The following is a 144179-nucleotide window of genomic DNA, read 5'->3' on the forward strand; positions in this document are numbered from 1 at the left end:
TTACCTAATACTGAAATTTACATGGATGCCAAAAGATACACTAAGGTATATTGTAAAATAATATAGAAATACTTTTTCTCTTACATGCTAATTACACACATATATGTATAACTTTTTTAAAATAATTTTTATATCTAGTGTGTTGAATTAGAAAATATCATAATCTATTATTACGAAGGAGGATTATGTTTTCTAAACCGGGAACTTTTTAAAAATTCAATGATAAAGAAAACAGTTGAAAAATCAAAGTGAGTCATTACAGTATTATTAAAATATAAGTTTAATGGTGTTTTTAGAAATGTTGCTATTATCAGTAATTATATAATTTTCTGCTGAATGGTACTATTTAAAACTTTTTGCACTACAACTAAACAATTTATTCTTTAAAATGAAATTTTAAATGTGATGATGCATTATATATATATAAGAGCATATTAATAAGATTATTAATATTATGTAATTAATAGAAATGATTATTATGAATGAAAATTATATACAGAAGATAGAAAATTTTAATTTTTTTTGTGTAACAAATATAATTTTCTAACTGATTTAAAAAATCAGTAATTTACCTAATACTGGCAGCATGTAACTTAGTTTTGATCTAATTCATACAAAATATAGTTTTGATTTCTCCATGAGTATATTTTAAAATTTCAGTTTTTGGGTTTCAATTCTCAAATTGCAGACCTATAATACACATTTCCACTTTTGTCCAGCTGTCTGTCTGTGTATCCATCCTTTGATAATCTAAAGAACAGAGTTTAATAGATGAAAATAGAGACCAGATATGGAGAGCTTATTTTTATATTAAAATTTGATTAAAAATTGTAGTCTGGCATTATGACAATGTCACAATAATTATTAAGAGTTATATGTAATATTTTTTTAAATTTCCATTTTAAAGTATTTTATATCTGAATCAATTAATTTTTATGTTAAAGTATTATTTAATATTTTTGAATTTATATAAATATTGAGAAATATTCATTTCAAGCAAATGGTATACTGTGCTCAGTGGCATAACAACAACAAAATTTCCTTATGCAGACCTATATAATACAAATGTAAATGCTCCCAATACATGGTAGAAAATAGAAAGCTTCTTGATGCACAGATATATGTATTTACAGTACTTTCAAGTTTACAAAATATGTAATTATTATTGATTAAATAAATAAAATAAAACAGTGGTACCTTTAATTGACACCTAAGGCTAAGCCACACTGGCTACACCTTTGCTATACCACTGACTGTGTTATAATATTAATTTTAACATTTTTGATAATTTAGGTCTGGATTAAAGTATATACACTGTAAAATTTATCTGAAGTACAGCTTAAAATTAATATGATTATTGTTATGTTTGATAAAATTAATCTACTAGAAAAAATTCTATTTTACAGCATAATTTGCATTTCAAGTAGTTATTATTCGTTTACAAGTTTTATTAATTACATATTTTTTTTTCATAATGTATAAATAAGATTTATTTGGTCTGTGTTAACTTAGTGCTATTCACTTTAAGAATTTTTATGTTGTAAATATGTCTTCCATGTAGATTAAAATAAAGAATTATATCTTGGATTTCTACAAATTTATTAATGTTTTCTAATTCTTAGATTTATCTTATCAATTTATGAAACAAATGCTTTATAAGAAATTATGAAACTTGATTTTTTTTACTAATCATTAAATTCTTTTTTCTGTATTGCCACCTAGTAACAAGTACTTTAAATTTAAATAGCAATGACTTCATTCCTTTACTAAAACAAATTATACATTTTGAAATTTTATAATATACTTTTATTTCTCAATGTATTGGTCATATTATATAAATAAATAATAGAAAAACTACTAAAAATACCACCATGTTGAATTAAACTGAATAAATAATAAGTTTTGTGAGACTAATAATAATATAGAGTAGTTTAAATATAAGTCTTGCTTGAAATTAAATTTTATAATGTTAATAATAAAATATTAAAATATAATTTCAAATTTACAATGTAGATTTTGAAATTATTNTGAACCTCTCCCCATTTGACAAGGAAGTTTTTGTCAACTTTCACTCCTTCTGATGATTTCTTGCATTGTTTCAATTGAAATCACTTTTCTGTTTTTTTAGAAGACATGATTTGCACAACACTTGAATAAATGTAAATACCCTGCACTGTGTTGATGTACCTAATAAACAAGGGAGCAAGCCTAATCCCAACGCTCTGTACTTTAGATATACTGATAATATATTCTAATAATACTAATATATTATAAAAATAACATATTGTCATTGGCAATGGCAAAAGAGTGGAAACATCATTCGCACTTGTTCATAGAAAGTCCATTGGTTGCCTCATGTAACTGCCGAACGGAAAGTCCGTTGTCCGCAACCAGTTTGTTGCTTGAGTCACGTAACAGCCAAACAGAAAGTCTGTCTTTCGCAGCGTCCGTTATTCGAGGCGTACGTTATACGAGGCACCACTGTATTTGTTTACAAATATTATGATATTAACATTAATTTTTAATTTATCAATTATTGCTTTAGATTCAAGTGAAAATAAAATCTAAAAGTTATTTAACCATATTTTTTTACAGACCTAATTTAATCACGCTTGGTAATTTACCTAATACTGAAATTTACATGGATGCCAAAAGATACACTAAGGTATATTGTAAAATAATATAGAAATACTTTTTCTCTTACATGCTAATTACACACATATATGTATAACTTTTTTAAAATAATTTTTATATCTAGTGTGTTGAATTAGAAAATATCATAATCTATTATTACGAAGGAGGATTATGTTTTCTAAACCGGGAACTTTTTAAAAATTCAATGATAAAGAAAACAGTTGAAAAATCAAAGTGAGTCATTACAGTATTATTAAAATATAAGTTTAATGGTGTTTTTAGAAATGTTGCTATTATCAGTAATTATATAATTTTCTGCTGAATGGTACTATTTAAAACTTTTTGCACTACAACTAAACAATTTATTCTTTAAAATGAAATTTTAAATGTGATGATGCATTATATATATATAAGAGCATATTAATAAGATTATTAATATTATGTAATTAATAGAAATGATTATTATGAATGAAAATTATATACAGAAGATAGAAAATTTTAATTTTTTTTGTGTAACAAATATAATTTTCTAACTGATTTAAAAAATCAGTAATTTACCTAATACTGGCAGCATGTAACTTAGTTTTGATCTAATTCATACAAAATATAGTTTTGATTTCTCCATGAGTATATTTTAAAATTTCAGTTTTTGGGTTTCAATTCTCAAATTGCAGACCTATAATACACATTTCCACTTTTGTCCAGCTGTCTGTCTGTGTATCCATCCTTTGATAATCTAAAGAACAGAGTTTAATAGATGAAAATAGAGACCAGATATGGAGAGCTTATTTTTATATTAAAATTTGATTAAAAATTGTAGTCTGGCATTATGACAATGTCACAATAATTATTAAGAGTTATATGTAATATTTTTTTAAATTTCCATTTTAAAGTATTTTATATCTGAATCAATTAATTTTTATGTTAAAGTATTATTTAATATTTTTGAATTTATATAAATATTGAGAAATATTCATTTCAAGCAAATGGTATACTGTGCTCAGTGGCATAACAACAACAAAATTTCCTTATGCAGACCTATATAATACAAATGTAAATGCTCCCAATACATGGTAGAAAATAGAAAGCTTCTTGATGCACAGATATATGTATTTACAGTACTTTCAAGTTTACAAAATATGTAATTATTATTGATTAAATAAATAAAATAAAACAGTGGTACCTTTAATTGACACCTAAGGCTAAGCCACACTGGCTACACCTTTGCTATACCACTGACTGTGTTATAATATTAATTTTAACATTTTTGATAATTTAGGTCTGGATTAAAGTATATACACTGTAAAATTTATCTGAAGTACAGCTTAAAATTAATATGATTATTGTTATGTTTGATAAAATTAATCTACTAGAAAAAATTCTATTTTACAGCATAATTTGCATTTCAAGTAGTTATTATTCGTTTACAAGTTTTATTAATTACATATTTTTTTTTTCATAATGTATAAATAAGATTTATTTGGTCTGTGTTAACTTAGTGCTATTCACTTTAAGAATTTTTATGTTGTAAATATGTCTTCCATGTAGATTAAAATAAAGAATTATATCTTGGATTTCTACAAATTTATTAATGTTTTCTAATTCTTAGATTTATCTTATCAATTTATGAAACAAATGCTTTATAAGAAATTATGAAACTTGATTTTTTTTACTAATCATTAAATTCTTTTTTCTGTATTGCCACCTAGTAACAAGTACTTTAAATTTAAATAGCAATGACTTCATTCCTTTACTAAAACAAATTATACATTTTGAAATTTTATAATATACTTTTATTTCTCAATGTATTGGTCATATTATATAAATAAATAATAGAAAAACTACTAAAAATACCACCATGTTGAATTAAACTGAATAAATAATAAGTTTTGTGAGACTAATAATAATATAGAGTAGTTTAAATATAAGTCTTGCTTGAAATTAAATTTTATAATGTTAATAATAAAATATTAAAATATAATTTCAAATTTACAATGTAGATTTTGAAATTATTTAGCCATTTGACTTAAAATGGTGGAATATCTGCACCCTATTACTGTAATCCAACTTGTATCTATAAACCTTTTACCAGTAAAAGGTTTATAGATACCAGTTGGATTACATTTGACTTAGTTGGTTCTGAAGAATTCTTTTAAATTTTTCTGTTTTATTTTATTAGTAATTTTTTTTATATATCTTGGAGTGAACAATGCTCAAATAAAAAAAAAGATAAGGTTGAAAGATACTTAATAGTATAAAACCTGATAAAAGTAATAAGATTTTATTTCTTTTTATAAATGAATGTATAAAAGAAAACAGTAGATAAAAATTTAAAGGTGATGTAATTTATTGACCAGTATCTTTAGTGTAAATCTGTATAGAATCTAAAAATTTATTAATCTTTGAAGTAATTCCATAGTCAGTAGGGGAGACTGGGGCAACTTCGGCATGCGGGGCAAGTTTGTCAAGTGCTTTTTTTTAAAAACAAATTAAAAGGAGACTTTGGTTATAGGTTAGGCAGTTGAGTTTTATTGGTGGCTTGTTGAGTGTAGTGTTTTTATTGTTCTCCAACAAGCGTAGTTGAATTATCAAGCAAATTTTCATTTTCGTTCAATTCCATATAATATTTTTTTTCCATTTATATTGAATTGGCAGGTTTTGTTATAATTCCATGATAACGAAAGTTACTTTTCCTGTTAGAAGGATGTAACTTCAACTTATTCACGTGGCCAGATCGTGGCTTGGCATTCTGTTCTCAGGGTTGTACTTAATGTTTCGAAATCATGACTAGCGGGGTAAGATCGGCAACATAAAGCCACATTAGAAGCAAAGGATAAAAATCAAACAGATGATAAATGAAAACATGTTTGCATTTGTTATTCATGTATATATGTCTTTGAACTTGCATTTCGTTGTAATAATATTAAATGGGTGTTGGATTTGTATTTCTTTGTTTTAATAGTGAATTCCAACTTATACATTGTTAATAACATAATTTTATATACGTGCCTATCTTGCCCCATTACTGTTGCCCCTATACCAGGGGCAACTTTAATAAAAATAATTAAAATAATTACAACTTTACAAAAAGAGAGAAGTTGCCGATCTTGCCCCTATACCCGGGGCAACTTCGTCAATTTCTCTCTTCTTGTAAAGTTGTAATTATTTTAATTATTTTTATTTCCAAACTGATTTTAACCAGTTCTATAGTAAGGTAACATTCCAATAGACAATATGCAAAGCTTTTTTTTCAGTTTACAGCAGTATTTATTACACAAAATTTAAGTAAAGCTTAACATGCCGATCTTGCCCCGGTCTCCCCTACATTAAGTGCATGTAAAAGTTTTTAAGTAGTGAAATTGTCTTAAGCCAGTGATGTTAGTAAATTGCAGATTTGAACTTTCTTAATGCTATGCATGGTCATCCACAGAAAATTTTCCGGGTGGGGGCAAAACTAGGAGACAGATAATTACATCAATAAATTGTTATTTAATAATTTAATCTTTGGGGAGTTTTTTACAATTAGAATATAAAATACAGTACTGCATCAAAGCGTCTATGGTGGAAAGTGTAAGGTTAGGTATCTCAATCACTTTTACGATTATAATTTGTGGAATATTTTACTCGATCCTGCGGAAAGACAAGTGCACTGTTACGTGCAGTGTTTGCTCCTCTATGGGTGTCAATAGTGCTGTGTTGTTATTGGGCTGCAATTTGAAAAAATTGTAGCACTGTAAATTCCCACTGTCTGTCCTCCTCTAATCTCAAGAATGGTGCTAGATGAAAGTTGAGACCAAATATGGAAAGATTAGGGGCAGGAGATCCCGATTAACTATATACGAACTTCCGGTATAGACTGGAAGTCGTGTTATTTTAATTCAAAAATTTTTCCCAGAACAGAGTTAGGTAGATGACCGGCATGATTCTACTGTTGTCAGAAAAAATATGATGTACAGAGGTAAGGCTATACTAAAATGTAGGGAGAGCATATATTTTAAATTAAATAAATTAAAAATAATATAATTAAAAATTGCATTGTGACAATGTCAAAATAAAATAGTTGTTCGTTTTGTTATAATTGTTTCTATTAAAATACATTTGATTGTATATTGATTATCAAAAATTTTATCAATAACATTTAGAAAACAGCAAAAATAACTGAAAGTAATAGTAAACAAACACTGCCGGCTAATTTGTATTAATTAATATATTAAATCAATATTATAAAATGAATATTAGAATTCAGTTATTGTCCATATAGTCTGCCACAAAAAATGAACGATATTCTTCACTTCAATGATATATAAAAATTAACTCTTCTTTTAAGAAACATTTTTGAATTATTATCTTTATCTTCTTATGCTTGATTACTTAAATTACTGTTTTGAGTAAAATTACTATATTAGACCAGAAATACGTGGATATAAAATAAAACGTAATTATGAATAGAGACAAATAAATGTAAAAATATTTGCTAAAATTTCCACTGAAACTAAATGAATGAAATAGGGTTCTAAAATGTTCTAATGTAATTGATATAGAAATATAGCATTGACGATATAGTGGTATCATTGTGGTCAGACTGGGAGTATGGAATGATTTATTCTGTTCGAGATTTTTACTTATTATGATTTAATGTACAGTAAATGTAAAGGAATAATAAAACGTTTAAAACTAATTAATTGCTTTCAATGAGCACATGAAATGAAAGCATTTCTATCACAATCTACTAATGAACACTTTGTTTCGGGAAATTAGAAAAACTTATAACGTTTCCTTTTGTCACATGGCTTTTGGCATGCACATGTAAACGTGTTTAAAAATAGGAGCTCAATTATGGGCTCCTGTTTTTAAACACGTAAATATGTAAATGCCCAGTCTGGCCACAACGCTACTGCTGCGCCATCACTGCTATATTTCTATATGAATTACTTCAGAACATTTTAGAACCATATTTCTCGCGAACGGCTGACCTGACTGATAAAAGAAAAAGTGTGGTTCTTCTTTTTTTCCCTCTATCGAATGATATAGGAACATATTTTATTAAAATGTAAGGCTGACATGAGAAAATTCTCCGTTTTTAATTGCATTAATCGTTCCATTTTTTGGAATTAAAGCTTACTGAAGCTAACAAAAGGCTAACGTATAACAAACAAATTGCAATGACTTAAGATCGTGTTCGATTTCAATGTAAGTCAACTGAATTAATTAGATATAAGTTATTAATCTTTGATAACATTGATTTAAATCTTGCAAAATATTTTAAAAGTTATCCTAAAATAGGAGTACTTAAAATATTTTTACATCTTAGAAAACTTGTTTGTATAATTTGGTTGGTTGGATATAATTCTTATGGCTGGAAGGCTTTATCTAAATAAAAGGTCACGCTGCGCTAATCAAAAGGTAGAACAAGTAAATAAAATCAATATAAGTAACAAATGTAAATAATAGTCGAATACGTATAGGCCTGTTATAAAAATTTATATATTTTTATAAAAATATATAAATAATAAACTCAAACAAAACAGTAGAATATTAAAAAAATATGAATACAGTAAATTCGGATACACTCTCATATCCCACATAAAAAATCATCGTAGAATGATTAAACAAGTCTGATAATATAGTATGTATTAAAAAAAATTAAATACTAGAAACAGTTCTACTTCATCATATTTTAAAATAAAATGTTTTTATTTGCAACAAGCCAACAAGCTTTTTTTTTTGTTTTGATTTTTAACGAATTAAGAGATTTCTAATCTAATATTAAAAAAAAAGTTAAATTAATTTTTACAGAGTACTTATAACTAGTTATATTATGCTTGTGTCCACTTTGAACGTTCTTGTGAAATAAATATATTTTAATTGGAAATAGTGTGTTTCTCTTCCCTCAGTATAACAAGTCCTAGTTCACAAGAACATCCAAAGTGGACACAAGCATAATATAAGTAATTAAGAACAACAAGAAGCACGTATTAACATTATAACTAATTATGTTAACTTTAAAAAATAACTTTTTACTTATATACTTTTCAATTAATTACAGATTTTCTATAAATATTAATTATTTATTAAAAAACATTTTAAATATATATTAAAGAAGAGCAATAAGTCCTGTAAACAATATATAAAAGTGTCTTCTGAGCGTTAATATCACATTCCAGATAATCAAAAAACATTAATAAATGTATGTTATTATTTGTGAATTTTTGCATTCTTATCTAACATTGAAGGTATTTGTAAAATTTACGAATACTTCCCTAACAAATTACCCATCCGAGGATGAATCCAGTGGCTTAACGAGAATAGAAAAGTGATATTGACCATGCATCTTCTAATGTTGACGATTGCTCATTGTTCAAACAAAATACTTGCACCTATTGCATTTATATGTCTTCGTGATTAAGCTTTATCTTATCTATAAATCGTATAAGCCTTTCGTAGATAAAGATGATCACGAAATATTTTGGTACAATTCCACCTATGCAAATTTAAATTATAATACATGATATTAACGTAACATTCAAGTATTAAGGGCTTGCTATTGTTTGTTATTTTGGTGAGAAGCTATACTTGACTTGTGATATTTGCATTATATTTTAGAATTTTATTTTTAAATTAAGACGGCAGTTCAGATTTTAAGAATCAGATCCCCTTCTAAATGAACTGAATATAAGCTAGGTAAATCTTATTGTAAACCTACGTATAAAGCTTTGTATTAGACTGTATGGTTAATCATTATCAAAAGCTTTTCCTATATATGTAAAATTTATGATCTTTTAATTTTATTTATAAACAGAGAAAAAGTCGATGATGACAAATTACCTTCTGAAAATCATCAACATTTAAATTACGTCATTCTGGACTGTTCTTCGATTTCACTAATGGACATCAACGCAGCAAAAACGTTTCAGGAGGTAAGAATTGAATTATTCAGACTTTCTACGTTCGTAAGATATTCAATTTGTCAGATTCAATGAACAATGACGTAATTACATAATTTTTAATTTAGATTAGAGATGAATTACATGCCAGGGGAATCATGTTCATATTAACTAAATGCCCAGGTAAGTTGAATTATAATTTAAATAAATCTATGTATGATAAAATTTTTAATTGATTGAATATATATTTAAATTTCAGCATTTGTTCATAATATATTAACGAAAACTGAGTTTTTCAAAAGTGTCAAATATCCATGTATTTTTCCCAGTATACACGATGCCGTGGTATATTGTCAACATAATTATGTCATTCGTTTATGATATCGAGATTTAGTCTAGCTTAAAAAATATATTATTATTAGATTAGAAAGAATCTAGGTTACCTAGCATTATTACTACTTTATGTAGTAAGAGTAAGAGTACGAACTGTAATTCGGATATTTAATTTAGTAAAATAATAATCTAATACGCGTTACACATATACCGTCCTACATCAAAAAATATATTAGTTAAACTACTGTCGTGTAATATAGTAAATTGTTTATATAGGTGTATGGATTTTCGAAATATTGATATTTTTTGTCTAATATTCGAGAATAAAAGTTTTTAAGTTAGTAAAATAACAAATATTTTTATTTGATTTTATCAGAAATGTTATCATTAATTTAAAATTTAAAAAAATGATTGTTAATATATTGTGTATGAATATTTTCGGATATAGAAAAATCAAAGTCGAGGTTATCGATACTGTGATAATCCTCTGAGCAAGATAAAGTATTCGTAACAAACGCGTGAATTTTGACATAGATAAATGATTTTATTATACTATCTCTGATACTATATCACATATAAACTTCAAGTAGTAATCTGTCCCATTAATCCAATCACATTCCTTACATCAGACCTTTTTTACATTACCATAGCTTGCTATTTCCAGTAATAAAACATCTCAGCTTTATAAATATTAGGCTATATTTTAGAGATTTAAAAGTAAACATTTTTAAATCCATAAATTAAAAATCAGAAATTTTATAAGGTTATTTAAACCTAGACCTAAATATGTGTAGAATATATAGAACAGTTCTAATAGGATAACAAATTGGGTCGCAATATATTTGCTTTATTCAAAAACGTGCCAAAAGACGTCACTATAGATTGTAAATATTAGTAAATGGTTATCGTACCTTATCTCTGTTCGGTGTGATTTATACGTATATATATGTATATAATATGCGGGAATTCAGAGATAAACCCTTACAACTTTTAATAATTTGATATTCGAAAGCCGGCCCTGAAAAGCTGGAATAGATATGATTGTGGATCATATAAAAGGTCTGTTGATTTATATTTTTTGTATATAATTTACAATTTTATTTAAGTTAAACACGTTTACTTTCTCTCGTTATATTATCATTAGTATATTTATATGTTTAATTATTTCAGAATTCGTATTTTATGAATACATAGACCAAAAACAATTAGGATTTCATGTTTTTAATTTTTAATAAAATATTTTTAAACTGTTGATAAAGTTATTACATTCTATCAGTTCGTAAAATATTTTGATATTTTTTACGATATAAACATTTTAAAATTGTTTAAATTATGATATTCGGTACAGATAATTATCGTTGGATATGGTAACTTTATCTTTAAAAAAAATTCGAATCTATTTTTTATAGATTAGAATTTTTTTCACAAAAAATAGCTCAAAGTCTTTAATAAAAATGATCATATTCTTAAGAATCCATAGTATCCATAAGAATATTTTTACCATAACAAAGAGTAAGAGTGTTTAGTAAGAATCGTCAAACCAATGACTAGTTATTTAAATTTTTTTGTAATAGATACATAATTTTATTTTTGATATAAAACGTAAATATAAATTTATCAATAAATAATGTGCATAATAATTACGACCGTTCTTCAGTTTTTCCTTTATATTTGACTAAAATATGTTACTTATTATTTTCATTATTCTGCAGAACTTCTTATCAGTTTTCTTTCTTTTTAAATACAGTTATTAAACCAGACAATATCTTATATTATTTCATTCTTTTATTTGCCAGAATATAAACAGAATCTGCATAAAAGTGAACCAAATAGGTTACACACTTTAGTCAAATATAAAGGAAAAAAGTTAAATATCAATGTCGCAATTTAATTAATTTTAATGAAATTTATCGATTCTCTCACACGATTGTTTAATTATAAATTTGGTTTTACCCATTAATATATATATATATATATAATAGTATGTAGCCTAATTAGATTGGCAGTTAAATGGTTAAATATTTTCTTTTCATAATATAATTTTTATGAATTAAAAATGCACAAAATAAAAATTTCTTTTACATTTCTGAATAGTTACATAATCTATGTGTATATTATACAATAGTCAATATTTAATCTAAATTATTTCAATGTTAGTGAAGAGTTGTATTTGACTTAGTGTATTATGATCATCGTCATAATACATTATAAATTAATACATAACATTCAAGTTAGAACATGATAATTGTCTTCATGATGAAGATCAACATAATATTCTATAAAAACTGTAATATAGAATTTAAAAGTGATTCTTGTACGATAATAGTTAACGTTACGGTTAAATCATTTAAGTAGTCATTTAATGTGTTTTGAAGTAAAATACAAATTGAAAAATATAAATAATTTGAAGGCAAATACAAAGTAAACTAATTTAGAGTCTTCTTAACATAGCATGTTAGCATAAGAACAAAGTCGAATTTTTTTCATTGGTTCTTCCTGACTATATAAAATTTTGTCCGTGTTTAATTGTTTTTCAATGACACGAGAAAAATATACTAATAAGCCTCGAAATTAGTTTTGTTTGTCTTCAGACACAAAGCTAATTTAGAAGTTTAGCACATTTTTATGTACATTTTAAATTTTTCGTCTAGGAATTTCATTGTTATAAATTAGCAAATGATAACTCGATTCGGCTGTTTTATGGAAATATAAACATTTTTTTCATATATTGCGTATAACATTTCCGAAAATGAGATATCTGAGCAATATTTAATTACAGCAACATATACTTTTATCAATTTGAACGCAATACATAAAATATTGTAGGTTTTATGTTCGGAAGGATTACAAATGAAGATGTAATTGTTACGAAATTATCTGATACAATGCATTAATTAAGATATATCGAAATCAATCATATAAAATTTAATTCAAGTATGTAAAATAAGATAGTATTAAAATCTTATAACATAAATTCTTATATGTAAAAGTCATTAATTCAATACAAATTTTACGAAAGATACTTAAAAATATTTGGCGAAGTTAATAGATAAATATTATAATCCTACAACAAACATATACAAATATATTAATATCTTTACTGTTTATCTTTCACTTTCCACATTACTTCGATATGACATTTGATGTTTATTTCGTAAGTTCAAAGCTGTTATTTTATTAATATAGGATATATTGAATGACATCATTTAAAGAAAATTGTTTATTAAGCACTCGATCAATTGCGTAACGATAAAATCATTAGATTATATTTAATGAAGATAATATTGACTTTCTAATTTTATATAAAAACGATAAGAAGAATGATGATTATTTTATCTGTTTCATTTTGCAATAAAGAACAGTAGTTTAAAGATCAAAATTCCAAAATATGGATCAGTGCGATCCTATCATCATTATCTTCTGCCTCCCAATAAACAATATAAAATATTGATAAATCACTGTTTAACTTTATTATTATTATTATTATTATTTTTACAAGTCTACATTTTCAAAAATGTATTTTAAGCTCGCTACGATCAATTCTGTAAGATCCAAAACCACGAATTTTTATGTTATCAGATAACATATTGTGAGATTCATGTCTGTCGAACATGGAGATCTGGATCCTCGCAATTTATCATAGATAAATTTAGGTCAGAGTGTCGTTCTTAATTTCCTATAAGTGTCCTGATCGACTTTACTGTAGGTTAGAACTGTTCGTAGCATGTGAAATTATAGACATTAAGATGTCGATTCCTTGCTATGATAAATTAATCGATTATGCCAAATTTTGTAAAACATATTTTTTTTTATTTTGTATTGTAGGTATCAAATCTTTATGCTTGGGTTCATTCGGGCTTACAGAGGGGCGATATAATTGATAAAAAGCCCGACATATCCACACCCAGGGCCACTCATCAAATTTCTGAAGATTCGAATTTGGATACTTGGATCCCAAAACTCAGATATACGCGCTCAGCTAGGGATTATATTGACAATAATGCAATAAAATGCATAAATTTACCAGTATACCGATGCATTTTAACAGATTTCCGGTAATCAGGTAAAAAGGCATCGGTAAATATACTGGAAATTTGATATTTTTTATCAACAGCAATATGTAATTTTTTGAAGTCAAATATTTATTTATATACACTTTAACGTATAATTATATTTTTATATATTAAAGACAAAAACTGACTCACTAATGAATCAGTGATTAACATAAACAATTACTAGTGCACTAATTTTTGCATTTGTAATCAAAATTTTAAATTTTTCGGTAAACCGGTAACATTTCGAAACTTTAGTTTTACTGGTTTAAATATGCAACCCCTGGCCTCAACCGTTTCAACCATAAACGTAACTTTTCATTCTTACAATATGAATTTTGTATTCAAACTTTTTTAGAACTACAGTAGAACCTCGATTATCCGGACTAATTGGGGATGAAGGTAGTCCGGATAAGGAAAAATCCGGATAATCGAAACAAATACTTTAATTTGTCTTTTAATGATAATACAACACGTTTTCTTTTCGATGACATATCGGTAATATTAAAAGTAAATACTGTATTTAAATCGTGATCACATTTTTAAGAAACAAACGTTCGTATTACATTTGGACTACTGCTGACCAACGCTAACAGACTACCTATTGTTTAAAAGGCCCTCTGGTGGCACAAGAAGACGGATTTTATAAAATAAAAAGCAGTTGAAACTGCATTTTTATGAATAAAAATTTGACAAACTATTTATCGTTTTATGACGAGTAAAATTTTTTCGTCGCGTTCACGGCTTTTAAGTAATGCATAAACCTTCGCGGCGCGAGGCCCTTCGGACTGCGAGGCATAGGCGGTGGCCCACGTCGTCCATGCCTTACGCCGCCCTTGGTCATAGAAATGATGTAATTTGAATATAAATTATTTATAAATACGTATGTCAAGTTATATTTTTATTACGACGTAAAATATATTTAAGAGTTTACGACCACTGTGATGGGTGAGACGTTGTTGAAACAAAAAAAGTTATGCGTTCCATCACGTACATAAAGAGTGTCGTAATTTGCCAAGTGCAAATCAGCAAATTCGTAAAATTTTTGTTTATTTTGAACAATCCGGATAATCGAAAATCCGGATAATGGAGGTTCTACTGTATTTCGCTTAGCATATCTTTTACATACTTTTACTACAGCAGTTGCTTTTATTGTATTGTTTTTAGCTTTTATTTGATATCACCATTTTCTCTATATTTCCATGTTCAAATAAGCAATAAAAATTTTACTTTAAATAAACAATTATTTAACATTAAACATTTTTCGTCAATAGTTTCGGAACTTACAGCAGAATATGCGTTTTGTAATCACTTCGTGACGCATCTGTAACGATGATGATAACTAACCAATAACATTAATAACAATAACTAATACTAATGGTAAGACTACAATTAGTGGAAATTTTAGTATTGTGGATTCTGGCATTAAGTTAAAAAGACAGACAATTAAAACTTATAATTTGACGATTTCTTAATTATATTTATATTATTAGTTTAGTTATATATTTGATGAATTGCTATTAAGTAAACATTTCAACAATTTAAACTATGTACTGTAATGAATAACGAAACGTTTAACTCTGGGCACTATAATGCTAGATTTGCCATTTTGTTATAAACGAGAAAGCCAGATACCAGGCGAGAACTGGAATCGAATTAGAATAATATATAGCAAGTAAACAGCGAACGATATTTGAAAAAATATAAAGCATAATTTTTTTTTTTTTCCTAGAGTAGAAAGCAAACTGTTACTTTATCGAAAAATATGAACTGGAAACATTAAAATTTTATTTTTCCAGGATCAGATTAGTACAGTACTTTGAACTTTGTTATTTTCAATTTTTGAAACATTTCGCTTCAATTTATACCAAATTCTGCGAAATACATGTTAAGATATATACACTTTAAGATATATACACTTTTAAAATATGTACTATTTATTAACTTACTTTAATAATAATTAAAAATTTGTTACATTAATTAATGCAGGTTTCTCGTTTGTAACAGATTGAATTAATATTTTTGTAAGATTTAATTAATGATTTGAAGTGATGATATATTATTATATTTTTGGGGGCCATTATTGTATTATTTCCTGTTTATTCGAATTAACTGGATAGTTTGTAAACACTAAACCCTAGCATATTAAATATGTATGATATGCCGCAGTTTTTCTTATTGTGGAAGGACCTGACTCTCAACAGAATAAACGAGTATAAATAATGGATGATAATTTTCCGAAATCGTTCTACCTCTCATAATTATGATGCTCTGACTTGGATTCCGAATGCCAATAGTGGTAGGTTAACAGTTTCATATAACCGCTGTGGGAGATTGGGTGTGAATCCATCTGCCGATCAGTTTTGTTGGCCCGCGGACGCACAACAAATGTCTCACATTCTTTAGATCAAATTTAAATAATTATAAAATTCACTATGTAAGTGATTCTTAAATTTTATGACAAAGGGGAGATAAATGTGGTGTTCCAAAATTTATTTTAGATTTTTAGCTAGTATTTTCTGCCATGTGGGTACTAAGGAGATCTTTTTAGCAAGCCCGTTAGGGGTTCGGCTAGGCCCACAGTGGAATAGCCGGACGAGGAATCCAACATCTCGACGACCACTTTCCGTCCCGAAAAATTCCCCAGAGTGGTAGACTACCATTACAGCCGCTTGGTCATCCGGCCGTCTAGCTAGTATTTTATTTAATACAAGAGAAACAAAATGTTATTTAACACGAATAAAGTTTAACATTTTAAATTAAAAAAATAGAGTCACATAAAGAAATACGCTTATAAGCATATTTCTTTATGTGACTCTTTTTTTTTTGTGAATTTTGTTGTGATGTTGAAAACGTTTTTAAAAAATGTACTCGTGGATCACCGGGTGTCTGCGAACCAGTTTAAAAATCACTGCTCTGAAATTGAAATGAGATATTTAAATATGATTGATTCGTATTATCGATATAAGATAACTCACAGTTACTCAATATTGGAATAATATACATTTCGAGAATATCCAAAGAATTTAACACACAGTTTTACGATTAAGTTTCTGTAGTAATTACAGCAAAATTATGAAATAAAATTAATAAAAAATATTTGCAATATAAATGAGTTTTAATGTACGATCAGATTATTTTTAAGTGTTATTTGCTTATTGAAATAAATCGTTACGATTTTAAATAAGACAGCGCCCAAACTATATATGATTTATTAAACGTACAGTATCTATAAATCGTGAAAAATGACTTATATGTTTTATTAAAAGTATAAATAAAAGTCTTACTATATACTATACGAAACAATACGTTCGTGTAGTACTGTACAGTACATAGTATTGTTTAATAAAATAGTGTCATTAATGTAGTAATGTATCAGCACAGACAATCCTGATACAACCAAGCGGCAGAAATATGAAACTAAATTATAATGCATACTAATAGAACCCACGTGTAAGACTCATCTGTTCTCATATCGTATCGCATTTATATTAGTAACCATGGAAATTGAAATGGTGGAACTATCTGAACAAGGTTAGTTTTTTAACAACTCTATAAATTATTTCTCTATTAATTTTGAGGTATTAATAAATTTGATAATTTATAAATCTATTTATTTAACATTAAAAAAATTTTTTTTTATTAAAGACATATTAAAAATGATTAAAATAATATGAACAATTAAGAAATTTCTTTATTGTAACCGGTATATTTTTCCATTTTGAAAATGCCTCGCATAATTTTAATCTATAATATACATCCTTCTATTATATATACTGGACATTTCGTTTGATATCAAATGCCAATATTTGTATAAATTACAAGTAGTGGAATTAAGTTAAAAATTCAAGTATGTCATATTAATATATTTCAATTATGTACTTATTTATTGCTTATTACACAGTATTTGAAAACTTATACGAAATAAAATGTTAAAACTTCAATTTGCTATGATGAAGTAGAAAAATTATTTTATTGCTTGTTTCTAATGATAAAACAGTTTTATACAAATGTGTGGAAAACAGTAAGCTATGGAAATTTATAATTATTTATTATGAATTTGAAGTAAATAGAGACATATATTATTAAAAAACAAAATTGGAAACTTGAGATTCATATATTTATTTATTTTGTTATAATTTATTTTATACTTATTTAGAATTTACAAAATTTTTAGAATTATGCATGTAAAACGTTTTTACATTAATAAAAACAATTTTTTTTCTGAATAGTAATGGTACGTTATTTACTTGATGATGTAAAAAAGCTCAACATTTTTATCTTTCATAAGATTTTAACGAAATTAAACGAAATTAAACCGTACGTTATCAATTAAATGAAACAATATGGATTTCTACGCTTTTATTTTTCATAATGACAATACATTACCGATTAATTAACATTTTACCGATCGTATGGATTGCTTGGATAAATGGCAAACGATGAAATCATTATTAAAACGATTATATTTTTATTCTTCGATTACACTGACTGTTGGATTATATTTTTATTACTTTAAAAAGTTTTTGGCCAAACAATCCCTGTTTTAATTAATTCAAAGTATCGGATCATCTTACAGAAATTTTTACTTAATTAATTAAAATTTTATCAGGAGAAAACATGAACAAATGTTTTAAAAGAAAATTTCTTTTATAATACATATATGGACCCGTCTATTAATTATGTGTGCGGTTATTGAACCACTTTTGATCCCGTCTTGCCCAGAAACGGATTAAGGTCGGTTGAGGCGCCGGACGCAGAAGAAAATATTGGGATCCTTAAAAAAATAGAGAGAGGGAAATAAAAATTAATGTTAACTATATTTTTAAATAAATAAAAATTATTATGTACCGGTATTATGCGCCCGTCGTTAAATTCGCCTCTGCTCCTGCCTGTTGTGTCTAATGATGTAGGCTTACTTTTGACATACTTCCCGTTTAATTACGTATAGTTCGTAGACATCTCCTGATATTGAAGAAATTACAAAAAAAGTTCTAAAATATTTTGTTAATCTGGTAATTTATTCAAACGACTTTTAAATAGGCTTATGAGAACAAATTCGTATGCCACTAATATCACTAAACAATTCCACGTAGACATTGTTTCGACCTCTTCTGCTCCCTTAAACTGTATACGTAATTAATGAACGGATGGCCCTTGCTTAACTATAATTTTAATCCGTAATAATTATAATGGAAAAAACAAACAATTGCTAGGAACTATTTCTATTACTAAACGTACTATTATCGCTAATAAAATTTTAAAACTAGGCATTATTAAAAATCATGTTGAAAAGAAGTTTTTCTTATTCTTTCAAATGATTTATCTCTCTATCGTTAGAACTGGTGACATATGCTCTGTCTGGTGTTCTTTTGAAAACTAAGAACATCGATTATTAACGTTTTCCTTAACGACTGTTTAGAAACTTTTTTGAATTGAACTTTATGCAATAATTCAATATTTTATGTTTTAAATATTGATTTAATAATTACTAACTTGATAGTTGAATATAGACAGTTTTGTTGAAGAGCTCTTGAATCTGACTATCCTGTGTAATTTTAACTATATCGTTAAGTTAGTTTTCTTTATGGGAAAAGGTATTTGCATTTCTCTATTTTTTAGAATATCATTTTAAAAATTTCGAACAAAATTTCTATAAGATAAATAATTTCTTATGAAGGATCAATCATTTGAATGCGATGATTCTGATTGTTTTCATGGATACTTCGTGTTTTTTCCTTTTTTTTCCTTTTGCCCTGTGGGCACTAAGAGGACCTTTTTATCAAGCACATTCGGCCGGGCCACAATGGAGCGACTGAGTGGCGAGGGTCGGAACCCGGCATATTCGGGACGGATCACCCGCCGTTGGAATCCCATTAATTAAATTTTTCAGTTTTATCTTCCTCTTTTACTCGTTAGTTTGTTGCAGTTAGATTCTGTTCTTGGTTTTATTTTTTTTAATTGTTTTTCTATTGACTATTTTAAGACCAAATTATGTTTTAGAAGCAATAATATTAATAAATAGTCATAAATAATTCGCAAACAATAGAAAGGCAGTGAAAAAAATTAATTAGTCGAATTAGTAAAAAGAAACAATTGGTATCCAAAGAAAAACATACGAGATGTAAAAAATATTGCGCAAGTAAAAAGTATGGCACCCGAAATGAGTGTCTTTTGGAGCGTTTCTCTTTGTTAAAGATAAGCTTGGCGCTTCGAAGTGATACTATAAACCTTTTTTTATTGTCTTTGCACTTCGCGTTTTTTTCTTTAGCAACGTTTTTCAAGAACAAATTTCAAAGACATTCTTTGTTTTAAAATTTAATGGTTTTAACCTTCTTGTCCGCTTCTAGAACTTATCACACCTTTTCGAAAATTTTCACTTAGACACCGAGAGATCTTTTTTGGCTATTCTACTTTATTTATCAATAATATGCATTTCGGACAGTTATAGTACTTACCCCGAACTTACGCGATAGGTGGGACCGAGCGATAACCGCGTAAGTCGGGGTATAATTTCGCAATTTGCGTAAAACCCAAATCGGATGTATGTAAGCTAATAAATGTTCTCGTTAATTTTATCTCGTCTTTCGATTCGAAAGACGAGATAAAATTAACGAGAACATTTCACGGTTCACGATTACAAGAAATCACCACATAGTCTCTCGATTCTCCGTAGATATAACAAACACAGAAATAAATAACACAAAATAAATTGTAGCTATGTGTGGATTCTGCGTGACACATCCGAACATGTAAGTTGAACAATAGTGTTGGGGGAGCGAGTAATCAAGAGTTGCGTGGCGTTCAAACAAAAGACGAATCGACGAGATTTGAAAATCGCGTAACTCCGGGTTCGCGTAAGTCGAGGTATTACTGTACTCTTCTATTTAAAATTGATGCTTTTAGGGTTACAAATTGTAAAACAATTTGTAACCCTAAAAGCATCAATTCTCTGACGAATCTACATTAAACATTTTCTTATTGGGCTGCAATTTGAAAAAATTGTAGACCTATAAGTTTCCACTGTCGTCAGCCTATCCGTTGTCTATTTGTCTTTCCTTAATCTCGAGTTAGATAGATGAAAGATGAGACCAGATATGGAAAGCTTAGAAGCAGGAGGCCCCAATTAACGATATTGGAACTTTCGAAAAAACTGGAAGTCATGTTATTTCAATTTAAAAATTTTCTCCTGAAAGGTGTTAGATAGATGACCGGCACGACTCCATTGTTAAAGGAAAAGTATGATGTACAGGGGCAAGACTACTAATTTGAAGTGGAAAGCATATATTTTAAATTAAATAAATTATTAAAAATTGGTGTCCGCACCAAATTAGTAGTGTCTTGCTCCTGTACAATACATCATACTTTTTCTATAACAATGGAGTCGTGCCGATCATCTATCTAACTCTTTTCGGGGGAAAATTTTTGAATTGAAATAACACGACTTCTGGTTTGCATCTGAAGAGCATATATACAGTAGTATACAGTAGTTAATAGTTAAAGCGGTAGTTAATCGGGGTCTCCTGCCCTGAGGTTTGCATATCTGGTCTCGTCTTTCATCTATCCAGCTCCATTTTCGATATTAAGGAAGGACAGAGACAAACAGACGACAATTGGTCTTAGGTCTACAATTTTCAAATTGTAGCCCAATATATAGGCTAAAGTATCCGAACTTACTTTTAATATCACGAATAAACATCTGTATGCAACATAAAAAATATACGTCTAGAAAACTGAGATATAAATATATTCATAATGACAAAAAGTCATACATTCTTTTGAGAGTATGGTTTTTTTAATTAATAGTATAGTTAGCATCTTCATTTACGAAATATATATCCGATAATTAAAGAATAATTAATTTTATCTCGAATTTACCAATGTTTGCCCTAAAATACGAGTTTCGATTGTCACAATACTGTTCTCGATGCGTTACAAATTACTAAGGATAGATGCTATCTTAACCGCTCGGCCATCCGACCATCACATTACTGTAATATTATTATTTGTGTACAATATGTTATATAATATTGTAGGATAATGAACACGACATGGATTCATTGAACTTATTTGTAAGATGTTTATCAATTTTTCTCTTTCATTTCAAATGTACGTTTGCTTTTATTTCATATTTTCTAATTCGTAATTCTGACTATTTCCACAGATTTCCTATTGGTATACTTTATCGGCATACATTTTATTGAATTGCTTTTTTTACATACTTGTGAGCTTGTTTATTTATTTTATCTGATGAATACAAAAATTTTCAGATTTCCTAAATATCTCTTAATATTTTTCTTTCTTTTGTTACTTTTCTTGTCCAACCTTTTACAAAATTACATGATAAATTTTAATTTTTTGACTTCTTAATTCCCAATTTACTCGAATCATTTTTTTCTTTTACAAAAAAAATTCCGTGTATTTATGCTGTAGTTAAATACTCAGGTCAATTGAGAGGATTACAGCGGCCCACCAGTGGCCGAGTGGTCTTTGTACCCTGAACACTGGGAAGCTCGGTCGTGGGTTCACGCCGTGATCGGACAGGCTGGCTGCTTGGAGTTTTCCGAACTTTCTCCTTGCTAATAACGACTAAATAGGAGGCCAGTTCCCCATAAAAGTCCTCCCGGAAGGCATTTAGCCTTCCGGGGAGGACTTTTATGGGGACTGGCTCGCCATAAGCTTGGCTGACTTTTATGGGGACTGGCTCGCCATAACGGCCTAAACGCACGCGAGCCGAACGGCCGCGCGTGCGTATAGGCCGTTCTGATACGGCTGGCTCGTCGGTCGCATGGCGATCAATAACGTCATTCGGAGAAAGAGCCTAAATAGAGCTACACTTTCCATATAAACTGAGAAGAAGAAGACAAAGAAAGAAAGAGAGGATTACTGCTAGCTCAAGGCGTTCAATCAGGTCAATTAATAATAAAAGTAATCATTCCGTATCTATACTGACGGATTAAACTCACCCTTAATCGGCAGAATGGATACCGAATATTTTGTTCACAATGCGCTGATGGATCGAGCCAAAAATTAAATTTAAATTAATTCTCACGAAGGAACAGAAGATCCAAATGAGATTAGAACTCCCAATGAATAAGAAAATAAAATAGCTTTGCTAATACAGATTGCCAAACTTTCGGAAAGAAAGTTGCTATAAGGTTTGGAGAAAAACGCTTGTCATCACAAAATCACAGTTAATATACGCAAATATTATTACATATTGCACATCACGACAATATGCAAAATTAATTATTTTTCGATTCAGAATGTTAATATCACAATCAGAGCGTCCTATTTACAGGTAAATATAGCATAACTCACAAGAAAATAAGACGTTACACTGACTAATGTTGTTAAAATAATAAAGTAGTAAAAATTTGAACTCAACACAAAACTCAAAACCGTTTAAACTACTGATGTAATGACGATCATAAATAATAACACTATATTTGATCTCAACAAGGAGTAGATCCACGGGGACTACAAGGATTAAAGTCCTCCCCATTAACACAAAAGGTTAAATTTATTTATTCGAACTTCGAAGCATTATAAATGTTTATTTTTATAAACATTTACAATGGCAATGGACCGTCCTCAATACAACCGTCCAGTAAGTGTTAATAAAAAGTACTTATAATTAATTATTCAAATATTTTTAATTTTTGAGTTAGTTTTTCTGGATTCTTCTGGATTCCCACCAATCTCAACTTACCTACCACAACGGAGTTTATTATTCCGCCGATTTAGTGTTAAATTAATTGTTTTTTCAACCGCATGCGGATGGTGTTCTGAAGTTTATAAAACTCATTTATTGATGAAATAGTTGATGAAACAGATGATTTTAACTAACTTAAAGCAAATTTAGTGCTAAAATTTGACCATTTTAACTTTCGAAAAACGTTAACAACGTGGACACCGCTGTTGGTCGGCGTTAATAACTGGTATCATGGGGGCCGCGCGGCCCCCACGCGTCATATTTTTACGATTTTCTAAAAATCTAAGCATCGTGCGCAGCTGCCATTTTATGTAATCTCATTACGTCGCGACTCTTAGCGAGTGCCAAATGTTCGGCCCTGTAGCATTTACCAGGATGGAGCTACGTATCTTCTGGGGGCCGCGCAGCCCCCACGATACCAGTTACGTTGGTTTTTTTTGTGGAAATGTTTTTTTATGCTTTTTTTATTTTTACAATTATTTTGCAAAGATATCTCAACATTGCATCAAAAATTCAAAATGGCTATCAAAGAATCATTCGAACTGCTAATATATGATGATAATATACAAATTGCTAGATCAAGCCGAAATCTCCTGAAAAGAGTATGTTGTCATTTTGTGCTGGAAAAAAAGATGGTAAATATGCTACTAAGTGCAACAGTTGTTTGAAATTTATTTGCAAAGTGCATAGTACTACAAAAATACTATGTGATAACTCTCAAGACTGAACTACGTAATTGCGTTAAAATGTTCCTGAGTCTTAAAAATAGAAGTGATTATATTACCTGTGGTTTTTTAACAAATGATAGTTAGAGGCTATAATAGATACTTTTTTTATAAGATTAGTTTCTTAGGAATAAGAAAAAAAATATCTTTGATAAAAACTTACAATAGGGTAGATTTTTGTATTGTTAAAAAAGCATACACCAAAAGTTGTAACAATTTTGTGATCTCTTGTAATAATTAAGTAAAGAAAATTATATTAATAAATAAAAGTTAATTATACTAAAGAAGGGTTCCATTTAGCATTTATGCACTTTTAAACTGCACATTGTTCAAACTTGCTCTCTAAAGGCAAATTTTGCTTGGGGGCTGCGCAGCCCCATGATACCAGTTATGATTAAAAAATTTACGATTCCAGTTAAGGGTTAATTAAGGTCGGCAACTTGCTAATACTCTAAAAAAAATTAAGAAACATCTTGACAATTGATAGTAAAACTATTATTAAAAATTGATTTAACCACTTCCATAATTCATATCGTTCTATTATTTCACACTTTATATTATGGATTATAAATTATTTGAATTTGAGAATATCGAGAAAGTTTTTCCAGAATTTCATGAAAAATTGTCTACTAAGTTTAAGAGATGGAGAGATCGATCGATTCATTCATTAATCACTCAAGGAAAAAAGCATATCTAAGATACATTTTCTATCTCTGTGAAATGAATATCGGCTAATGATCAAATAGGCCAAAAATACATTAATTTTTCAAAAAACTTTTATATATTTTATAAATCGTAATGAAATAATAATAATAATAAATAATTAATTATTTAAATATGAGAAAATGAAAGCTATTAAAGTATGTAATTATATTATAATTAGCTTAGTATACAAATATACTGTAATTCATTTGACCGGATGGCCGAGCGGTCAAGATGGCAGCCTACCGGTCTGGGGGACCCGGGACCGAATCCGGACGGGCCGACCGGATATGTCGGCCCCGTCCCTCACCACCCGGCTACTCCACGTTCCATTCTTCATTGTTGGCCTGGCCGAACCCATAATGGACTCGCTAAAAGAGGCCCTCTTAGTGCCCACAGGGCGGAAAAAAGCCGTTTTACTTAAATTTCTAAAAAAATAAAATAATGTTGTTATTGGTAATTTTCATTTGATAATAAAAGTGCAGTCGACCTCCCTATAACACTGTTGATTATTCCGTTTTATATGAATTTCATGTTGTATGAGTCACTTAGATTTTACAAATACGTGAGCCGTTCACAGCCCGGCACACGTATTTGTAAATCTAAGTGACTTGTACAACATGGATTTCATATAAAACAGAATTATCAACAGTGTTATAAGGCGGGTCGACTGTAAATTCTAAAATTTTATTATTTTCTAAACAAGAAACTATAGAACTATCCTGTAAGACGATATGTACATATTGCACATCACGACAATATGCAAAATTAATTATTTTTCGATTCAGAATGTTAATATCACAATCAGAGCGTCCTATTTACAGGTAAATATAGCATAACTCACAAGAAAATAAGACGTTACACTGACTAATGTTGTTAAAATAGTAAAGTAGTAANAAGAAGGGTTCCATTTAGCATTTATGCACTTTTAAACTGCACATTGTTCAAACTTGCTCTCTAAAGGCAAATTTTGCTTGGGGGCTGCGCAGCCCCATGATACCAGTTATGATTAAAAAATTTACGATTCCAGTTAAGGGTTAATTAAGGTCGGCAACTTGCTAATACTCTAAAAAAAATTAAGAAACATCTTGACAATTGATAGTAAAACTATTATTAAAAATTGATTTAACCACTTCCATAATTCATATCGTTCTATTATTTCACACTTTATATTATGGATTATAAATTATTTGAATTTGAGAATATCGAGAAAGTTTTTCCAGAATTTCATGAAAAATTGTCTACTAAGTTTAAGAGATGGAGAGATCGATCGATTCATTCATTAATCACTCAAGGAAAAAAGCATATCTAAGATACATTTTCTATCTCTGTGAAATGAATATCGGCTAATGATCAAATAGGCCAAAAATACATTAATTTTTCAAAAAACTTTTATATATTTTATAAATCGTAATGAAATAATAATAATAATAAATAATTAATTATTTAAATATGAGAAAATGAAAGCTATTAAAGTATGTAATTATATTATAATTAGCTTAGTATACAAATATACTGTAATTCATTTGACCGGATGGCCGAGCGGTCAAGGTGGCAGCCTACCGGTCTGGGGGACCCGGGACCGAATCCGGACGGGCCGACCGGATATGTCGGCCCCGTCCCTCACCACCCGGCTACTCCACGTTCCATTCTTCATTGTTGGCCTGGCCGAACCCATAATGGACTCGCTAAAAGAGGCCCTCTTAGTGCCCACAGGGCGGAAAAAAGCCGTTTTACTTAAATTTCTAAAAAAATAAAATAATGTTGTTATTGGTAATTTTCATTTGATAATAAAAGTGCAGTCGACCTCCCTATAACACTGTTGATTATTCCGTTTTATATGAATTTCATGTTGTATGAGTCACTTAGATTTTACAAATACGTGAGCCGTTCACAGCCCGGCACACGTATTTGTAAATCTAAGTGACTTGTACAACATGGATTTCATATAAAACAGAATTATCAACAGTGTTATAAGGCGGGTCGACTGTAAATTCTAAAATTTTATTATTTTCTAAACAAGAAACTATAGAACTATCCTGTAAGACGATATGTAAATTCATTACGAAAGGTCATTATTGCAGAGCCTATATATATATATATATATATAGGCTCTGCAATAATGACCTTTCGTAATGAATTTACATATCGTCTTACAGGATAGTTCTATAGTTTCTTGTTTAGAAAATAATAAAATTTTAGAATTTACAGTCGACCCGCCTTATAACACTGTTGATAATTCTGTTTTATATGAAATCCATGTTGTACAAGTCACTTAGATTTACAAATACGTGTGCCGGGCTGTGAACGGCTCACGTATTTGTAAAATCTAAGTGACTCATACAACATGAAATTCATATAAAACGGAATAATCAACAGTGTTATAGGGAGGTCGACTGCACTTTTATTATCAAATGAAAATTACCAATAACAACATTATTTTATTTTTTTAGAAATTTAAGTAAAACGGCTTTTTTCCGCCCTGTGGGCACTAAGAGGGCCTCTTTTAGCGAGTCCATTATGGGTTCGGCCAGGCCAACAATGAAGAATGGAACGTGGAGTAGCCGGGTGGTGAGGGACGGGGCCGACATATCCGGTCGGCCCGTCCGGATTCGGTCCCGGGTCCCCCAGACCGGTAGGCTGCCATCTTGACCGCTCGGCCATCCGGTCNATAGCTCTTTCTCCGGCAAAAGTGTTTTCAACCGTCAACAGCGAAAACGTCATTTCCGGCAGCAACTGCTCAGCGCACTGCTGAATGAAAGAATGCGCGGTATATTAAATTCATTTAATCTCTAAAATGCCAAAAAGAAACCATGTGTTTATTGATGATTGAAAAAAAAGTTCTATGATCGTATTGACAAAGTGAAATATGATCTGTGCTTTTCATAATTTTCAGTAACTCATGGTGAGCATCAAACATTTAAAATCATTTGAAATGTGTGAAACCTAAGGCAAGCAATAGGAACTTCCTCAAATGTATTGCCATATTTTAAATGTACCGATTTAAACGACAAAGAATTTTTAAAATAAATATTAATAATAAGATATGTTTAGTTCAGTTATTAAAAATTTCTTTTAACTCGTTGTTTTTGTTAACAAACTACTTTATTTAGCCTTTTCAATCATAGATACTTATCCTAGTAAGCTAATTTTCTGTTGCGAGTATTTTCTCAAAATTGTCCCGGTTTGAGAAGAAAATATTATGGTAAGCCTATATATACTGGTTTCAGCTACCAATAGTTTTAATACTACGACAGCAGGGTAATTTTCTCTCGTAAGGTTGGCAACCTTACGAGAGAAAATTATTGTATCTGCCCCTTGAAATTATCGTATTTCACTTAAAATTATGGTACAGCCATCTCGATCCGTTACACTTACGCCCTCTATCTATTGAAATATTAACTAGGTTCCCTTATGTTAGAATCTCTTAAAATATTTTCTAAAACCGCCTTCTTACAACAAAAAGAAATTTTAAGCCCTATTTACAATGGAGAATTTTTCACGGCCCCCTTAATATATTGTGCAAAACAAACTTCTGGATGGAATAATCTAAAATTTACGTTTTTTCATACAATTTTAACATATCGAAACGTCTTACATATTTAACAAATAAATATGTAACACGTTTCTTTTTTTTTATATACCGTACTTACTTCATACGTGTATGTATAAACCTTAATTTTTTTCAAATTTTTGCGACTCTAAAAGTTTTAGTCTACCCTGAAGTGCTTGCGACCTCTTCATTTAACGCTGTCCTATGTCAAAAAAGGCTCGGTTCTAGACAGCTCACTAGATGGAAACTACTCTATAATAAGAAGTATAATGGCATTTCAACAACGTTTATTTGTATAAATTTTCTTTGTACATCAATTTGAGATTTTATCAGTCGGTCTAAAAGTAGAGGAGTTAGCAGCCTCGAAAAGTATGAAAAAGGTGTGCCATATAATGGGGAATACACAGTGGTATCTAAGCAAAAGATCCGAAAATTTAGTAGCCCTCTATCGAAGAAAAAAGACACGAAGTATTAATGAGAAGGCGATACGTACAGTAGTGTAGAGAAATGCTGATTGCGAATTAAATTTTCTCAATAGTTATTTTGAGAGTAAAGCGTATTGCTGAAATTATCATACAAAACCCGTTATCGTATAGGCATTATCGTGCATCGTACGGCCCCCAAAATAATCATACAAATACGATAATTATCGTACAGATGGCAACCTGTACGAAAGTGGGGTAATAAATATTTTTGCCACTTCGAGCGCTGTAATTGCTTTGTGGCGAAAGTTTGGCTCCAGCATAGCCAGAGTCGGTCCTATTTCTTTCTTCTTCTTCGATGGTGTTTATATGGAGATTTTAGCTCAATGTAGGCTCTTTCTCCGAGTAGACTTGTGTATGATCGCTAGGCGACCGAATAGCCGGCTGTATCGAACAGCCATACGTACGCGCGGGAAATAAATGCCTTCCGGGAGGACTTTTATGGGGAACTGGCCTCCTATTCAGTCGTTATAGGCAAGGAGAAAACCCGGAAAACTCCAAGCAGCCAGCCTGTCCGACCGTGGCGCGAACCCACGACGAACCTCCCAGTCTTTAGGGTCTGGTCACCACTACGACGAGCGGCAACGGAGACCACTCGCCCACTGGTGGGGGCAGAGTCGGTCCTAAACATTCGAAATTCCTTTTAAAAATTTAATTTTACTCACATATTGCTTTTATTTTTTTAACAGACTATTTGTAAATACTATTTTAATTCCGTTTTAAACATTATTTATCCGCAAATGTCGCTAATATTTATAATTCTACTAGCAGATGATTCCCGGCGTTATTCGGACAAAAATATAACAACACCAAAGATTAAGATTATTAGATTATTTCGTACTTCTAACCCTTTTATCATATTATATTATAGTATTTGATTTATATATACAAAGGTAATTTTACGTAGGAGTTTATCACACCAAGTGCTCAATCCAATAAATTTTAAAAATTCATCAAATTTTGCACAGTACAGGAATAAAGTTTTTAAAATGTGTTATATTGGTCACTCGGTGCGATAAACCCTTACATAAAATAACCTTTGTAATTATATAAATCAAACACTATAATAATATAACAAACATTAAATAAAAACCATGTAAAGAGTTTTGTTATTTTATCCTGCTATTGTCACGTGTATCGCGATACTCAGAAGGTACGAAATGGCACACTTCCAATGATCAAGTAGACACCAATTGAAAATACGATATCTTAAATTTTTTAAGATATTATATTTGTTTGTTAATGTTAACTCTAAAGAAACTGTACCATTCGAAGCCGAATATCAAACGGTAATCTGCCAAACAATCACATTTCGCGAAAAAGGGACCAAATATTTAAACTCGGCATCCTCGAAAACCACTTAAATCATATTTTATGCAGGCTGGTAACCTCGTATTATGCAATTTTCATATTCAAATGCCACCATACCGCTGGTCTAATAGAAAGGACTGTTGCTGAAGGGAGTTGAAATAAGTCCAAATAAGACCAAAAGTAGTCGTTGACCTCTCCAAAAGAGAAGACGGTCAACGACTACTAATTAATACTGGCCTACTATTGATATTTGAAAAGTGATCAGTGTTAGACAAGTTGTGATGACCACGCATGTGCAGTGCTGTCTTTAGGGCAGGGCCCTAGGCCGTGGGGACCCCTAATCCGAAAGTTACAAATAAAAAATAGGTTAATTAAAATAAACACATTATTAAAAATATCAAATACTTTGTTTCTCCTATACGTAGTTAAAAATTATCTTAAAACTAAGCAACTTACAAAATTTCTGATACTTCTTATTCACCACACCCCGACCGAAAACGGTACTTTCTTCCTGCTGTGCTGAAAGAAAATTCCACTTCCTGGCCGAGGGAGGTGAAAAATCGTATATACTCCACGGGAGGAAACAAATAATGCATCCCTATGTCTGTAATATACTATTGTTTCTGTTTCATTAAGGGGGCCCCATCTTGGTCCTGGTCCAGGGCCCCTTACGTTCTAAATACTGCGCATATGATCGTAGTTGCTAACCTTAACGTCCGAAAGATTTCATATAAAACTTGTTTAAATAAAAAAAAAATCTTGTAAAAATGCTAGAATAATTACTTTTATGTGATAATAGTGTTTAATTTTGGCAACATATTGTATAAACTAAGTGGGAATTTATTACTACGTTCTCGTAAATATCGTGTTTATAGAAAATTTATTAGGCTACAATTTGAAAAAATTGCACCTATAAATTCCGAATGTCGTTCCGTCTGGTTGCTGTTTGTCTGTCCTTCCTTTCTTAATCTCGGGAAAGAGGTTAGATAGATGAAAATCGAGATCATGGCTGTGTTCAGTAATGCAGAACACCTAAGTTAGAATTCTGAGTAGCTTAGTGGACGGAGCTAAGAATGTTCCGAGCATCATTGAACGATTATTCTTAGACAACTGGGCAAAGTTAAAATCATGATAGCAATGATTGTCGCAAATAAACTGGTCGAAAAAGGATGAAGTAACCAATACAATTATTCAAATGGAAGCAGCGTCAAATCGTGTTGAAATTAATGAAGCAATCATTAATTATAATTGAATTAATAAAGTAATCATTAATTGTAATTAACGAAATGGACCGCTGTCTTCCGTTAAAATGTATTCGGAATCTCTTATACCTACGTGTGATAATTTTACATTTCGAAGTCATTGTGTAAGTTCGCCGACTTCCGGGGGGGGAAATCGTTAATTCCGCGTCAGAATGATCTAGGGTCGAACGCGTGTGGGTGTGGCGGAGGAGACACAGATGACAAGAATCTCACAAAAATCTGTTTAATTAACAGGAAATAACTTACACTATGCACAAAGTTCCTTAACCAATTAAATGTTCGTAAGTTTTAAACGTCGAGGATGTTTTTCTATCGTCACTCGGAGATGGGCCCTGGGGCTGCGGCAGGTAAGGAGACTTGTCAGGAGGCGTCGGCGGCACGGCTCTCTCGATGGACACTAGTGCGGACTCTTCGTCTTCTGTGCGTCGACACACAGAGAGTTTTCGCTTCGGACTTTTTTGGAGTGCAGGTACTCCGTAGCACAGTTTACGGAAGAAGTCCCCCTGTCCTTGAAGATCGGGGATTATATCAATCTCCGTTCTCTAATTTGTTTTCTGATTGGCTCCCTCGTCTGTTTCTAAGCGAAAAACGATTCCTTTTCGAGTCACGAGAAAGATCCGCCTTGAAGAATCTACTTGACACCATCCGTTATTCTGGCTGCAAAATGTTGATGGAACTTTGAAACTTGCGCTCATATTTTCCACCATTGTTGTCTAGTCTGTGACGTTTTTGAAATTTAACGACAGGACGCGATGTCCTTTTTCGTCATTAATCTTTCCTCTTTTCCAAATTTCTATGTTCTAATTATGTGCATATGAACGACTTTTCAAAGGTCTATCTCTACTGGAGGTCGTTTGTTTACAATTATTAATTAATCATTTAAAATTATTACATTCTGTTTACATCAATAAAGTTGTTTTTTTCTCTCGTCGCGGTTTCATATGACTAACACAACTAATTCGATCTTTGATCGGTTTTTAACAATAGACGATTTTTTCTAGTTTCTGTTTTAATAAATTTCTTATAATAAATATTTAATTTCAACCCGTTTTTTGGGGCCTCACAATTGTAGAATGAGAGAATAATTTTATGATGGTTATGTTTAATCCAACACGTGCAACCATCTTGCAAATCGTACGACGAGACAAAAACAATTATGTCACTAGTAGAAGTTAGCATAGATAAAAGAAGCTGACTGAATTAGCTAGAATTCTAGCGGCGGAAGGAGTCAAGCAGTAGTTAGAAAGGAGTTCAACATCACAACATAACTAGACTTAGCAAGAATTCTGTGTTACTAAACGACGGGAACGTCTCCCGGGAGAACTTTCTATTGGAAACTGGCCCCTATTTAGGTGATAATTATTGACGTGAAGAAAACCCGAAAAACTCCACGTGCCAGGCCGTTGATCAGGCTCGAATCCACGATCCAGTATTCGATGGTTTTTATCCACTTGGCTACTGATGAGTTTTAGACTGGTTTGACAGGTGTCAACATATTTTGAAAGGACTATACATTCAATAATCTTTATACGTTTCATATTTCTGAATATTCCCTGTTATTCAATGAAATTCGAGTGTGTAATTATTTAATGTCCGTTTGTAAAACAAAAGACAAGCATCTACAATTACATAATACATTTGAAATTTGATAATTTTGTTTATCTATTTTTTAAATAATTTAAATTCATTACAAGAGATGATGATGCTTTTCTGTATTAGATCGTTACGAGTGATGAGACTTGTGTCTCGTACGTAAACAGACAAAAATCAATCAATCAATGGCCGTTTTCACTCGGTTTAAAAAAAAAAAAAAGTCGGAAAATTGCTGTCTGCCAGGAAAGTCATGGCATGACTTTTGGAACAGAGGAGGAGTGCTGTTAGTGTAATTTATGAAATGCGGCAACACAATCAATTTAGAAATTTATTGTTACACATTATGTAGTTAAGGAGAGCCATTCCGAACAAACCTCGTGGCATGAGCTTTCGGGTGGTTTTCTTGCAAGACAATGCCCATCCGCATAATGTCCCGCGAGCCCTACTTCAACAATTCAAATAGGAATTGTTTGATCTCCGTCCTTACAGCCTTGATTTGAGCCTAGCGATTGCAAACTTTTCATGCATGTGAAGAAATGGCTTGCATCATAATGCTTTGAGAATGACAGAGTTGCAGTCCAGCATAAGGACATAGTTTCAATCAAGGCGGCAGAATTCTATGAAGATGGAATACAAAAACTTGTTAATTGCTACAAGTATTTTAGTTGGCCGGATGGCCGAGCAGTCAAGGCGACAGCCTACCGCTCTGGGGGACCCGGGATCGAATCCGAACGGGTCGAATAATCCCCAGGAATTTTTGGGGGATGCTCCGTCCGGATATGTCAGCCCGTCCCTCACGACCCGGTTGCCCCATTGTGGTCCTGGCCGAACCCATAATGGGTTTGCTAAAAAGAGTGCCTATTATTGCCCACAGGGTAGAAAGAGTTTAAAAAACAAAAAAAGATATCTCAGTTTAACTAGAGGTTATATTGAAAAATAAAATGTGTAGTTTTCAGTTCTATACAATAAAATTTTCTGACTGTATTAATGTTTCAATAACCAAATGGAAATTACTTTCCGGATTGCCCTCATATATATTTATGGTTCTAGTATAAATTTAATTTTACATATTGTAGTAAGACGCAGGGCCGAATCTAGTGGCAGGCATCATGGACTCCCGCACAGGGACCTCCACAAAAGAAATTAATAAAAATAAAGAGAGAGAAATGAATGAAAAGTAAGGAATGGTTCGGGAAACGAAATACAGCAGATTACATTTATAAATACCGTATAAATTTAAAGTAAAGAACACTATAGTAGAGTCTGTGCGGGCCTTATAAGGGCATCCGCAATTGCGTCTGCTCCGGTACTCCTATATAAATAAATACATCCTTGGTTAGCGTTCTCTGTGTTCCAAGTTAAACATAACTTGGAAACATTTGTTTTGATTTATTACTCGTATTAAAATAAAAAGAAGCTATAAGCGGCAAGAAGACACATTTACAGAAAAATATTTAATATTTAAAAATAAAAAGCTTAGTTCACACTGAGCGCGATTCGCTAGCAAAAGGGAAAAACAGAGCAAATATTCGCTCAATATATAAATATATATATTCGCTCGGTTATTCGCTCTATTTTTCGCTTTCGCTAGCGAATTGCGCTCAGTGTAAACTAAGCGTTAGTCCATTTTTTGTCCTTTCACACGCTATACGAGGCGATAACCTCGAATAAGCGTGTGAAGGGACAAAAAATGGACTAAGACTCATCTATGTATGTATAGTCAAAGAAAATATATTTTTCTGTAAATGTCGTATATGTCCTTGCAATTTTTTATTTAAGGTAAGAAGACACCTTTGATATTGTGTACAGAACTTTAATACCTGGACTCTTTGAAATAGAGGCGCAGCGGTGTGCCGCAAAAATTTTTGAAGGTTATTAAATAAATTATTTTCGAAATGTTGTCATTTTCCATTAATTGCAATGATGAATCCGAAAAGTATAATACGAAAAGGGCGTCTATGACTTCGTTTTTGCGATACGGTAGATCAAAGTGAGAATGTCCAAGCTCCCTGAACACGATTGAGTACGCCTTACGGAATTTATGGGGGAGGAAATCAATATTGCGCGCGCTTAACGGAAAATGGGACCAAAAACGAAAGAAACTCAAGAATAAAGCAATCGACGTCCGTATCGATGTGAAGTGCTAAGTCGATGGCTTGCAAGTATAATAATCGCCTTTTTTCGGCTCCGTCTCAATTCTATCGTGATACAGCAAATATATCCTAGTATTGTAGATCTAAATCAATCTATCCTTTACCTCCGTCGCTCTTTTTAGTGCTTCAAAATTAAATTTTACCTAGGATCGTCTCTGAGCGTTAGTGCCTATATCTGTCGCTTTCGATTAAAACGCTCCTCTCCACATAGTTTAAATAATGGCGATTCTATTCAACGATACGCGTTCTTATCACAGAAAATCAAAACAAAAAAATTTCAAAGTTTTCGGCTAAACTGTAGTGCGGATCACTGGGTTTAAAGAATTACTTGACGTGTACAATACGACTCATAATGATGTGTTTATTTGAAAATATGGAGGTTGCACGATCGACTAACTATTCGATATAAAAACTTTTCTTTACGGATACTCGGAGCGGTTAAAAAGTTATTTTAATGATAATGAAAATTTGTCAAAATAGATTAGAAATGACATTTGTGGCCAAATCTGTTGCAGGATAGCGTATAGTATCTAAATGTCTTTTCGTCCGACCGTATCGCTGCATGAATCCGAGCAAGAGGAAGTCCCACGCGATACTAAGTTTCTTTAAATTGTTCCGTTGTTCTAAAGAAAACTGACCCTTTGCCAAGATCGTCTTTACGTTCGCTCTAATGAAATTTTAATCGATTCCAATTCCCATCGACTCCTTGAAGTGTAACTTTTTTCTTCAATGAATATAATTGGAATCGTTATTGTGTATCCTCGACCATCAGTCATTAATGTCATGAATAATATTTTCATAACTTACCATAAATAAATATTATAATTTATTTTCTGTCAAGACAAAATTTAGGACTTCAACACCCGATAATTAGTCTAAAATTAGAGGTTCTCTTATCGAAAATGAAACACGATGATAGATTAATTTAAAGTGATCCTGTAAAAAATATGTGATATGACATAAATGATTGTAATATTATAAATAAATAACTGCACTATATAACTAGCAGTTAACACTCTAATCTCAGATAATAAAAGTAGTCATACGACTAATTAGACAAAAGTAATATAATTATATATCATTATATGATGCAGAGGAACATTAATTTTGATAAGGGCAGGTTATGATCCATTTAAATAACCCTAAACTGCGTTAAATTATCTGTTTAAAAAATAATTCATTAAGTAAGCATTCATAAAAATTTGAATTTGTCACAAAATACTCAATCAAAGATTTCTTTAAAATAGTAATTTTAGTTGAAATTATCACGGGCTCGGCGGGTCATATACGGGCCAATCCATATTTCTCTTAAAAGTAAACCATATATTTTATATTTATGTAATTTTCATAACTAAAATTAATAATAATAATAATAATAATACTGTCTTTACTGGCATATAAGACGCACTTTTTTCCAAAAAATAGTGTCTTGAAATGGGGTGCTTCTTATACGCCAGCAAATACTATATACTAGTATAAAATATTAAAGAACCCATGTTATATGTAAAATATTGATAAAACTTTGTATTATATATAGACAAGTTTATGCTTATTTTTTTATTTATTATTGTTAATATTTAATGAATATTAAATATTATTTATTATAATTAACTAATTATTATTGTTCATTGTTTAGTATAATACGCTTTTTATATAAATTTGTTTAAATTAGTAAATTGTGTATTGAATTGATAAAAACAAACATATTACGTTTATTAATTATCAGTTGAAAAAACAATACGCTCATAAATAAAAATATTTCACAATGAACGTTGCCTAAACAATTTAGAAATACAGATAATCTGAAAATTGAGCAAACAAATGAATAAAAATATTCAAATTTATCATAGAAAAAAATATCTGCAAATGGAAAATAGTAATAAAATACAGTCAGGCAAAGCTAAAACCTGTAAAAAATAAAAAAATGCATAATTTTACATTCAATTCAGTTTTAAATATCTAAATTATCTATACTTTATTTGTATATAATGATTTCTCCACATTAATTCTTTTATCGGCATTGATAAAATTTATATAAACAGTTTTCTCATTGCAAAATTTCTGATAGATTATTAAGAAATTACTACTCGAAATATTTTCCTAGAATGTTCATTGACATCTACATAGGCCTATATACTAAATGAACATTAAGATGTTTTCAATGATATAATCATGCTTATATAGTCAGTTGGTTTAATATTATCAGAATAATATAACTATTGAATACATTGTTAAAATTATTTTAAAGTTTATATTGTATCTACAATTATATATATTGAAATAGTAACATAACGCAACGAACAGTGATAGAAAATTTATATTAATTTATGTTTCATATACCTATTTATAATACGTCTGCTTCGCGCAATGAAAACATCTATGGCCTATTATAAAACTTTTTTATAAATTAGATAAACATCTGTTATCTCTTAACATAAGTGCCTGCAATTGTGTTGATTTTCAGTAGCTGTCTGTGGAGAGAATGGACACGTTCAGGAATATGTTTCGAATTAAGTATCTTAATATTACTTTCTAGTAATTTAAGCTTTACTTTAAGAAATGTATATTGTTTTAACAAGTTATCATTATACAATACAATGAAGTTTGTTATCGACAACAGAAGTCTTGCATATACCAGTACTATTTTCGATATAAATATCTACATTTTGTCAAGCATAAATTTATAACCTGTAAATTACTTGATAATATTTTGGATTTGTGTCAATAAATTAAATATCGAAAACAATTTTCTTATTTGAAACATTTTTAATATATGATAAACAATTAATTTATAACTTAGTAAATATTAATTTGTTTTTATATTTAATTTGTATATATATAAGTTACTAATTTTTATTAGTGTATAAAGTAAATACTAAAATAAATTAGTATAGACTGTAATTAAAATATCCTATAAAATTTTTTAATCGTCGAAAATATAAGTACTGTATATGCAAATTTTAATTGGTAAAATTAAAAAGTATTATACTACATTAATATAATAAAATATAATTGTAATTATAGTATAATATTACCTAAATATATTCATTATTTAAACTATTTTAACCTGAATTTATTTTTGATTCATTTAATGGTACTCGGCGTATAAACCTGATATCCTACATTGAAAAGTGATAGTTTTAGATACAGGTATTAGATACCAGGTTTCTAAAATCTGCCTTGTTTCCGATTAAATTACATCTCTATGTTAAGCTTAAGCTTACAATTGAATCGGAGAAAAGTACAGTAGAATAAAAAAATGTTTCGTGTTTTCTGTTTATTTACGTTTTTTTACGATAACGTATACATGTATTTAATTACAAAGGTTTTTAAAATAAATCTGTATGTATTAATGAATCTGAATGTAAAATAAGTTCTTCATATAACGGCATTTTTATCATATAAAAATAATTTCACCTTGGTTTTAATTAGAAATTCGAAATTTATATGTTTATATGCTTAATTTATATGTTTATGTTCTACATGAAATTGTTATACTAAAAATTGTATTTTTCTTCCCAAAAAGTTTGGCTTTAAACATAAAAATATAATTAGAAATTTTAAAGTATGGAACATTTAAGTTTATTTTATCTTAATACGGTATAAAATTTTGTTTTTTTAAGTTATCAAAGAATATCAACGAACAGTTGGATTCTTTATCGGGCTACTTAAGGCTAATTAATAACGTAGCCTACATATACTATGGCATGGCTTAGCGTCTATAGAGAATAGCATAGTACTTTATAGAGAATAACCTTCGCTTTTAGTTTCGGATTTTCTCCTTCAGAGGTCAATGTTCCAAACAGTTGAATTTGGCACCGTACGTTTTCAATGAAAAACTAAAACTACTTTTAGAAAATAAAACATATTCTTTAAATTAAAAATAGTTTGAATGAATTGTGATTATTATTATTTTATATACAGGTATACCTCGACTTACGTCGTTTTTCGACTTAAGTCGTTCACCTGGAACCAATTACCGACGTAAGGCGAGGTATACCTGTATTTATGAAAAACTCTTATGAACTATTTACTTAAAAACAAAGATACAGTATTTAAATTAATTTACCGATACTCCTAGCGGTTCGTTACATTATATATAAAGGGTTTAAACTGTCAAATAATATTTAAGTTTCAATTTAATAAAGATTTTTAACGTCTCCGTACACAAATCGCAATAACTGAAGACAATTTATAAGTAATGTTAAGTTTATAGATTTCTGCAGTGTGTAGCGTCTTTGTAATTCAAAAAGATAATTGGTAGACGAACGAACAGCAATTGGTTAGAAAACGTTACGTTTTATTTAAAAATTTCTAATTCAGATGCATTTCGGGTTGGCTGAATTAGAAATTTTTAAATAAAACGTAACGTTTTCTAACCAATTGCTGTTCGTTCGTCTACCAATTATCTTTTTGGATTACAAAGACGCTACACACTGCATTTGATGATACAGCAACCACGTCCTCTACATTTATAGATTTCATTTTTACGTCAAGGCAGTTGATAAGTTATTTCAATTAATAAGTTATTTCTTCCAAACTTTATTTAAGTTTGTTAATCGTACTACATTATTATTACAATATTTTATTTGTATTTACAACAGATCTCAATACGAATATAAACCATTTTAAAATGTTATTCGTTTGATTATTATACGCATTTCAGATTGTGTTTGGTTTATGGCCAAAAAGTTTTGTATATTAAAATTTTTCCTTTTCTGAATTTATCAGATTTATTCTTAGGTAATTTGCTGAAATAAACTAAGAAAAAAAAGAAAGAATTTATTAATGTTTATTTAAAATCTAAACAAATGGAACTGTAAATGTTACACAAACAAAACATTTGTGAGATAAGCAGTGGGTCGGGGGTTAATCTCGTACTGACCACTTAATCTGCACAGGCTGGTGAAGCCCGATCTCGGAGTCGTTCGGATGGCTAGGAAGGCAAAACGAGTGGGGAGTGCGTCGGTAAGTCGACAGGTTTCCTCGGAGAGACAGGAGACAGGTTTAACAAATAACAAAATAAAGGTTTATTCTATAACTAAAGTTAATTTACAGGAAGTTACATAAGGAAGTTACAGATTTAAGGCTTAAATGCGGATAACACATAAATCTGTCTATAACGGCGATCTACTATTCACTATGCCGCGTGAGAGAGTTTACAAAGGCTCTAGAGTGAGAGAGTTATATTATTGCCGTCAGGTATACCTTATGTTGGATGACGGTATGCGATGATCATTCTGGACTATGGAAGCTGGCTGGCTGTCACAGGCAGTGCCGGCCCGAGGCAAGTTTTAAGATGGAGCGAGATCCTATTCTGGCGCCCCCTTGGTTGCCCCTAATTTATACCCTTTAATTTTTTTTACCACTGAGGCGCCCACTGGGATTTAGCGCCTGGAGCGGCTGCTCCGTTCGCCCTATGGTAGGGCCGGCTCTGGTCACAGGCTTATGTCTTCTACTGGCTTCTCCTCGGACAGGACCGGGACGTGAGACACTGTACTCAGACCTTCCAGATGATCGCGCGGAGGGACGGTCGCACTGAGGAGACGGTCGCACTGAACTTTCCGTAACGATCGTTTTTATACGATCGTCGTTGGCACTGGTCGTTCACTCGTTATGACGACTAATTAGCACGCGCAAGTTGACTAATTAGCAAACGGACGATGACTTGATTTTCTTCCTTCCTACCTTGTCGATGTGTAGGATTCGACATCCGATCTATTTCCGTTATAACTTGCGATAATTTTTTTTCATCCTCTAATGTCAAAATATGTTAAACTCGAAAATTTACGCCCTCAAAACCCTCGGGCTCACACATTTAACACAGTAAAGATCAATATTATATAAACAAATTGAAAATTACACATTTCCATTTTAAAAATATATAAATATTTAATGTATTTTTAAAGTACTATGTTTGTTTACTGGAATAAGTAATAATAATGTTTACTATCATATTCTAATGCCTAGATTTATTGCAAAAAATATGATAAAACATCTTTAAGTCATAACTGTAAACCGATGTAGTGAAATGTGTTTTGCCACGATGCATATAGGCTATAATACCATTTTGCTTATCAGGATTTAAGTTAAGTACTGTAGTAAAGTTTTAAAATTAAATTGACGGTTTACATTTTAATTTGTGACAGTCAGGTAAATCACTATAAATTTTGCGTAAGTTTTTAAAATATGGCTTAATAAATTTAGTAAGTAAAAGTAAACAAATTCTTTCTATGCTCGACATTATTAAGATTGGCAGGATACTTGAGTATATCATTTTTCACTATGAAAGGGAGAATAATTTCAGTTAAGTTATATAAAATCTTCTTTCGCTGATAAATAAAAGGCATGGTCTTTTCACAATTCTCATCTACTTCCAAGAGAAACAACATAAAATATATTAATTAAAATGTAACCCGATTTTTAAGATTTATTAATTAAATTAAATTCATCGAAGATGATTTTGTCTGAACAGTTGAAAGAATTTCGAAATATTGTAAACAATTAGAATTTTCTTCTACTATCATTCTAGATAACCTATCATTGCTAAAACTTTACTTTTCGTATTTTTGAGGAAAACGAAGTGTGTTGAAAATAAATTATTATTGAATTAAAAATATTTTAGAAAATTAATTAGTATAACAGTTAGTACTGCAAAAATATTTTTCAACTTTGATCATGATCTATTTTACACGTAGCTTCAGAAATCGTTGTTTCATTATATGATAGCTGTATGTTTTGTGTAAATAATTTTTTAGTATTTCCAGAACAGGAACCATTTGATGTGTCTGATATAACCATGAAATCAGTTTTCAAGATTTTCTTAAATACTATAAGCTGTACTTGCTGCATCTGTTTGATCATTTACTCCACTCATGTTCGATGGATCCAAATAGCAACTCGACATTATCACTACAAAATTTTCTTGTTAAAAACTCAATGAAAACCACCTTTCAATAGGTAGCGGATTCATGCTATAGTTGAAATAGTAGTCAATTTTACAGCATTATATGTTTCCATTGATAATAATTCCAGTGTTTGATCAATACCTGACTTTTTTATATTTTTCTAAATATGGCAAGAGCCATTTTCAAGGGAAAGCAGATATTCATCCTACATATAAAAAAAATGGCATTATACCAGTGGCGTGCCGTCCATGGAAACTGTGGAAGAGCCGCTTCTCTTGTATTTTCTAAAATATAAATACATATTGTGCGATTATTTTCATATTTTAACGTACTTTGAATTAATTAAAATTAATATTTTATTATAACCTCATTATTTATTTTACTACAAATTTATATGCATGTGAAAACAACGATAAGATTAAAGCCGACTTCCAGGGGCAATCATTTAATTGAGTGTAATAGGATTAAGCAAATTTAATATATTTCATTTTCTTACATGGTTGTAGCTACTGCGCTTTGGCTTACCAAAAAATACAATGACTCAAGACAGACTTTCACCATCTATATTTCGGCTTTTTTAAGTGTTTTAATTGAATCATAACGAATTCAATGGTGACATTCTTCACGAACGTCACCAGTTTGACAAAAGGACATGATATCTTTTATATTTCTTTCATTACTTACATCATTAAGTTTTTTTAGTTATATTTTTAATACATTATTTTAATATCCTAGTTTGGTTATTTTTGTTTTCAATATATTATATTTTGCTCGATGCAATGCAATGCTCTTTCTCTCTCAAAATGATTAATTTGTTCAATTGTTCTTCTATATCATCATGTGTTCAGTAGCCTACTTGTGGTTTTTGTGTGCGGGTCAATATATTCTTGGCATGATGAGACATTTGCTATCAACTATAATGGAAAAGCTCTAAAGAATTTACGAGTATTCCAATAGAATTTTCATCAAAATTTTTAATAGTTTTAAGCATTTTCCTTTTATTTACTGATATGTTAACTCTATATTCTCTTTTGTGTTCTATATTTTTTCGTTATTGTTGAGTTTACCGACGTTTCAAGTAACCGAATGAGGTCAAAACAGGATCAGGTGACAAGCTTTACCATTTTGTTATTTTATTTTAATCCGTGATTTTTTTATGTAGCCTAATGAAACGATTTTTTAGTTAGGATATTTAAACAATTACGCCTAATAGAAAAACATTTCAGTTAATGGTATTTATTGAAAGTTACATTTAGATTTCTTTCCACACACATTATGCAGAAAGAGTTAAAATATATATGTTATGGACAAAGTGATTAATATGGGCATTATTCATAATGCCCGGTCATTATGAATAATGACCAACAAAATCGGGCATAGTAATAAATTTCAATAATTTATCAAATTGACCGGTCATTATGAATACTGCTATCATCTAGTCGGGCAAAGTGATAATAATGCGTCAAAGAGTGATCATCCAAAATATGCTAGCCAATCAGCACTCGCGTCTGAGTTGAGCGTGCGTGTTGTGTATTGTACCGAATTTGGGGCGGTCGCGTCTGTTTGTGCTTTTGATGGATTCCTAGAGGAGGGCTGCTGCCAGCAGGCCGCGTATTGTTTAACGTCACTAGATATTGATTCATGTAGTTCTTGAACACACGTGTCAATAACTAGTATGTATCAATATCTAGTGACGTTAACAAATTGGCGGCCTGCCGGCGGCTTCCCTCCGGGAGGAATCTGTTGGGAGCACAAACAGTTGCGACCGCCGCCATTACGGTGCACATAGGTAAAATTTTACCATTTAATTAATATAGTTAATATCAATAGTACTTAGTTTTAAAACATTACATGTTTTTTTTAAATACTTTGAAATAATTCACAAAAAATAAATATTTATAAATGAAATAAGTAGAGTTTTTTTTAATCAAATTAAAATGTCGCACAATTTAAAATTCAGTACTAAACGCAATACACAACTCAACACGATACAATCAGCAACTCAGAGTGCCAATTGGCTAGCGTATGTCGGATGACCACTTTTCAACGTATTATTATCACTTTGCCCGACTACGTGATAGCAGTATTCATAATGACCGGTCAATTTGATAAATTAATGAATATTTATCACACTGCGCGCCCTTTTTGGTCTTTTTCGGACATTATTCATAATGACCGGGCATTATGAATAATGTCCGATTAATCACTTTGTCCATAACATATACACTACTTAAATAATATAGAAGAGAGGAGGGTATTATGGAATAGTCGGGTAATATGGAATACCGAGGTTTCCGCTCTGTTTGTTGCTTCTATTATGTGGGAATACCATGAACTACTCAAGAAATACTCCCACAATGCAGTGCAGTGAGAGTTAACCGCTTGTTGTCGTCGTTCCACTCGCTACAGAACAGTGTGTTTTGTGATTTTCAAGAGTTTTTGCAGACAAGTTTTCAAACATTTTAACTTACTAGTACACATGTGACTTGAACATTGATGTTAAGCATAAGAAAAGAATTGTACACTAAAAAAATTGTAGTTTGTTATGCTGTTGTCGTTTTTTAGCTGACAATGTTTTATCCATCAGTTTAAAGGTTCATTTTCCAAGATGGCGTGTTGGGTATTATGGAATACTAGGATAAATGGATAAACTGAAAGAAAAGGACAAAAAGAAGGAACCAGAAGATTCAAAACAACAAAAGAAACCGAACATTCAAAGACCACCTGTTAAGAAATTAAACTTAGACCGACCTTCTAGACCTAAACCTACTAGAGATGACTTGTGTTAGCAGCGATGAGTCGTTCCATTCTGATGTACTATCTGTAATGGACTTCATGCCATCAACTAAAGAACCTGAAAACGAAGACGCTGAACGTATCTTCTGTAAAGGAAAATTCTCCGAAGATGAATGAGGGAAAATTTGGATTTAATGCTTCAGCTGTTCTCTGTGGGCTCATCTTGATTGTACCAGAGCAGAGAAAGAAAATTATATCTGTGACTTTTGCAAATAGACTCTAAGCAGGTAATCTTAAAAATGTGGTTTTTATAGTTAAGAATAACTATGTTTTATGAAGTCTAATTAGTTTTTCAATAGTTTAAAACATCTATTCCATATTTCCCGACTATTCCATATTACCCTCCATTTGTGAGTTTTTTTAAAACATTTTTTTTTTATAACAACAAAATAAATAGCATTTTTTTACTAGTGACAATTCATTACAATTAGTTATAGTATGTACTCATGATGATTTTGGGATTTTTATTCAAAAACCAGTAAAGTTATTTTTAGAAATGTAAATAGTATTCCATAATACCCTCCTCTCCTCTATAAGTTACATTGGTAGAAACATTTACAATAGATAATGGTGGTCATAGCCAATGAAAAACGAGCTGTTTAGCGAAGGTCGATGTAATAACATCAATCATAAATTCGACAATTTTTGTATATTAAAAATTGATCATTATAATTTTAATTACAAAAATTGAACTTAATTTAACATCGGTATATATACATTTCGCCCAATCAAAAGTACAAATAATCATATGGTTACATCATTTTCCTTAAGTTCCTTCCATTCTTCCATGTTTCTGTCTACTCTGCTAAAAGTATAAAGCGACGACTTCGGTCCAAAATGGCGGCTATAATAGTAGATGATGTTAGCTTGGTACTTTATATCAAGAGCTTTACCATCTCTAGCCAAATTACTTAGCCTTAAGTAGTCCGCTAAAGAATCTGGCTGTTCGTTTGATATTTAATCCGGTTGGTTCCTGTGTTGTAAACATCCTCACAATGTCAGGCTACATTTTTAATTTATTTCATTTAAAATATATGCTCTCCATCTCAGATTAGTATTGTAGTGTCTTACCCCTGCACATCATACTTTTTCTTTAACAATAGAGTCGTGCCGGTCATCTATCTAACTTCTTTCGGGGGATAATTTTGCATTGAAATAACATGATTTCCAGTTTGTATCAGAAGTTCGCATATATACGGGGCCTCCTGCCCCTAAGCTTTCCATATCTGATCATGAATTTCATTTATCTAACACCTTTCTCGAGATTAGGGAAAGACAGACATATAGACGTGAGAATTTACAGATTTACAATTTTTTCAAATTGCAGCCCAACAAAGATATAAAACTTGAAAGCAATTTAAAATTAAAAGATATTAATGTAATGATTTAATAAGTTTTATAACTAACATAAAATTTAAATTTTACACAACTTAATAGCGAGGTTGCGGCCTAAGTTTTCATCTCTAAAACGTGAACGTCGAACACAGCTGTCTTGTAAGAGGCGCTCGACGTTCGACGTTCACGTTTTAGAGATGAAACTTCGGCCGCAACCTCGCTAATGTGATTATAGTGAGAACGAATTGCTTTTATTTTGTTAATATCAAACATTGCATATAATTTTAATACGATATTGACGGGAAAAATAAGGATGAAGAACACATGAGAGACGTGGATGTCAACGTCAGGTGTGTTTCTTTGGGAAATGTACCAAAATGTTAACTCTTTCTGTCCTGTGGGCACTAAGAGGGCCTCTATTTTAGCAGGCCCATTATGGGTTCATCCACGTCCACAATAAGGCGACTGGGTGGTGAGAGGCTGGACATATCAGAACGGACCAACACCGAAAAATTCCTGGGGATTTTTTGACCCGTCCGGCTTCGAACCCCTCCCCCAGAGCGGTAGGCTGCCACCTTGACCACTCGGCCACTATATATATACTATCCTATATTGTAAAAATTAATAAACTATATTATGAAAACAATATTTTTTAACTCCCATTCTTTTAAAACTCCTCTGCATAAGCATTACAAACAGTATACATAGGATATTTATCTATATACTGTACTGTATATAAATGATGTTTGTATGTTTGTTTGTTCGCTATACACTCCTCGGTCATTCGACCAATTGCTATGAAACTCGGCAGTTGCGTTTACATACTTCTAACTTATATAATGTCAACATATCACCCCAATTATCTATTGGATTTTGTAAATCAATCAATTGATTTGCTGATTTACACGTAGCGCCATCTATTGGCGAAAAATTAATAAAACTAACCGCGTCATTATAGCCTAATACAACCCAAGAGATTTACATTAAAAGTTGTGATTTTTGACGGTAAAAGGTGTCAAACTGAGGGCACGTTCGTAAAGTCGAACGAGTTAAAAGCGTTAGTAACGAATTGTTCTAATAGTAGTAGTCTCGCTCAGTGAGCACGCTCTGCGGTGATGACGTTTCGAACGAAACTCTAACGAAGTTCACGAAGGAAAGAGTTAGTTCACTTCGTTAAGAAAATGGTGCCCGACGATATCGATGTATCTAAATCTACTCGAGTATTTAAACTGTGAATTAAAAGGTGAAATGATAGAAATAACTGTCCACCCGAAGCAATCTAAGAAAAATATTTCGGATAAGGCTGCACTAGCAACATTCATATCTTCGATTTTAGAAACAGCCATTTAGTTATAAACGAATCGGTCGAAAAGTCTAACGAAATAAGAATAACGATGACGTCATTCTCGTTTAACTCGTTCGACTTTATGAACGTACTGTACCCTGAGACATGCTAACATGTGTCGCCTCCTTTGAAGACGTCATGTACACGTGTTAGTTATAACTTTTTAAACAGTGGAGACCGAATGTGAATTCGTCTGATTCTACGTCGTTTGCTGCTCAATGCTTTCAATTGTTCTTCGTTTTCCGAAGACTTTAAATATTCTAAAATACAGTTCATAATGAAGAAACCTTAAGTAAATACGAATTCGTTTTATTTGTCGTCAATGTAACATTTTTTGCCGTATACGTATGACCAAAAATGTTACATCGACGTCAAATAAGACGGATTCGTACTTAAGTTTTCTTTATTATTGCCATATGTACTGTACACTATCGAATGGCAAAAAAGGGGACTGCCTCATGCTCATATTTTGATTTGGCTGATCAAATTGATTCCGTTATCTTGTTTGAACTTCCAGACTCTAATGCAAAGAACTCTGTCAAATAATTCAAACTCAAATGGTGCATGGTCCTTGTGGTTTCTGAATTTTTATTCAACTTGTATGAAAGACAATAAATGTACAAAATCCAAAACAATTTATAAAAGACACTCAGACTGGAGAAGATGTGACTTATTCCTTATATCGAAAAAGAAAACCCAATGATGGAGGTTTTACAATGGGAATTGGACTTTATGAAATTGTTAACAGATAGATAGTTCCTTATTGCCTTCTGTTAATTAAAACATTTAATGCTCACATAAATGTAGAATTTTGTAATTCTGTCAAATCTATCAAATAAACAAGGGATCAGATGCAACTATGTTTGCTCTACAACTACAGAATATACATGATGAAATCACTATCAACAAGGCTGTTACATAAGCAGCAATAAAGACTTTTGGAGAATTTTCAGCTTTCTCATTCATGAAAGATATCCAGCAGTATAGCAATCAACAGTTCATTTAGAAAATGGACAGCATTTATTTTTAACTAATGAAACAGCTACCCAACAAATGCTTGATCCTAAAAATACCACTCTTACAACTTTCAACTATATCAGGATGATATATTTGCTCAACCTTATTATATTATCAGTTACCATCTTATTACACATGGAGCAACAAAAAATGGAATAGAAGAAAGAGAGAAAGAGACATTGAAGGTATAAAATTTGACAATGCTTTGGGCAGAGTTTATACTGTTCATCCTACTCAACATGAATGTATTTTTTTAAGATTATTGTTGCATGAAGTTAAAAAGCCTAAATCTTTTCAAGATTTTAAAACAGTTGATGGCAATTGTTGTGCAACATTTAGAGAGGCATGCTATAAACAAGGATTGCTAGAAAATGATAGTCCATGGGATGCCACTTTAATAGAAGCAGCCATAAGTCAATTCCCAAAGCAGCTAAAAGATTTACCTGCTATTCTCCTAAAATTTTGTAATGTAGAAAATCCTTTAGAATTATGGAACAAATATAAACACAATTTGGCATATGACTATGTGCCAAGTACAACGTACCAACCCAAATATTGATGTATTTTATACAGATGAAATATACAACAGAATTTTAATTGACATAGAAGATAAAATTGTATCACTACCATTATTTAGTCTTCCATAAACCAATAGAACAGGAGTCAGCAATTTACTTACAAATCTTATAAGAAAAACATCATATTAATATGTAAATGAAAATGAGGAAAGTTGTTGCCTGATCAAAGAATTGCTTACTTAACTATAATGAATAACATCTCTCAGAAGAACAGAGGTATATACTTTTTGTATGTTCCTTGTGATACTGGAAAAACATTTGTCACAAATTTATTACTGGCAAAAGTTTGCAAACAAAATAAAATTGCTCTATCTGTAGCTTTTTCTGGTCTAGGTGCTAAACTGCTGCCTAGAGGATACACAGCTCATTCTGCATTCAAACTTCCTTTTGATTTAGCTACTAATGATGAAGCTGTTTGTAATATTATCAAAAATTCAGGTATGAGAAAGGTATTTAAAAAAATATGAACTTATAGTCCAGGATGAATGTACAATGGTCCATAAAAGGGTATTGGAAGCCTTGAATAAAACTATACAAGATGTCAGAAATAACAAAACACTAATGGGCAGTGTAACTGTTGTCTTATTTGGAGATTTTTGCCAAATCCTGCCAGTTATACCTAAAAGAACCAAAACTGATGAAATTCAAGCATGTCTCAAATCTTCCTGTTTGTGGCACAATGTTATAATCTTTAAGCTTACNAGAAATTATCATCTACTAGATCAAGAAATTCTTTTTCTGCAAATGACGAAAATAAAATAAATTTGACAGCAGATGAACAACATTCAGAAGATGTTTGCAAAACCACTAGATATGGTAGTTTCAGTTTCAGTAGTCCACCTCAGTATAATAGTAATATGGAAATTCCAAATGATTCAGAGCATAAAATTTATATGGCTTGTGAAGACATGAATAAAAATGAAAATAATTTTCAAAGTGGAAAAGTATATTTTGACAATCTTGCACTTAGTATTGAAGAAAACAATGCAGACATAAAATTGTACTCTGCAGAAGCAAAAAACCAAAAGTTTAGTAAACGGCATAGTACAGAATCTGTGCAAAGTTGTATTTCTATTAAACGAAATATTTTTGATGAAGAAGAAATAAGTAAGAAATATGGTAAACCACATAAACAGAGAGAATCTGTAGTAAAACAGGTACAGTAATAATTATCTATTTAAAATAAGTAAAAATATTTAAATATTTCATAAAATACATCTTTACAGTATATGGAATTCATGAGAAATCAGTTTCTTTTTTACATCAATATTAAAAATTTGTCAAAATAAATTAAATAAAGATGGAAAAGAGGCCATGTGTTTGATTAATAACATGATCTTGTGTTTAATACTAAAAAAGACATATTTCTATAATGTTCAAATTCTATTTTCTAATGAAGTACTGTACATTACAGAAATACATAAATTTTTCTCAACAAATGTATATTTTTAGGATTTGTTAATGAAATTAACTTTAGTAAAATTAAATTAGTAGAGTTTGCATAATAGATCTTTTGAGGTTATAATAATTTGCTTATTTGGGCTTATTTCTTCCATATTTAATAATAACCAAATGAATTAAAAAATGAAATGAATACGGGTATTGGAAGCCTTGAATAAAACTATACAAGATGTCAGAAATAACAAAACACTAATGGGCAGTGTAACTGTTGTCTTCTTTGGAGATTTTTGCCAAATCCTGCCAGTTATACCTAAAAGAACCAAAACTGATGAAATTCAAGCATGTCTCAAATCTTCCTGTTTGTGGCACAATGTTATAATCTTTAAGCTTACCACTAACATGTAAGCAACAATTTATTGTGACTATAGTTCAGATATATTTGCTCAGAATTTGCTACAACTTGAAGGAAAATTTCCTGTAGATTTTGACAATAAAGTCATTATATCTAAAATTAGTACAGTAGTCCAAAGTGTTAATGAATTAATAAATAAGGTATTTACTAACTTCAGTTTTCACTAAAAAGACTTTATCTGGTTGTGTGAAAGAGCTATATTGGTGCCAGAAATGTGACAGTTAATTCTATCAATCTATAACTATTCCATGATATTCCAGGTGACAATTATATTTATTTGCTTCAATTTGCTGCTTTAAGAAATATTAAAATTTGATGGTTTTAAAATAATTTTAAAATGTAGATCCAGGAATAAATGTTTTAAATATGTAACATGTGAAAGTATTTAAATATAAATTAGATATTAGATTATATAAAAGCTGGTTACAGATTACTAAAAAATATATACATTTAATAATACTTTTTAATCCAATATACTTTGTTTATGCCATTTTTCAGCATCATTTAGAATAAATCTATAAAAAATGAAGTGTTATAAAAATGCTAATTCATAAAATTGACAATAGCCTACAATGATACTGCATTATTCTTTTACTTTAGATGTTAATCCTGAAGTTTTATAACAATTTGTTTGGAGGTCAAAATGTCAAATATATTTTGGATAATTCAGAAATGATTATTGTTTAAATTAAGAGAAACTTCTATATTTTCCAGAATTTTGTATATTGAATTTCCGAAATTTTTAAATTTAATTATAATCTAACTTTAACTGGAAGAATTTATTAAATGAACATTTTATACTATAAGACTGAAAAGACTAGTAAGTAATGTTAGTAATATTTGCACTTTTAGTAATATCATTAATCTGTCAAGCCAAAGTTTTGAATTAATTTTTGATGTTTTAAATTTTTTTGTTCTTATGCAGCTCTGTTTATCCATTTTAAGCAATGACATATATAAATTAGTAACTAATCAGTTTATTTATTATTGCTAATTTCCAATTTTAATTTGCTTCAGAAATATGATGCTTATTATTAAATTAATAGTTTTAATTTAAAATTTATTAATTATTATCTAAAAATTTAATATTGAAATATTTTATGACAAATAATAATTTATAATTAATAATTTAAATGTTATTTAATCAAACAGCATTATGCAATGGCAGAACAATAATTGAATTCCTGTTTTTCCATAATATTTATTTTTGTTGCATGAATCACAAAATAAAATTATTTGTATAGTATTTGCACAGAATTATTTGTAATAGTATTTATTATTTTTATAATAAATCTTTAGAAGCTAATATTTTTGAATATTTTTTTCTTTATAGAAATTAAAGGAAATAGCCAAGATGAAGAAGAGAAATTATCATCTACTAGATCAAGAAATTCTTTTTCTGCAAATGACGAAAATAAAATAAATTTGACAGCAGATGAACAACATTCAGAAGATGTTTGCAAAACCACTAGATATGGTAGTTTCAGTTTCAGTAGTCCACCTCAGTATAATAGTAATATGGAAATTCCAAATGATTCAGAGCATAAAATTTATATGGCTTGTGAAGACATGAATAAAAATGAAAATAATTTTCAAAGTGGAAAAGTATATTTTGACAATCTTGCACTTAGTATTGAAGAAAACAATGCAGACATAAAATTGTACTCTGCAGAAGCAAAAAACCAAAAGTTTAGTAAACGGCATAGTACAGAATCTGTGCAAAGTTGTATTTCTATTAAACGAAATATTTTTGATGAAGAAGAAATAAGTAAGAAATATGGTAAACCACATAAACAGAGAGAATCTGTAGTAAAACAGGTACAGTAATAATTATCTATTTAAAATAAGTAAAAATATTTAAATATTTCATAAAATACATCTTTACAGTATATGGAATTCATGAGAAATCAGTTTCTTTTTTACATCAATATTAAAAATTTGTCAAAATAAATTAAATAAAGATGGAAAAGAGGCCATGTGTTTGATTAATAACATGATCTTGTGTTTAATACTAAAAAAGACATATTTCTATAATGTTCAAATTCTATTTTCTAATGAAGTACTGTACATTACAGAAATACATAAATTTTTCTCAACAAATGTATATTTTTAGGATTTGTTAATGAAATTAACTTTAGTAAAATTAAATTAGTAGAGTTTGCATAATAGATCTTTTGAGGTTATAATAATTTGCTTATTTGGGCTTATTTCTTCCATATTTAATAATAACCAAATGAATTAAAAAATGAAATGAATACAATAAATACTCAAACTAAAGATCTAAATTTTATTTATTCTAGATTTTATTTTCATCATAATTATTTCATCATTTTATAATCATTTTTAATTTTATTAATATTTATTTCAAAGATATATCTTTTGTTGTACATTTTATGTTAAAAATATTTAAATAGAATTTCAATAACTTATACTTTTAATCTAAAATTTTGTCTTAATTATTATTTCTATTTTTTAGATTGCCAAATGTTGCAGATGCAGTCCTATTTCATGTATATATTCATTATTTCCTATTTTAGTTTGGCTGCCTAAATATCCATTTAAACAATATATTTTCAGTGATATAATTGCAGGATTTACGCTTGCTGTCTTACAGATTCCTCAAGGTAAAATAAGTTGTTAATTATGTAACCTTACATAACTGATTAACAAACAAAGCACCAAAAAATTGTTAAAAATCAATAATTATTAATGCATATCTACTGTTTTTGACTACTTTTAATAGCCTTCATCAGATTGTTCTATAAAATGGTACAGTTTTAAATGATAATGGAATATAAATTAGAAAATCCCAATAAAAGGTATTAAAAATAGCCAAAAACATAAGTTTTTGAAAATGTTTGATAATTGCTGATTTAAAAGTTTTTGTTAATATTTATAACATAAATGATATAACATAATGCATTTAAGCTATACTGTGTCATTAAAGAAATGCATATATTGTTATTTAAATTCTATATTAAACATATCTATAATATAGAAAATCCAGCAACAAGTTACATAATTTTCCCATGCAAACTTTAAAAGTGTATGTGGTGCAGAGGCGTAGCTAGGTTGGGGCAAGTAGGTCATGTGCCCTGGGCACTTTTCAAAGGAGGGCGCAAAATCGCCAATTATTAAATTTAAAAATTAAAATAAACCAATTCATATCAAACAATCTTGATCATGACCGCGCTTTGCGAATGAGCAAGATGGAATGAGTGGTGTGCACAGGCAGTGCACTAGCTCGTTCACATTCGATACTTCTCGTGCAGTTGTTTATTTTGTTTACATGTGATTTGTGATTCTGATTTAAATACTCCCAAGTGAGCAAGCATTATTGAAGCTAAATGATTTGTTATCTAATTGTCAGTGTGTGGCTTGTTAGGCCTTGTTTTTTTTTTCTCTCTTTTTCTCTTTCTTCCACCATTTTCCCTTCATAAATTTCACTTCCGTCGTTTGTTCTGTTGACCTCACCATAAATTGGTTGACCCAATGGTCCGATGGGTCACTAGAGAATAGGGGGTGACACTGGATTGGTCAAAGGGGACTGGCACGAGAGGAAAGGGGAAAAATCGTCATTTGAGGAGAAGAGCTGGGAAGGAGAAGACAGAGATATCAAGGAGTATGGAAAGAAGACCCACTAGCGTAGCAAGGGGGGCAAGGGGTCTTATTATGCCCCAGGTGCCACTCGCAGAGGGGCACCAAATGGTCTCCAAGACAAACAAGATTTGTTTCTGGAAGGGGGAGGGGTGCACCAATATAGTGTTGTGTCCCAGGTGCCAGTTATGTTCACTATGCCATTGATGTGGTGCCATCTATTATGAGATTTTATTCTAAGAACTTTTTATATTATTATTATAAAATGGCAAAAGTTTAATTTTGAGAGTTTTATGAAAACAAAATTGTAAATGATAATAATGAGTAAAATCTCCATTAAGTCCAACAACACTTGAGATATGACACATGATCCCCTCTATCTCCCCATGCCCTTGATTTTTAACCACCAAAGTTTAATAGCATCAATGTCCCTAATACACAAACTACAAAATTTCAGAAATTTCATCAAAAGGTACAGGAGTTATTAAGCTTCAGATTGGGAGAACAGAATTTTGCCACTCACTCACACATACATACCCATCACAATAAAACAGTTTATATTGTATACAGTACAATAAACAAAGATATTATACATGAATATTTTATAATGTTTCCTTTTACAATAAAAAAAACATTGAAATATACCAACTGCACCAAATACAAGCAGTTATAAGCTTTTTCATTTATTCACACAGATTGCAGTTAGCGAGAGAGATCAACTGTGCATATTTGATTGGAGAGTAAGTACATAAGCATACCAAGAATTTTAAATATTACTTATTACTTAAGATGGTCAAAAAAATTTTATTTGTCAGCTATTAAGTAGTAAAAACTTTTAATCTGCTGTTTACAGCAAATTGTCTTGTTGAAGATAGTATCTGTGCCTGAGGTTTGCAGAATGTATCTCTTTTTCAAGCTGCTAACTTTTGGAGGTTCTAAGTGTGCACTTCTTGTATTGTATCTGTGCAATAATCTGCCACTATGATGTTGGTTTAAATTATTGTGACCAGAGGGTCTTTGGTGCCTCGTCAGTACTGACACCACAGTGTCTTGTTGATCCAGAAGACGCAACAGTGAGGTTTGTTTAAAAATAGGTCACATGCATGGGCAATCGGATTCAGGATGGAGACCGTGAGACAGTGGGTTGGAAGTGACTCACTCGGATTCTAGTTAACAAAAGAAGTAACCGTATTAATCATCTTATTTGTAAAAAGAGGGAAAAAAGGATTCGTGATACATATTATATCAAAACAACTATATAGATGTGGTTGCAAGAGAGAGAGAGAGAGAGAGTTTGCACTAGAGCGTGCAGAGGATAAATATCTTGTAGAGGATTTGATCGGATGCTTGCCAGTTGGGTCAAAAAGAAGAAAGTTCTATATGATAGTTCTTAGTTCAGAGGTCAACAGTGGATAGTATGGCCACAAGCAAGAAGGATGATGTATCCGATGATATAATTAAAACGATGTATCCAACAATATAATAAAATGAAGTATCTGAATGTATCCAAAATTGGAGACACAGAAACAAGTGACCCGGTTGAGGAACTGGCGATGATTGTCAATAGTTTGTAGCTAGTTGTTATATTAAAATGAGGAAATTGGGACAGCAGGTCAGAAAGTCGCAAGAAAACATCTTTATTGATGCTGAGAACTTAAAAGAAGACATACTCCCAGGTGGGAAAGTTGACAGATAGTTGACAAAGTTGATGTTATGACATTAAATTGTTTATATTGAAGTCCAGATTCCACATTATACAAACTAAGGATTTAATCTTGGGATGAGTCAGGTTGAATGGATAAGAAAATTTTTAATGTGAATTCAATGAAATTCATACCTTATATGACCACTAATTCATAAGTATAGAAATAGAAGACATGATACAATATAAATAAAGAAATGAATTTTAATTAGGAAAAGATTTTTGAAAATTTTCTAATCTTTTTTCTTTCCCTTTTTTTCTTTGGAGTGTGCCAGGGCTCCTTTACCCTCCTCTGGATGTGACTGTTTTATCTTAAATAGAAAAAGCTTTACAAGTATTGCTTGCTTAGGGTCTTGCACAAAACTAAAACTACCACTGAGAAAAGCATTAATATTCTGTAAGAATAAAGTAAATAATTGTAATGAATATATTATACTGAACATATAGTGTTTGCAATATTGACGTTCATTCATTTGTAAAATTCAAATCATTTTTTAAGAAACGAAAAGTTTATTAAAAAATATACAATATTCAATACATTAGATTACTTCTGCACTTGTGATCAAAAAATATCTGGATTGGTGTTATATCTCATATAAATTAAATCAGAAATATACAGATCATTTCATATATCTTGGCCAGGTGACACATGGTACTTGGTTGGGACCCCAGAAGTTTTAAGAAGTTAAAGAACTTTTTTTGGTAGGTCACAGTAACCTTGTCAAAGATTCATCAACAATCCATTCCCTTCACTAAGTAAATAGACTGGTCCCTGCTAGAGTATTTTTATAGACTGGCCAAGATTTGTGAAATTGCTGTAATTAGTTTTTGATAAGTGACTATAAAAATTTTAAGGATAACTCAAATTTATTATTTTCAGGAATGGCATATGGTTTGCTAGCATCAGTAGATGCTATAAATGGGCTTTATGTTTCATTCTTTCCAGTATTAATATATTGTTTAATGGGTACCTCAAGGCATATATCTATTGGTAAGTTAGTAAATGATTAACATAAATTTATTTTTCAATATATTAATTTAAAAAAAAAAACAAAATAAAAGTCATATTTTGCTAAGTTTAAATTTATCTAAAATATGCATTTGTGCATTTATTAAAATATATTTTTATTTCTTTAACTAACATTTTTTTTATTATCTCAAATTTTTCATAGCATATAATAAATCAATTTTTAACTTTTATTATTCAGGAACTTTTGCAATTATTAGTATAATGCTTAGTAATACAGTGGCAAAATTTGAAACAGTCGATAGCAGACAAACTGCAAACTTAATTAGAAATATAAGCAACAATTCCATATCTGCAGAAGTTGCTGACAATTCCTATATTCAGCACAGCAATGAATGGCCTCCTACAAAGTTAGAAGTTGTTGTAGCAGCATCTGTTGTTGTGGGACTCTGGCAGGTATTTTCAGAAATATATATTAATTAAATATCAATATGCATTTCTAAAACTATATTATACAGTTCAATCATTTTTAATTATTTTAAAAAATAAATTAGAAAATATTAGTTGAAATTTAACTTTTAAATACTTATATTTTTAGATTGCAATGGGAGCTTTTAGATTGGGAATTCTAAATGTCATTCTATCTGATCAACTTATTTCTGGATTTACTACGGGTGCTGCTATACACGTATCAATGTCCCAACTGAAAGATTTATTTGGAATCAAAATTGCTAGATACAATGGACCATTACAACTAATCAAGGTAAATGTTGTTGTTAATTTTTATATATACATATAAATTTATATACAAGATTATCCAAAAATCATCATTCAGTTATCTTATTGGAAGTGACTAAATTATGAATAACAACATACAATTGTTTCAAACCATGTCAACTGTTCTTAAAATATCTCAGCTAATGTGTAACTAATAATAAATAATAAATTTTAATTATGCTTTAGATTAATATGAAAATTTTTTTATTTTGCAGACATTCATCGATATAATTAAAAATCTGAAATATACAAACTTAACAACACTCCTGATATCAGCAATTTCTCTTTTCTCGTTAGCAGTTGTAAAGGACCATGTTAATGATAGATTTAGAAGTAAATTGATCATGCCTATTCCTATTGATCTTATAGTTGTAAGTATCTGATAATCATTTAGAATAATGATAGAAATGTTAATAAAATATAGGTCAAATTTGGGAAGAAATTTTTCTAATCAAGGGAATAAAAATGACTATAACTTAGTCTGTTCCAGAAATATCACTCTTCTGGGACTAAAGTATATTATTTTCTCTTAACAGAACAAGGAATGCTGAAGCCTCTGTTAATGGAATTCTTTTGTAATTAGATTTTTTAACACAAATGACATATTCTTCAAAATAATCCATTATATTACATAAAAAATTAAAATAAAGCTGAAAGATATTAAAAGAGAATGCTTTTATAAAAATGGATTTTTAAATTATTTTTTTTCAAAGTATCACTTTTTACTTATTATGAATATTCATACTAGTGCATTGAATATAAAAGATCACCATATTGTTAATGCTGACATCAGCAATTTCAGAATATGCTGTAAAACTTGTATTGTTACTTACAGTGATAATTTCAAATACAGGTAACCCCCATATAACACAGCACTTCTATAGCATGGATTCACTCTAACATGGTTCGAGAATTGAGATCATCCCCATATAACACGGTGCTTTTACAGCACAGATTCACTCTAACACGGTTCGAGAATTTGGTAAAAACCCTCATACAACATGAAATGTACAGTAATAAAAACTATTAAAAGTGAACTTTATCTAATTTGAAATTAGGAAAATCTCTTTACAACAGTTCAATAAACGTGATAAAGCTTTTAAGGGCGAAAGATACCTCATTTGACATTTTTCATTCAAGCACATACATACTATCAGATTTTCCTGCATAATTTTCGTGAACTATTAGTACTTAAGTATGTAAATTTTCTTTTTCCACCTTCTGTCGATACATGTGATCCTTCTTGAAACTTGTTTCAATGTTGCCAGATCTTGACACTTCTGCTTTTGGTGTTGACAGATGTTTTTCCCTTATTCTATACTTGCTTTATTCTTCATAAGTGCTTTGCACCANGTGGAAAAGTATATTTTGACAATCTTGCACTTAGTATTGAAGAAAACAATGCAGACATAAAATTGTACTCTGCAGAAGCAAAAAACCAAAAGTTTAGTAAACGGCATAGTACAGAATCTGTGCAAAGTTGTATTTCTATTAAACGAAATATTTTTGATGAAGAAGAAATAAGTAAGAAATATGGTAAACCACATAAACAGAGAGAATCTGTAGTAAAACAGGTACAGTAATAATTATCTATTTAAAATAAGTAAAAATATTTAAATATTTCATAAAATACATCTTTACAGTATATGGAATTCATGAGAAATCAGTTTCTTTTTTACATCAATATTAAAAATTTGTCAAAATAAATTAAATAAAGATGGAAAAGAGGCCATGTGTTTGATTAATAACATGATCTTGTGTTTAATACTAAAAAAGACATATTTCTATAATGTTCAAATTCTATTTTCTAATGAAGTACTGTACATTACAGAAATACATAAATTTTTCTCAACAAATGTATATTTTTAGGATTTGTTAATGAAATTAACTTTAGTAAAATTAAATTAGTAGAGTTTGCGTAATAGATCTTTTGAGGTTATAATAATTTGCTTATTTGGGCTTATTTCTTCCATATTTAATAATAACCAAATGAATTAAAAAATGAAATGAATACAATAAATACTCAAACTAAAGATCTAAATTTTATTTATTCTAGATTTTATTTTCATCATAATTATTTCATCATTTTATAATCATTTTTAATTTTATTAATATTTATTTCAAAGATATATCTTTTGTTGTACATTTTATGTTAAAAATATTTAAATAGAATTTCAATAACTTATACTTTTAATCTAAAATTTTGTCTTAATTATTATTTCTATTTTTTAGATTGCCAAATGTTGCAGATGCAGTCCTATTTCATGTATATATTCATTATTTCCTATTTTAGTTTGGCTGCCTAAATATCCATTTAAACAATATATTTTCAGTGATATAATTGCAGGATTTACGCTTGCTGTCTTACAGATTCCTCAAGGTAAAATAAGTTGTTAATTATGTAACCTTACATAACTGATTAACAAACAAAGCACCAAAAAATTGTTAAAAATCAATAATTATTAATGCATATCTACTGTTTTTGACTACTTTTAATAGCCTTCATCAGATTGTTCTATAAAATGGTACAGTTTTAAATGATAATGGAATATAAATTAGAAAATCCCAATAAAAGGTATTAAAAATAGCCAAAAAAATAAGTTTTTGAAAATGTTTGATAATTGCTGATTTAAAAGTTTTTGTTAATATTTATAACATAAATGATATAACATAATGCATTTAAGCTATACTGTGTCATTAAAGAAATGCATATATTGTTATTTAAATTCTATATTAAACATATCTATAATATAGAAAATCCAGCAACAAGTTACATAATTTTCCCATGCAAACTTTAAAAGTGTATGTGGTGCAGAGGCGTAGCTAGGTTGGGGCAAGTAGGGCATGTGCCCTGGGCACTTTTCAAAGGAGGGCGCAAAATCGCCAATTATTAAATTTAAAAATTAAAATAAACCAATTCATATCAAACAATCTTGATCATGACCGCGCTTTGCGAATGAGCAAGATGGAATGAGTGGTGTGCACAGGCAGTGCACTAGCTCGTTCACATTCGATACTTCTCGTGCAGTTGTTTATTTTGTTTACATGTGATTTGTGATTCTGATTTAAATACTCCCAAGTGAGCAAGCATTATTGAAGCTAAATGATTTGTTATCTAATTGTCAGTGTGTGGCTTGTTAGGCCTTGTTTTTTTTTTCTCTCTTTTTCTCTTTCTTCCACCATTTTCCCTTCATAAATTTCACTTCCGTCGTTTGTTCTGTTGACCTCACCATAAATTGGTTGACCCAATGGTCCGATGGGTCACTAGAGAATAGGGGGTGACACTGGATTGGTCAAAGGGGACTGGCACGAGAGGAAAGGGGAAAAATCGTCATTTGAGGAGAAGAGCTGGGAAGGAGAAGACAGAGATATCAAGGAGTATGGAAAGAAGACCCACTAGCGTAGCAAGGGGGGCAAGGGGTCTTATTATGCCCCAGGTGCCACTCGCAGAGGGGCACCAAATGGTCTCCAAGACAAACAAGATTTGTTTCTGGAAGGGGGAGGGGTGCACCAATATAGTGTTGTGTCCCAGGTGCCAGTTATGTTCACTATGCCATTGATGTGGTGCCATCTATTATGAGATTTTATTCTAAGAACTTTTTATATTATTATTATAAAATGGCAAAAGTTTAATTTTGAGAGTTTTATGAAAACAAAATTGTAAATGATAATAATGAGTAAAATCTCCATTAAGTCCAACAACACTTGAGATATGACACATGATCCCCTCTATCTCCCCATGCCCTTGATTTTTAACCACCAAAGTTTAATAGCATCAATGTCCCTAATACACAAACTACAAAATTTCAGAAATTTCATCAAAAGGTACAGGAGTTATTAAGCTTCAGATTGGGAGAACAGAATTTTGCCACTCACTCACACATACATACCCATTACAATAAAACAGTTTATATTGTATACAGTACAATAAACAAAGATATTATACATGAATATTTTATAATGTTTCCTTTTACAATAAAAAAAACATTGAAATATACCAACTGCACCAAATACAAGCAGTTATAAGCTTTTTCATTTATTCACACAGATTGCAGTTAGCGAGAGAGATCAACTGTGCATATTTGATTGGAGAGTAAGTACATAAGCATACCAAGAATTTTAAATATTACTTATTACTTAAGATGGTCAAAAAAATTTTATTTGTCAGCTATTAAGTAGTAAAAACTTTTAATCTGCTGTTTACAGCAAATTGTCTTGTTGAAGATAGTATCTGTGCCTGAGGTTTGCAGAATGTATCTCTTTTTCAAGCTGCTAACTTTTGGAGGTTCTAAGTGTGCACTTCTTGTATTGTATCTGTGCAATAATCTGCCACTATGATGTTGGTTTAAATTATTGTGACCAGAGGGTCTTTGGTGCCTCGTCAGTACTGACACCACAGTGTCTTGTTGATCCAGAAGACGCAACAGTGAGGTTTGTTTAAAAATAGGTCACATGCATGGGCAATCGGATTCAGGATGGAGACCGTGAGACAGTGGGTTGGAAGTGACTCACTCGGATTCTAGTTAACAAAAGAAATAACCGTATTAATCATCTTATTTGTAAAAAGAGGGAAAAAAGGATTCGTGATACATATTATATCAAAACAACTATATAGATGTGGTTGCAAGAGAGAGAGAGAGAGAGAGTTTGCACTAGAGCGTGCAGAGGATAAATACCTTGTAGAGGATTTGGAGATCGGATGCTTGCCAGTTGGGTCAAAAAGAAGAAAGTTCTATATGATAGTTCTTAGTTCAGAGGTCAACAGTGGATAGTATGGCCACAAGCAAGAAGGATGATGTATCCGATGATATAATTAAAACGATGTATCCAACAATATAATAAAATGAAGTATCTGAATGTATCCAAAATTGGAGACACAGAAACAAGTGACCCGGTTGAGGAACTGGCGATGATTGTCAATAGTTTGTAGCTAGTTGTTATATTAAAATGAGGAAATTGGGACAGCAGGTCAGAAAGTCGCAAGAAAACATCTTTATTGATGCTGAGAACTTAAAAGAAGACATACTCCCAGGTGGGAAAGTTGACAGATAGTTGACAAAGTTGATGTTATGACATTAAATTGTTTATATTGAAGTCCAGATACCACATTATACAAACTAAGGATTTAATCTTGGGATGAGTCAGGTTGAATGGATAAGAAAATTTTTAATGTGAATTCAATGAAATTCATACCTTATATGACCACTAATTCATAAGTATAGAAATAGAAGACATGATACAATATAAATAAAGAAATGAATTTTAATTAGGAAAAGATTTTTGAAAATTTTCTAATCTTTTTTCTTTCCCTTTTTTTCTTTGGAGTGTGCCAGGGCTCCTTTACCCTCCTCTGGATGTGACTGTTTTATCTTAAATAGAAAAAGCTTTACAAGTATTGCTTGCTTAGGGTCTTGCACAAAACTAAAACTACCACTGAGAAAAGCATTAATATTCTGTAAGAATAAAGTAAATAATTGTAATGAATATATTATACTGAACATATAGTGTTTGCAATATTGACGTTCATTCATTTGTAAAATTCAAATCATTTTTTAAGAAACGAAAAGTTTATTAAAAAATATACAATATTCAATACATTAGATTACTTCTGCACTTGTGATCAAAAAATATCTGGATTGGTGTTATATCTCATATAAATTAAATCAGAAATATACAGATCATTTCATATATCTTGGCCAGGTGACACAGGGTACTTGGTTGGGACCCCAGAAGTTTTAAGAAGTTAAAGAACTTTTTTTGGTAGGTCACAGTAACCTTGTCAAAGATTCATCAACAATCCATTCCCTTCACTAAGTAAATAGACTGGTCCCTGCTAGAGTATTTTTATAGACTGGCCAAGATTTGTGAAATTGCTGTAATTAGTTTTTGATAAGTGACTATAAAAATTTTAAGGATAACTCAAATTTATTATTTTCAGGAATGGCATATGGTTTGCTAGCATCAGTAGATGCTATAAATGGGCTTTATGTTTCATTCTTTCCAGTATTAATATATTGTTTAATGGGTACCTCAAGGCATATATCTATTGGTAAGTTAGTAAATGATTAACATAAATTTATTTTTCAATATATTAATTTAAAAAAAAAAACAAAATAAAAGTCATATTTTGCTAAGTTTAAATTTATCTAAAATATGCATTTGTGCATTTATTAAAATATATTTTTATTTCTTTAACTAACATTTTTTTTATTATCTCAAATTTTTCATAGCATATAATAAATCAATTTTTAACTTTTATTATTCAGGAACTTTTGCAATTATTAGTATAATGCTTAGTAATACAGTGGCAAAATTTGAAACAGTCGATAGCAGACAAACTGCAAACTTAATTAGAAATATAAGCAACAATTCCATATCTGCAGAAGTTGCTGACAATTCCTATATTCAGCACAGCAATGAATGGCCTCCTACAAAGTTAGAAGTTGTTGTAGCAGCATCTGTTGTTGTGGGACTCTGGCAGGTATTTTCAGAAATATATATTAATTAAATATCAATATGCATTTCTAAAACTATATTATACAGTTCAATCATTTTTAATTATTTTAAAAAATAAATTAGAAAATATTAGTTGAAATTTAACTTTTAAATACTTATATTTTTAGATTGCAATGGGAGCTTTTAGATTGGGAATTCTAAATGTCATTCTATCTGATCAACTTATTTCTGGATTTACTACGGGTGCTGCTATACACGTATCAATGTCCCAACTGAAAGATTTATTTGGAATCAAAATTGCTAGATACAATGGACCATTACAACTAATCAAGGTAAATGTTGTTGTTAATTTTTATATATACATATAAATTTATATACAAGATTATCCAAAAATCATCATTCAGTTATCTTATTGGAAGTGACTAAATTATGAATAACAACATACAATTGTTTCAAACCATGTCAACTGTTCTTAAAATATCTCAGCTAATGTGTAACTAATAATAAATAATAAATTTTAATTATGCTTTAGATTAATATGAAAATTTTTTTATTTTGCAGACATTCATCGATATAATTAAAAATCTGAAATATACAAACTTAACAACACTCCTGATATCAGCAATTTCTCTTTTCTCGTTAGCAGTTGTAAAGGACCATGTTAATGATAGATTTAGAAGTAAATTGATCATGCCTATTCCTATTGATCTTATAGTTGTAAGTATCTGATAATCATTTAGAATAATGATAGAAATGTTAATAAAATATAGGTCAAATTTGGGAAGAAATTTTTCTAATCAAGGGAATAAAAATGACTATAACTTAGTCTGTTCCAGAAATATCACTCTTCTGGGACTAAAGTATATTATTTTCTCTTAACAGAACAAGGAATGCTGAAGCCTCTGTTAATGGAATTCTTTTGTAATTAGATTTTTTAACACAAATGACATATTCTTCAAAATAATCCATTATATTACATAAAAAATTAAAATAAAGCTGAAAGATATTAAAAGAGAATGCTTTTATAAAAATGGATTTTTAAATTATTTTTTTTCAAAGTATCACTTTTTACTTATTATGAATATTCATACTAGTGCATTGAATATAAAAGATCACCATATTGTTAATGCTGACATCAGCAATTTCAGAATATGCTGTAAAACTTGTATTGTTACTTACAGTGATAATTTCAAATACAGGTAACCCCCATATAACACAGCACTTCTATAGCATGGATTCACTCTAACATGGTTCGAGAATTGAGATCATCCCCATATAACACGGTGCTTTTACAGCACAGATTCACTCTAACACGGTTCGAGAATTTGGTAAAAACCCTCATACAACATGAAATGTACAGTAATAAAAACTATTAAAAGTGAACTTTATCTAATTTGAAATTAGGAAAATCTCTTTACAACAGTTCAATAAACGTGATAAAGCTTTTAAGGGCGAAAGATACCTCATTTGACATTTTTCATTCAAGCACATACATACTATCAGATTTTCCTGCATAATTTTCGTGAACTATTAGTACTTAAGTATGTAAATTTTCTTTTTCCACCTTCTGTCGATACATGTGATCCTTCTTGAAACTTGTTTCAATGTTGCCAGATCTTGACACTTCTGCTTTTGGTGTTGACAGATGTTTTTCCCTTATTCTATACTTGCTTTATTCTTCATAAGTGCTTTGCACCATATAAGGAAATTTATAAAGATCTTTTAACTAAAAGCAAGCAATCTAAAATAGCATATTTTTTGCAAAAGGTAGAGCATGGATCTGAAGATAATGCAGAAAAATGCTCAGAGGATAAGTATATCTTGCCAAAAAGAAAATGCCCTCGGTTAATGACGAAATGATGTGATGAAGAAAACATTGTTTAATTTATATTAATGTGTATCACTTAAAAAAATATTAATAAAGATATTTATCTTAATTATGAAAATATAATAGCATGTTTTTTAATTTTTGGAACCTAACCCCCCCTTTTTATACTAGTTCTTTGTTTCATATAACATGGCAATTTTTTGGAACATAACTCCCATGTTATACGGAGGTTACCTGTATTTATTGTAATACTTTGTGCATAAATACATTCTTTACAATCATATGTTGCACTTACTGAGATACATAATGAAATTCAATAGTTACCATTTCCTTCAGCTAACGCAAACACAGTTTAGAAAAGTTGTTAAACTATGTTTCTAAAACAATTTTTTTTACATTTTCATGCCCAGTAGAACATTATCTCTAAGTTTGAAGAAATATTTATCTATACAGAAAAATTTTTCCTGTATAGATGTATGTTATGTAAATGTATGTTATACAAAATGTATATTTTGTATAAATACTAAGCAATTAAACAACATAGTTTTAAAAAATTATTCTTTATGAATAATTTTTTAAAACTATGTGGACTTACAGATAAATTTATTTATATATGCTTAAAATATATTTTAAATATAAAGTCATACTCTATGGGACAAACATGTTAGGCAAAAATATTTCAAAAATTAGTTTTTAATTTTAATAACATATATTTATTTATTTAAATTATTTTGTCTATAATGCTTAGTAATACAGTGGCAAAATTTGAAACAGTCGATAGCAGACAAACTGCAAACTTAATTAGAAATATAAGCAACAATTCCATATCTGCAGAAGTTGCTGACAATTCCTATATTCAGCACAGCAATGAATGGCCTCCTACAAAGTTAGAAGTTGTTGTAGCAGCATCTGTTGTTGTGGGACTCTGGCAGGTATTTTCAGAAATATATATTAATTAAATATCAATATGCATTTCTAAAACTATATTATACAGTTCAATCATTTTTAATTATTTTAAAAAATAAATTAGAAAATATTAGTTGAAATTTAACTTTTAAATACTTATATTTTTAGATTGCAATGGGAGCTTTTAGATTGGGAATTCTAAATGTCATTCTATCTGATCAACTTATTTCTGGATTTACTACGGGTGCTGCTATACACGTATCAATGTCCCAACTGAAAGATTTATTTGGAATCAAAATTGCTAGATACAATGGACCATTACAACTAATCAAGGTAAATGTTGTTGTTAATTTTTATATATACATATAAATTTATATACAAGATTATCCAAAAATCATCATTCAGTTATCTTATTGGAAGTGACTAAATTATGAATAACAACATACAATTGTTTCAAACCATGTCAACTGTTCTTAAAATATCTCAGCTAATGTGTAACTAATAATAAATAATAAATTTTAATTATGCTTTAGATTAATATGAAAATTTTTTTATTTTGCAGACATTCATCGATATAATTAAAAATCTGAAATATACAAACTTAACAACACTCCTGATATCAGCAATTTCTCTTTTCTCGTTAGCAGTTGTAAAGGACCATGTTAATGATAGATTTAGAAGTAAATTGATCATGCCTATTCCTATTGATCTTATAGTTGTAAGTATCTGATAATCATTTAGAATAATGATAGAAATGTTAATAAAATATAGGTCAAATTTGGGAAGAAATTTTTCTAATCAAGGGAATAAAAATGACTATAACTTAGTCTGTTCCAGAAATATCACTCTTCTGGGACTAAAGTATATTATTTTCTCTTAACAGAACAAGGAATGCTGAAGCCTCTGTTAATGGAATTCTTTTGTAATTAGATTTTTTAACACAAATGACATATTCTTCAAAATAATCCATTATATTACATAAAAAATTAAAATAAAGCTGAAAGATATTAAAAGAGAATGCTTTTATAAAAATGGATTTTTAAATTATTTTTTTTCAAAGTATCACTTTTTACTTATTATGAATATTCATACTAGTGCATTGAATATAAAAGATCACCATATTGTTAATGCTGACATCAGCAATNTATTTAGATTATTTCCTTTTTTTCTCTGCAGACTTCCTGCTCCTGAAGTCCCAAGAATAGATTTATTTCCAAATTTAATTGCAGATAGTTTTTCTATTGCTATTGTTGTATTTGCCATCACTTTATCAATGGCCAAATTGTTTGCAAAAAAACATCATTATGAAATTAATCCTAACCAGGTAAACATAATTTGAAATAATTCAGTTCAATTATTGAAAATCATAAATAATCTATGCAACCATAAATAGATTGTATTGGCCTGAATATAAGTTGACTCCCAATTTTGGAATTCTTACATTTTAAAAAAATTAGGACCCAAATATAAGTCAGTCTTTTATTGTTAATTTTATTTGCATATAAAAATTTAACAATTTGAATTTTAAAAATTTGTAAAATAATTGAAACAATACTACATCACTTTCATCTTCATCAGAACTTTCATTTTCATCATTCCTGTTTTCTATTTCATTGAAGATCTCCAACCTCATTTCTTTTCAAAACTCCTTTAGTTAAAAATAAACTTTTTTGAATTTATATATAGTGTATATATATATATATATATATATCTGTGAATCAATCATCGTAATGAATTTTTGATTGCATTCTTAGTAATTTTTACAAATTGCATTTATATAATATCTAGTTGATTGCAAAATTGTACTCAAAGGGTTTAAGCTTTATAGAAGAAAATACTTGCATGGACATTTATATTATAAGTGAAAAATTGTGACTTAGTGCTTCTTTTTTGCCAATATCAATAAAAAGAAATTAATAAAAGTTATAGAACAAAATTGAGACAATGTCCTATATACTGTACCAGATGATAGGCTGCCCAGCATATACATCATGTCAGGAAGAAGTAGGCTTCCTTGCATACTTCCTGTATTAGAGAAAGTGTACTTGCAGTTTTATGACTTGAAAATGAAACTGCATTGTGCTTCATTTTTGAGTAATTTTATATTTAAAGTATTTTTTTGACATTCTTTTTTATAACTGTCTAACACATTTTTTGTAAAGTCTAAAATGTATAATCATATTGAATACTGTATACATAAATTTACAATTTCAATAGAAATTTACACTTTACAACGGAATAAATTTTCAATATCATTTTCCCAATTTTTGATACTCAATTAGTAAAGATTTTCCTCAATTAGTAAAGTAAAAAACTTACCAAAATAAAATTTCTGTAGAAGTTACCAAAACTTATTGATTCTGTTGAATATAATAAAAACAGTTGGCTTAATTTAGTTGCTTGTCTTTCTTTGAATAATAAACTAATCAATTATTTACAATTGTACCAAATGCTTAACATTTCATCTGTGGGTTAGTCAGGTATGGTGTTATCCCTATATAGTGGAGAATAAATGTGGGAAATTTTTAAAGTATTTTCCCGTGCATTTTTTTCTCATTACCGTTTCAGAAAAAGATTTTGTAAACAGTTATGTCTAGTAAAGAAAAGTCTTTTCTTATTGTTACATAATTCCTTTTTTATGTGAATTTTTTTCACGGTAGCTTTTGACTAGTTTTTGGCGATATTCACCAGTTCATTATCCATCATTCACCAGTGCCACATGATCGCCCTTGATGGATATAGCTGTCAGTCATTGCTGAGTGGTTAATTCTCACTTATACTTTATAAGCTGCAGCATAACAGGTCACAACTTGATCAACATTTTAGCATCAGTTTCACTCTGTACATGTACCATAGTTATTGAAATCAAGGAAAGCATATTCTAATATAGGGCCTTGCCTTTTCAGGAGCAAATTTCCTCCTTTACTTGATTTGTGGTATCACAGGCAGCTGTAACATGTTTAATGTGTACACTAACAAATAAAGTTTTACATAATTTTATGGAAAAAAAAATACTTTCATAAGAAAACAACTTTATTAATGAATTATTTTTGAAATCCTATAAGTTAGTTGTTAGCATGACCTTTCATCATTATCAAAGCATTATGAAATAATTATAAATTTAATTATTATTATTATTATATTCATAAAATAAATATTATAAATATATTCATTTTTGGATTATAAATATGCATTATAATTTATATATTATTATATATTTATACATTATAATTTTATTTGTTTTAGGAATTAATAGCATTAGGTTCAGCTAATATTTTCTCTTCATTTTTTCTCTGTTATCCATGTGCAACATCATTATCAAGAAGTTTGGTACAAGAAAGAGCTGGAGGAAAGACTCAAGTAATCAAAATATTTTTATAATATTATTACTTTATAAATTTAAATTAGATCATTTCATATGTGTTGTGTATTAATTTAAAAAAATTATCAAACAAATGCCACACAAAATGAAACAGTCTCTATTGGACTAACACCAACATCAATTATAAATGCCCAGAAGGAAGCAAAAGGAGCAAATTGCCTGGGGTCCCAAGCAGTATTGTGGAATCAGAGTTGCTTGAGTTGGACATTTTAGAGTGGAGTCAGTCTGTAAAATTCTTTCAACTCCGGCGACTCTGACCCTGAATTTTACTGTTGGTAAAATGTAAAGTATGAAAAGTACTTTTTAATTAGTATCTAAAGAAATTTCTTAAAAAACAGATACTTCAATAAATTTAGATATCAAAATATATATAAAGGCCATGTCATTTGTACTTTGGAATGAAATGGCTGTAATGACCCTACATTTTTAATTGATATATAATATATATATATATATCAATTAAAAATGGCTGCAATGTTTACACAGTAAAAATTATGTAGAAGAAACTAAAATGTCTTTACTTTTCATCATGTCCAATTACTGGGAACAACAGTCTTCCATTACAGAGACAAAAAATGAAGACATTTTAGTTTCTTCTACACATTTTTTACTGTGAAATATCATTAGCCATTTTTAATTGAAACTGTATTTTTAATTATTGGCTTCTCATTGATGAACATTTTAAACTATTTTGCATATTTTGCAGAGGTGTAGCCTCTAGTAAAAGGTCATCTCTGCAATGGAAGACTGTTGTTCTTGGTGATTAGACATGATGAAAAGTGACAGCATTTTAGTTTCTTCTACATATTTTTTATTTTTTATTTTATGTACAATATATATTTAATTAAAACATTTAAACGATTGATGTTCAGCTACAAACTACATTATAGTTAGTGTTTTCTTATTGAAAATTTTCCACTAAATTATTTAAATTAACAAACATAGTGATTATATTCATTTCTATATACATCTAACTAAAAATGCTCTCTTTGAATTTTTTAAAGTAAATATTTAAACTATTGCATTTTAATAATTACAGTCTAGAATTTTAATTTTATATTGTAATTCTATATAAATGTGTTTTTCTTTAATATTTTCTTTATTTAACTAAAATAATTTTATTTTTATATAATAACAAATTTCTTTTTATTTTAGCTTGCAAATTTCATATCCTGTTTATTGCTTTTAATTGTATTATTATTTTTGGCTCCTTACTTTTCTGCATTGCCTAAAGTGAGTATTACTTATGTTTTAATATTTTATATATATATTTAATTAAAATTAACATTATTGTAGACACAGATAATTTTTTATTAATTTAAAATGAACATTATTTTTCTTAAGTAATATTTGTGTTGTACATGTTACAAAATTTTTATATTTCTAGATTAAAGAGATCAGTAAAAATAGATATTTTAATTTTTATTCTAAAACAAAATATTAAAAAGTTCTAGAACATTTTGACATTTATTTGACTTAAAATATGAATTCATTATTTTACTATAATAGAAATTATTAATAGATTAATATACATATAATTTCTTTAAAGTTGCAATGTCTTTGATCTAATGCAGGCAATATCCAATACATTAAAAATATAAATAAAATGCAAAGCTAAAATTTGAACATGTACACTTAAAATTATAAAATGTTACAATATTTAAAAATAGAACAACTAAACTGATTCAGATGTGACAACATGCTATATTTCATAGTATATAATATATACAGTACACTGACAAATAAATTATGTATGTTGGCTCACTTTCATTTGACTTGCCCTAATACTTTAAGTCACACTAGACATCACAAACATTCTTGGAAGAGGAGTCAAGTTTTCACATTTGTTCTAAAAAATATTCTCCAAAATCAATTTTCTCAAACTCTTTGATTGCAATTCTCTTTGCTAAAGGAGGGGTGACATATCACCTGTACCAAGTAACTTTTCTGTTCAAATTGTTTGTTTTAACAACTACATTCAAACTGTGAAGATCACTTAGCCTGATGATGACTGTTCAATACAGATGAAAACATTTGCTCCTATATTATAGTGCTTATTTACAGGCTTTGTTTATATAAAATTTCATAAAGGAACTAAAGAAAACATGAGTGAGCCAGTTAATGTAGCATTCTGTAGTAACATATTTGAGAAAACAAAATCTCTTATGGAAGATCATGACATTGTTCTCAGTGTTCCAAGATTTAATTAAGAAGTAACAACACCAAACCAATGTCAAAATTGAGTCACCAAAAGAATATTACAATGTGACAGTGTTTATACCATTTTTAGATAAACTTAACAACCATACTAACACCAGATCCATTAAGCATTACAAAATTCTTAGCAGTGTTGACTGTCTGTTACCTTAAAAACTAACCAAGTATAATGAAACGAACTATTAAACTCTATGCAAAACTTACAAGCAGTCCATCATCTTGCAAAGTTTGTTCAGCTTCATCTCTTGAAAACGAAATGTGCAGAGGAAGTGACCCATGTGTTGATAGATAATTTTACAATTTTTGAGGTCTCCAGCATTTTACAAAGTGACAATGGTCATGAATTCTTTAATCAAGTTATAGAAGAAACTTATGCAATGTGGACTGAGCTGAAAACCATAATCGCAAACTGAGGCATAGTCAGTGTCAAGGTTCCATTGAATGTGCAAACTAGGATGTTGAGTACATGCTAAGCTCTTGGTTAGAAAACAACCAAACCAGCAATGGATTGAGGGATTATGGTTTGTGCATCTCATAAAGAATAAGTGTAGTCTTTATAAAGTGATGTTTAGTTCACCCCTAAAAGTTGAGTTGAAGACATCATCCTTCCTGGTGATGCTGTAGCAGATGTTTGCACTGAAGAGATTTTGATGTAGTGATTCAATTATTTCTTGTTGAGTGAGCTACAAGAAGTAATTGAATCACTACATCAAAATCAAAGTCAATTAGAAGGATCCAATGAAAATATTTCTGAAAAAGTATTGAAAGTGAACAGCCATCTGATATGACAATCTCTGGGTCTTCAGCTAAAGTACAGTCTAGTATGGATGTGATCAGTCTTTTTATAATCAAGAAGAGAAAAGAAGTTGAGAAGAAGTGAGTGAACATAAAGGCAGGTTTAGAAGTTCAAGCAAAGAAAATATCAGAGCTGAAATTTGCTATAGCCAAAATAGAAGATACAGTGAAGCCAAGAATACTAGATGAGGACAGAGCAAGAGGCAATCCATGAAATATATTGGCAGTAATATTATCTACTGAAAATGATGAGTACTATTATCACTTGAGAACAAAAAAGGGTTTTTCACAATTGTATATCAGAAACCAGTTTATGCTTTGTGACAACTTCTACAGTAGAGAATGTACTATACCAAATATCACTCTGTCTCTAAGAGAGTGTGCAAGAAAAACATCAATTTCAGGAGATCATGGGTACCAAAGATGCTCATGTAAAGAAAAGTGTAATTCAACTAAATGCAAATGCAAAAAGAAAATAAAAAATTATGTAACTCAAAATGTCATGATTGTTTGCTTTATTTGAACAAGCAATAAGTATTATTAGAGTTCTATATTTTTTCCAACAAATTTTTTTACTTTTCCATACATAATTTTAATATTAAGCTGAAGGAGATTTTTCTGTCTCCATATATTCATCAAATTGTTCTAATATTATTAAACAAAAAATTTATTTTTGATTCATTTTACTAAATTTGTTTAAATCCATAAGTTACTTTATTAAAACAACAAAAGGTGGGAAATATCATGACACTGTTTTTTGAAATTTATGAACTACGTTTTGGAAATTATGTGAAAATCTCTTTGAAAGTAATATATTCAAATTTGCCAAAATTTACAAAAAATTTTTTTTAAATTTCACGTGAAGTTAATAGAAGAAAACACCGATTCTTCATCATCCTTTTCACACCTCAGGAACAAAGTCATACAGCAGAGTCAACCTTTTAGGCTTCTATTTGTCTCANAATTTCATGATATTTATAAAATTTATGAACTACATTTTGAAAATTATGCAAAATTGCTTTAAAAGTAATATATTCAGTGATATTTATCAAACTTACCAAATTAATTTCAGAATTATACATAACCACCAGTTAATCATTGTTATTGTAACATATGCATTAACTAATCCATAAATAATTTTTTTCTGAAAACATATTTTAAATCTATTGAAAAGATGATGTTCAGTTCTATATCTTTGTAATCAGTTTGATATTAAACTAGATATAAATTTCTGAATAAAATAAAATTTTTAGTTGCAACAGATAATGATAATATTTTCTTACATAAACAAATACATTTCTGATATTTAAAAGAAAAAAATTTATTTTACAATAATTCTGTCCTGTATTGCACAATTCATTTAATTTGCATTTTTTTTTTCTTTACAAATTTTGTAATAACTACGTTTTTCTATNATTTAATATGACTGTTATTTATTAACTCATTTCATAGTTATTTCCTGATTTGGCATAATAAAAATTCCAAATGTTAAATAAAATTTGTGAGATTAATGATGAATTTTAATCCTAATAGAATTTAAATTTTACCTTTTTCATTATTTATACACACTGTACACAATTTCTCAGTTGGAACATTTTCTTTTGCTTGTTCTATAATTTAATAGAAAATGAGTATTTTTAATTTAATTATAAATGTTAGATATCTGTTAATTGCAATAAAACTATAGATATCTGAAAGTTATAACAAAGTTACAACAATATGTAAAGATCATAAAAACTTTTAATTTTACACTATTAGAAATAATCTTTTTACTATTGTAAAATACATAGATGCTAATATTATTCATATTTAATGATATAATTCATATAATGTATTATATTATTATAATAAATTATCAATATTTGTTTGAAAAATTGTGCATACTTCTGTTAGTGGTTAGAAAATTAATTCAAGAGACTGGTATCAAATATCCTATTCAATTTATAGCAAAAATTCCTTATACATTAAGTTGCAAATTGCAATCTTATATAATTATAAATATTGAAAGAGAATTTGTCTAAAACATTTTTTTGGAAGATGCACTTATCAGTAGAACCTGCCTAAATAGAAAAAATCCTTCAGAAAGATTTTCTCTGTTAAATCTTACTATAAATCCAAAACCTTCCAAATGCAGAAATGGACAAAGTTTTTGGTATGAAAACCTGAATAAAGCACAAATTGGGATTCCACTTGTATATAAATGGGTAAAATCGTCTTCATGTAACTGTCGGCCAGAATGTGATAAATTGTATCCCAAGAACAATTTCAAACCTTGTCAGAGATACAAAGATCTTATGACAAGGGGACATATAGACACAAGGTCTGGTGTAGAATTGAATACTTTTAAGAATTTAATTGCTTTAACTAGTACCTAGTATTCAAAAACAAGTTTATTAACATGTTGATAATTACAGAGATTGAGGTAAACAGTTCATTAGAGCAGTGGTTCTCAACTTTTTTTGTTGATGTACCCTATTAGCCTATTAGTTATTTCTCAAGTACCCCATATATTTTTGTATGTAAATTTTATAATTACTGCATTAGATGTATACAGCCCTTATAACCCTTATAACTGAGTGCCATAAAAATTCTAACTAACTATAACTAAAAGTGAATTACTTATTTTGCGTAAATAATAATAAAGTTAATTAGGTACATACATTTATTTATTATTATTTGATAAGTATATTATATAAAATCACAGAAGTCATGCATAAATTACATTTCCTAAAAATAAATAATTATAATTAACGATAAAGAAAATTTAAATTATTCTACAATAATTTCTAACAAAATTTAGTGGAATATTTGTTGCGATAAATCTTCAGCAATTTTTTCAAAATTTGGTTCCCATGTTGTTAAATAGAGATTATTATTGTGTACTTACAATGTAATGGCTGCAAATTTATAACGTGCAGAACAATAAATGAATCTTTCAATTTTTGTAACAAACATAATGTCTAAATTTGCTAAATATCAAGTAATGCATGCATGCATGGTGGGGTATGATCCAGGCCTCGTTATTCCTAATAGCAGTAGTCCAGTAAAAACACAAAAGCCCAAATCTCATTGAGCAATAATTATAAAATAGAATAAAAAGTTTTTCTATTCTAAAATTAATGCTCGGTTAAACCGTAATTTTACTAGATACAGGTTCACTCAACACTAACAGCACAAATAGACAGACAAATCAAATGGATAAACAAATTGTTTGGACTGTTAAAAGGGAAATCAGTGTTCATACTGGGATATTTTAAAGCAAGTTTTTGTCATTTCTTGTTTCTTGTGTTAATAATTTATAGCAAATTGATTAACATACTTTCATTTTATAATGAAAGTTAGATGTACCCCTTCGATTTATTCTCGTACCCCTAGGAGTCATGTACCCCTGGTTGAGAACCACTGCATTAGAGTATTAAAATTCCTAGAGAAGCTAGATCACAGAATTACTTGGGCTGTTTATTACTGTGATTCAATTAAAATTTTTTATTTTGCCATTAAAAAGTTTTTGGAACCAAACTAGCTTATTTGCTGTTATGTGAATTCATATTTGGATACCTAGTACAGATTCTTGGGAATGAGAAATTTTTGCAATAGAATAGCTCCTAATTCTTGCATTTGTATACTCCCCATCTTTAGTTGAAATCACTTTGAATTAATTTGAATTAAGTCTAGCAATAAAGTTTCTTTATACATACTGTATAAACATTCATTTTTATAGTAAAATTATTTAATTATGTGACATTCATCTGATACAGTTTAAAGATCAATATCTTCTCTACATCACAAGCTTAATTGCTTTAACAAGTTGTGAAGCTAATTTTATATCAGTTCATTATTTGAACAAAGAAAACGATTCAGCAAAAAATAATAGTTTCCTAACAATTTATTTTAGAATTTTTCTTTCTGTTTTCAGTGAAATTCACAGACATCATAGATTTATTCTTGCACAGTATGGCAGTCATGTAAAACTTCAAATGCTTTTAACTACTGATAAGTGCATCTTTCAAAAAAATGTTTTAGACAAAAAATTTTTTTGTTTTGGATATAGAATTATAATGTGTGATAAAAAGTAGGGTTCCCATTTAGAAAAATAAACTTGACTCTATTTTCACCAATTCTAGCCTCACCTATGATGAAACTGATAGCCTCATCTTGTGGCCTTCTTGAAGTATAACATTTCTGGTTTAATGAGTTTTTTTTGTAGAATATGTATTATTTGAGTTATTCCAGTGGAATCCATCTGTATATCATAACATACTAGTTTTCTCATACTGGACAGTATAGATTCACCCTGTACTCAATAAGGAAAAAATATGTTTTATTAAGAAAATTTTACATCAGTGGTTTTTGTTTGTTCCTTTCTAAGCCTGTCATGTCAACTTCAAATGATTTCCAGAAAATACTTGAACAAATCTCCCTAATCTTAGAAGAAACAAGCAGATTATTAATGAGAAGTGAAGAAAGACATTCTAACCTCAACTTCATATAAGAGATTAGAGGAAAATAAACAAAATTAAAGCACAACAAGAAAATCAGAAAACTGCAAAAAAAAAAAAAAAGTGGAAGTCAAATAGGAAAATACTGAATTTTGACTGTGAAAAAGAAAAAAGTTTAGTGAATTTTATGCAAGGGTCAAATTTTAGGCTCATATTGAACATAGTGATCAAGAGAATGTAATTTTACACATGTGACTTGTGCAGATTTTCTGTCTCTAAGAAACTTAGTATTTTGTTACTTTATTGTTTTTTGTTTTTGAGAAATAATAACAATAAAATTTAATTTGATATAAACATTTAGTATGATTTTAAGAAGAATATTTTATTTAAATTTCTTGCTGTTCATTAGAATATTTAGCACACAAGTAATTTCTAATATCTGCTTATTACTAGAAAACAGCATTTTTAAAATAAAATAAATGTCTAACTATAACTTGACAGTATTACTATTATGATTCACCTATCATTTTCTTCTGATTTCAAAAAAATTTTAGGTGCATGGTACTGGGAAAACTTCTCTACATAACTTATATCTTCTCTTTCTTTGTTTTAAAGCCAATATTGTATAGAAAATTTTTTTAAAAGTAAATGAATAAAGCATAATCCTTAGTTAAAATTATAACAGTTATTTCATAATATGTATTGAGAAGATATATAATTATGAAATAAAAATAAAATATGAAATAATGAAAAGATTTTATTAGTTTAAATATTAAATACTAATCACAAAGAAGAAACAAGTACTGTATGAAATTTATTTTTAAAAATTATTTTTTTTTTTTCACACATCAATGTAATAAAAATACAAAGTTCCAGAACAGTTTGAATTTTGTATTTTGAATGTTATGTTGGAACATTTTCTGATTTTTGAATATTTGTTATATCTGAAGACAATTGAAACATGATGGCACTCATTTTTTTAATGTCCATATCTGTTATCAGACAACCCATTAATTGGGTCAAAAATGTTAGTTCTCTCTTTTAAAAATCTCTCTGTTAAAGGTGCATTAAGTAATTTTCAGTTAAGTTATAACAGTGACTATTACATCATCTTTATGAATAAAATAGATCTTTTCCATCAATAAAAAATCTAAACTTAAAAGTTGCTTTATTGGAGCTTAGTAAGTTATTAATTTATGAAACTGGAGTTATATTTATTATTTATAAAAAATCTAGTTCAGTTATTTTAATTTAATTATTAGATACAAAGATACATTTTTTAAATAATTAAAAAAACATTTTCTTAAATGTAGACATTGCTGATATAATTTCATTGAAAGAAAAAATTTTTAGTTTAAATTCAATATTTGAAATAATTTATGCATAATAAATGTAAATTTGATTTTTGTGATTAATATCTTATAGATATTTTTGTAGCTGAATAATTTTTTTAATTTGAAAAAGTAAAGTTTAGATTTAGTATAGATTGTTAAAAAAGTTTTAAGATTCTCATAATAATATACAAGTAGAAAAAAAATTCACAAGATTGGAAGAGTAGATAAATTTGTGCTCTAAGGGATTATTGATATAAATGCTATTGTATTTCTGTAAATGGATCATTTTATTGTTACTGTTTAAATTGCTGAATATTATATTAAAACATCAAGAAAAACAACAAAACATAAACTAGTTTTGAACTTAAGCAAACAATTTAAAAACTAAATTAACATTCAAAATATAGAAAAGAACCCATTCACGAGACATTCAATTTTTCCATAAGTCTTAGATTGAAGATCACTTTTCCCACAATTTAATAAACAATTCCCAGAAACAAAAAAATAAACAAACACCTGTACAAACAAACAAACAAAGAATAAAATTAAATAATTTTTGTTTCTTAAAACGTTAATGTTAAAGACTGATTATCTTTTCTTAATATCTTCACTAACATTGATAAGCTAATAATCAAAAGAATGTCTAGATGTCAAAAATGGAAAAGGCAACTGATGAATTTTTCATAACTTTAACCATTACAAAATTGGCAATTCAAATTCATATCAATGCTTTTGCTATTTCTATCCTTTAGTATGTAATTTAAATAAATAAATAGAAAAGGAATTTAATATTAAATTTATTAAAAACTAGTTTTTTGAGTTTTAAAATGGCTAGACTTTTCATATTATAAGAAATCTTTTCTTTTTAGTTCAAATACAGATTATCTATTATGCTTTGATATGATTGCAGTTGACTGTACCAATTTTAGCTTAATGTTTATATTTCAAGAAAATTCATACAAAAATTATTGTTATTTTTTTTGCAAAAATTACATTTTTAAGATGCTGCCTACTCAAACACTAAATCAATACATTCCTGATTATAATTTTTGTTCTATGCTCCAAACTTGGATCCAGAAACAGATTTACAAACATTCCATATTCACCTGTAACAAAAATTATACTTAATTCATTAATACTTTATGAATAAACTTACTCTGTATAGTCACAGAATACAGTAGGGACAATACATAATGATTCAAATAACAATAATATAATTTGTTTTTATTTTATCACATGAAACTACAAAATTTCTAATTTAAAATTACAGTGGGTGATCAATTAAAGAAAAAATCGGATAACGAACACTTACGCGAAAGATTTTTATGATCAGACAACGAACACTTCACTGAACAAACATAAAAAGAAGCAACGGAAATAGCAAATACCAATTGATTTTCCCTTGTCTTCAGGTAACAATTCGAAACTTTTCAGAGTGAGGGAGATGTTGACATTGACGTTCAACCCGATATATACTGATCGGATAGTATTCCTCAAACTTTGAAATACAGTGGTACTTCAGGATACAAACGCCCCAGCATAGAAAATTTTCAGGATACGACATGAAAATCGAACATACTTTTGCTCCATGATATGAACAAAAACTCACCATATGACATTACATTAGTTCGCAGCGCCATTTTTTATTCACTTCTGTTCATTGGTCTCAGTCCACATGTTTGCTTCGTCGTGGAAGGATCTCGCTAGATAAAGGAAATCTTGAGGTATTATCAGAAAGTGACTGATTTTATTGAAAAGAAACATCCCGACAAGGTTCACACTGGCCGTATTGCTGCTAGGAGTAATGACATTTGCCTAAGTCATTTTAGAAACATTTTAAAAAGTAGGCAAAGCCAAACCTCTTTGGATAGATATTTTACCAAGTTACCTCTATCCAGTGAAAGTGCTGGTGGAAGTGAAGAAAGAAAGCAAAAAATAGTGGATAAAAATTAAAAAGAAAAATATATATATTGAAACTACAAAATTTCNCTCCGAAATAACCGATTAACTTTCAGTTACTTTCTCCTGTAGCTACGCTTAGGTTGAAAAAATCACCATCGATATTCTAGGTGAGTATTTCCTAAAGTATGGATCGCGACTCTAAATGGGGTGGCGAAGCGAAATGCTTGGTCACAGAAATTAAATTCAAACTGTTGAATTCGAAGCTAAATAAATCGATTTTTTATTATCGTTAATTAAAACTATTACATCTTTTGTGCAACTGAGTTATAAATGCGTAATACTGGCCAATCGCCCTGCAACCATTTTACACCTCCACTGTCGTCTATCCTCAAAGGTAAAGTGCAAATAAAACTACATTTTTTTTAATCAATTATTATTCTATTATGGTTATTTATACATTTACAACTACAAAATGCATTTTTCAGTGTTTTCCTTACTATATTTATTATTATTAATTTTTTTTAATGTACTACTTAGATTTAATTTGAGTGTATTTTTCGTGTTGGAATGAATTATTTGGTTTTACATGTAATCGTATGGGGAAAAATGATTCACCTTATGACATTTTCATGATATGATCTCAGTTTTGGAACAGATTAATTTCGTATCCTGAGGTACCACTATACTCCCTTGTAATTCCAGCCTTTTATTTTTCTGACAGAAACAATTCTTTTATAGTATTCGCGAGACTGTCAGGTGGGCACTCGTTAAGTTTTGCGTGAGTTTTTATTTTCGAAAGATGAGAGTATAATAGCAAAGTTATAGATTGGGCAGAAGATGTCTGATGTTCACCAAAGAACACCAAGAAACTCGGCAAGATATGTTTTATTCTGAAAAAGAAAATTAATGCCGATATCTGCTATTAATTAAAGATCTTTTGAAGAAGTGGGGATGTCAGATCGACGGTCTTAGAATGTCATACAAACCAGGTTGAGGTTAACAGGCTTGGGGATCTCTACAATTAAAATGCTATTTGAAAATCCTGAAAAAGAGAGAAAAGCAATCGACATTAGACAGATTATTTAACCCCTACAAACAAAAAAACATAACTAATAAATATGCAAGACTGTGTATATATATATTTTTTTTATTATTACATATAAATAAACGTAGTAAGAAAGTATACTTTTTTTATTTTTTGGAGTCTCCAGAATGAATTAATCAAATTCCCATAGAAACCTATGGTAAATCAATAATTAGATAACAATTGTTATCAATAATTGGATTACAAACAATTCGGATAGTGAACAAAGTCTTGGAATGGATTATGTTCGTTAACCGATCACCCACTGTATATCAAAATATATTGCTCCTTAAAAGAAAAAAATTCTATTTCATGATTCCTTCAAAATTTTTCACTCTGCTACATAATAATTCCTAATACATAAAGTTGTAGTTGGATTAATTTATTAGAAAATAGATATGTTGTATTCTGTTGTTAAGTCTTACATAAACAAATACATTTCTGATATTTAAAAGAAAAAAATTTATTTTACAATAATTCTGTCCTGTATTGCACAATTCATTTAATTTGCATTTTTTTTTTCTTTACAAATTTTGTAATAACTACGTTTTTCTATTATAATATGGTGTTATAGATATAAATCTTTAAATCTAATTTCAGTTTGATTCTTACTGTTATATCTCCATTTGTTAAAACAAATAAAAAGATAGATAAAAATTTGGCATCATCATTTATCATTTAAAATACCATTCAACTGCACATTGATATTCTGCTCACACAAATAAATATATATATATATATATTTATTTATTTATTTATTTATTTATTTATTTGTGTGATAAATATAAATATATATATAATGAGTATTCATAATATAAAAAATAATCTACTTTTTGAAATAATAAAATTCAAATTATTTTTAAAAATTATTTTAACTTTTTCAGTGTATTCTGTCAGCTGTCATACTTGTTGCATTAAAAGGAATGTTCCTACAAATGAAAGATTTTTGGACCACGTGGAAAGTATCCCGTCTAGATGCAGTAAGAAATAAAATTATTAATTTTATATAAATTGAAAGAAATAAAATATTAATTTTAATTGTTATAATTTTCAAAGTAATATTAGTTTGAAAAATCATTTATTTTTCAAATTAATCAAATTTATAGTTATGATTTACATATGGGTTGTATTCCCACAGAATGTAAACAAACAATATAGAAGCAACTATTCCATAGAAATACTTTAAAATTTTGATAATATGTTTTATAAAAGCATAAGTACTCACCAATTTAATAATTTTTCAACTCATTTTATGCAAATACAAAAACTACACTTAATTTTAATTTATTTAGCATAAATAAGATGAAGTTAAATTAAATTTGATTTAAAAATTTAATATAGTAAAATTAGTTTTTATAATTTAGTAAAAGAAATAATAATTGCTCAGAACAACATTCACTATAGTTTGATTTTTTTTTAGTTAGCATGCAATTTTAGAAGTTTTTCAATCCTGCATATGATAAGATTTAAAAATTAAAAATAATATATTATAATTAATGTAGTTTAATCATTATTATTATACTGTATGTAAATCATGACTAGTATTTATATTATAAATTTTGAAACAAATTATTGTTAAACAAAATAATTTTGATTTAATATGACTGTTATTTATTAACTCATTTCATAGTTATTTCCTGATTTGGCATAATAAAAATTCCAAATGTTAAATAAAATTTGTGAGATTAATGATGAATTTTAATCCTAATAGAATTTAAATTTTACCTTTTTCATTATTTATACACACTGTACACAATTTCTCAGTTGGAACATTTTCTTTTGCTTGTTCTATAATTTAATAGAAAATGAGTATTTTTAATTTAATTATAAATGTTAGATATCTGTTAATTGCAATAAAACTATAGATATCTGAAAGTTATAACAAAGTTACAACAATATGTAAAGATCATAAAAACTTTTAATTTTACACTATTAGAAATAATCTTTTTACTATTGTAAAATACATAGATGCTAATATTATTCATATTTAATGATATAATTCATATAATGTATTATATTATTATAATAAATTATCAATATTTGTTTGAAAAATTGTGCATACTTCTGTTAGTGGTTAGAAAATTAATTCAAGAGACTGGTATCAAATATCCTATTCAATTTATAGCAAAAATTCCTTATACATTAAGTTGCAAATTGCAATCTTATATAATTATAAATATTGAAAGAGAATTTGTCTAAAACATTTTTTTGGAAGATGCACTTATCAGTAGAACCTGCCTAAATAGAAAAAATCCTTCAGAAAGATTTTCTCTGTTAAATCTTACTATAAATCCAAAACCTTCCAAATGCAGAAATGGACAAAGTTTTTGGTATGAAAACCTGAATAAAGCACAAATTGGGATTCCACTTGTATATAAATGGGTAAAATCGTCTTCATGTAACTGTCGGCCAGAATGTGATAAATTGTATCCCAAGAACAATTTCAAACCTTGTCAGAGATACAAAGATCTTATGACAAGGGGACATATAGACACAAGGTCTGGTGTAGAATTGAATACTTTTAAGAATTTAATTGCTTTAACTAGTACCTAGTATTCAAAAACAAGTTTATTAACATGTTGATAATTACAGAGATTGAGGTAAACAGTTCATTAGNCAGTTAGAAAGAAAAGATTTAAAGTGTTTTATTTTGAAAAGTTTTAGAAATTTTATTATATGAGATAGCATAGATTTGAGCCTTGTACATAAAAAATTGTTCTTTGGTTCATGTTCTTCACCATTGTAACACCTAGTTTCCTATCAAATGATTGTCTGAATATAATTTTGGCTGTATGCCATAGTGTATTTTAATTTGTTTGTAATTTTTAGTAGCTTTCCCCTGTTCTTTGTTTTTTCCCCTTCTAGAACTTTTCTAACAACCTTAATTAAACAACCTTCTTGGATGTATGAGTCATTTTATGCACAAACCAGTTTGAGAAGTAGGGGTTCTTTTAGGAAATAGTGGTAGTGGCGATGACTTCTCAAAGAGGAATGTTCCATATTCCTCTTTGAGCACCAGCAAAAGGGATGGAAAGAGACGTGGCCAACCCTTGGAAGTTGAGACACGATTCTGATCTCTTTCAGCTTTTTTTCATTTTTAAAACGTTTTTATACCATTTTTAACATAGATGATTTTATTAATTTTAATTCTAATGTTACTCATGTGTTAATCACATGTCTCCTTCCATTTCTTTCATCTGATATAGACTCTGTTCAGAGTGATACTCATGTTTACTCTTTTATCTCAAATTAAACATATACTGTACATTAGTAATAAAACTAAACTTTAAAACTTTAAAATTAATCTATAAACTTAATGGGTTACTAAAACAAAAACAAGGAAAATGAGAAAGTTTTAAGAGCTGATTATGGCAGTATGCTCCTAGACCTTAAACTTTACAGATTTTGTTTATGAAGATTCCAATATCAGTGTAAAGCACCAAGCTTATCTTTACCAAATAAAAAAAAATATGACTGTCGTTTAAATTATCATAATTTTTTATTTGATGCAGTTTTTTGCATTTCAGATGTGTTTTGTTTGGATTTGAGTATTACATTGTATATAAAACTTGAAGCATTTAAATGAAAATAAGAATGAACTAAACAGTGCCTTGTAAAATTATGTGTAAATAATAATCAGTGATAGATTGTAATGAGGAGAGCACATTCCTGTTTTTCTAAAATAAAATAAAATAAAAATACTAAGATTAGATATGATTTGTAAGTTTTCTTTTTCATGCACATTACCACATAACACAAATATGCAGTGTAGAATAGCTTAGGCCAAGTTAATTGAAACAGAGCATTGACACATTCAGTGAACTCAATAGCTACATAAAAGTTGAACAATTGTAGAACAATTTTTATATTGGCTTGCAAAATTATGTAGTATGATTAACTTGTTGATAGTATGATATCTAAATTATTATGAAAGTGATCTTTATCTGTAGTCAGACAGATAAAGATCACTTTGATAATCATTTAGATATCACAAGCTTAAGTTGGTACAACCTTTAATTTTGAGAACTAGAAATTTAAAAAAACTTACTATATTTGGAACAATACAGTACAAACAATATCACAAAATGTATGCTATCAATGAAAAGTGTTTAATATTTTCATCTGACAAAACTATTTATATTTATCGAAAAACATTAGTTCAAACTAAGTAGCTTAAAAGATTATTTAAATTTTTGAAAAATGTATATTACATATAAATATATTTTATATTTTCCTTGATAAAATTTATTTCATATGAATTCAAAACATTGTATTACATCTGTGGCGACCAATTCTGAACTTCATCCGATCGCCACCAGAGGGAGTTCAGAGGTTTTAAAAGACCGATTCGAACACGTGCCTTCGTCCTTTTGTCGACTCCTTGTCTAGAGTACGGACTCCTATTCAATTGTGCTACCTGAACTCTTTTGTTGGCAGCTGATCGCCACATTGGTGAGCCGAACGTGATCCAACCTCAATCCAATTTCATCTGGACATTCACGCCATTAATTTCAACGGTTTTTGTTCCATCCGCAAAATCGGATTCACCGCATATTTTATTTTGTGATATTTTTTGGAGCAACCACATGGCCACAGAACAAAGGTCGAGTAACTTCCCGCACTTACGCTAGGTAAGCGTATCATTTTTTTTTCTCGCTCATCGGAACTCTCTACTCGTACGCCCGGCTATCGAACAATTCGTGCGTTTCACATTTAACCGATTTTTTTTTGGGCTCTCATCCTTTGTTCTGAAAATCAGCATGCCGCTCAGCGACCAGCCAGAAACAATGGCCGTCAACGTAACTCGAGTCGCTGTTAAGCCTCCGCCGTTTTGGAAGCCGAATCCGACGTTATGGTTCGCGCAACTCGAGGCACAATTTGCCATCTCCGGGATATCCGCAGACTCCACAAAATTCAACCACGTGATTTCAGCAATCGAGTCCGAGGTGCTCAACTCAGTTAGTGACTTAATTCTACACCCACCGGCCAGCGAAAAATACGAGGCCCTCAAAAAACGTCTCATTGAGCTACACTCGGAAAGTCAAGAATCAAAGATTCGCACACTCCTGCAAGGCTTGGAGTTAGGAGACCAGCGCCCGTCACAACTGTTAAATCGTATGCGTGCTCTCGCCGGCGAGGCGGTTGGGGAACCACTATTAAAGTCCTTGTGGCTATCAAGATTACCAGCGAACACTCAAAGTATTCTTGCCGCGCTAAGCGAGGACCTACCCCAACTAGCTACGATAGCCGACAAAATCTCGGACCTAACCATCACGCAAAGTGTAAATTCCACCTCGAGTCAACAGTTAACGCACCCATCCTCATTAGAATTCCAAATTGAGCAGCTTACCAATCAAGTAGCAGAATTATCGGCCATAGTGCATCGTGAGCGACCACGTGAGAGGAATAATCGTCCAACGTTCCACTCCCGAAATCGTAGCCAGTCCCGAGGCCGTTACCGCCAGTTCAAAGAACCGATGAACAATCAATGCTTTTACCACACCAACTTCGGAGAGAGAGCCAGGAAATGCACACCTCCCTGCTCTTTTCAGCCGTCGGGAAACTAGCAGAGCGGCCGTCTGGGGCCAACAGTTGCGACCACTCGATTGACCGAATATTTATGGCTGACCCATCTACAAACTTGAGTTTTTTGGTTGACACTGGCGCAGATGTTTCAGTGATTCCTAAATCTCTCTCACTGCAAGCAAAAACCCCTGGGAAGTTAGTTCTCTTTGCTGCCAATGGCACGAAAATCCCAACTTACGGCACCAAGCTGCTAACGCTGGATTTTAACCTGCGAAGAAGCTTTCCATGGCCTTTCATCATCGCCGACGTCACTCAACCGATTATAGGCATAGACTTTCTAACTCACTTCGACCTATTGGTGGACGCACGAAAAAACCGCCTCATAGATGCAGCCACGCAGCTGAAGTCTAGAGGCACTGAACGCCCCAAACCAACACCAAATCTCACCATCACCACCATACACGGAGATTCTGACTTCCAGCGAGTGCTGGCCGAATTTCCCTCGATCACGAATCCCTCGTTAATAGCAACGAGAAGCGGCAAGGCTTCCGTTTTTCACCATATTGAGACTACAGGTCCACCAGTGTTTTGCAGACCGAGACGCCTTCCCCCGGACAAGCTCAAAGCAGCTAAGGCAGAGTTCAGTTACATGCTACAGCAAGGTATCTGCCGCCAATCTAAGAGTCCGTGGGCAAGCCCACTTCACTTAGTCGCCAAGCGTTATGGCGACTGGCGTCCCTGCGGAGACTATCGCCGCCTAAATGCTGTTACGGTGCCTGACAGGTATCCAGTCCCACACATCCAGGACTGCACACAAGTGGTAGAGGGATCTACAATCTTCTCTACACTTGACCTCGCCAGAGCCTACCATCAGGTGCCTGTCCATCCAGACGACATTCCGAAAACAGCAGTCACAACACCTTTTGGGCTGTTTGAATTTCCGGTGATGATGTTCGGTCTCCGTAATGCAGCCCAGACCTTCCAGAGGTTCATCAATCAAGTCCTCCATGGTCTGGATTACTGCGTACCTTACTTTGACGACGTGCTAGTGGCATCCAAGAGCAAAGAAGAGCACACACGACACCTCCGAGAAGTTTTCCAACGTTTTCTCGAATACGGCGTAACCTTAAATCCTTCTAAGTGCTCACTAGGACAGCAGACTGTGTCTTTCCTCGGCCATAAGATTTCAGCGGAGGGCGTGAGTCCTCTTCCGGAAAGGGTTTCAGCCATCCGAAAATTTCCTGAACCCTCTACCATCCGAGAGCTGCGCCGGTTTCTGGCAATGTTAAACTTCTACAGACGTTTTCTGCCCAAAGCCGCGCACACGCAAGCACCGCTCAACTCCTTTCTGTCCGGAAGCAAGAAAAACGACGATACAAAAATCGTATGGACTCCGGAAGCGCGACGTGCATTTTCGCAATGCAAAGAAGCGCTCGCAAATGCCGCTGTGTTGAATTTCCCATCAGCCGCGAGGCCACTTGCACTGATGGTCGACGCCTCGGACACGGCTATAGGCGCCGTCCTACAACAGAAGTTCCAGGGGTCATGGAAACCGCTCGCTTTTTTCTCCAATAAGCTGTCGGCCGCACAGCGCAACTACAGTACTTACGACCGTGAGTTACTGAGCGCCTACGCGGCCGTAAAACACTTCCGACACATGTTAGAAGGTCGTGACTTCATCCTGTTTACTGATCACAAGCCGCTAACCTTCGCATTTCGGCAACGCCCCGACAAAGCCTCTCCAAGACAGCTTCGACACCTCGATTTTTTATCGCAGTTCACTACGGACATACGTCACATAGAGGGTTCTCACAACATAGTTGCGGACTCTCTATCCCGTATAGCTGCGATAAACACGCCGTCGCAGATCGACTACAAAGAACTCGCCATTCAACAACGACACGACAGCGAGCTTAAGGAGCTGCTAGACAAGCCAAACGCTACAGGGCTGTCTTTCAGCCGGCTTACGGTCGACGACTCTACCTGCCAGCTCTATTGTGACGTCTCATCGGGGACAGTACGCCCTTATATACCATCACCATTACGCAGAGAAATCTTTAACATGCTGCATAACCTTTCACACCCCGGCATCAGAGCTACGATTAAGCTCTTGCAGCAGAGATTTATCTGGCCTTCCATGAAAGCCGACGCCACCGCTTGGACTCGCTCCTGCCTACAGTGCCAGCGGTGCAAAGTTACTCGTCACACTTCCGCCCCGCTCGCTAATCTGTCCATGCCAGACGAACGATTCTCGCACGTCCACATCGACATCATTGGACCCCTACCTCCATCTCATGGATCCGTTTACTGTCTGACCTGTGTGGATCGCTTTACACGTTGGCCAGAAGCATTCCCAATACCAGACATCTCAGCGGAAACAATAGCGAGAACATTCTACTCCGGATGGGTCGCCCGATTTGGCGTACCGAAACAGATCACCACAGACCAAGGTAGGCAGTTTGAATCAGCCCTCTTTCAAGCGCTAGCCAGCTTACTCGGTTCGAAGCGTATTCGCACCTCTCCCTACCACCCAGCCTCCAACGGTCTGGTCGAGCGTCTACACCGTCCACTCAAGGCAGCTCTTAAGTGCCACGCTACCGAGAGGTGGACCGAAGTGCTCCCGACCATCCTTTTGGGTTTGCGCTCTACCATCAAGGAAGGAATCAATGCCACATCAGCAGAGATGGTCTATGGAACCCATCTACGACTCCCCGGAGAGTTCTTTGTTTCAGAACCCAGCTCAGTGATAGACCCAACTTCCTTTGTCGGTCAGCTCCGCGAAACCATGAGGAAGCTGCGGCCAGTAGCGACGTCTGCACACTCAAAACGTGCAGTTTTCATACACAAGGAACTGTCCACCTGCAGTCATGTATTCATTCGTCGTGATGCAATTCGCAAGCCACTTCAACCAATCTACGATGGACCATACGAAGTGATATCGCGGCAGGGAACGGTATACAAGGTCCGAATCGACGGACGAACATCAGCTATAAACGTCGATCGGTTAAAGCCTGCATTCTCGTCACCGCCCGAAGCCGGATCAAATCCCGACGTCCCACCACCAACCACAACGTCGCACACTCCGGTCCAGCCAGTTCCAACAGACACGTCGCTTCCCACCCCGGCCACCTCATCGACGACCACCCGCTCGGGACGTCGAGTCCGTTTCAATCCTCGCTTCCTCTAGCTCCTCGTGCCTTCAGCACTTGGGGGGAGTACTGTGGCGACCAATTCCGAACTTCATCCGATCGCCACCAGAGGGAGTTTGGAGGTTTTAAAAGACCGATTCGAACACGTGCTTCATCCTTTTGTCAACTCCTCGTCTAGAGTACGGACTCCTATTCAATTGTGCTACCTGAACTCTTTTGTTGGCAGCTAATCGCCACACATCTAAAATTAAACAACTTTATGTGTAATTTTTTAAGTTCTATTTAATGAACATACATTTACAAGAGATTTTATAATTATTTCATTGTATATTTTTATTTATGTTATGTTTTTTATGTAACATTTTTGTATATGTTGTATTTTTTTATATCTATTGATAGAAAAAATACGACAACAGTCTCAAACAATAAGACATCTGATGATCAAGCAATAACATATGTCATTCTTGATTGTTCATCAATTTCATTTTTGGATTTGAGTGCAATAAATACTCTCATAGAGGTATTTAATATTTAAACTTTTCATTTATTAAATTTAATAAAATGTGTTATTTTACTTATATTGTTTTCATATTATAAATTTCAGGTTAAAAATGAATTAACTGAATCTAGAATCAATCTTATTTTCTCAAGTTGTCCAGGTAAGAAACACAAATCTGTATATCTGTATATATATTAAAAACAAAATGTTCCATCCCCACCAAAACTGAAACTAACACATGTAAGTAGGTCACACTGGGTCACAGATGGGGGCTACAATTTATTTCTCGAGAGGACCACCTGTTAACTTCCTCTGTAGACTCAGCATGAATTTGTGGAAGGGTTAACAAAGGGGAAGGAAGATATTTGTGTAGGGATAGGAGACACAAAATGACTTCATTTTTGACTCAGACTTGAAGTTGAAGAGACTGCTATTCATTCCCATAGCAACTATTCTTTAAGTTTGATTTTTGAATAATAACCTTTGGTTATATACAGAATATAGGTATAAAAACTAAATCTGTATATTTATGTGTTAAAAGTAAAATGTTCCATCACTACCACACACAAATAATGTAAATTTAAAAATTAATTTGAAGTACAATTTGAAAATTTCAAAACAATTTTTAAATGGTTTTTAAATGTTTTAATTTTCAATTAATTTAATTTTTGATTTTGGTTTTGGTGTAAAGGCCAGAGTTTTAATTTTTTTTAATTTAATTATTATTTTTAGGTTTAATTTATTTAGTTTTAGTTTTTATAATTATTTTTAATATTTATTTATTTATTTAATTTTGCCTGCATTTTTTGAATCCTTAATTACAATATTTTTTAAATTAATTGCAACTGTTTTTTTTCTTTTGCAATGTAATTAGAAATTTTTTTAGTAATTTCATTACATTTTATTTTATAAATTTGCATGCTTTTTAAAAATTTAATTTTAAAGCAAGTTAATTAACATTAGTTGAATTGTCAGGCTACCTAGTTATCTATAATCGTCAATTACTTACATTAGCAAACACATTTTCATATTAATAGTTTTTAAAGAGAAAATTTAAAAACATTTTATAACATATTTTCACATCATTTTCAAAATTCTAAATATGACTTATTTTCTCTTCAAAAAATAAAAAAAAAGCTTGTTTTAATTTTTATTTTAAAAATATTTACTACTCATGATAATTAGATAGAATACAGAGTGCTTCCAAAAAAATGTTAATACCAATATGGAAATAACTTGTTATGTCAGATTTGTAATGGCAGTTCTCTATCATGTGCAAGAAGTCATGACCCAATTGTGGAGTTATCAAAAAAATGCACATCTAGTAATACCCATGTTTCAGTGATTGTGCATCTTCTCTATATATGTTAATATTTCTTTGAAAATAACCTATATAAAATGAACTGCTTCATTAAACAAAAATGATTAACAAATTTGAACAAAAATTAATATAATTGTATTCCTGGATGTTTCTGTAGACTCAACTTTAGAATGAATTCTGAATAAACTGAAAATTTATTTTTATAAGACCTTCTGAACACCTTTACAGTTTAGTCAATCATCACTGCAGCAATCATCTAACACAATCATTGATCATTAAGAAACCAAAGCTATTAAAATAATCAGATAAAAACCAGAGAATCAGTATGAATAATCTCCATTTACTGACAAATAAAATTACAAATCAGAAACCATAAAAATTATAAAATAGTAAATAATATTTTAATATAATCTAATTTAATATTATTTTACACTAAATCGTATAACATAATTGTACTAAATTTAGTATAATTTAATTTTGTTCTGTATATTAATAAGGGCTAGATTTTTATATGCATTTAAAATTGCAATATATGTGCATACAAAACGCACATAAAAATGCCAAATATATGGATTGCTATATGCATGTTAAAATGCTTGAAATATGCATTACACATGTTAAAAGCACCAGTAATAAATACTAAGCAGAAAACAGTAAGTATAATAAACTGTAAGCAATAATAAGCACTAAGGCTAAGGACACGAAAGGCATTTTCAGATGAATTGGCAGCTGATTCATTATACACACAAAGCAATTTCAATTGGACATAAAGTATAATTTCAACACTAGTGTTTATTGGTAATGACACAAAATTGATTTGATGAAGAGTTTAAAACAACTTTAGGTTTGGCTTAGAATAACAAAAAGCATATTTCCATGCCATTACTATAACTGAATATGTGAGTGCTAAGTTTTGACTCTTACAGTACAATAAGTAACTAATGTTCATCCATCTCTGTGATTTCTCTGCATCAATAGTGTGTGATAAGTCCTCCTGAGAGCCAAAACTTATCACTCATGAGTGATGCAGGCTTGATCTTATGCTACATCATGTTTTTGATAATGTCTGAACTCAAGATGATGGAGGATAGGCCATTTTTGATGCTGTAGATGGGCAAATGGATTAAGGAGTATAATGATCTTGTGATCACTCCAATGTAAACTTTTTTTAAAAATGTTTTTTAGTAAGAAGATGGAGTAGATCCCCAGAAGTGATTTGCTATTTACTGGATCTTTAGAATTCCTTAATAAGGAATAAATTGTAAGATTTCATTTAGCATACAAACAAAACTCTACAACAATTTAAATTATTGATTTTAGCATCTCTTTGTAAAGGTTAGACAGTTGTTGATTGTTATGGACTATCTTGTACCTTTTGCATTCATTTTTGCGAGTGGCATGCATTTGAAAATCATAGACTTTTTATGAGGTTAGAATGGTATCCATGATCCAATGCCACCTGGGTGATGTATGTGTATCTAAGCTCCTTTGTTTTGTCCAGAGGATCAGATGCGTGTAAAAGCCCCTTTGGAATTTCTGGTTTTTGAGTGTTTTTAATATTGTTTCACATCTAATTCTTGAAAGTTATTACATTTACCCATATTGTTAGTTGAACTGAATTCAATACAGTAATACCTTGACTTACACGAACCTAGAGTTACACGATTTTCAAATCTTGTCGATTTGTTTCTTGAGCGCCACGCAACTCTTGATTACTCACTCCCCCACACCAGTGCCAGCCCAAGGCAAGTTTTAGGATGGAGCGAGATCCTATTATGGTGCCACCCTTGGTTGACCCTAATTTATACCCTTTAATTTTCTTTACGACTGAGGCACCTCTAGGACTTAGCGCCTGGAGCGGCTGCTCTGTTCGTCCTATGGTAGGGCGAACTATGTCCTATGGTATGGTATATTCTGCCCCACACTATTGTTCAGCTTACATGTTCGGACATATCTCGCGGAATTGACACATAGCTACAATTTATTTCTGTGTTTGTTATATCTACGGAGACTTGAGAGACTCTATGTGGTGATTTCTTGTAACCATGAACGAATCAAATGACGAGATAAGATTAATGAGAACATTTATTAGCTTGCATACATCCAACTTGGATTTTACATAAATTGCAAAATTATACTCCGACTTATGCAGTTATCACTCAGTCCCACCTATCACGTAAGTTTGTGGTATTACTGTATAACCAAATCTTTTCTACATGTGCTCCATACACAGAAGTTTGATTGCTTTATTCACAAGAAATTCTTCCATTATGTTTAAATTTAAATGTTTCAAAAAATTGTGTAATATTTTACAATTGACTCCCCCTATAACACCGTTGATAATTCCATTTTATATGAATTCCATATTGTATGACTCACTTAGATTTTACTAATACATGAGCCGTTCACAGCCTAGCACAGGTATTTGTAAAATCTAAGTGACTCGTACAACATGGAATTCATATAAAATGGAATTATCAACAGTGTTATAGGGGGTCAACTGTATATAGTTTCACAACACTTTTCTAGCACTTTCTTTAATTTAACTAACATTTTTGGCCATTTTAACTAACATTTGTGGGGAAATTTGGACTTCATTTTTTTTGAATGAAGTTTAAATTTAAAACATTTAAATTTACATACTCATCTGTAATTTCACATGAACTGTATATGTGCAAAAAAAGATTCACTGCCAGATAGCAGAAACAGACTATAGATCATTTGAAAAAATAACACTTGCAATCATGCAAACACGCCATAAAGTTTATAAAGCATTTATTTAGTCCCAAAAATGGTCAAACCTAAATATGCAATATTTTGCAGATTTTCATCACAAATGAATATTTTGCATGTTTTTAAAAATGCATATAAAATATGCATTATTGGACAACCTTAATTTGATCCACTTGTCCATAAATTGTTTATATCAAGGTTTTGACATCACGCCGTTTAGAGAAAACACTTGCATATGTATACAAATCCAGTTATTACTTATGAGTCTGTTATAGAAAATAATTATTTTCATTATAATCTTTTTTTTCTTTTATTACTATTCAGACATACAATGAAATTGGTAGACAAAGCTGTCATAGAATGAAATGTTTTAAACTAAACCTATTATAATTCAATGTAAAGATTTTCTATCTGAATAATTTAAGACTGACTAACAAAATTTTAGAGTACCTTTTTAGAGTGCAGTGAACTCTGGAATTTCCAGTGTGTGCTGTCTGATGTTTTGTTTCTGGGTCATACTGAAATGTTTCATTAGTGTATTTGCCAATTTTCATACAAAATTTAATATTAATACATTACTCTAAATTTTGGTCACTCATTTTTATGCCAAAGAGTACACACAGATAACTATTACCTTCCCAATAGCTAATTAACAACTAGCTCTATCAGCTTGAAATTTAAACATGGATTAGTTCAAATGTGTTCAAATACAAATGGCATATCATTTCAGTATAATGATATTACAGGCAACACTACATGGCCATTCAGGGAATTAAATTGTCACACTTTGTACATACAAAAAATCATATATATATATGACTTTTTGTATGTACAATTATATATCTTATATATAATCTTTATTAATTGAATAAATAGCAATTATAATATTATTATTACAGTTGATTAACATAACATTAAAAAATTAATTTTTTTCCAGCATTTATGTACCAAATGTTAGAAAAAGTAAATTTCTTTGAAGTCAACAACATTCCACATTTTTTCCCATCTGTTCATGATGCAGTATTATATTGCCAAAATAATTTTAGCATTCGTTTATAATTAATTGTACAGAAAAATTCTTCAAATGATCTCTCTCACATATTTTTTACGTATATTACATTAATTTAAAGTTTACAACTGGGATCTGATTTGCAGCTTATATTTTGTTTCATGTATTGCCTTTTATGCATTATAATGTATTTTAAAGTAAAAAAAAAAATTCTCAAACTTGGCTATAAATTGGGTTATATTTCAAATAAATGATATAGACTGAAAAAAATTTTTTTTTCTTTTGTACATTTTCATCAAATGACATCAATACTGTAAAAATGGAAATAAAGAAACAAAACTGACAACAAAAACTGAATACTACCGTGTTTCCCCGAAAATAAGACAGTGTCTTATATTAATTTTTGCTCTGAAAGATGCACTAGGTCTTATTTTTGGGGGATGTCTTATTTTTTCCATGAAGAAGAATTCATATTTATTATTGAACAAAAAATTCCCAAGTCGAACTTAGACAAGAGTGACGTATATCTGGTCGTGTCGAACTGTTCCCGGAGTGGACTTCTCACTTTCTTCTTCTTCTTCTTTCTCTTCTTCTTCTCAGTTTATATGGAGAGTATAGCTCAATTTAGGCTCTTTCCCGAATGGCATTATTGATCGCTATGCGACTGACGAGCCAGCCGTATCCGAACGACCTAAACGCACGCGCGGGAAAAGAATGCATTCCAGGAGGACTTTTATGGGGAACTGGCCCCCTATTTAGTCGTTATTGGCAAAAAGTAAACCCAGAAAACTCCAAGCAGCCAGCCTGTCCGATTGCAATGCGAACTCCCGACCAAACTTCCCAGTGTTCAGGGTCTAGTCCACTCAAGTGCGGGGACAAAGACTGCTCGGCCACTGGTGGGCCCTACTTCCCACTCTCTATTCTATTCTCTCTCCCCCTTGTTCAAATGGAGATAACAGCCTTAGTGTGCTTTTTCTCCAAAGAGCTACTTCCCACTCTCGCTTCAACTTAATCTTTTTATAGTGTCGACATCAGGCTCGATGACCAATTAGTGCTTATTGAACCGTAGCACTATGCAAATGTGATGTGGTGTGATTCCCGGCCAACCAATTAGCCATCACCAGCAGTAACGTTATGCAAATCTGTGATACCCAAGCCATAGTTTTATGCAAATCATGCCGTGTGGCGTGATTGTCTGCTGACCAATCAGTGGCTGTACTTTCAAAAAGCCAACAGCCACTTTCAACCATCTGTTGATGACCGTTAAGAGTAAAAAAAACTTTGCTAGGTCTTACTTTCGGGGGGGTGGTCTTATATTTAGCAATTCAGCAAAACCTATGCTAGGTCTTATTTTCAGAGGATGTCTTGTTTTCTGGGAAACACAGTATAATTGATATCAAATAATGGATAAATTTTTATTACAGTAGTCTCTCGAAAACTTGGCCTAATGTGGACCGAAGGGTGGCCGAGTTTGTGAAAATGCCGGGTTATCGAGAATGGGGTTAAAAAAGAATAAGTACGAGTGTTTCCTGAGAAAATACTATACTGTACAGTACTCGTATGTATTGTTTGCTTGAGAATACAACAGAGAATAAACTGCCCAAATACCCTTAAACAAAGGAAAAGTACATCCTTTATGAAGGCATAGAGCCTTTACTACATGAAAATGAAAATTAATGAATACACTGTGTACAGTAATTTACCTGATAAGACAGACCTCAGAAAAATACTTTACGAGGAATAAAGCTGTCTATAATGAAAATTAATTAACTAAGGATTTTTTTGCCCTGCCAGGGTGTGGCTGAGTTATCTGGACTGCTGGGTTATCGAGTGCCAAGTTTTCAAGACTCTACTGTAATATAAATTAAAATGACTTTCAGCTGTGAAGTTAATTTACAGTTCAGTTGAACAAATTCCAGTAAAATATTTGTTTGCTTTATCTCATGAAAATTAACATTGTGACAAATGGCATTTTGCCAAGGCAACAGCAAAATTTGCTTTAACATAAGAATTCATTTTATCGGTGTTTGTTTTAAGGCAAGTCAACTGTATAGATATCAAATAACTTTGAAGCTTACTATCTGTCATCCAATCTAAATTAACTCATTAAATTATATTTCTAATTTATAATTGAAGAAGTTGAAGGACAAACACACTTTTTATATATTAATTATAAATATATGTGCTTGTATGTGGTTTTTTTAAGTTCTGTTTAGATTTTCTAAATTAAAATTGACAATTCACAAAACATTAAAAAGAATGCAAAATGAAAATTTTATTTTCTGTGTAAAATATATACATAAATTCCTATATAAAATTTATAAAAATAGATTTTCATAATTTTCAAAACAATTATATCTTAGAATAAATAATTTATTTGTTATTAAAAAGTTTCTTGTGATAAATATAATTTGACAATTCTTATAAAAATTAACTTTACAATTTTATGATTACAAATTAAATGTACAATATAATTTGATTTTTTTATTAAAAGTGCACAAGCTAAATTTTTTCAAACTTACTAAGAAACAATGAGAATAAAAGGATAAAATGCAAGCTGGTTAATATGATGATTTTCAATCAAAACTAAATCAAAAAATTAAATTCCTCAGTCTTAAATGCTTATAATTTAAGGAGTCTTACCACCTTCTGAAATAAAAATGGTATGACTCTTTAAATTATTAGCATTTAAGATTGTTTAATTATAAAATGGAGTCAGAAGACAAATCTAAAGCTTGTCAATATAACAATTTCTATTATCAAAAAACACTTGTTTCTATGTGAGACATCATTTTCACAATATGCAGTTATATTCTTAAATTAAAGGATGCAATCAACTTTAAATTAGCTTGACAGTCAATAGATAAAAAGTTTAAAATAGAATGAAGAATAATTTGAAATGTGTTTTAATATTAAAAAATTATATATATATATATGTATATAAACTTTTTAAAATGTTGACATATTAAAATGAATATTAAACATTATACAGTTTGACACAATCATTTATCAATAAAGACTGTCATTTTTATTTTTTAATGCAGATATCAAAAATATAAATTCTTAATGAAAAACTATAATGCATAAACAATATATAATTTTATTATAACTGTTACTTTTATTAAACAGTATTATATTTATATTTAAACTTTAAAAGCTGAGAAAATATAAAGTAACATATTTGTTAAATACTGTACTTTTTACAATACTACCATGTAATAAATTCTAATATATTAAATGCTTTATTATCCATTTAATGTTTTAAAAACAATAATTTTATTTTTTTTGAAAATTCACATATTTAAATCTACTATATAAATCAATTCACAAATTATACATACAAAAGTCAAATGCCCAAGAGATAAGCAATAGAGTGGCAAATTATAAAGGAAATTTTGTTCTCAAATTTTTTCCAAAGTCTTAAAACCTTATGAACAAGTTAATTAACTATTATTATCAAATACATGTTCTTGTCTTAATACACAAGTATACTTGAAATCATAAATGATTCATTTGAAGTCTTAATGAATCAAAAATTCATTAAGACCTCAGATTAAATAAAAACTTCAAGAACAGAATTTTCAGAAAATTTTTGATCTAAAACTACTAATTACAATTATTGATAATAGCAGTATTTTCAGAAATACACATTTGTATTAACATCAATAAACAATTTATAATTTTATCAATTTTTATGTAAAATAAATATAATTGCACTGTTCTAGATAACTGCAGTCAACTTTTTATTAAAAGTATTTTATTTTGGATAAAGCACTTCAACAGTCAAAAAATGATTGGGTTTTCTTCTATTTTTTGTTTTAATTTTTGTGTTACATTCTTAATATTGCAAACTTCTTTATAATTAAGAAAATATTAAACTTTACTGTATATGATTTTTTTAAAGTAAAGCCAAAAACTCTATAATACAAATTTAAAAACATTTCCAAATGTTCTAAAAGGATATTAAAGAATTTAAATTTACAGAATTTTATCAATATAGGCCAACAATAAATACATCAATTATAAAATTTTNTAATATTTTAATACTAAAATATTAACAGTATAGCTGTATAAAAGTTAGAAAGGTCAACAATCTTACTGACAAATCAGAAAAAAATTACCATCTTAAACATATTTGTTAAATACTGTACTTTTTACAATACTACCATGTAATAAATTCTAATATATTAAATGCTTTATTATCCATTTAATGTTTTAAAAACAATAATTTTATTTTTTTTGAAAATTCACATATTTAAATCTACTATATAAATCAATTCACAAATTATACATACAAAAGTCAAATGCCCAAGAGATAAGCAATAGAGTGGCAAATTATAAAGGAAATTTTGTTCTCAAATTTTTTCCAAAGTCTTAAAACCTTATGAACAAGTTAATTAACTATTATTATCAAATACATGTTCTTGTCTTAATACACAAGTATACTTGAAATCATAAATGATTCATTTGAAGTCTTAATGAATCAAAAATTCATTAAGACCTCAGATTAAATAAAAACTTCAAGAACAGAATTTTCAGAAAATTTTTGATCTAAAACTACTAATTACAATTATTGATAATAGCAGTATTTTCAGAAATACACATTTGTATTAACATCAATAAACAATTTATAATTTTATCAATTTTTATGTAAAATAAATATAATTGCACTGTTCTAGATAACTGCAGTCAACTTTTTATTAAAAGTATTTTATTTTGGATAAAGCACTTCAACAGTCAAAAAATGATTGGGTTTTCTTCTATTTTTTGTTTTAATTTTTGTGTTACATTCTTAATATTGCAAACTTCTTTATAATTAAGAAAATATTAAACTTTACTGTATATGATTTTTTTAAAGTAAAGCCAAAAACTCTATAATACAAATTTAAAAACATTTCCAAATGTTCTAAAAGGATATTAAAGAATTTAAATTTACAGAATTTTATCAATATAGGCCAACAATAAATACATCAATTATAAAATTTTTCATAAACTATTAGACTTAGATATCATTGAAATTCAGATTGATTTTGTCTGCAATAGATCAGCAATTCCCAACCAGAGGTATGCAAATGTGGCTACACGCCATATTTTAAACCATATGATTTGTATATATATATCTTCACTTCACCTTCGTCTGTCTTATTTGTTTACTCTTCTATAATGTTATCGTCTTCCTATTGACTTTAGTGTGTGGGTGGACTGAGAGGAAAGGAATGAATGGAAGGCTTTTGAGAGAGGATATGAGTGGACTAAGGCGAGAGGGGGAGTTAAGAAGGGGGAGAATGAAGGGAGTGAGGGGAGAGGAGAAACGAAGGGAGACTGGAAGTGATAGTGGAGTGGAAAGGATGTGAGACTGAGAGGAAGGAAGGGGAAGGAGGAGATCAAAAAGGAAAGTCTCCTCTGTAAGTTTAGCATCGTATGGTGAGAAAAGAAAAAGAGAACTTTGGAACAAGAAAAGAGAAAGGAACTTAATTGAGAGGAACCAGATGGATCGCCCCTTTTGGATTAATATCTCAGTGTGAAACAAAAAGTGAGTTAATCAGTCCCCAGACTGACGAGAAGCCTCATCCATGAGCCCACACAATTCAGCCTGCATTATCAAGTTTTGGGTACCCTCTTTCCTTATTCTTTACTTTCACTTTCTAAATCTTCGAATAAGCCAGCTATATTCAATAAGTTTAAGTAGTAATAGGAACCTAGTGTTAAGTAAGATAATTTTAATTAATCGGATGTTCGGCTCGGAAAAATGGACAATTCGGATTGTTGGTATCCTATGAAACCTGTAATTGAACTAGCGAGTTAATAAATAATTGTGTTTTATTTTATCTAATCTGGAGTGTGCGTCTCTATATAACTCGCTGATCTCACACAAAAATAATTCATAATGGTGGATGTACTACAAGAACATTCAGATTCTGCATTGAGGCTTTTGGCAATGTCATGCCACTCTATACTTAGTTTTAATTAAATGAAAATATAATTATATTTATTTGTGTTCTTCCAATGCTTTTCAATTTACAAAAAACTTTTTTTTACATGTAATTGTATAGTGCTGTATAATTGACCAAGGTGCTGTTGTTTGAAGAACACATAACATAAAACTTAGGAAAATGGGCTGCCAAGAGGTATCCCCTTGCAGATCAAAAAAGGTTGGGAACTGCTGCAATAGATGATGAAAATCAGATCATAGAGAAATTTGAAAACTCATTAATTGGAGCATATGGAAAATAAGTCTATAATCTGATTAATATACAAAAGCAAAAGGAAAAAAAAAAACAAGAGACCAACTTGAAACATATTTTTAAAAAATTCTAATTTGTCACAAATGGTGCTACTTTCACTTGCATCTACAGATTCTTTTGTGAACACAAATGATGGCTAGTTTTGTATAAGAGCCTTTGTTTTTAGTCCTATTGAGGCACTGCATTAGAAAAGGCATCCATAAATCTATTGTGTATACTTTCTTGGTAATATTTTAATACTAAAATATTAACAGTATAGCTGTATAAAAGTTAGAAAGGTCAACAATCTTACTGACAAATCAGAAAAAAATTACCATCTTAAAATCTTTTCCCTAGATCACTTTATTCAATTTATAATGCCAAATTAAAATATGCACAGAAGCAACTCATATTGCACAGTGCAACTTTCCTGCTAGCAAGTCAAACTGGTTATTATTAGATTTACAGCTATATGTCATCAAAGAAATGCTACAAAATTTTTTATTTGTATTTAAATGTAAATATTGGCACAACAAATGAAAATATAATGTTAAATTCATTTATAGAATAAAACAACAAATTCTATGCAAATAGTGCATCTTATATTCAAATAGTTTCAATTGTATAACAATTCATTTAAAAATTCTTAAATACAATATTTGATTTTTTTATTAATATTATTACAAATATAACAAACAATTATTTATTGTGACGTCGTCACAATGCCAGGCTGCAATTTTTAATCATATTTTTAATGTATTTCATTTAAAATATGTGCTCTCCACCTCAAATTAGTAGTGGATTTCCCATGTTCATCATACTTTTCCTTAGATAACCAGCATGACTCTGTGTTGTTAATCTAACACCTTTCAGGAGAAACTTTTTGAATTGAAATAACATGACTTCTGGTTTGCATTGGAAGTTCTTATATAATTAATCAGGGCATCCTGCCCTAAGGTTTCCATATCTGGTCTCTTCTTTCATCTATCTAACTCTGTTCTTGAGATTAAGGAAAGGCAGACGGACAAACAACAATGGAAATTTATAGGTCTACAATTTTTTCAAATTGCTGCCTAATATGTATTTATATCATCAAATAAAGAATTTATAAGTTAATATACATGCTTTGGTTACTTCAATAGTAAACCATAAAATACTTAAAATGTATTACATCTCAAACAAATCAACTTTACATGTGTAAATCAGTGACAGTGTATCTTCATGTTACAGCAGCAAATTTTGAAGAAAACAAATGTTTTTAATTAATTTTAACTTTCTTTTCATTACAAAAATTTAATTAAAAACATTTGTTTTTAAACAAATATTCTGATATTGATTTGTTTTATGTAATTTACAATTATTTACATTTCCAAATCATTAAAAAACATACAACTTTAAAAAAAAAAAAAATTGGAAACAAATTACTGTTTTTCCATAGGTAAAATGATTGGAGGTCGACAACCCAACATATCTAAATTATTAAACCTGTCCTTGAATCTGATTTTAAAAATTAAAACTTTCTTTTTAAATATCAAACCAATAATAACAAATAATAACATCAATACAGTAAAAACTGTAATAATTATCATATGTAACAAATTTGAATTTTTGACTTCTAAGCACACACCAATATATCTCTTGTGTGCTTTTATTATCTGTATATTGGGTAAAAACTTTTCTACAAATTCTGTTTTTAAACTTTCATTTCTTTCAACCATTTTAAACCACTCTAAATCTATTTCAGTCAAATTACATCTATTATTATTATTCACAGAAATATTTGTCCAACTAAATATTGCAGGAAATCCTTTAATAAAGGCAGTTTTATGTATTTCGCAGTTTTTATCATCAAAATATTGTCGCAAATACTTAAGAAATTGTAATTCACATTCTTCAGTACAATTAAAAATTATGCTGAATTCATAAGAAAATGGTTTTACATAAATATTACAAATATCAATTGTATTATTTTCAGTTTTGTTACTTTTTATCCATATTCTAGGATTTTCTTTAATGGGATATTTAGAAGGCAAAACAGAAGATATCACAGAATATTCTATTTGTGTTGAATTTGTAGATCTATGTAATGTAGTCAAAGTTTCTTCTTTTGATGGCATGAATGATGGAATTAAATATACTTCAGAATATGTTATTTGGTTTTCTAAATGGTCAGCACTTACTGAAAAATAATCAGTTTTTAAATTAACTATATCAGTGGAAAGTGTACTTGTGGTTTTAATATCAGAAATAAATTTATGATCCATATATGAATGGTTTAGAAAGACATTTATAAACAAATTATCTAATTCACTTTCATGCAAGCCATCGGAACCATTATGGAATTGTAAAGATGTACGAGCTATATGACTTTCAACAGAACCTATTGAATTGTAATATAAATTAGTTGTCATAGCAACATTGCTATTATTATTATTATTATTATTATTATGTAAATTTAATGTTTTAACAGAATTCTTAGCTGACATATGTAATTCTTCATCAGCCATGTCAATATTTTCAACTATACTAGATCTTAATTTTATACTAGAATAAGATCTAGAATTAGTTGTCATAGCAACATTGCTATTATTATTATTATTATTATTATTATTATGTAAATTTAATGTTTTAACAGAATTCTTAGCTGACATATGTAATTCTTCATCAGCCATGTCAATATTTTCAACTATACTAGATCTTAATTTTATACTAGAATAAGATCTAGAATGTTTATCACTAGTGTACACAGAATTATACTGTTTATCATCAAAGTTTGAAAACACTATTTTTGTGAAAACTTCAATTATCTTAGTTTTTGTAGAAGTTGGTTGAAGTGAAATTTCTTCATTATATTTTGATAAGTTTTTATTTCTTGAAGTAAAAAGAGCAATTGAAGAATTCAAATTTTCTATTATTTGGCTTATGTTTAATGTGAATATTTCATCATTCAAAAGTATTTCTTTTCCATATGAATAAAAATTATTTTCTGTTAACCATATAATATATAATAAGCAAATATGAAGGAATGTCATACTTTGCTTTCTTGTAGAATTTCATCAAAACGTTAATGCAAACTTTTCTGAAAATAAATAATTCACAAATTACTTTGAAATTTTTTATACTAATTTAATTAATCTTATATGTAATGAAATAAAGTAATAATCTAATATTTAAAATTTTTAATCTAATTTAACATAGTACTGGATGACCGTAATTAAAGTATACTATTCAATACTCTCTCTAGAGATACTTAGCAGCCCAAATGCAACCAAATCTGGTATGGTGACATTTCAGGATGTGAAAAAAGACATTTTTGTAAAAAAAAAATAGTATCAAAACTTTCCTTTGTGGCACTTTTCATGCTATAAACAAATGAAAAAGTAGTTCCATTTGTGGGAACACTTAAAAAGTGGTTTATCAAAGACATACTGCAAATTCAGCAGCATAAAGAAAAGTAATCTATCATGTTGCATGTGAGAAGCATCACAATCACAGAGAATTCATTATAGTCAGTTGTTGAACATACTGTTTATTGCCTTCAGTTAGGGACCAACACCTTCAGAATCGGGAACACATGGAATATCATCCTAAAATCCATAGTATTTTTTTGTATATATAAAATGTTTGTTGTTTGCCACACCAAAGTGCATAGTAGTGAGTTTTGGTGCTAACTATTTTTGATGAAAATGTCTTCTGCACACCCTGAAATGTCACCATACCATATGATAAAGATACTTAAACCTCTAAGTATCTTTCTAGACAGCAATGAATAGGAGTATTTTAAATATTATTACCCAGTATTAACAACAAAGCAATTGTCATTTTTAAAAAGTTTTGTTTTCATCTTATAAAATATTTAATGTAAAGATGCTGTAATAAATAATATTTCATTTAAAATGGTTGGTCTTTAACTGAAAGGAAAAAACAATAAAAATAAAAATATGTGAAATGTAATAATTTCACATATAATTTTGTTGTTTGTGTTAAATTAATAGTGCCATAGATGGCATTGCATGTAATGCACATTCCCTTGTCTAAATTACAGTGATGATGTTGGTGATCCCTGTATGTTGTGTGATTTTTAGATTTTTTTTATTTACATTTAATCACAGCTATGGCTTATAATTAAAGATGCAGGATATATTGTTAATATTACATGACTTCAGTTCTAGTAAATCCGTTAATCTTGCTGTTTTGAAATTTTATGTTATGCAATGAAATTTGCAGAAAATTAGATACCTGTATAATTTCTATACTTCATGTATGCAGTTCTAAATAATCCAGTACAATAATAAACAGAAAATATTTTATTTTTCTAAAAACTTCATTTATGAACTTAATATAACTGTTTATTTAATCTATGTGCATAACTATGAGTGAAGTTGCTTAAGTCAAATTTCTAAGTGTGAAAAAAAATCTCTCTGAAATTAAGGGTCAACTTCTATGGCAAAGTACAAAAGGCAAACCTTTACCACAGAGTGGAACAGAGCTTATAACAATTGCAGCATACTTCTTACATCTTATCATAACTCCAGCTGGCTACCACATATATTGTATTTGATTAAATTATTTAACAGATATTAATATAATAGTAAAATTTCAGTATAAATGAACATTACATCACATCACATCAACTACACATAGGCTAATATAACCACATCTCAGTTCTAGACTACCACATTCTGAAATGTGGTAGTCTAGAACAGTGAGTCAAGTTTCATAAATTTCACATAACTGACAATACACAAAATTAAAATATTTAAATAAGTACTTTTGCTTGTTTCACTCAACTCACAAGCTAAGCCTCTTACCTTTGCATTCTGAAGTAAAGTTTCCATCTGGATCGCTGCAACTATGAGATCTTTCATGTATCATTTAGCTACAGTGTTACATTCTCATCAATTAAGATTGCCTGTTTCTCCATTCCCATTACTATGAAAACTCCTTTCTAACAATAAGGCTATTTGGGCAGTAATAGAAAGATCTGGCATGTATAGCATACCCCTCAACAAAGCAGATTATACCAAATTCAAATATGTTCTACTTAATCAAATCCTGTTCTTTTTTAAATGTTCTCATTAGAACATTTAAAAAATGAAGCTTGAATGAAACAAATAAAGTACTCATTAAATATTTTAATTTTGTATATCATTCTAGCACTGTTTTGAGCTGAAAATCTCGAGTTGATCTTAAACTCCAGTATTAATGGCAAGTAAATTTAATTTTGTCAAAATTTGTTATGTTTTATTTATAAATTATGAAAAAAATAGAAAGGTAAAATACTGTTGAAATATTCCAAAATTTAATTAACATTGGATAGAGGTTCCTTTTAGGTCATTTATATACATTATGAGTAACGTACAAAATCTGGATACCATTGAGACTACCCAGGTGATGTCAGCCTTAGCCAAGTCAGGTGGATAACACCAAAATATGGAGGAAATCATTTAATTATCAATTTTCTCAGATAACCTCAACATTACACATCAAGTTTTGTAAAATGTTGAATACCAATTGCAAAATTAAACATAAAGTAATTGTTTCTCTTTCTAAGTTTAAGTAAAAGAAATCAATAAAATTATCATCATTAATTATTACCATCATTTTAAAATAATCAAATCAAATTATTATTTACAATTATTTTATTTTATATTGAAAACTTAACATTGAATTTAAAAAAGTCTACATTAAGTTATTGTACCTCTACTTATTTTTGCAATCAAGAATGAAACTGGATAGTGCAAAGAACCCCTGAATGTGACCTCATTCAAGTATTGATGGATAATGGCGACATTATTGCTATTGAAACGATTTTCTTTCAGCATTACCCGTGGTTTTTGATAAAGTTGGCATTACCCAGACAATTTCGACATTATCCAACTTCGCAAATTACTCCATATGTATACTGTACAGTACATACAGATACGCCTAAAACTGATTGGATCTATTGAAATCAGTATTATTTTAATAAATCTGAATGAAAGTTTAAAATTATTTATCATTTCTAATAAAATATAACCTATCTTACCCAATATACAATCTAAATAATCTCAAATATATAGTTTTTTTTAATCTTCGTTAACACATTTTTAAATTTACCGCTAAATAAGAGGTGACTTCCTTCTTAATGTTTATGATTGCCAGATGACAAGAAATTATAACATTTTAAATTAAAATTTTAAAAATATTTAAATGATTACTAATTAACAAAACATATTATTAAAAATTTATTAATATATTAAAATAATTTTAATCAAAATTTTATTATTCTTGAAAACTTTGGATTTTGGCACGGTTACAGGTAATCATATCGATGTAAATAATGATAATCAGAGCCGGCCCTACCATAGGGCGAACGGAGCAGCCGCTCCAGGCGCTAAGTTCTAGGGGGTGCCTCAGTGGTAAAGAAAATTAAAGGGTATAAATTAGGGGCAACCAAGGGGGCGCTATAATAGGATCTTGCTCCATCCTAAAACTTGCCTCGGGCCGCCACTGATGATAATATTAATAATAAGCGATCTATTAAATGTCGAAGAATTATATATTATGTTTATACATCCATTTAAGTAATTTTAAAAATTCTATTCTTTATATAAACAATGTATTTTTATACATTGTTTGTATACGGCAACGCAACTCGAGGCGTTGCATCCCAGGAGGACATTTTATGGGAAACTGGTCTCTATTTAGGTGTTACAAACGTGAAGAAAACCTGGAATATTCCACGTGACGAGTCCGTTGGCAAAGCGCAAACTCACGACCAGTGTTCTGTGGTTTAGTTCGCTGGTGCTGGCGAGCGTTTACACATTGTGCATTTTATCACCAAATCACAGACCTATCCGGATGTCAAGGTGCAATCTATCGCTCCGGAAGTCACGGGATCGAATGCGGACGAGTTAAAAAACTCCCAGGAATTTTTTGGGGGTGGTCTGTCCGGATATATCTCCTCCGTCTTTCACCACCCGGCTTAGGATTGGCCGAATCCATAATGGGTTTGCTAAAAGGACAATTAGTGCCCGCAGGACAAAAATAATTTTAAAATCTTTCAATTTTTTTTTATTAATAAAAACATGATCTGATATAAAGTGTAAATGAACAAAACACGTGTACTAACTATCAGCTGTGCTCAAAAATTTTAGAGAGGCAGAGATCCCGCGACAGCATATTTCTATCCATGCGTCGTAACATTGTTGGTGTGATTTTCACTATGCTTGCTGATGAAATGTTATACTGTACAGTATTTCAGCTAATCCAAATTGAGAAAATTATTAATGTAATCGCTAATTTTTAGATATTCCTATAATATACGTATATATGTATACGGTGAAGTTAAGTCCGAGAATTGAGGTGGCTACTACAAGTTTTTAGAAATGATGCGGCGATCAAAAACCTATCCAAGTTTCACGAAAGCTTTGAACAAGTTCGTGCAAAATAAGTTTACTTGGCTTACTTGTGTTACATCATTGGAATTTTTTCCGAAATCTTCACATATCGTTAAGTAAGATTTTGTGTCGAAAGGCACCTTACAAAAGCGCAATTTTTTGTTTCGGATTTAACGCTATTCTCGACATGGCCACATTTCTCGCTTTCCAGTTGATGATACACGGTTGTCCCACCCATATAGATTTATTCAAAACACTTTCAAGATCAACAAAATCTAAAACATTAACGCTCTTTTATCACTTTTTAACATGTCAGGACAGGGCCGGATCATCGCATAGACAAATAAGACAAATGTCTAGGGCCCGGTTTTTAGAAGGGCCCGGTCAAACTGTCTATTTTGAAAAGATTTGTAAATAAGATAGTTTACTTTTCTGTTGGACAACAGTATATAATAAACAAATAAGCAAAAATATATTGCTTTTTATATGGTTATTGTGAATTCTAAAATCTAAAGAAAATGTACAGTACGTGGGTTGTACGTGGGTTGTTCAAAAAGTTCCCGAACCTTTTGAATAGCGCGCCTCCAGTTTATTATTTTTAAATCCGCTTGGAGGCGTTGTGTCCGCGGAAACCCCTCGAGTAACCTACTTTGACCCGTTTGTTGATATCTTGTTTTGGTGATTAGCTACGGCCGTTTATGTGAAGTGGTGTTTGTGGGGTTCGGCGAAAATCAACTCATTTAAAGAACAGCATTGTTCTGTGAAATTCTGTGTGAAACTCGGAAAATCCTTCACGAAAACTTTCCACGGATGGGTGAAACAGCCCCCCGCCCCAAAACAGCTCGACAAGTTCGCTCAAATATTAAAGGTGATGTTGACCGTTTTTTCGATGTAAAAGGGGTTGTGCATCATGAATACCTACCTACAGGTCAGACAGTCAACACGGAGTACTACCTGGTGTTACGAAACGCCTAAGAGACAAAATCAGGCGAAAAGGGTCCGAACGTTGGAGGAGCGGCGAGTGGTTTTTTCACCACAACGCGGCGGCTCATTTGTCCCTCATAACACAAGTTTTTGGACAAAAACAAGACCGTTGTGCTTCCCCACCCACCCTGCTCACCTGACTTGGCCCCATGCGACTTTTTCCTGTTTTCCAACAAACTAAAAAAACATGTTCAAAGAAAAAAGATTTGCCACCATTCAAGAGATAGAAAAAAAAAAACGACGGAGGAGCTTATGGACATTCCGGAAAAAGCGTTCCAAGATGTTTCAAAAAGTGGAAACACTATTGAAATAAGTGTATATGTTGCGGAGGAGACTACGTTGAAGAGGACCCTGACAAATAAATTGTATGTGAAGTATTTTTTTTTTGTAATAAATAAAGTTCGGGAACTTTTTGAACAACCCTCGTATTCTTATGTTTCTTCTTATTGAAAGTAAAATTCCCAATAATTTAGAATATTCTTTATAGCGATAAGAATAATATTAATTATATGTATTCTTAAATCCTGTGAAATATTGTGAAATAATTTTGCTTTTATATTTTATAAAGCAGCTGCAGTGTCCGTATGAAATTTAATAGAAATAATAGTAACAAGATTTATTAATTGAAAGAGCCGGGAGGGGACCCGGAAGAAGAAAATGTCTAGGGCCCCAAAGTGGGTTAATCCGGACCTGTGTCAGGAATATAATTTTCAAAACTTGATTAGGGAAATTTTTGGTACATCCTGTAAAAACAATGCGTTTAACGAAATTACACTTTAGATTGTAATCACAATAACTGAGTCTTGCATTATACATTGAGTCAAATCTCCGTTCTTTCTCTTTAGTAATTCTAAAATAACTATTTGAAGTGACTCATTTCTCAATTTAAATTTATTAACATCGAGATATATTTTAACAAAGAGAAACCATTTTGATTCATGGTATTTCGACGGCCGGATGACCGAGAGCTCAAGGTATCAGCCTACCGCCAGTGGCGTACCGTGGGTGTCAGCAGCCCGGGGCGGAGGAAAATTTCGGCCCCCCTTATTTAGGTATTTCAATTTAAAAGAAAATTCAGTTTTGTCACAGAACAAGCAATGAAAAATTCGGTGGTAGTGCAGCGACTTGTTTAAAATAGTTCCATTGAATATTAGTGGTGTATATGAACGCGAATGAATCGTACAAGCAAATACAAAAAAAAAAAAAGGTCAACAGGTTTCGCAGGACTTCCTCGGATGAAAAAATTACTATTTCATCCGGACGGTGAGCCGATTCCCGGACTGTCCGGACGATAGTACTATCGTAGGCGCGATGCAAGTATAGATTAGGATGTTTCAAATTTTTACAAGATATTATTATTATTTATTGTGAAATTTTGCTGCCCCCTAAAAGGTAATTTTGCCGCGCCCTAAAAAGAGCCGCCCCTGCCGCCCCCACTACGGTACGCTACTGCCTACCGCTCTAGGGTATCCGGGATTGAATTCGGACGGCTCGAAAAATCCCCGTGAATTTTTCGGGGCGTGATCCGACCGGATATGTCGGCCCCCGTCCTTCACTATCCGGGACCATCACGAATTCGGTTAAGCCCATAAAGAAGCAGCTGGACGGTGAGGGATGGGACCAATACATACAGATAGATCATCTCTGAAAAATTCCTGAAGTTCCTGACCTGACTCAAATTTGGATCCCGTAAAAACGCGGATTATCTGAAAAATTCAAATATAAGGTCACAATAAAAATTGAATTCACTAAAATAAAAAATTAAATTTGACAGTAGCAATTTCAAATGAAACGAATATATTAAGATTTTTTTACGCCAATCGAAACTGCATACACAAAGTTTATATAACTGTAGTTTCGATTGATGTCATAAAAATCTTAATACATTATACCTATGTTTCTTAATTAGATAAACCCAGAGGGGAGGAATTTAAGTTTAATTTGACAAAATCGTGTGGCACATTACATATTATTTTATATAATATTAAATTAACAGAGGAAAAAAGTTTTTTGTGTATGCTGTATATTATTTCCAACGAATATATTCGCACATTTGCGAAAAAATACCAGCAATAAGATACATTGCTATTTATGGAGTTTAGTAGAGGTCGAAGCACGTGCCTTTTCGTCAGTGACGACGGACCAGGAAGTTAACTCTTTACAGCAAGAATAATGGAAGTACGTTTTTAAATAAAATTATTTAAAGAAAAAAATGTAAATTTGAAATAATATCATTCAATTCGTATTGTAGTACTAAGATAATTATTATTCTATGTAATTATTGCGCCATCTATTTCAAATGTGAAGATATTAATGTGCTTGTGCTTGGATTAGTTAACTCTTACTCAATTAACAATTATTTAACGTAGTAATAATTCATTTTAAACTCAATGTAGGATAATATCATGAATATATAATCCGATGAGTTTTCGCTTATAGCTCTTATTATACCCGTTGCCCCCAAAATTTCTGTGTTTAGGACATAACTACTAGAGAGATGTCCTAAGAGAGCAAAATTACAAAAAAAGGCCCCAGTAAGGATAAACTTTTACCATTTCATATATAGCATTAGTTTTAAATTCCATGTTTATTGATATGAATCCTAGAAATCCACAGATAAGGATTACTAGGATTCATATCAATAAACATGGAGTAAAATGTCATTACTCTAAATTTCAGCAGAACAATGTTTGTTTCTAAAATTTTTTGAAAAAAATAGCTTTTTAAATATAAGAAATAAATTATGATGCCTAATGTCTATCTGTAATACCAAATTACTTAATATATAATCATTAATAATAGCAAATTTATAGCCAGATTAATTACAGCAATTTTTTGGTTAAGAAATAAATTTAAGTAAATAGCTTCTTATTCAATATCATTACATATGATATGTTAATGATTCAGCAAATTTCAAAATATCACTTATTTTTCTTCAAAAAGTTTTAGTGATTTTACTTTTTTAATATTTAGTTTAGTAGTTATTAATCCACAAAGTGTAGGCTGTACTGTATAAATCACTCAAAGTAAAACACATATGATTTACAATTAAATTTATTAATATATAATAATGCTGGCTATAATTCATATCCAACTTTTGCTAATGAGAAGTTAAACTAATATCTACTATTTTTAATTTAGCTTAGGAATCTGTATCCCTGGATAACTGAATTATTAAATGCAAACAAAATTCTGTTTTGGTATTAGATAAGAACTTTTAAACAAATATGTTTTCTTCATATAATGAAATTTTTTTAATAACTAAAACAATTATCAATTATATTATAAAAGTTAAGAATACAGGCTTCTTTAATTAATTTTAAATCTTAAGAGTTAGTAATGTAGATAGTAATTTCTATATAATATCTGATATTTTAACTAATATGTTATATGATGATCATTTTGATTTGGATAAAACTGATGCCAAAGAATATAAATTTCTTCAATAACAGGATATTTTTTCAATCAAAATATTTAGTAATTAAAAATTTGTTTCTTTGAATACACCCAGATTTTTATTTTTGATATTATTTTATATTCAGTAATTTAAATAATACTTTCATAAATATATATTTATTTAAATGGGTATTTAAAAACAAATCCTTTTATTATTAAACTTATTTTTAAAATACATGAATATTATAATTTGATTTATTTATAAATAAAATGGTAAGGAATGTATAATATTCAAAATAAACAGAATTTTTGGTACAAGTTTTATTTCACAACATATAGAAACTTGTACACCATACCACCTTCAAAATAAGCTCCTAACTGTAGCTACACATTTCTGCCTGCATCTGTACTGTTTGTCAAAGCAGTTCTGGAAGTTTTCTTTGTGATTATTTATGGGCTCTCATTGCTGTGGTTTTCACTTCTTCTATTGATTGAAACTTGCAATCTTTCAACTTCTCTTTTATTTTAGAAACAGATAAGATTTTTGAAGGGCAAAATTAAGGACTAAAGAAATATTATTTTGTTCTTAGCCAGATAGATATTAATCAGGACTAACTGATGGAACTGCAAATCTGGAAGCTGTAGCAACAAAAGCCTTTAAAGACATTGTAAAAAATGAGTTCTAGGATTGCTTTGACAAAGGTTTGGATACCGGCAGAAATGTGCAGCTGCAGAAACACTTTACTTACTTTGGAAGTGTTTTATCTGAATCCAGTTCCACTCATCAATTAAATAAAACTGGACTTTCTTGAATGATGAAGTATTGGTTATACAAGTTTTCATAATGTTTTGAAAATAAAACTAAGTCTTCAAAGAGCTTTTGTCTAATTTTATTTTGTCTTACTAGTTCCTTTTTACGATATGAAGATTATAATAATTTACTCAATTGGTGAGTGTGTCAGTTTTACATTGACCACCATCTATTAAAATAAAGTTATAAAAAAATAAAATATTATTTTTGATTCTGTTGTGTGTAAGCTTAAAACTGCTAGATTATTTTCCAGACTTCATTAGTGTTGTTCTATATAGCTAAATATTTAGCTGCTGTTTCTCAAGATTAATTAGCTAACATTAATCTTAATAATTAGAAATTAATTGATTCTTTCTTCAAAAGTTACTAATCTGGAACAGAATTCAAATTTACAATTCCTATATACTCTTCTGTATATAGGCATATTGTCAGCTATCCTATAGTCAGATTTTCATCTGATCTTCATCTTCAGATTACTATTTGTAAATTTGGATATACTTTATATTCAAAGTGGTCATTTTTAGTAATCAATTTGAATTTTAGTTTTATTACATAAAATGGTCAGTCTAATTTAATAATAATTTTATTTCAGGATCCAAATGCAGATACACAGTGGAATGATATTTTACGAGAAAAAGGTATTCTTCCAAAGAAACAAGAAAAAGAAATTAAAGAAGAAGATATTATAAATATTATTGAAAATACAGTTGAAGAAAAACTTCAAGGTATTAAATAATTCAGAAGTATAATTGAATGCTTTATTCAATTGTTGCACAAATTCTCTTATAAACAGTAAAACAATTATTAATTTTTGTTACTTAAGCATAATAAAGTGCAGTTAAATGAACACTAGGCATCCTTTCATCCGTTTATTTGCTGTTTTTAGTTGATACACGTTTTTACACGTTTTGGGCCTTGCAATGACTCTCTTCAGTCAACTAATTTTTTAAAAATGTACATAGTTACTATATAACGTCAAACCATTTAAATAATACATATAATTTACAAATATACCTGCTATTTGTATTTTATGTCAGCCAAATTTAATTTCTCTTTTGTTGTTTGCCTTTCTGAGATAACTTTAATTGACTTTTTAACAGATAAGTTAACATAGCATCTTAACATAGATGTATACATGAGTACAGGTCCTTCATACTTCTTTCCATTCTGCCATTTTTGGAAGAATTACAATAAGTTATAAAATAGCTTGAGTGTATAAAACCTCAAACAACATACCTGTTGTACACATTGAAGACGCTTAAAAGTTTGTGAATTGTTAAAATAATTCCTTAAAACTACGACAATACACTTTGATTTAGATAATTCAGTAGGTTTGTTGTAAAAGGAAGACATAAACGGATGAAAGGATACCTAGTGTTTGTTTAACTGCATTTTATCGTGCTTAAGTAACAAAAACGTAGAACAACACAGTTTCAAAACAAGCACAATTATTAACTATTTAAGTTTATTCAAAGAAATAGGTGGCTTGTGTAACAAGATTTTAAGCTTTTACAGAACAAAAACAATTATTAAAACAAAAAGTATTCTGTAGAATAAGGTTTTCTAATTTAGTTTGTTCATAGAATCTCTTTCAAATTCAGTAAGGAAACAGAGGAATACCCAATAGAATTCTTACTTATGAACTTAGTCTTAAAGTAAAGTTGAAAGATTAATAATTTTAAAAATGCTAAAATATGTTTTTGTTTTGTTGTGCATATCAATAAAAATCTCAAGAATATATGTGAAATAAAAATCAAAATAATTCAAAATAATATACAAGGTGTTTGGAAAGTCACTGTGCACTTTTGTAATCATGTTTTTGCATTATTTCAAAAGATGTGTGGTCCCATGCTCACCAGATCTAAATCCACCAGGCTTTTATCTATGGCAGTGGTTCTTAACCTTTTTATACTTGCAGCCCACCAAATATTTCATAGTTTTTTGTGACCCCCCCATTTTTTTAATAATAATTTATATTTGTTAAATTATCTATAATAAATTGATTTTTTATTATTGCTTTATTTTTTTATATAATAAATGTAAACCATAACTTTATTATTTCATTATCTATTTAAATAACATTCGAACTTCACAATTAAACATAAAAACTCATTAATTTTAACAAAAAATAAAATAAGAAACATTTAAAAATTCATAGAAAACACAAAAAATATTCAAAAATAATTTAATGAGGATTCTGCTGCTGAATATCCTCAACTAATTTGTTAATTCTTGGTTCAATTGTTTGTAATGCTATCCTCATGAAGACATCTAATTGCGTTTTTTTGTTTTTATATCCATCATAGTTAAGAACCTCTTTCACACAAATATGTAATAGCAAAAGGCAGCAAATTTTGCATTGCTGCTGAAAACAGGAGATATTCTGCACAAATTTGTATCCAAAATTGGGACACACTTTTAGTTTATAAAACAGATCTCAAATTACAATTATTTATTAATTTTAATAATGTATCTTCATCAGCTGATGATAAATTGGTATTTTTATAATTGTTGTATGGATCTTGAATCCACAGTTTTGTAATGTGAACTTTATCATTAGGAAAATATTTATCAAATTTATCAATTAATTTTAAAAGGTGACATATAATTAAGGAATTTACATTTTGTTTCTCAAATTAAAATTTTGAATCAGAGATTAATTGTGAATAGAATGAAAACATTTCATATCATATTTCATTTTCATAGCCTCAATTTTGCATAATTTGGTGGCCCCCCGGCAAACTTCTTATGGACCCCCAGGGGGCTGAAGCCCCCTGTTAAGAAACACTGATCTATGGGGATGCAAAATCTGTAGTGTATCGAGATTGTCCACACATGCTGGATGACTTGATAGCAGCGATAACCACATTCATTCAGTTTATTTCGAATGAGCAATTAATAGCAATGTTTAGAAACAAAAGAAGGATCCAAGTCTGTATTGATGCTACGGGAGTCACTTTCAACCTTGTTTATAATTATCATTTATATTTACCTCTTGTGTTCTATATTGAAACATGTCTTAATAAATAATAAGTGCACAGTGACTTTCTGAACACCTTGTATTTAACATTAAATGACAAAATAAATCAAATTTAGGAAATCTTTAGTTTTTAATGAGAAGAATAAGTTTTATTTATTTTTTGCAATTTTTTTTTTAATATATAGCTTACTTTTTGGAAGTTTCAAGAACAGACATGGCATTTAGTTGATTTCTGAATTTTTTGTTCTTTTAATTTTGAAAATCCAATTTTTCTCATATATGTGCTGTATGTGCTTGTGTGTCTACATTGCCAAGTGTGAACTTGCAAGATAACAGAACCCTATTTTGAACAGAAATTTTGTTTCATGGGGTTTCCAAGTTTCATGGAATGCCATTTAGGAAATGTTGCTGTAGAGTGTAATTTTTTTTTAATTCTCATTTCCCTTTATTTCTGAATTTTCTGTAATCAAATATTGATATCTAAAATCTAATAGTTATATATTAAAGCCAAATGATTATAATTATCAAATTTAACAAGAGATGGTGCCTAATGCCTACCTCTAATGCCAAATTATTTAGCATTTAATTATTAATAATAATAGTAATATAGCCTGATATAATCCAGAGATCATTTGGCTTAAATATTTTCTGTGATCATCTAAAGTTTTGTTGTTGTAGATAACACTTCAGACAATTTCAGAGATATTAACAATTTTAAGTGTTGAAGATCTGTAAAACTATTCTGAAAAGTATATTGTTAATATCTTTGGCTATTTTGTATACAGTATGTATGTATGTATGTATGCATACACATACAAAGTAGCCAAATATATTAATAACAAAGTAAAGTATATACGTGTACATTCATGGGTTGCAATTTTAATACTGGCAACTCTGCAATTACAACTGGTATGAAAAACATACTTGTTTCAGATTTTTACTGTCCTTCACTGTAGTCATCAGCAATCTATACAATCCTTTGCCAGCAAAGTGGAAGTTGTAGGAGGCATTGACATAGCCAGTTTAGTTGATTGCTCAAATAGAGCAGTCTACTGCTTGAAAAATATCTTCGGGCAGTAGGTTAATGGGCTTCAAAGATTGTTGTTGTGTCAGTGTACTGTACATCAAATTGATGTAAAAATAAAATATTATTATTGTATTATTTTTTTTTTATGAAAATAATTTTTTCTACCAACAAAAACAATGGACACAAATTTTTATATTGATATTTTAAAATGCTTTATATTTATTATTGTTACATGTTACTGTATTGTTATTGTTATTTACAGAAACTACACAATTAGAAGACTTGACTCTTGATGAATTAGATGAGTTAGAAGATGAGGAAGATGAAAGAATATTGCTTGAATATAGGTTAGTGTTATAATTTTTTATTATAGTAGATAACTGTAGTTTATTAAATTTGCAAGTATATATTGAGGGAAAATATTTTAAATTAATTATTAATTATGGTTTTGAATTATTTTGGAAACTGTTTGATTAGCTTTAAAATGATATGCTGTAAAATAGTTTTAAAATTTTATGTAAAGAATAATTTTTTTTAAAATTGCAAAATTCTTGGCACTATATAGTAAAAATATGAATTTACACAGCTTTTTCAGGTAACAAAATGATGTTTTGCTACATGAAAAAGCAGTATAAATTATTGTTTTCAATAGTTTTTTCTTTGAGTAAATTGTGAAGTAGAACTAAGAAATTATAATATGATCATATAATAAACTTCTCAAAGTTCTATACATTAATTATGGTGATCGTTTGATTGATTGTAATATGATCATAAGTTTTATTTTTTCTTGTAATAAAAAATTTTATGAAGTATAAATGTAATTTGTGTATAAAAAATTGCAAATTAATCTGTTTCAAATAATTTGGAAAAATTATTTGTATTTAAATATAGATCAATATTTATAAATAAGTAACTTTTTCTATTATTAACAAATATCTATTTACAGGAAAAAAAGAATAGCAGAGATGCAAGAAGCACTTAGAAAAGCAAAATATGGAGATGTTCGAGAAATTTCAGCAGAAGATTATGTTCAGGAAGTAAATAAAGCAGGAGAAGGAGTCTGGGTGGTTCTCCATCTTTATAAATCTGGGTGACTATTATTTGCTTTTTATTTTAATTCTTACTATTGAATATACTTTTGTTTTGCAGGCGTATAAAATAAATAAATATATAAAAACTGTTACTTTAATAATAATGTAATTAAAATATTTAAACTAACTATTGATTGAGTGCTGAAACTTAAATCAGTTTTATTCATTACATGCTCAAAAATTATAGTATTAGAATTTGTAAATGCTGAAATGAATAATGCAGTGATAAAATAATGATCTCTATGCTGAACAGTTTACCATTTTGTATTTCAAGTTTACTTGCATAAATATATGTATGTAATGTGTGTGTGCATACACATATTGTTTTAATTTTGTGCCAAGTTGCAAGTTTTATTTTACTAATATAACTTTTTATGAAATCTTTAAATTTGTTAAAAAGTTATTATTTAAGAATCTTACTTTATGATGAACATAAATTGGAATATATTACTGTTGTTTTATTAATATTGATTATAATATAATATAGAAGTTTGAACATTCGTTACATGTTTTTAAGTCTTGATTTCTAAGAATTATTTAATATTAAATCTTAAAAACATAATTTATTGATTTGTAATTTTAATAAATAAGAAAACAATACATGATATATAAAGAACTAGAATGAAATTTAAATAATTTTTGTTGACTAAACATGAGTATATATTAAAAAAATTTGTTTGACAAATTTTTTATTGACAGTATATGAGCAGAAATATCAGTGATGTATACTTTAAATAATGAAATTTGAATCCCAATTTATAAATAATGAAACAATACCATGTAATATCCAGCAATTTACTAAAGAATAACGAAAACAAACATTTTTGACAATTTTTAAATTGTCATCATCAGGTTAAAATAGCAGTCAAACATATAGTCTACTAGGTCTGTTCAAAATAAGACTTAATTTTTGTCATAGTGTGTGAATCATTGCATCGATTGAATTCTAGCAAGTGTTTCCACTTAGCCAGAAACTTCAGTAACACAACACCACTTGGAGCATTGTAGTATTCTGATTGGTTGGTGGTCTAGAGCTATTGAAGTGAACAAATGCAGTTACTGCTCTGTGAAGTGAAGGTGAAAGACTTTTAAGGAGCAACATGTTTGGGTGAAGTTTTACTTTAAGACTAGCAAACTTTTACTGAAACATGGGCTTTGCTTCAGCAGGCTTATGAGGAGAGCCATTTGCAGTGTCACAAGTGGTTCAAGTGTTTTAAATTGGGCAGAATATTGATTGAGTAGTATTCAAAATAGGGATGACAAATATTGATTATTTGTTTTTATTATTGAGGCGTAGTTTATCAGGAATTTGTGCAACAAGGTCAGACTGTTAACAAGGAGTACTATTTAGAAGTTTTAAGGCATTTGAGGGAAGTTGTGTGCCAGAAGAGGCCTGAGCTATGGGGAACAAGAGCTGGGCATTGCCTTATGACAACATGCTATGTCACACATCTCTGCTTGTTGGTCAGTTTTTAGTGCTAACAACATGGCCATCCTTTCCCACCTCCATACTCCATATAGACTTGGCTACTTCAGACTTTTTCTTGTTTCCACAGTTTAAAAGGACCTTATTTTCGAACTGTAGATGAGATTCAATAAAATTTGCAGAGACAGCTACATGCCATCTCACAAAAGAGTTTCGGGGAGCATTCTAACAGTGGCAATAATAATGAGAATGGTATATTGCAAGCAGGGGGAGTACTTTGAAGGGAACAAACATGTATAATATTGTGATCACAGTAGAAAAGTTTGTATGACAAAAGTCTGGTCTTTTTTTGAACAGACCTCATATGATCATTTCATATATATGTTTGACTACTATTTTAAGTAAATTGCTGGATATTACTGATATTGTTTCATTATTTATTAATATAATTAAATCCAAGTTTTTAAATAGTGAATAGTTATCATCAATCTCAATTTGTTTTGTTATTTTATTAAATGTGTTTGCTGGTTAAAAGGTGTGCAATTATTTTTTATGAAATTTCATAAATGAATATCTAAACACTATATTTTAATTTTTTAAATCCAGATATATATACTGCCTATCATATACACCAAAAAGCTTTAAACAGATATGCAAATTAGCATATTTAAGCTATGATCGTGATTTGGAATGATAACATATATAGTCTAGGAAAAAGAATATATAAAAAATGCAATTTATTACATGTAATGCTATATTGAACTTAATGCTACTTTACAGGATCATCCTGTTAATTACTGTTGCAAGAACTTGTCATTCAAATGAAAGCAAAAAAGTTCACAATGTAAGCAGGCTGAAAAAATGTAATGTGAACAGTTATTTTTCATTGAATAGGATTCTAATACTTTGTAAAGCTATCTTGAGCCTTAATAACAGTTTTGTAATGCTTTGGTTTAGAGTGGATGAGTTTCTTCAAGTATTCTGTGCCAAACTTGTTATATCAAACTCTTCTAATACACTCCTGTGATTGCTGTTTATTTTCAAGTTTCTTTTCTTCAATTTTCATGCTCATAATATGCTAGTAGTTCTCAATAGTGTTGAGATTAGGACTGTTACCTGGCCAGATGTTACACATCTAATCTGGGCCTCTTGTAAGAATTTGTTTTGCTTAAATAACAATTTGTGTCAGTTTAAGTGACAATAATGCTAACATAACTGTAGAAAAAGCACATTATAATTCATCATCTTGGCATAATGATATGATGCAGTCATCTTGAAATAAGTAGGATTTTGTCATAAACTTGTTCCTTAATTGTTGGAATTGGCTTGGCAGATAAGATGTTTTTATAACACTGCATTTATAGACTCATTCATAAAGTATACTCTGCTGATATAGAGAATTGAATTTTTTTTCCAGACTCGTAAATAAAAATTGTGTAAAAAAATCCAAAAACAGAATTGGGCATATTTGTTTTTATTAGTTTCTAAGAATTATTGTTAGAATGTTTATATTTAGCCATAAAAAAGAAAAATCCAATTGAAAAAACTTATAATTTGAATTTTATTGAATTTATTTTAAGTCATATTCTAATTTTACTTTGATATAATTGCATGAAAAGAATATTTTGCAATTATCAATATTAAGAAAATTCTGCATCTTAAAAACGTGAAGAATAGCAACTAAAAATTAGTCAAATTTTGCACCAAATACATAAGATATTGATAATGTGTTCATTCATGTTAACTGATTTGATTTATATTGAATTAATTTTTTTTAAAGTTTAAAAGTTTATACTAAAAATATTAGTTTAATAAATACAGTGTATGTATTCAAAAATATTTGTTAAAGACTTTTATATTTTGTAATATATATATTGAATGTCACAATTGAAAATTTTATGTTTTATATGTCACAGTAATCTATATATATAAAAATGAATGTATGTCTGTGTGTGTGTCTGTCTGTCCTTCATGCATTACCACACCGTTTATCCGGTTGCCGTGAAACTTTGGGAAGTTGTTTAATATTCTCCGGCGAAGGTTTGCGGCATAGTATGATTGCCATAAAACTTCGGAAAGTTTTTTAATACACTCCCACGAAGGTTTTTGGCATAGTACATTTATCCTACGATAGATGGTGCGTGTTTACATGAGCATTCGAGCACAGTGTGGTCGATCGATTTCGAATTGTGAAGACCATTTCCCCCCTTCAAAAAATATCTCTATATATGCATTTGTGAACTGTTATTTACGATATTTGTAATAATTTTTGTTTAATCACTTAATTTCAACTTTTTTTCACTAATTATGTATTCGCTCGAACTTCATTAAAACCTCAACTGTACCCCAAACAACAACCGAAGTTGTAGGAGGAAATTTGCGTATTTTACCTAGGGATACCTAGGTAAAGGGGGATACCTAGATCGGTAAAGATCTAGGTATCCCCCTTTTCCAAATTTTAATATCGACTCGAAATAATAATGTAATAATAATAAGTTTTAATAAAAATTATAAAATGTAAATTGAATTTTGTCATAATGAGTTTGCTTAAATTTCCTTTCTTCTGAGATCGCAGCAATGTGCGACGGGTAAGCTAGTAATATATATTTAAAATCATAATTACAAAATAAAAAACAAGTATTGAAATAGTTTTATCATATTCATGTGATATATCTATCATGTTTCTGCTCTGTTTTGACAAAAATCTTTAGTTCTCATTTCTATCTAAAATGTACATATGATATTTGTTTAATTAAATATGATATAAAATATAAAATTCACAATGTTACAGTAATGTCATATTTTGAATTTGTTCTTAACCGTTGTTATGATATAGTAAGAGTTTATTTTAAGAAATTTATTTTATATTTATACATCATATTAAAATTCTTATACTGTTGCCCTCCATTATATTGCTCATTCAGATACATAATTGGTTTTTTTCATTTTCCAAAAATAAAAATGCTTTAGCTAATAATTTTAAAAAAATCAGTTTGTTTGAATTTCTACTGGCATTCAGTCATTGACCTTAAAACTACCATTGTGTGAAATACAATATATAAAAAAGCAAGTTAGCATGGAAATTGAAAATAGACAACACAGGAGGATAGATACAAGCTACAGTGCATCAGTTATATCATGCTATTTGAGATAAACCAAATAAGTTACATATGTAACTTATTTGGTTTATCTCAAATAGCATGATATAACTGATATGAACAATACAAAAAGGACTACTGTATTTATTCTTCATTTGTATGTTAAAGTTTTAAAAGATTTTTTGAATGTCAAAACTATTATTTAAATTTAATTACTGGTACACTAAATTATCTTTGACTGAATACTATACTATTTTACAGCATATATAACTATTGAGACTTCTTTGTGATTAATATCTGCTTGAAATTATATAATGTATTCTTTTTTACTATCAACAAAATTGATTGTTTAATGTTTAGTTATTACATCATTCAATTTTGAGGATTAATAATTTATAACTATTTTGACATTAGTGGTTTCTATTTCAGTATTGGCAACAATTCAAAGGAATAAATAATGTTAAAAATGTAGGAATGAATCAGATATTAAGTGTATTAAAACAATTTAACTAGATAAGTTGTAGTTAAATCAATTATATTTCATTTTAAGCACATTTTAAATTAATTTTATTTTGTAATTTTGATTTTAAGAAGTTTGTTAAAAGCTTAATCTACTACTACTGCTAATTTGTTTATAGGTTATGTTAAAAATTTCTAATTTTAATCACAATATGTTCTTATCAAATGTTATTTAAAATTTTAAATTAATGTTGAAGTAAAACACTATTATTTGGTTTTTGTGATATGATTTTATTGATGATAAATAATTTAATTTCAAATCTTATACAGTAATGTGCATGTAAAGTACTGCACAATACAAAAAAGTGGGGTTACACAAAATTAGGGTTCTAATCAAGTACCAGGCCTGAACTTAACACAAAAGCAAAATACGGTGATTTAAGCAAAAATCCAAAATAATATTAATTAAATTGAACAGTAAATATATATAGATAAATAACAATGCTTATAAACAAGAAGTTAGTAATAAATATATATTTCAAATATTCAAAACAAGTAAAGATCAATTATGTATTGTACAAGCCAAAAAAAAATCAATCAATTAATGAAAGAATTTCTTTTTTCCCAGCTTGGGATGAACAATTAATTATATACCAGTATCAAGGAATACACCTCTTATGAGTTGATTGCTTTATCAAAAGAATGTCAGACAATTCACTTCAAGGAAGATTGCTTTCAGGAACTAAACAACAACATTCAATGGGTGTGTTGTGTTCTATCTGCCTACAACTCTATTTACATATTTAAGTGTTACAGGATCATTTACTTATATAAATAAATATCTGTTGGTCTTAATTTTGAATTTAGTATATTTTGGAGTTTCTTGGGAGTTTCCATCCTTAAAACAAAATTTTTGAATTGAAATAACATGACTTCTGGTTTGCATTGGAAGTTCTAATATAATTAATCAGGCCTCTTGCCCCTAAGGTTTCATATCTGGTCTCCTACATCTATCTAACTCTGTTCTTGAGATTAAGGATAGACGGATGAACAGAAACAATGGGAATTTATAGGTCTACAATTTTTTCAAATTGCAGCCCAATAATTTTGTGGATATAAAGAAAGTATAAAGTTCTTAGAATTCTAGAAAAATAAAATAATTTTTAGAATTAAATTATATAAAATAAAATAATATATTCAAAAACTGTAATTAGTTAAAAAACTAAGTTTATTTTTGAATTTGAATAATATGTTTGATCAGATTAAGTTTTAATGTCAAAATAAATGTTATTTCATAATTATTATATAATAAAATAAATGTTAATTTAATTAAAAAAAAATAAATATATAAAAAAAATGTCAGGATACATAAATTAATTAACTTATACTTTATAATAAAATGTCCAAAGATATTAATGACGTTGTTTGGACTTTCAAATTTGTGAGTTATAAATTCCTGAAGATGGTTTATTAGTTGAAAATATTAGCTAGGAAAAAGTCAATCATTTGACTTTTTCCTAGACTTCACATGAGCAGTTTCTTTTTGTTATTTTTTTAGTTACTTTTATAATAGACTATATATCAAATACATAATTTAATTAATATTTACTCCAAAATTTGCAGATACATTCTGTAAATAGAATTTTAATAATAATGTAATGATTGTAATGATTAATAAAATATTGTTACTATATCCTTGATATGCCAAATTTACAAAAGCAATGTAATTATTTATTTTTTCTTTCTTCTAAAGATATTAAGACTTTTTTTAAGATGTTTATCTGGAAGAGGTGATGAAGTAGCTGTAGTGGCATGTGAGAAAAGTGAATATATTGTTTTATAATGGAGTGGCATATGAAAAGTCTTTTTCATATGTGTGTTTTTTATTTGTCTGATCCAAATTGATTACCTCAATTAATTACATTGTCATAAAATTGTATAGAAATTATATGTATGATTGTACCAAAAATATTTGTTAATATTTCCATAAGTGTCTGTCTCTTTAATCCAAATAAAAATAATTTTGGTAGACTATCACACAGCCATCAGGTTAGGTGGTACTTTTATTATTATTAGGTAAGTACCTAACCTGATGGCTGTGAGATAGTCTACTGAAATTATTTTTATTCAGATTAAAGAGACAGACATTTACGGAAATATATAAAACAGCTACCATATTTGATATTTGCAAGAATATTTGTTAAGTTTGAAGTTATATAATTCAGGCTAATATAAATTGAGGTTTAATTGTATTTGTTTCAAAAAATTTAGATATTATGTACACTACTGTTTGAAATTATAGCATTTAAAAGTAATGTAATTTAAAGAGATATATATTAGTTTAACTTTATTGAAACAGAAAATATAATTAGTTATAATATTAATGCATTTTGTTCAATTTATACTGAGAAATTTGATATTGACTATGTAAGTAACACAATAAACAACTATTTTGTCTTTGACAGACAAAAATTTTTGTAGAATGGAATATTGAGAAAAATTTTTTAAATTAAGAGAACATAAGTTTAAAATTTTTCTCTCACATCCATAAATACATAATGATTTGTTTTAGAAATTTTTAAAGTTTTGATTAAATTCAAAGGAACACAAATTGGTAAAATCTTGATGTAAAATTTGCTAAAAACACAAATTGACATAAAACAGAAAAGGCTGTGTTTTCATGTGTGTTCATTTATTTCCAAATTTTGTTCAAATCTGAAAGTAGGTGATGATATTGTTAAACTCTTTTTTATTAAATTTTATGAATTTTTGAATAGGAAGATTTGAATAACTTGGATAGTGAACTTATATAATTGTGATAACAATGCAACATTAACAATACCTAATGTATCTTGTTGAAATATGACAAAATAATCTGTAAATATAAAAGAGATAGAAGTTAGGATGTTACCAATTTGAGCTACATAATATTCTAGATTTCCAAGTAAAGATGAAATTGTTTTATGTATGTATGTCTCTTTAATCTGAAATTAAGTTCGGTAGACTATCATTACAGCTTTCAGGTTAGACACTTCTTTTATTGTTTCCACATATGCATTTCGGACTTATATAAATGCTAAGCTCCACTTCAGTGCAATATTAAAAATTGTCAAACTTATACGATACATATGGTTCTGTCTTCTAAAACCACGGTGTATAACGGGTAACATTGGAAGTTTTTTAATACAGCCATTAAAAACACCACAAATACATTTTCCAAACATTTATACGGAAAACTTTTATATTTTTCTATGTGCTCATAAAATCTTATATAAGTACAACTTTTAAAGAATGATATAATGCTTATATAAGATTTTATGAACACATAGAAAAATATAAAAGTTTTCCGTATAAATGTTTGGAAAATGTATTTGTGGTGTTTTTAATGGCTGTATTAAAAAACTTTCCAATGTTACCCGTTATACACCGTGGTTTTAGAAGACAGAACTATATGTATCGTATAAGTTTGACAATTTTTAATATTGCACTGAAGTGGAGCTTAGCATTTATATAAGTCCGAAATGCATATGTGGAAACAATAAAAGAAGTGTCTAACCTGAAAGCTGTAATGATAGTCTACCCAACTTAATTTCAGATTAAAGAGACATACGTACATAGATTGTAATAACAGCTACCAAAAGTGATATTTAGATGAAATTGTTTTCAAAACTTCTTACACTATTAGCTCAATTGAGATAGGCCTTACTTAAATATGATATTTTTGATTTCTTTCTTCTTGCTTTCATCTCATTCAAATTCTTTCATCATTTTCATACATGTAGAAGCATGATTCATCAGAAAAATATCTGCTGACATTTTTGGACTCTCTTCTTTCAGTATATAATTGTAGGTCTTGTTATGTTACTCTGTTCTAAGGTTTCAAAAGTAGCTACACTAAGAGTTAACTAAAGTGATGTTCATATCATATAAACTTGCCAATTCCCAAAAAATTCTGAAATTTTCATTTCAAGAGTAAAAATTGTTGAGAGATTTGTCAGTTTTTACTTTCAGGAGTATGAAAATATTGTTGTCTGTGCTTTAGTCTGTTTTAATGTAAAACCTAAAAGTTGAGCATCATAATGAATAAATATGGGAAGAATTGACCAAAAGTTTAGGAGTCTAAGTATTTCTAAAGTTCTGAGTATTTTTACTGCTATTGATCAAGAATCAGATGGAAAAACTTTCCCTTTTTTCTTCGCAAGTATAAATGAATATTTATGGTAGTCTGATTGGGTTCATTATCTCCACATATCTGTACAATTATAACTGCTTGAATTCATTTGTTATAGTGTATTGAATTTTATTTATTTGAAATAGTTTAATTCATTTCTACATGTTTCATTTGTTTATATTTCCTTTCAGTTTACATTATTTGTATTTTTCTGAGGTTTCATTTCAAAAGCTACATTTTTATCTCTGTTTCAGAATACAGGTTTTAGAAATATATTGATATATTAATGTTTGCATAATTATAACTTTATATTGTTTAATTTTTAATTGTTTTATTTTTATTTTCATAGTTTTTTATGTTTTGTATAATTATTTCTAGTCTATAGCCATTCTCTACTTTGTTTTAATGTGTCGAGGTTACTTGCTACTATTGTTNCTTATTCAACAGATTCCTTCATTCAAATCAATAATATCAGCATTGTTTTGACTTTTAAAATTGAAATTTTTTCTTATTTATTGTTATTTTATATTTACTTGTTTGATTCAGTTGTTTTATCATGTTTTAATTTTTGTTTTAGTAAATACAAGTAGAATTATATCATAAACATATTCAGTCTGATTTACATTATATTCATTAAATTTTATGTTTTCTATAAATTGTCTTCAATAATTTTCTGGATAGATAAGGGAATAAAAGATATCCTTGATCATTTCTTTTCTGTTTTTTTTTGTGTGTTCAGTGCTTATATTATTTTATGATTACTTTTGTTATTTTATTGTAGTATGTTAAAAAAAAATAATTCAAGATTTCTTTATCTATATACTTTTATTTTTATTTCTAACATTTTATTACTGCTGACAGAATCAAGTGCTTACTTAAGTCTTATAAAGCAAAAATATGTAATTTTATTATATCCCTAATACAATAATTAAGTGAAAGAGCCAGATTAATTAATTATTGGACTAGAATTTGCCTAATTAATTGTACACATAACATGTAATATGTTCTAAAGGTTTCAAGCCTCCTAAAGATAGTGCTTGCAACCAAGTACCACTGAGCTGATGATGATGAAATTTATCTCTACTAAAAATACTCAGTTTATTGTCATATCTATATCTACAGTTCTAACATTGTATGTAATAATGAATTTAGATTTAGTTAATATCTAACTTTAATTTACTTTACACACGCATGCATGTATATATAGTGTATGCAGTACTAGCTCTAGTCTTATTTACACTCTGTTCAAGAAGTTTTGGCACATTCAGGGCTTCCTGGCATCCTAAGCAATGTATAAATTGTGTAAATTTTGCATCCATTTTTTCTCCAACTAGGTACGATCAAACTGTACAGTACATTCTGTTTGGCCACAAAGTTTGATCATATCTAGAGCCAACATTTAGTGTATATGCCTATGCATTCACATACACACAGTCAAAATAAATTTATGAGAAATGAAATAACTACCTTATAGAACTTGGCAAATAATTCCATCACCTACATCGTGACATAGTCGTGACATAGAATCAGAAGAAACAAGAAAAAGAAGACACGGTTTCGACAAATAACTACCTTATAGAAATTATTATTTACATTTAACATCTCATGCTCAAATATTTTACAAAATTATAAACTAAACTTAAACTTTAAAAAATTTCTCTGTTGTTCTTAACATGAAAAATTGAGTCAAAAGTCTCCGTACACTTGAAATTAACAGCAAAGTGATAAACTTTGTCATCATAAAACTCAATTAATATTTTGTTGGTCTATCTTGAGCTTTTATGACTGCTTTTAGTCTTCTTGGATAGAATGAACTAGTTTTTTGTATCTGTAACTGCAATAGAATTAAATAGTTTCTGAAGTGAGTCTTTGCTTATAAATTTTATATCTCAATTTATCCTTCATTATTCCCCATAAGTGTTTGATTGGATTTAAATCTGATGATTGTGGTAATGGACATAATTGTTTTGGTGTATGGTAGAAGAGCTATTGAGCTGCATGTTTTAGATCATTGTCTTGCCAAAAGACCCAGGAGTTTCACAGATCTAATTTTGTTTTGTTTTTGTTTAAATTTGCTCTTAGTATGTTTAAATAGCTAAAACAACCCATTTTAGAATTTATAAAAACAAGTTTTCCTATATCTAAAGCTGCCATACATCCTCAAACCATTTCGGATCCTCCATCATGCTTTACAGTAAACATTAGATTCTTGAGCTGAAGTTCAGAATTTGTAGTTCTCCAAATTTTTGAACATTTTTGAGATGCAAACATCTCAAATTTACATTCATCAATAAATAATACATTTCCCCAATATTCAAAAGAGCATCTTCAAATCTTTTTGCAAATAAATGCTTTTAATGATTTGTTTTACTTACTGCTGACTTTTTTCTATGTACTTTCCGTGAAACCCATGGAAATTCAGTGTTCTTTTGATGGTACTTGCATTTACTGGTGATCCTTTCACATTGGAGATTTCACATGCAAGTTTAACAACAACACTTGTGTTAGGATTCTGTTTAATTTTTTGAGATTCCTTCAAGATTTTTGCTTTTTAGTTTAATTTTGACTACTTTTATCAAAATGACTATTTTTTTATAACTTATGACTGTTGACCCCTAATAGTATCTTACTACATACAGTGAATACAATACTTAATTTGCACAATTACATAACATAAAATTGGCAAAATGTTTTGGATATTTGACTTCCTTTAAATAAGTTTCTCTCTCAATCAATATTATGATCATACAAATAATTGGGTCTATACAGAATTATTCTTTTTAATATTCCAACAAGAGACAGATGATAACAACTTAAAACCAACAAATGACATTAAAAATACATACAATACAATTGACGCCGATCTTGTCTTAGAGGATCTGACACCAAGAACATAGTCGGCATCAATTGTATTGTATGTATTTTTAATGTCATTTGTTGGTTTTAAGTTGTCACCGTCTGTCTCTCATTGGAATATTAAGAAGAATAATTCTGTATAGACCCAAATTATTTGTATGGTCATAATATTGATTGATTTTAATCAACAAATTAATTCTTGAAACTTTGTTAATAAGTTTATCTCTCTTTTATCAATGCTTTTGAGATTCCTCCTATATTGATCCATTTTATCTTCTTTACACTTTCTAGGAAGAATACATTTTCCTAGTTCATTTAGTAATTTTGTGTTAATTGTAGCTACATATTTTTATAATAATATAAACAGATGTTTGTTTTTCATTCTAATTGCTGATTTCTTTCCCCTCTAAATGGATTTCAATTCATTGTGTAATTTCGCATGCACAGTAATACAATATTATCTATTCTCTGCTATTTTATCCATAGAAGTTACTAGTGAGTGTGATATGGCTGGACTTTCATTCTTCTGCCACAATGTTTGATGTTATTGCAAAGTATAGATTTCAGAAGATTAAGAAATAATATTAATAGTCTGAAATAAAAGAAATTCTTATTTACAAATTGTTTTAAGCATATTTATAAATATTGTAATGGCTTGAAATTAAGTAGATAAAAAATTTTTAAAATATTATTTATACTTTTGTGTTTTAATAATCAAATGTTTTAAGTAAGGGACTCTGAAAGAAATACAGAAAAATCTGCATAAAATAAGATATTGAAATATTATTTTTCAAAAAGTTATTGAATAATTTTCAACTATAATTGTAAATACAAATGTGTCTAGATGTAACACAAAAAAAGTAAAAACATTGTTTATCATTATATCTCTAACTGCATTATTAATTAATAAACTCCACCATACCGTATGCAGTCTATTTTAACAAGTTATTGAACGTTTTCGTAGAGCGTGCGTTTTTGGAATTACCGTTTGACAAGTTTAAATTCTTTACGTCGATCCTGAAGAAGGTCTGTTAATTTGACTGAAAACGTTCAATAACTTGTTAAAATAGACTGCATTTTAAAGGTATGGTGGAGTTTACATTGTTTATGTTTATAAAATGCTTGATTATTCACCTGCCTTAGCTACTCAGATGTTTCTATGCCAAAAGTTAGCTAATTATTCAAAAACTATTTAAGAAAAATATCTACATCATCATAGTCATTATTGCTTTTGGCTCAATAGTGTTTGAAAAGTAAATTGATAGATTAATGTATAATTCAAATTTAAACTTAATGTACTAAATGTTAAAATATTAAAGATTATTAATAAGCCAAACAACTACTGGATTACATCAGGCTAGTTTTTCACAATTATTTTTAATTAATTTCTAAATAATTTGTCACTATAGGGAGATGTTAGGTGTCATTTCTTATTAATTTTAATAATTATAATTAAATGAAATAATTTAGGAAGTTCTGGAAGAAAAGAATTGGCCAGAGTAAGACTCGAACCCACAACTCTTGCGTGTTGTGGTTGCATTGCCAGTTACACTACCCGAGCCTCTTCCATGGTGAGTTGCAGGTTCAAGCATGACTCAAATTTACAACACTGGAAGAAAAGAATCAGCCAATTCTTTTCTTCCAGAACTTTCTAAATTATTTAATTTAATTATAATTATTAAAATTAATAAGAGATGGTGCCTAACACCTCTGTATAGTGACATATTACTTAGAAATTAATTTAAAATAATCGTGAAAAACTAGTCCAATGTAATCCAGTAGTTGTTTGGCTTATTAATAATAGATTGGGTTTTGTAGGTGTTTGTATATATGGATTATTAAGTCTTTTAGCTGTAATTAATGCAATTGTTAAATTAATGAACAAATTTAATTTTTAGTGTTAAAATTCTATATTTGTTATTTGATTACTTAATGATAGATTTGGTTTTATTTTTAATCTTTATGATGTAAATTTTCATTTATATAATATAAACATTTTTAATTAAATTCNAAAGGTGTGTTTTTTTGTTGTAATCTTAAAAAATTATACCAAATCACTAAATTCATTAAAAATTTTAATTTATAAGAACTATCGCACAATAATAGAAATAGACTGTTTTATGGAACGTTTCAACAGATATAGAAGTGGAATTTAATAAAGAAACATTTTATAACAACAAGATCATAACGATTGATGTTTTAGAACTGGTCGTGTGTTCGTGCCTCGCCAACGGGTTGGCCACGTAAAATGTTTAATATTGCCTCATAATAAACATTATGATTTGACTGAGATATTGTTGTTTTATATGTGTTACATAATAAAGAAACATTTTATAAGAATATGATTGTGCTGATTGATGTTTTTGCACTAAAGTCTGAGTGAACTCTGTGATGAAATATAGGTATCCTTCATATAACATGGCATTCCTACAACACAGTTTGAGAATTGGTGAAATCCTTCTACAAAATGTTGCAATTTTTAAATAAAAACACCATTATTCAATATTTTTTTTATTCAAGCAAACATACGTGTTGTCTCATATTTGAAAATTTCAATATTCTAAAATCCATGGGCAATATTGTTTCATGCTTTTTGCCAGGTTTTCTTTAATGAAAACTAATTGTACAATATTTCTTCTTTGTCCTAGCTTCCTACTCTAGCTTTCCTATAAACTACAGACTGCTATCATTGGTAATAGTTCTCTAAATAAACCCAAAAGACTGTTATTGTGCTTTATTTTATAGATTAAATTAAAAGTTACTATATAAAAAGATTAAAGTTTTAAAGATTGATAAACACAAGCAAATTAAAATATCGTATTTTATGAAAAAACATAGAGAAAAATCAAGATGTTGCTGGTAATTGAGATTAAGGTCAACAGGAATGCTCAGAATATGATATTTTGCCAAAATGAAAACATACTCATTTAGTGGTGTTTAGCAGTGAAGAAAAAATCAATATTAATGTGCAATACTTTTGATTATTAATTATTTAATTAATTATCTGGTTAGTTAATTATTGATTGTTTTAATAAATGTATTTCTCTTGCTTGCAAAAAAAGAGAATAATATACTTTTGGAATCTAATCCTATGTTTTGTATAGCATGGATAACACATAACACGACACTTTCAGAACCTAGCTACCATGTTGTATGGGGGATATTTGTACATCGATGACTAGATGCTTTGCTGTTATCAATAGTGTTTAGTCAAGGGTATTGGTTTTGGTTATTTCAGCTTTTAGGATGGTTTGGATGGTAGTCTCAGTGATAATATACTCTGGATTATAATTATTCATGCACATTTATTGTGCATTATTCCTATTCAATTTTGGGCAAATTTTCAGTTTAACAACAAATATAATTGATGATTTTAATTAAACATAACTTTAAGTTAAAGAAACAATTTAATATTAAATAAATTATTCAGCAAATAAATCATAAATATTAACATATGTTAGAAAAACAGCAGTTTATATTTACTTGTGTATTCCATTTATTTTTGAAATTTTGTCATATGTCATGTTTGTCCAGATGGGAAACAGCTACTCACCAGAATGGGAGGAATTTCTGTTACTAATAAATTTTTGATTTTTAACAATAATTTATATACAAATTTTTATAACGGAACCTGAACAAAAAGAAAACGTGCCTAAATGGGAAGAATTCTTCGAAACGTAGCGATTTTCTGTGTTAAAATAAACCTGTTCAAAACGGAAACCTGCCAAACCGAAAAAAATATTCGCTACCGTAAAATTCCGGTTTAAGCAAGTTTTACTGTATAAGTAATTTTAAATAAATTCAATGCAATATGTAAAATATCAAAAAGATCTGATTATTACATTAAGAAAAATAAAAATAAAAATGAAATCAATTTATGTAATTAAATTAGAGAAAAAAAAGCAGATAAAATATCAATAAATTTTAATTTCATTACTCTGATATAACAACTTTTTTACAGCTCTACCGAAGAAAAATTTAAGATTCGACCAATTATTATAAAGACAATTGAGATTAATGATTATAAATCTACCAGGGATAAGTTTCTTAAGCTTTATTTTTAATGACAACAAAATATTCGTATAATTTTAACTATTTAAATTCGTTTATTTTTGAAAAAACAGGAAGAAATGTACAATCAAACCTGTAAACAACGACCACAAGATTATAAAAAAATGCTCCGTTGTTTGGAGGTGGACTTTGATTAGTGGTTATTTTGTATGCATTTTTGTTCAAAANGTTTATTTTTTTATTAGTTATTTGATTAATTCAAATAACTAAATTAACCTTATTTGATTAATTCAAATTGTTAATTATTTTAAAATTCTTTTAAATTTATTGTTTGAATTAATTTATATAATCTTTTAAACAAACAAAACAAGCAAGCAATTTAAATGTGCAAATATTGTGTTTAGTAAAATATTTTTCATATTATTTCTTAAAATTAATATGGTAAATTTCTTCAATTTCTTTCATTTTGTTTAAATATAATTTTATAAACTTTAATGGACAAAATTGAAAGGAATAAAATACAGTAGAATTTATTTAAAATAATTTTATATAGCAGAATTCAGTTATTGTAATCAGATATTGTTATCAGTCATCCATATTATTGAAATTAGCATGTCCCAGAAACACAAATCAAAAATATACTTATTGTAACCAAAGTTTAAATTATAATTATGATTTTTGTTAGGAAAATAGGTTTTTTTTAATGCTGTCTTTTGATGTTATCAGTTTCAAAATGTGGCTGTAATGCACTTATTGCTATTAGTTTTAAATACCAGACATTTATTATTTTAATTATTTGATCATAGCACAGTAATTTAAATTGCTGACATTTCTTATTTCATTATATGCTAGCTATTGTTAAAGACAATATTGAAAAAGTTAACAGGCAAACAATATTGGTTGAATTACTGTTAATTAATAAAACTTTAAGTTATACATTTTTTAATTGTTAAAATTTCATTTTAATCCAGAGTCAATAGAATAAGAATTTTCACTAATTGTATTCTTATATACTTATCCCACTTAATATTGTATGCTGGTTATCATTATTACTATAGGAAGCTCCAAAGTGATTGAAGTATTACTGTGCTATATTTACTTTTAGTATTTACTTGCAAATTTAATTTTTGATATACTGTGTGCTTAAGAAACCAAAAATTACTTGTTTTGAAATATTTTTGGCCTCACTTTGATCATCTCAATGTGTTTATAGAATGTAGATCAACAAAATAATACTTTTAAATTTATGAACTACAGTAATTTTTAAAAGATAAAATGGTTTTTGATGAATTTTAAAACAAAAAAAATTTTTTTAAATTCAAACATGGACATTTTAGAAATATAAACTATATTACATTAATTACTACATGGTTTTTGATGATGATGATACAGGCCTGATAAAAATAGTGGGTATATAATGATTATACATAATTTGAATGATAAGAAATAAACAAACTTAAATTAACATTGAGGTTAAATAACATTAGGAAATAAAGGGAATGGTTAATAGAAATGAATTAATTAGCTTGCTATTTAAAGAAGAAAAATTAAATGAAACTGATAAATAAGTTTAAGTGTGAACTACTGTATAGTGCAAATGTTATTGTCATTAGTAACATTTAGTTGTTTGTTTAAAATATGAGTACATGCATATTTGTTCAAGAAATTTAAGAAATAATTGTGTAATTTTATAATTAAAGCTGATTTATCTTAAAGAACCTTGATGCAAAGTTTTACTGTTACAAAGAAGATAAATTTAGTGGGCAACGATTGGATGTTTAATATGTGTTCCTTAATCCTCTTGTTTGAAGATCTAAAAGTAGAGTTAACATAATAAACTAATCAGAAATCAAGATAGCTTTTAACTAACTAATTTCAAGCTTTACCAGCATCTTTTGATCTTATTCTTTTCCAAATGTAAAATTTGCATAGAAGATGGAAATTTTCTGACAAACAAACCTATTTTAGCATCTTTTGAGGATATGTTTTAAAATAGTTGATAAATAATCACTGTTTTTGGTACCAAGTTTTACATATATTCATAAATCAACAGATAATACAAAACATATTAAAGAAGCAAATTTTAATAACATAACCTAACTGCCCTTTATAAAATTCATTGATTTCTTATAATTTTATAATTTATTTTCCAATATTTTATTTTTTATTTTTTTTATTAGATAAAAATTAAAAAATTCAGGAGGAAATGTATTACAGTAGTTTATTTATTTTATTTATTTATTTATTTATTTAGCATTCTGGTACAAAGACCCTGATGCGGGGATATAGAATAAAACAACGTATACAAAAACATTACAAAATAATATACACATTTCACAGATTATATCCGTCCATTGCAGTAACATAATTTAATATTAATAGAAAATTACACAATTCAAAAAATATTTTAAACCAAATTCAACAAAAGGAAAAAACAAAAACTTAAACTACATGGGAGAACTATCCGAAAAAAAATAAATAAATAAATAAATCCAAAAAAAATAAACAACCAACTAGGTAAAAAACTTACCTAAAAAAGAAAAACAACAGTTTATATCGCTCTTTCAAAAAAATCGGATAGTCTCCCAAGCAGTCCAAGCAACCACAGGTTAAATAATAGGCAGACCACGCCCCAAACCGAAATTTACATAAAAAATAACCACTACTTTCACTTTAAGCCTAAGAACAAAACAGAAAAAATCAAATATATTATAAACATTATGAAATAAGCAATTTAACCTTCTTTATAAAAATAAATACCTTAAAAAATAAATCAAAATCAGAAATAACTTTTTTAAACTGATTAAATGAAAAACAGGGAACCCCAAAGGTCTCCTCACGTAATTTTGACAAAAAAGTACAAACAGCGATAATATGAAACGCATCCAATGGCGAGTCAGCCACACCACATACGCAACTGTCTCTTCTGTAATTACATAAAAAACTTAATGAATTACACCTTATTTGCATTAATACAGCCATAACATTAGATGAAAAATTACTATTATAAATAAAACAATCAAAAAAGGGTTTGTTCAGACTCTTATACCACTCACAGTAAGAACTTAATAATATACCATGATTCAACTTCGAAATATAATTATCAAAATTATTTAACTTTAATAAATAAACACTATTAACATCTTGTAACAAATTATCAAAATTGATTCCGTTCCTTGCACAATTAGCCAACCAATACTTCGACCAAGGTAACTCAGCTTGTTTCAAAATAAAACTCAAACAAATTTTACTAAGACGTTTATCATTTAAACTCAACGTTCTAAAAATCCAATTAACATATCTGTTCAAGATCAAACAAGATAAAGGAATCAATGAACACTCCATAGACACTAAATAACCAGGAGTGCACCTTGGAAGCCCGTACATTCTCTTAATAAAAGTAACTAATACTGTATTCAAGCTTTCCGCCTGAAAACCCCACACCTCGGAAGCATAAAGAAGAGATGAACCCACCACAGCATTAAATAACCTTAACCGATCCTTCAAATTACACAACTTTGCAGACTGACACATTTGAATAACTTTGTCCATTTTTATCTCTGCATTAACTTTACAGGACCTCACATGGGTATTAAAATAACCATTACTTTTAAAAATTACACCTAAATACTTATATTGTGATACAACCGAAATTGGAGCATTTCGGAACCACCACTTATCAGCCTTAGAAACCTTACCACCATTTCGAAAGACCACAATTTTAGATTTTGCAAGATTCAATTGTAAACTATTATCCTTTAAATATTTATCCAAAAGGTCAATCGACCTCTGCAATGACCTCGGAGAATCCGCCACAATTACCACGTCATCCGCATACGCTAATATCTTAACAGAAACACCACCAACAACTATACCATCTCCACCGGAGTCATCAATACAATTCAATAAATCATTTAAGAATAAACTAAAAAGAATAGGGCTTAGAATGCAACCCTGTTTAACACCCTTATCAGAAAAGAAAGGTTGAGAACAATAATTCCTCCATTTAATCCTAACATTCGAGCCACTATATAACTCTGCCAATAAGGATACAAACTTAAAACTTAAACCAAACTTTAATAATTTCCTCCATAATAAATTCCTATCAACAGAGTCAAATGCTGATGCTAAATCTATAAAAAAAGCATAGACCTTACGCCGTTTCCTACTTAATGTCTTAGCAATTACAGTATACAGAATAAAAATATTATCAACAGTCGAGTAGCCTGCACGAAAACCAGCCTGACTCTCTGAGAGAATATCTCTCATACTCAACCAACTTATTAACCTGTAATACAAAACTCTACAAAAAATCTTAGAAACACAACACAACAACGAGATACCTCTATAGTTTGTAAGTACTGACCTTAAACCACCTTTAGGCACCGGAACCAATAAAGAACTCTTCCATTCATCCGGAATAACACCAGTTTTCAAAACCTTATTAAAATTATCTAATAAACAAAAGAAAGCACTATCAATTTTCCAAAATTCAGTAGGAATACCATCTATTCCCGGAGCACCACCAACATTCGACCTACTTAAAACGATTCTTAGTTCTTCCTCCGAAATATAAGAGTCCAATATTTCGTTCGACCAAGTCACGCAATCATTAAAAACCACTAAATCAACATTATATGGACTCTCAGAGCCATAAAGGGAGAAGAAATAACTAAACCAATCAAGTAAACTGATATTTACCTTAACACAACTTCCTCTTGCTTTACATAAATTCCAAAATAATCTATTATTTTTATAAAAGTTTTTAACATTTTGTAACCTATTACAAAATTCCTTCTTCTTTGCTAAACATAATTTCTTTACCAAACTACGGTACAATACAAAAACTTTCCTCTGAACCGCTAAACCGTTTTTCTTAAACTCTAACCAAGCTCTATTTCTAGCTCTAATCATTAATCGACAATCCAAATCAAACCAATCATCAATTCCAACCATAGTCTTTTTCTTTTGAGTCAATCCTTTCACTTTGGCAAAATCCAGTATCACCTTACTGAGCTCCAATAGAGATAAATTAGGGGTCTGCTCCAAGCAGCACCTCAAATCAGCAGACAACGATTCCAGCTGATCACTGTCCCAGAAAATCCTCTGATAACAAGTGCCAGAATCACCTGAGTAATCTGTAGCACGATCTTCCAAATAAAGGACTATTGGGCAGTGATCAGACAAAAAACAACTCTCTATTCTAAAACTTTTAATACAATTCCACACAGCAGGAGCAACAATTCCCAAATCAATTACCGAGGATCCTCGGTTAGAAACAAAAGTAAACTCTCCCGCTTCATCACCAGCAGCTCTACCATTTAGAATTATTAAATCATTATCCGCACAATACTCAAGAACTTTCCATCCTCTCACATTAATATTTACATCCTTGGAGGCTCTATTTCTCTTATTAACAGTAATACCTCTACTATCACATATACTTGTCGAAATTATATTATGGTCACCAATCCGTGCATTAAAATCACCCAACAAAATCCAATTAGAGTCATCGATCTCAAACCGGGACAATACATCAAAAATTTCTTGCCATCTTTGTTCCTGTATATAAACAAAACAAATATTAAACTCTCCTAACGGTAACAAAATATTAATCAGTACAATATAACTATCTCTATAAATAATATTAAATTTCAAAGAAGATTTAATGCAAAGCAACCAGCCAGCCATAGGTCTACCTCTATTATGAGCCCGCAAGGCATCACCAACAATACAATGATATTCTCTTAATTCTTCCCAGTAACATCTACTCCCACCTTTAACAAACCATGTTTCCGATAAAAAAACCACATCATACTTTAATAGATAACTCCAAAAGGACCGCGGTTTATTACCAATCCCAGCACAATTCCACGCCATAATAGAAAACACAGAAGTCATTGGTGGTTGCTATGAGATCGGCACCACCTTGGCCAATACTTCATCAAATTTATACCGAACTCCATCTACTAATAACTTATCATAACTTAACCGAACATTTTTTGCTCCTTCCTCCCTTTTTTTCTTTCCAAAAATCCTTAGGTTGTATCTAATATCCCTTAAACGTTTAGAAAAATCATCATACACAGAAACATTAAGATTCCGATTCTCAAATACAGCCTTTTTAAACCTTAATTTATCACTAAAAGACCCAAATTGACAAATCACTGGTCTGGGTTTATCTCCAACCTTCTTCCCAATCCGATGCACGTTTACAAAATGTAATGAGGATAAATTCAAAGTATTAACCGAAAAAAAACTAACAGTATCAAATATTTCCAAAGACGACTCCTCTTTCCTCTCTTCCAATCCGTGGATAACAACATTGTTCATCCTTCTCTGATTGTCCATAGCATCCAGTTCTCTCTCAAAAGAAGACAATTTTGTAAGAATTTTATCCGTATTCACCGAATGCCCAACACCGGTTACCTCCCCTCCAACCTTTGACTCAACCTCCCCCAACCTCACCTCGAAATCAATCAACGCCTCATCTACATTTTTGAGCCACTCTGTCAGGTGATCCAGTCTTCTGATGAATTCATCAACCTTACCATTCAACGAAACATGCAAACGCAATAGAAGCCTAACTCCTTCCGCCACATCAAAATTTGAATCCTGTAATAAATTCGCAATATCCTCTTCACCAGAAGTAGTCTCACCCCTAAATCTAGTTGTTGATCTTTCCGGAACGGTTGGAGAAAAAGTCTTCCTCTTCCGAGTCTGGGACATATTTATAAAAAACTTACCTAAAAAAGAAAAACAACAGTTTATATCGCTCTTTCAAAAAAATCGGATAGTCTCCCAAGCAGTCCAAGCAACCACAGGTTAAATAATAGGCAGACCACGCCCCAAACCGAAATTTACATAAAAATAACCACTACTTTCACTTTAAGCCTTAAAAAATAAATCAAAATCAGAAATAACTTTTTTAAACTGATTAAATGAAAAACAGGGAACCCCAAAGGTCTCCTCACGTAATTTTGACAAAAAAGTACAAACAGCGATAATATGAAACGCATCCAATGGCGAGTCAGCCACACCACAAACGCAACTGTCTCTTCTAAAAAAGAAAAACAACAGTTTATATCGCTCTTTCAAAAAAATCGGATAGTCTCCCCGTATTACAGTAGTTAAAAATTACAAAATTAAAATACAAAATACAAAAAAAAAAAAACTTTGAAGCCTTCTTCCAACTATCCACTCACAACCAATTAACAATAGAAGAGTCAATTTTTCTTTATAGGATTTTCTTGATGTACACGTATGCAAATTATTTAAAAGTTCTCTGATGCCCAGAGTTTTTGTTTTTCTTTTTGTAAAACTAAAAATTAAAAAATCCAGATGAAGTAAAAATTTTTGCTTAGAACATTTGGAAGATGCATTTTTCAAAATATTTTCCCATAAATTATCATTTTTGATATTAAAATCACTCTTTCAAAACTTGTTATA

The 144179-nt window shown here is 29.6% G+C and overlaps 6 protein-coding genes across 13 annotated transcripts in view; 5 read left to right on the forward strand and 1 right to left on the reverse strand.

Annotated features, from left to right (window-relative positions):
- The window catches only part of LOC111633541 (sulfate transporter-like), an 84245-nt gene extending 72443 nt beyond the window's left edge, over window positions 1–11802 (forward strand). For 3 of the 5 annotated variants that reach the window (XM_023378124.1, XM_023378125.1, XM_023378126.1), the window contains 5 exons: window positions 1–45; window positions 139–248; window positions 9434–9551; window positions 9647–9701; window positions 9778–11802. The exon at window positions 1–45 is cut by the window's left edge and continues 25 nt beyond it. In XM_023378124.1, coding sequence (XP_023233892.1) covers window positions 1–45; window positions 139–248; window positions 9434–9551; window positions 9647–9701; window positions 9778–9899 — 450 coding nt within the window. In that variant the 3' untranslated portion in view covers window positions 9900–11802. The remainder of the gene's footprint in view (window positions 46–138; window positions 249–9433; window positions 9552–9646; window positions 9702–9777) is intronic. The other 2 variants (XM_023378122.1, XM_023378127.1) reach the window with 1 other exon arrangement.
- A 26080-nt stretch (window positions 11803–37882) lies between these two features.
- LOC111633543 (chloride anion exchanger-like) lies at window positions 37883–58702 on the forward strand. Of its 2 annotated transcripts, none has more exons than XM_023378130.1 (7): window positions 37883–37913; window positions 52525–53009; window positions 53668–53815; window positions 57371–57481; window positions 57699–57913; window positions 58056–58220; window positions 58450–58702. In XM_023378130.1, exons 2-7 carry the CDS (start codon window positions 52710–52712, stop codon window positions 58615–58617), a joined length of 1107 nt encoding a protein of 368 aa, XP_023233898.1. In that variant the 5' UTR covers window positions 37883–37913; window positions 52525–52709; the 3' UTR covers window positions 58618–58702. The 2 variants fall into 2 exon arrangements, with proteins under 2 accessions (XP_023233898.1, XP_023233899.1); XM_023378131.1 differs by lacking the exon at window positions 37883–37913 and adding an exon at window positions 44806–45330 and having other exon boundaries at window positions 58450–58698.
- LOC111633549 lies at window positions 50089–97024 on the forward strand. Its single transcript, XM_023378137.1, has 19 exons — window positions 50089–50375; window positions 59649–59808; window positions 60467–60614; window positions 64173–64283; window positions 64501–64715; window positions 64858–65022; window positions 65252–65407; window positions 65750–65889; window positions 67267–67450; window positions 67593–67757; window positions 67987–68142; window positions 68485–68748; window positions 70671–70784; window positions 71962–72039; window positions 83462–83557; window positions 87099–87208; window positions 91652–91772; window positions 91857–91911; window positions 96743–97024. The coding sequence occupies exons 1-19, from the start codon at window positions 50236–50238 to the stop codon at window positions 96862–96864; spliced, it is 2700 nt and encodes an 899-aa protein (XP_023233905.1). The 5' UTR covers window positions 50089–50235; the 3' UTR covers window positions 96865–97024.
- On the forward strand, window positions 87163–88168 carry LOC111633544. Its single transcript, XM_023378132.1, has one exon. The coding sequence runs from the start codon at window positions 87338–87340 to the stop codon at window positions 88142–88144; it is 807 nt and encodes a 268-aa protein (XP_023233900.1). The 5' UTR covers window positions 87163–87337; the 3' UTR covers window positions 88145–88168.
- A 7023-nt stretch (window positions 97025–104047) lies between the features above and the next one.
- Window positions 104048–109158, reverse strand: LOC111633542 (probable polyketide synthase 42). Of its 2 annotated transcripts, none has more exons than XM_023378128.1 (3): window positions 109067–109158; window positions 105760–106117; window positions 104048–105594 (listed from the first exon to the last, which is right to left on the reverse strand). In XM_023378128.1, the coding sequence occupies exons 2-3, from the start codon at window positions 106068–106070 to the stop codon at window positions 104460–104462; spliced, it is 1446 nt and encodes a 481-aa protein (XP_023233896.1). In that variant the 5' UTR covers window positions 106071–106117; window positions 109067–109158; the 3' UTR covers window positions 104048–104459. The 2 variants fall into 2 exon arrangements, with proteins under 2 accessions (XP_023233896.1, XP_023233897.1); XM_023378129.1 differs by lacking the exon at window positions 109067–109158 and adding an exon at window positions 107850–108185.
- Window positions 108138–144179, forward strand: part of LOC111633545 (phosducin-like protein 3) — a 66443-nt gene continuing 30401 nt past the window's right edge. Inside the window, exons 1-4 of one of the 2 annotated variants that reach the window (XM_023378135.1) lie at window positions 108138–108246; window positions 116204–116336; window positions 119881–119965; window positions 120565–120708. In XM_023378135.1, the coding sequence (XP_023233903.1) occupies window positions 108244–108246; window positions 116204–116336; window positions 119881–119965; window positions 120565–120708 (365 nt within the window). In that variant the 5' untranslated portion in view covers window positions 108138–108243. Of the gene's footprint in view, window positions 108247–113425; window positions 113583–116203; window positions 116337–119880; window positions 119966–120564; window positions 120709–144179 lie in introns of those variants that run through there. The other variant, XM_023378134.1, reaches the window with a different exon arrangement.

Source organism: Centruroides sculpturatus, unplaced genomic scaffold (genome assembly GCF_000671375.1).
Source record: "Centruroides sculpturatus isolate CEXI.00-Female unplaced genomic scaffold, Cexi_2.0 scaffold780, whole genome shotgun sequence".
Classification (NCBI taxonomy): domain Eukaryota; kingdom Metazoa; phylum Arthropoda; class Arachnida; order Scorpiones; family Buthidae; genus Centruroides; species Centruroides sculpturatus.

Excerpts from the sequence above, each read along its gene's own strand:
- LOC111633543 (XM_023378130.1), top strand. The coding sequence starts at position 52,710 with ATGGAAATTCCAAATGATTCAGAGCATAAAATTTATATGGCTTGTGAA. Across the intron at positions 53,816-57,370 it reads TGTCTTACAGATTCCTCAAG|GAATGGCATATGGTTTGCTA; the intron begins GTAAAATAAGTT and ends TATTATTTTCAG. Across the intron at positions 57,914-58,055 it reads TTGTTGTGGGACTCTGGCAG|ATTGCAATGGGAGCTTTTAG; the intron begins GTATTTTCAGAA and ends TTATATTTTTAG.
- LOC111633544 (XM_023378132.1), top strand. The coding sequence starts at position 87,338 with ATGCCGCTCAGCGACCAGCCAGAAACAATGGCCGTCAACGTAACTCGA.
- LOC111633542 (XM_023378128.1), bottom strand. The coding sequence starts at position 106,070 with ATGACATTCCTTCATATTTGCTTATTATATATTATATGGTTAACAGAA. Across the intron at positions 105,595-105,759 it reads ACTAGTGATAAACATTCTAG|ATCTTATTCTAGTATAAAAT; the intron begins ATCTTATTCTAG and ends AACTAATTCTAG.